Here is a 144,179-nt window from a genome sequence, read left to right on the forward strand (position 1 = left end):
TCCTGACAGATGCAGCCTTCAGCTCGTTCAAGAAGTTAAAAGGCTCTGTAGTCTCAGCGCCAGCACTAGGCCTACCTGACTACGAGAAGCCATTCCGTCTCTACCTGATGGAAAAAGAAGGCCTTGCTACTGGAGTCCTGACTGTTATGATAGGCAATTCAGAAACACAATGTACATAGCGATCAGAGCACATACAGTGATCTGACAATAACCCAAAATAATAGAACGAGCTCTGAGACGTGGAAACTCTGTAGACCGCAATTCCTGATCCTCTCCAAACACAACTAGAGGCAGCTGTGGATTGCGCCTAACGCTCCCTATGCAACTCGGCACAGCCTGAGAAACTAACTAGCCTGAAGATAGAAAAATAAGCCTACCTTGCCTCAGAGAAATACCCCAAAGGAAAAGGCAGCCCCCCACATATAATGACTGTGAGTAAGATGAAAAGACAAACGTAGGGATGAAATAGATTCAGCAAAGTGAGGCCCGATATTCTAGACAGAACGAGGATAGGAAAGATACCTTTGCGGTCTACACAAAACCCTAAAGAAAACCACGCAAAGGGGGCAAAAAGACCCTCCGTACCGAACTAACGGCACGGAGGTACACCCTTTGCGTCCCAGAGCTTCCAGCAAAACAAATAGACAAGCTGGACAGAAAAAATAGCAACAAATAGCAAAGAAGCACTTAGCTATGCAGAGCAGCAGGCCACAGGAATGATCCAGAGAAACACAAGTCCAACACTGGAACATTGACAGGAAGCATGGATCAAAGCATCAGGTGGAGTTAAGTAGAGAAGCAGCTAACGACCTCACCAGATCACCTGAGGGAGGAAACTCAGAAGCTGCAGTACCACTTTCCTCCACAAACGGAAGCTCCCAGAGAGAATCAGCCGAAGTACCACTTGTGACCACAGGAGTGAACTCTGCCACAGAATTCACAACAGTACCCCCCCCTTGAGGAGGGGTCACCGAACCCTCACCAGAGCCCCCAGGCCGACCAGGATGAGCCACATGAAAGGCACGAACAAGATCGGGAGCATGGACATCAGAGGCAAAAACCCAGGAATTATCTTCCTGAGCATAACCCTTCCATTTAACCAGATACTGGAGTTTCCGTCTTGAAACACGAGAATCCAAAATCTTCTCCACAATATACTCCAATTCCCCCTCCACCAAAACCGGGGCAGGAGGCTCAACAGATGGGACCATAGGTGCCACGTATCTCCGCAACAATGACCTATGGAATACGTTATGTATGGAAAAAGAATCTGGAAGGGTCAGACGAAAAGACACAGGATTAAGAACCTCAGAAATCCTATACGGACCAATAAAACGAGGTGTAAACTTAGGAGAGGAAACCTTCATAGGAATATGACGAGAAGATAACCAAACCAGATCCCCAACACGAAGTCGGGGACCCACACGGCGTCTGCGATTAGCGAAAAGTTGAGCCTTCTCCTGGGACAAGGTCAAATTGTCCACTACCTGAGTCCAAATCTGCTGCAACCTGTCCACCACAGTATCCACACCAGGACAGTCCGAAGACTCAACCTGTCCTGAGGAGAAACGAGGATGGAACCCAGAATTGCAGAAAAACGGCGAAACCAAGGTAGCCGAGCTGGCCCGATTATTAAGGGCGAACTCAGCCAAAGGCAAAAAGGACACCCAGTCATCCTGATCAGCAGAAACAAAGCATCTCAGATATGTTTCCAAGGTCTGATTGGTTCGTTCGGTCTGGCCATTAGTCTGAGGATGGAAAGCCGAGGAAAAAGACAAGTCAATGCCCATCCTACCACAAAAGGCTCGCCAAAACCTCGAAACAAACTGGGAACCTCTGTCAGAAACAATATTCTCTGGAATGCCATGCAAACGAACCACATGCTGGAAGAACAATGGCACCAAATCAGAGGAGGAAGGCAATTTAGACAAGGGTACCAGATGGACCATCTTAGAAAAGCGATCACAGACCACCCAAATGACTGATATCTTTTGAGAAACGGGAAGGTCAGAAATAAAATCCATAGAGATATGTGTCCAAGGCCTCTTCGGGACCGGCAAGGGTAAAAGCAACCCACTGGCACGAGAACAGCAGGGCTTAGCCCGAGCACAAATCCCACAGGACTGCACAAAAGTACGCACATCCCGCGACAGAGAGGGCCACCAAAAGGATCTAGCCACTAACTCTCTGGTACCAAAGATTCCAGGATGACCAGCCAACACCGAACAATGAAGTTCAGAGATAACTCTATTCGTCCACCTATCAGGGACAAACAGTTTCTCCGCTGGGCAACGATCAGGTTTATTAGCCTGAAATTTTTGCAGCACCCGCCGCAAATCAGGGGAGATGGCAGACACAATTACTCCTTCCTTGAGGATACCCGCCGGCTCAGATAAACCCGGAGAGTCGGGCACAAAACTCCTAGACAGAGCATCCGCCTTCACATTTTTAGAGCCCGGAAGGTACGAAATCACAAAGTCAAAACGGGCAAAAAACAACGACCAACGAGCTTGTCTAGGATTCAAGCGCTTGGCAGACTCGAGATAAGTCAAGTTCTTATGATCAGTCAATACCACCACGCGATGCTTAGCTCCTTCAAGCCAATGACGCCACTCCTCGAATGCCCACTTCATGGCCAGCAACTCTCGGTTGCCCACATCATAATTTCGCTCAGCAGGCGAAAACTTCCTGGAAAAGAAAGCGCATGGTTTCATCACTGAGCAACCAGAACCTCTCTGTGACAAAACAGCCCCTGCTCCAATCTCAGAAGCATCAACATCGACCTGGAACGGAAGAGAAACATCTGGTTGACACAACACAGGGGCAGAAGAAAAACGACGCTTCAACTCTTGAAAAGCTTCCACAGCAGCAGAAGACCAATTGACCAAATCAGCACCCTTCTTGGTCAAATCGGTCAATGGTTTGGCAACACTAGAAAAATTGCAGATGAAGCGACGATAAAAATTAGCAAAGCCCAGGAACTTTTGCAGACTTTTCAGAGATGTCGGCTGAGTCCAATCATGGATGGCTTGGACCTTAACCGGATCCATCTCGATAGTAGAAGGGGAAAAGATGAACCCCAAAAATGAAACCTTCTGCACACCAAAGAGACACTTTGATCCCTTCACAAACAAAGAATTAGCACGCAGGACCTGAAAAACCGTTCTGACCTGCTTCACATGAGACTCCCAATCATCCGAGAAGATCAAAATGTCATCCAAGTACACAATCAGGAATTTATCCAGGTACTCACGGAAGATGTCATGCATAAAGGATTGAAACACTGATGGAGCATTGGCAAGTCCGAACGGCATCACAGATACTCAAAATGACCCTCGGGCGTATTAAATGCAGTTTTCCATTCATCGCCTTGCCTGATTCTCACCAGATTATACGCACCACGAAGATCTATCTTAGTGAACCAACTAGCCCCCTTAATCTGAGCAAACAAATCAGATAACAATGGCAAGGGGTACTGAAATTTAACAGTGATCTTATTAAGAAGGCGGTAATCTATACACGGTCTCAGCGAACCATCCTTCTTGGCTACAAAAAAGAACCCTGCTCCTAATGGCGACGATGACGGGCGAATATGCCCCTTCTCCAGGGATTCCTTCACATAACTGCGCATAGCGGTGTGCTCAGGCACGGATAAATTAAACAGTCGACCTTTTGGGAATTTACTACCAGGAATCAAATTGATAGCACAATCACAATCCCTATGCGGAGGCAGGGCATCGGACTTGGGCTCATCAAATACATCCCGGTAATCAGACAAGAACTCTGGAACCTCAGAAGGGGTGGATGACGAAATTGACAGAAATGGAACATCACCATGTAACCCCTGACAACCCCAGCTGGACACCAACATGGAATTCCAATCCAATACTGGATTATGGGCTTGTAGCCATGGCAACCCCAACACGACCACATCATGCAGATTATGCAACACCAGAAAGCGAATAACCTCCTGATGTGCAGGAGCCATGCACATGGTCAGCTGGGTCCAGTATTGAGGCTTATTCTTGGCCAAAGGTGTAGCATCAATTCCTCTCAATGGAATAGGACACTGCAAGGCTCCAATAAAAACCCACAACGTTTAGCATAATCCAAGTCCATCAAATTCAGGGCAGTGCCTGAATCCACAAACGCCATGACAGAATACGACGACAAGGAGCATATCAAGGTAACGGAAAGAAGAAATTTTGACTGTACAGTACCAATGGCGGCAGACCTAGCGAACCGCTTAGTGTGCTTAGGACAATCAGAGATAGCATGAGTGGAATCACCACAGTAGAAACACAGCCCATTCAGACGTCTGTGTTCTTGCCATTCAACTCTGGTCATAGTCCTATCGCACTGCATAGGCTCAGGTTTAATCTCAGGTAATACCGCCAAATGGTACACAGATTTACGCTCACGCAAGCGTCGACCGATCTGAATGGCCAAAGACATAGACTCATTCAAACCAGCGGGCATAGGAAATCCCACCATGACATCCTTAATGGCTTCAGAGAGACCCTTTCTGAAAATGGCTGCAAGCGCAGATTCATTCCATTGAGTGAGCACGGACCATTTTCTAAATTTCTGGCAATATAGCTCTATCTCATCCTGAGCCTGACAAAGAGCCAGCAAATTTTTTTCTGCCTGATCTACTGAATTAGGCTCATCGTACAGCAATCCAAGCGCCAGGAAAAACGCATCGATATCACTCAATGCAGGATCTCCTGACGCAAGAGAAAATGCCCAGTCCTGAGGGTCGCCACGCAAAAAAGAAATGACGATCCTAACCTGTTGCGCTGGGTCACCAGAGAAGCGAGGTTTCAAAGCCAGAAACAGTTTACAATTATTCTTGAAACTCAGAAATTTAGTTCTATCTCCAAAAAACAAATCTGGAATAGGAATTCTCGGTTCTAACAAAGAATTCTGAACCACAAAATTTTGAATATCTTGAACTCTTGCCGTGAGCTGATCTACACATGAAGACAGACCTTTAATGTCCATTGTAACACCTGTGTCCTGAACCACCCAAATGTCTAGGGGAAAAAAAAGACAAATCACAGTGCAAAGAAAAAAAAATGGTCTCAGAACTTCTTTTTTCCCTCTATTGAGAATCATTAGTACTTTTGGCTTCCTGTACTGTTATGATAGGCAATTCAGAAACACAATGTACATAGCGATCAGAGCACATACAGTGATCTGACAATAACCCAAAATAATAGAACGAGCTCTGAGACGTGGAAACTCTGTAGAACGCAATTCCTGATCCTCTCCAAACACAACTAGAGGCAGCTGTGGATTGCGCCTAACGCTCCCTATGCAACTCGGCACAGCCTGAGAAACTAACTAGCCTGAAGATAGAAAAATAAGCCTACCTTGCCTCAGAGAAATACCCCAAAGGAAAAGGCAGCCCCCCACATATAATGACTGTGAGTAAGATGAAAAGACAAACGTAGGGATGAAATAGATTCAGCAAAGTGAGGCCCGATATTCTAGACAGAACGAGGATAGGAAAGATAACTTTGCGGTCTACACAAAACCCTAAAGAAAACCACGCAAAGGGGGCAAAAAGACCCTCCGTACCGAACTAACGGCACGGAGGTACACCCTTTGCGTCCCAGAGCTTCCAGCAAAACAAATAGACAAGCTGGACAGAAAAAATAGCAACAAATAGCAAAGAAGCACTTAGCTATGCAGAGCAGCAGGCCACAGGAATGATCCAGAGAAACACAAGTCCAACACTGGAACATTGACAGGAAGCATGGATCAAAGCATCAGGTGGAGTTAAGTAGAGAAGCAGCTAACGACCTCACCAGATCACCTGAGGGAGGAAACTCAGAAGCTGCAGTACCACTTTCCTCCACAAACGGAAGCTCCCAGAGAGAATCAGCCGAAGTACCACTTGTGACCACAGGAGTGAACTCTGCCACAGAATTCACAACTCCTGACGCAGCTTCAGGGGGGAAAGCAGAGACTTTTAGGCTACTTTTCAGCTCGCCTGGATCCAGTTGCAAGGGACACCCCATCCTGCATGAGAGCAGCATTTGCAGCACCGGCCCTCCTGGACAAGACTGCTGTCATCATTCTTGGGTATCCATTGGAAATCCTGGCTCCGCATGACATTTCAGCAATCCTCAACCGAACCCAGGCAAAACATCTCTCCACCGCCAGGCATCTTCGCCTACAGTGCTCTCTACTCCTGCCCGACAATGTCACCATCTCCAGATGCACAGTCCTTAACCCGTCCACTCTACTCCCACTCCCAAGGGGGATACAGATATGGACCCTCAGATCAAAATTCTGATCAAAATCTGCATGATACCTTCCACAGGAATCTGGATTTGCTCCGGACGGATGACCATGATTGCTTCAGCATCATGCAACAGGAAACAGCAGGACTACCTAAGGTGGCAGAAGAGCCACTAACCAAGCCAGAGTTGATCCTCTACATGGATGGCTCCAGATTTGCAGATGATGAAGGAAGATTCACATGGGATGTGCAGTGACCAGCAATCAAGAGATCCTGTGGTCCAGAAGTCTGCCGCCTAGTCTGTCAGCCCAGAAAGCAGAACTGATAGCGCTGATGAAGGCCTGCCAGATTGCAGAAGGCAAAACTGCGAACATATACACCGATTCAAGGTACTAGCATGGCATAGCACATGATTTTGGACCCATCTGGGCTGCAAGGGACTTCATCACAGCAAGCGGAACAACCGTGAAGCATCATGGAGCCATCAAGGAACTGCTGGACACACTCCAACTTCCAAAAATGGTGGCAGTACTAAAAGTCAAAGCACATGGAAAGTTGAACACAGTACAGGCACGGGGCAACAACATGGCGGAAATGGCAGCCAAAGAAGCAGCCAAGGGAAGACAATATGAAGAAGTGGGAGAAGTCGTAGAGCCGGACGGCTACTATATGACGACTGAAGACAAGAAACCTGACCAGATGAAATCCTGGGATCTGCTCAAAAAGCTGCAGGTGCAAGCCCCAAAAGGACAAGAAGGAATGCTGGATGCGGAAGGGAGTAACACATGAAAAAGGAAGGGTATACTCAATGGACTACAAACCCTGTTTACCCCGAAGCATGTACCCTATGGTGATTCAATGGGCACATGGGCCCACACACAGATCAAAGACACAGATAAATGATCTGATTGGTGCTTACTGGTTCGCTCCAGGGATCTCCACCCTAACAGCCAAATTCACTAGCAGCTGTCTGACCTGCGGCAAATGCAACCCTGGAACAATGGAGAAAGTTCCCACACATCATCTTGCCAGACCACTGTACACCTTCCAGAGGATCCAGATAGACCACATCCAAATGCCGCCAAGTGAGGATTCGAATATGCCCTTGAGGTCGTGGACATGTTTTCAGGATGGCCAGAAGCTTTCCCAGTGAGGAATCAGTCAGCACAGACTACTGCAAAGAAGCTACTCTCAGAGATCGTGTGCAGATACGAGGTCCCAGAAGTGATAGAGAGTGATCAGGGACCCGCATTCACAGCAAACCTCACAAGGGAGATCTAGTCAGCATTAGGGTCAGACTTAGGCCTACACACTCCCTACCACCCTCAGAGTAGCGGGAAAGTGGAAAGACTGAATGGGACACTTAAGAACAGGATGTTGAAAGTTGCCCAAGAGACACGCAAACCATGGCAGGAGACACTCCCAATCACGCTACTTAGTGTAGGGCACACTTCCAGAGGCCCATAAAAACTGTCACCATATGAAATTTTGTTTGAGTCTAGCCCCAGGTTAGGGGTATTCTTTCCCTCAGCAGCTGATTATGCAATTTGATACTTTGTCTGCTTATGTAATTGAAGTCACCAAGAAACTTGCTAACATCCATTCTCAAGTTTTTTCTTCATTGCCAGATCCAGATTCAGTGTCCGGTACGCACTCCTTGAAGCCAGGAGACTGGGTTTTGGTGAAAAAGTTTGTAAGGAGAACACCACTCGATCCCAGATTTGATGGTCCTGTTCAAGTGCTGCTGATGACACCTAACTCTGTGAAACTGGAGGGAAGACCCACTTGGATCCACTCATCGCATTGCAAGAAAGCTCCCCTACCAGAAGATGACACCCAAGCCAGAATGATGTTGTGGATGCCCTGCCTGACCGAATAGATGACCTACCTGATAAAGAATACGCTACACATGCTGTTGACTAAGAGACTGATTGCAACGAACCCCCTTTAGGGAAAGATCTCCTGACCGCCCATTTGCGAAAAGTCTGTACGGAGTGGGGCGTAGGCACTAGGCTTGCGTCAGTTCACCAACAGCACAAAAGAGTTGCAGCACTTTGGGACAGGAGGCTAGGTTTAGGGCAAGTGATATCTGGGGGGCAGCATTATGCTGTGCGGATTTTTTTCAGTCAGTGATATATGTGTATATAGATATATTTGCGTTTATATGAGTACATATGATTATAGAGGAGTATACATGCAAGTGAGATCTACATGATATAAATATTTCTATCACAAAAAGGTGTGTCCAAACTTTCCGTCTGTACTGTATGTACAATCTACAATGTATGATGACCCACTTAGTTGCCCACACTCTGTACAACAGCCCCCTTAGTAGCCCTCACACTATATGATGGCCACCTTTGTAGTCCCACCTCTGTATGATGTTCCTGTTAGTACCCCCATTATGTTGATGGGCCCCCTTAGCAGCCCCTTTACTGTATGATGCCCCCTTAGTAGCCCCCGTGCTGTATGATAGCCCCCTTAGTAGCCCCCATGCTGTATGTTGGCCCCGCTTAGCAGCCCCCTTGCTGTGTGATGGCCCCCTTAGTAGCCCCCATGCTGTATGATGGCCCCCTTAGCAGCCCCCTTGCTGTGTGATAGCCCCCTAAATAGCCCTCACTCTGTATGATAGCCCCCTTAATAGTCCATAGCTCCCAACCGTCCCTCATTGTGCGGGATTGTCCCGATTTTGAGCCTTTTTCCCACAGTCCAGCACGGGACGCTCTGCTTCCCGTAGAGAGCAGGAGAACCAGCTGACATGCCCCCTTGTGTAAAGCCACGCCCCTTACCATTCCGTATGCAGTGCAGTATATATCAGCCGGTCATCCCTGCACCACAGAGCCTTACACTACATATTGGCTGCCTTCTTTGTGCGCACAGGACCTGTGATGAGGTCACAGGAGGAGAGTAGTCAGGGGTCACATGATCGGGACCTCCGTGGATTGCAGGACTCGGCTGTGCTGTGCTGGTTGCCAACTTGCCACATGGTGCTGCTGGATGAGGTAAGTAATGCCTTGTGTGGGGTCAGGAGGTGTACAGTGTGGATGTAGCAGAGCCGTGTGTGTACGAGGTGTATGGAGCGGAGCCTTGTGTGTGCGAGATGTATGGAGCGGAGCCATGTGTGTGCGAGGTGTATGGAGCGGAGCCATGTGTGTAAGAGGTGTTGGTGTATGGAGTGGAGCCATGTGTATGCAAGGTGTATGGAGCGGAGCCGTGTGTGTACGAGGTATATGGAGCGGAGCCGTGTGTGTGCGAGGTGTATGGAGCGGAGCCGTGTGTGTGCGAGGTGTGTGGAGCGGAGCTGAATGTGTACGAGGTGTATGGAGCGGAACCATGTGTGTGCGATGTGTATGGAGCCGAGCTATGTGTGTATGAGGTGTATGGAGCGGAGCTGTGTGTGTATGAGGAGTATGGAGCGGAGCTGAATGTGTACGAGGTGTATGGAGCGGAGCCAGGTGTGTATGAGGTGTATGGAGCGGAGCCGTGTGTGTACGAGGTGTGTGGAGCGGAGCCGTGTGTGTACGAGGTGTATTATTATTATTATTTATTATTATAGCGCCATTTATTACATGTGAGGAGGGGTATACATAATAAAACAAGTACAATAATCTTGAACAATACAAGTCACAACTGGTACAGGAGGAGAGAGGACCCTGCCCGCGAGGGCTCACAATCTACAAGGGATGGGTGAGGATACAGTAGGTGAGGGTAGAGCTGGCCGTGCAGCGGTTTGGTCAATCGGTATTGAGCGGAGCCGTGTGTGTATGAGGTGTATGGAGCGGAGCTAAATGTGTACGAGGTGTATGTAGCGGAGCCGTGTGTGTACGAGGTGTTTGGAGCGGAGCTAAATATGTACGAGGTGTATGGAGCGGAGCCGTGTGTGTACGAGGTTTGGTTTGGATAAATTTATCCCTGTGTGTGCTGCGGCCGTTCCCAATAAGACTGAGTATTTTGAGTGCTCATCAAGAATGGACTGTACACCATTGTGACAGAAAAGCATTCCATCAATTCTGATCATTTATTGTACATACATAGTTTTATAATTGCATATAGAAAGGAGTGGTTAGGGGTGGATAGTTAATTACCATATTGTCTAGCTCCTCTGTTATTGTTTATCTAAATATATATGGAATATTGTGATTAATGCACATCTGAATGCTGATTAAGCAACTAAAATGAAGTTCTCTGCATCTAGGACAAAGTTGAGACATCTCATCAGCACTTAATTATAGTGTATATAGATATATTTGCGTTTATATGAGTATATATGATTATAGAGGAGTATACATGCAAGTGAGATCTACATGATATAAATATTTCTATCACAAAAAGGTGTGTCCAAACTTTTCGTCTGTACTGTATGTACAATCTACAATGTATGATGACCGACTTAGTTGCCCACACTCTGTACAACAACCAATCAGCGTCATTGCCGCGGGATTTAAATCCCGCTTCGCTGATTGGTAGCCCCCAGCCGGCGCGCGCGACCAATCAGCGACATTGGCGCGGGATTTAAATCCCGCTTCGCTGATTGGTCTCGCCCAGCTGACCTTGGCGTGGGATTTAAATCCCGCTTCGTTGATTGGCAGTGCCCAGCCGGCGCGCGTGACCAATCAGTGACATTGGCGCGGGATTTAAATCCCGCTTCGCTGATTGGTCTCGCCCAGCCGACCTTGGCGTGGGATTTAAATCCTGCTTCGCTGATTGGCAGCGCCCAGCCGGCACGCGTGACCAATCAGCGACATTGGTGCGGGATTTTAATCCCGCCTCGCTGATTGGTAGCGCCCAGCCGGCGCGACCAATCAGCGACATTGGTGCAGGATTTAAATCCCGCTTCACTGATTGGTCTCGCCCAGCCGACCTTGGCGTGGGATTTAAATCCCGTTTCTCTGATTGGCAGCACCCAGCCGGCGCGCGTGACCAATCAGCGACATTGGTGCGGGATTTAAATCCCGCTTCGCTAATTGCTCGCACCCAACCAGTGCGTCCAATCAGCGACATTGCCGCAGGATTTAAATCCCACTTCGCTGATTGGTAGCGCCCAGCCGGCGCACGCGACCAAGCAGCGACATTGGCATGGGATTTAAATCCCGCTTCGCTGATTGGTAGCGCCCAGCCGGCGCAACCAATCAGCGACATTGGTGCGGGATTTAAATCCCGCTTCGCTGATTGGTCGCGTCCAGCCAACATTGGCGCGGGATTTAAATCCCGCTTCGCTGATTGGTCGCGCCCAATCAGCGACATTGCCACGGGATTTAAATCCCGCTTCGCTGATTGGTAGCGCCCAGCCGGCGCACGCGACCAATAAGCGACATTGGCACGGGATTTAAATCACGCTTCGCTGATTGGTCGCGCCCAGCCGACATTGGCGTGGGATTTAAATCCCGCTTCGCTGATTGGTATCGCCCAGCCGGCGCGACCAATCAGCGACATTGGTGCGGGATTTAAATCCCGCTTCGCTAATTGGTTGCGCCCAATCAGCGACATTGCCGCGGGATTTAAATCCCGCTTCCCTGATTGGTAGCGCCCAGCCGGTGCGACCAATCAGCGACATTGCCGCGGGACTTTTTACTATTGAGGCTGCCTATGCAGCATCAATAGTAAACAGATATAATGTTAAAAATAATAAAAAAACAAAAAACCTGCTATTCTCACCTTCCGTAGTCCCACAATGCGCTCGCCCCGGCCGCCATCTGCCGTTCCCAGAGATGCATTGCAAAATTACCCAGAAGACTTAGGGGTCTTGCGAGACCACTAAGTCATCTGGGTAATTTCGTAATGCATCCTGGGAACGGAAGATGGCGGCAGCCGCGCTTCTCGGCACAGCTTCGCTGGATCTCAGGGGGTGAGTATATAACTATTTGTTATTTAAATTTTTTTTTTAACAGGGATATGGTGCCCACACTGCTGAATACTGCGTGGGCTGCGTTATATACTTCATGGCTGCTATATACTACAAGGGCAGTGTTATACACTCTGTGGGCTGTGTGATATACTGCGTGGGTTGTGCAATATACTACGTGCCCTGCGTTATATACTGCGTGGCCAGTGTTATATACCGCCTGGCTGCTATATACTACATGGGCAGTGTTATATACTCCGTGGGCTGTGTGATATACTGCGTGGGCTGTGCTATATACTACGTGCCCTCTGTTATATACTGCGTGGGCTGTGTTATACACCGAGTGGCTGCTATATACCTCATGGGCAGTGTTATATACTCTGTGGGCTGTGTGATATACTGCGTGGGCTGTGATATATACTACGTGCCCTGTGTTATATGCTGCGTGGCCTGTGTTATATGCTACGTCGCCTGTGTTATATACTGCGTGGCTGCTATATACTGTGTGGGCTGTGTTATATAGTATGTGGGCTGTGTTATATACTGCGTGGGCTGTGTTATATACTGTGTGGGCAGTGTTATACTGCGTGGGTTGTGTTATATAGTACGTGGGCTGTGTTATATAGTACGTGGGCTGTGTTATATACAGCGTGGGCTGTGCTATATACTACGTGGGCTGTGTTATATACTGCATGGGCTGTGTTATATACTACATTGCCTGTGTTATATACTGCGTGGCTGCTTTATACTGCATGGGCTGTGTCATATAGTACGTGGGCTGTGTTATATACTACATGGGCTGTGTTATATACTCTGTGGGCTGCGTTATATACTCCATGGGCTGTGTGATATACTGCGTGGGCTGTGTTAAATACTACATGGCCTGTGTTATATACTGCATGGCTGCTATATACTGCGTGGGCTGTGTTATATAGTACGTGGGCTGTGTTATATACTTTGTGGGCTGTGTGATATACTGCGTGGCCTGTGTTATATACTGCGTGGCCTGTGTTATATACTGTGTGGCTGCTATATACTGCATGGGCTGTGTTATGTAGTATGTGGGCTGTGTTAAATACTCCGTGGGCTGTGTAATATACTGCGTGGTTGCTATATACCGCATGGCCTGTGTTATATACTGTTTGGGCTGTGTTATATACTCCGTGGCCACTGTTATATACTCCGTGGCCTGTATTAACGCATTGGGTATTCTACAATATGTATGAATGTATATAGCAGCCACATAGTATATAGCACAGGCCACGTGATATTTGCTATATACTACGTGGCCTGTGCTATATACTATGTGGCTGCTATATACAAACATACATACATATTCTAGAATACCCGATGCGTTAGAATCGGGCCACATTGTAGAATACCCATCTAGTATATATATATACAGTATATATATATATATATATACACAGTATATATATATATATATATATATATATATATATATATATATATATATACAGTGCCTACAAGTAGTATTCAACCCCCTGCAGATTTAGCAGGTTTAATAAGATGCAAATAAGTTAGAGCCTTCAAACTTCAAACAAAAACAGGATTTATTAACAGATGCATAAATCTTACAAACCAAAAAGTTTTGTTGCTCAGTTAAATTTTTATAAATTTTAAACATAAAAGTGTGGGTCAATTATTATTCAACCCCTAGGTTTAATATTTTGTGGAATAACCTTTGTTTGCAATTACAGCTAATAATCGTCTTTTATAAGACCTGATCAGGCCGGCACAGGTCTCTGGAGTTATCTTGGCCCACTCCTCCATGCAGATCTTCTCCAAGTTATCTAGGTTCTTTGGATGTCTCATGTGGACTTTAATCTTGAGCTCCTTCCACAAGTTTTCAATTGGGTTAAGGTCAGGAGACTGACTAGGCCACTGCAACACCTTGATTTTTTGCCTCTTGAACCAGGCCTTGGTTTTCTTGGCTGTGTGCTTTGGGTCGTTGTCTTGTTGGAAGATGAAATGACGACCCATCTTAAGATCCTTGATGGAGGAGCGGAGGTTCTTGGCCAAAATCTCCAGGTAGGCCGTGCTATCCATCTTCCCATGGATGCGGACCAGATGGCCAGGCCCCTTGGCTGAGAAACAGCCCCACAGCATGATGCTGCCACCACCATGCTTGACTGTAGGGATGGTATTCTTGGGGTCATATGCAGTGCCATCCAGTCTCCAAATGTCACGTGTGTGGTTGGCACCAAAGATCTTGATCTTGGTCTCATCAGACCAGAGAACCTTGAACCAGTCAGTCTCAGAGTCCTCCAAGTGATCATGAGCAAACTGTAGACGAGCCTTGACGCTTTGAAAGTAAAGGAACCTTACGGGCTCGTCTGGAACGGAGACCATTGCGGTGGAGTACGTTACTTATGGTATTGACTGAAACCAATGTTCCCACTGCCATGAGATCTTCCCGGAGCTCCTTCCTTGTTGTCCTTGGGTTAGCCTTGACTCTTCGGACAAGCCTGGCCTCGGCACGGGAGGAAACTTTAAAAGGCTGTCCAGGCCATGGAAGGCTAACAGTAGTTCCATAAGCCTTCCACTTCCGGATGATGCTCCCAACAGTGGAGACAGGTAGGCCCAACTCCTTGGAAAGGGTTTTGTACCCCTTGCCAGCCTTGTGACCCTCCACGATCTTGTTGCTGATGGCCTTGGAATGCTCCTTTGTCTTTCCCATGTTGACCATGTATGAGTGCTGTTCACAAGTTTGGGGAGGGTCTTAAATAGTCAGAAAAGGCTGGAAAAAGAGATAATTAATCCAAACATGTGAAGCTCATTGTTCTTTGTGCCTGAACTACTTCTTAATACTTTAGGGGAACCAAACAGAATTCTGGTGGGTTGAGGGGTTGAATAATAAATGACCCTCTGAAAAGACTTTTCACAATTTAAAAAAAAAATAAACAAAGAAATAACATTCTTTTTTGCTGCAGTGCATTTCACACTTCCAGGCTGATCTACAGTCCAAATGTCACAATGCCAAGTTAATTCCAAATGTGTAAATCTGCTAAATCTGCAGGGGGTTAAATACTACTTGTAGGCACTGTATATATATATATATATATATATATATATATATATATATATATATATATACACAGTATATATATATTAGATGGTGGCCCGATTCTAACGCATCGGGTATTCTAGACTATGTATGTATGTATGTACAGTACAGACCAAAAGTTTGGACACACCCTCTCATCTAAAGATTTTTTTGTGTTTTCATGACTATGAAAAATGTACATTCACACTGAAGGCATCAAAACTATGAATTAACACATGTGGAATTATACTTAACAAAAATGTGTGAAACAACTGAAATTATGTCTTATATTCTAGGTTCTTCAAAGTAGCCACCTTTTGCTTTGATGACTGCTTTGCCCTCTCTTGGCATTCTCTTGATGAGCTTCAAGAGGTAGTCACTGGGAATGGTCTTCCAACAATCTTGAAGGAGTTCCTAGAGATGCTTAGCACTTGTTGGCCCTTTTGCCTTCACTTTGCGGTCCAGCTCACCCCAAACCATCTCGATTGGGTTCAGGTCTGGTGACTGTGGAGGCCAGGTCATCTGGCGTAGCACCCCATCACTCTCCTTCTTAGTCAAATAGCCCTTACACATCCTGGAGGTGTGTTTGGGGTCATTGTCCTGTTGAAAAATAAATGATGGTCCAACTAAACGCAAACCGGATGGAATAGCATGCCGCTGCAAGATGCTGTGGTAGCCATGCTGGTTCAGTATGCCTTCAATTTTGAATAAATCCCCAGTGTCACCAGCAAAGCACCCCCACACCATGACACCTGCTCCTCCATGCTTCACGGTGGGAACCAGGCATGTAGAGTCCATCCGTTCATCTTTTCTGCGTCGCACAAAGACACGGTGGTTGGAACCAAAGATCTCAAATTTGGACTCATCAGACCAAAGCACAGATTTCTACTGGTCTAATGTCCATTCCTTGTGTTCTTTAGCCAAAACAAGTCTCTTCTGCTTGTTGCCTGTCCTTAGCAGTGGTTTCCCAGCAGCTATTTTACCATGAAGGCCTGCTGCACAAAGTCTCCTCTTAACAGTTGTTGTAGAGATGTCTGTTGCTAGAACTCCGTGTGGCATTGACCTGGTCTCTAATCTGAGCTGCTGCTAACCTGCCAATTATGAGGCTGGTGATTCGGATAAACTTATCCTCAGAAGCAGAGGTGACTCTTGGTCTTCCTTTCCTGGGGCGGTCCTCATGTGAGCCAGTTTCTTTATAGCGCTTGATTGTTTTTGCCACTGCACTTGGGGACACTTTCAAAGTTTTCCCAATTTTTTGGACTGACTGACCTTCATTTCTTAAAGTAATGATTGCCACTTGTTTTTCTTTACTTAGCTGCTTTTTTCTTGCCATAATACAAATTCTAACAGTCTATTCAGTAGGACTATCAGCTGTGTATCCACCAGACTTCTGCACAACACAACTGATGGACCCAACCCCATTTATAAGGCAAGAAATCCCACTTATTAAACCTGACAGGGCACACCTGTGAAGTGAAAACCATTCCCGGTGACTACCTCTTGATGCTCATCAAGAGAATGCCAAGAGTGTGCAAAGCAGTCATCAAAGCAAAAGGTGGCTACTTTGAGGAACAAAGAATATAAGACATAATTTCAGTTGTTTCGCACTTTTTTGTTAAGTATATAATTCCACTTGTGTTAATTTATAGTTTTGATGCCTTCCGTGTGAATGTACAATTTTTATAGTCCTGAAAATACAGAAAAATCTTTAAATGAGAAGGTGTGTCCAAACTTTTGGTCTGTACTGTATGTATATAGCAGCCACATAGTATATAGCACAGGCCACGTAGTATATAGGAGCCATGTAGTATATAGCAGACAAATACGACGTGGCCTGTGCTATATACTATGTGGCTGCTATATACAAACATACATACATATTGTAGAATACCCGATGCGTTAATACAGGCCACACAATATTTAACAGTGGCCACACAGTATATAACACAGCCCAAATAGTATATAACACAGCCCACGTACTATATAACACAGGCCACGCAGTATATAGCAGCCACGCAGTATATAACACAGGCGACGTAGTATATAACACAGGTCACGCAGTATATAACACTGGCCACGTAATATATAACACAGGCCACGCAGTATATAACACTGACCACGTAATATATAGCACAGCACACGCAGTATATAACACTGGCCACGCAGTATATAGCAGCCACGCGGTATATTACACAGCCCACGCAGTATATAACACTGGCCACGTAATATATAACAGCCCACGCAGTATATAACACTGGCCACATAATATATAGCACAGCACACGCAGTATATAACACTGGCCAGGTAGTATATAGCAGCCACGCAGTGTATTACACAGCCCACACAGTATATAACACTGGCCATGTAATATATAACACTGCCCACACAGTATATAATACTGGCCACGTAATATATAGCACAGCCCACGCAGTACATAACACAGCCCACATAGCATCTAACACTGGCCAGGTAGTATATAGCAGCCACGCGGTATAGTGCACAGCCCACGTAGTATATCACACAGCCCACGGAATATAAAACACTGCCTATGTAGTATATAGCAGCCACGCGGTATCTAACACAGCCCACGTAGTATACAGCAGTGCGGGCACCATATCCCTGTTAAATAAAATATTTAAAATAAAATATAGTTATATACTCACCTGCCGGAATCCAGTCCAGCGAGGCTCTGGCGCAGGCGATAAGCGCGCGGCTGCCGCCATCTTCCGTTCCCAGATGCATTGCGAATTTACCCACATGACTTAGCGGTCTCATGAGACCGCTAAGGGTATGTGCACACGTCCGGATTTTTAGCGTTTTTTTTGCGGAATTTCGCTATAAAAACGCTATAATTCCGCATCAAAAACGCTAAAAATATGCATCCTATCATTTAGAATGCATTCCGGATTTTTTGTTCAGATGGATGCGTTTTTTTCCGCAAAAAAAACGCATTCCGCAAAAAAAATGGACATGCTCATTCTTTTTGCGGATTTTTTGTGGATTTCTAAGCCAAAATGACTTTCAGGAAAAAAAAAAAAAAAACGCAAAAATTCCGCAAAAAATCCGCAAAAAAATCCGCGCAAAAAACACGCAAAAACCGCGAAAAATCCGCGCGGAAAAAAACGCGAATTTCTGGCAGAATTCTCCGGATTTTGTCAGGAAAAAAACCTGACGTGTGCACATACCCTTAGTCTTCTGGGTAATTTTGCAATGCATCTATGGGAATGGAAGATGGCGGCAGCCGCGTGCGGCTCGGCGGACTACAGAGGGTGAGAATAGCAGGTTTTTTTTAAAATTATTTTTAACATTACATTTTTTTACTATTGATGCTGCATAGGCAGCATCAATAGTAAAAACTTGGTCACACAGGGTTAATAGCAGCGGTTATGGAATGCGTTATCCGCGGCATAACGCGGTCCGTTATGGGAGTATGCGGGCACCGGGCACTGACTGCGGGGAGTAGGGAGGGACTAATCGGACTGTGACCGTCGCTGATTGGTCGCGGCAGCCATGACAGGCAGCTGGCGAGACCAATCAGCGACGTGGGATTTCCGTTACGGAAGTTGAGGACAGAAAGACGGAAGTACCCCTTAGACAATTATATATATATATATATATATATATATATATATACTAGCTGAAGAGCCCAGCGTTGCCTGGGCATAGTAAATATCTGTGGTTAGTTGTAGCATCTCACTTCTCTTATTTTCCCATCACGCCTCTTATTTTCCCCCTCACATCTCTCATTTTCTCCCTTACACCTCTCATTTTCCCCCTCACTCTTATTTTCCCCCTCACTCCTCTCATTCCCCCTCACTCCTCTCATTCCCCCCTCACTCCTCTCATTCCCCCCTAACACTTGTCATTTCGACCTCACATCTGTCATTTTCCGATCACTCCACTATTTTCACTCACTCCTCTCATTTTGCACTCACACCTTTTCATTTTCACCTCACACCCCTTATTTTCACCTCACACCTCTCATTTTTCCCTCAGTGTATACATGTTTGTCATCTCCCTTATATATAGCATACACCTGTATGTCATCTCCTGTATATAGTATATACCTGTATGTCATCTCCCCTGTAAATAGTATATACCTGCTGTATGTCATCTCCTCCTGTATATTGTATATACCTATGTGTCATCTCCTCCTGTATATAGTATATACCTGTATGTCATTTCTTCTGTATATACTAGATACCTGTATGTCATCTCCTATATATAGTATATACCTTTATGTCATCTCCTGTATATAGTATATACCTGTATGTCATCTACCCTGTATACAGTATATACCTGCTGTATGTCATCTCCTCCTCTATATACCTATGTGTCATCTCTTTTATATAGTATATACCTGTATGTCATCTCCTCCTGTATATAGTATATAGCTGTGTGTCATCTGCTCCTGTATATAGTATATACCTGTGTGTCATCTCCTCCTGTATATAGTATGTACCTGTATGTCATCTCCCCTGTATACAGTATATACCAGTGTGTCATCTCCTCCTGTATATAGTATATACCTGTGTGTCATCTCCTCCTATATATAGTATATACCTGTGTGTCACCTCCCCTGTATATAGTATATATGTGTGTGTGTGTCATCTCCCCTGTATATAGTATATACATGTGTGTCATCTCCTCCTGTATATAGTATATATCTGTGTGTCATCTCCTCCTGTATTAGACCTTGTTCACACGTTATTTGCTCAGTATTTTTACCTCAGTATTTGTAAGCTAAATTGGCAGCCTGATAAATCCCCAGCCAACAGGAAGCCCTTCCCCCTGGCAGTATATATTAGCTCATACATACACATAATAGACAGGTCATGTGACTGACAGCTCCCGAATTTCCTATATGGTACAGTTGTTGCTCTTGTAGTTTGTCTGCTTATTAATCAGACTTTTATTTTTGAAGGATAATACCAGACTTGTGTGTGTTTTAGGGCGAGCTTCATGTGTCAAGTTGTGTGTGTTGAGTTGCGTGTGGCGACATACATGTAGCGACTTTTGTGAGATGAGTTTTGTGTGGCGACATGCATGTGACAGGTTAGTGTAGCAAGTTGTGTGCAGCAAGTTTTGCGCATGGCGAGTTTTGCACGTGGCGAGTTTTATGTGTGGTGCGTTTTGAGTATGTGCAAGTTTTGTGTGAGGCAACTTTTGCATGTGTTGCAACTTTTGTGCATGTGGCAATTTTTCCACGTGTGCAAGTTTTGCGTGTGGCGAGTTTTCCATGAGGTGAGTTTTGCACGTGTGGCGAGTTTTGCGTGAGTTTAGTTTTGCATGTGGTGAGTTTTGCGTGTGGCGAGTTTTGAGTGGCAACTTTTGTGTTTTGACTTTTATGTGGCGAGGTTGGTGTATGTGTAGTGAAATGTGTGCTGAGGGTGGTATATGTGTTCAAGCACGTGGTAGTGTGTGGCATATTTTGTGTGTGTGTTCATATCCCCATGTGTGGTGAGTATCCCATATCGGGGCCCCACCTTAGCAACTGTACGGTATATACTCTTTGGCGCCATCGCTCTCATTGTTTAAATCCCCCTTGTTCACATCTGGCAGCTGTCAATTTGCCTCCAACACTTTTCCTTTCACTTTTTCCCATTATGTAGATAGGGGCAAAATTATTTGGTGAATTGGAACGCGCGGGGTTAAAATTTCGCCTCACAACATAGCCTAGGACGCTCTCAGGGTCGAGACGTGTGACTGTGTAAAATTTTGTGGCTGTAGCTGCGACGGTACAGATGCCAATCCCGGACATACACACATACACACACACATTCAGCTTTATATATTAGACTAGCTGAAGAGCCCGGCGTTGCCTGGGCATAGTAAATATCTGTGGTTAGTTATAGCACGTCACTTCTCTTATTTTCCCATCACGCCTCTCATTTTCCCAATCACATCTTTAATTTTCCCCCTCACATCTCTCATTTTCTCCCTCACACCTCTCATTCCCCCCTAACACTTGTCATTTCGACCTCACATCTGTCATTTTCCGATCACTACACTATTTTCCCTCACTCCTCTCATTTTGCACTCACACCTTTTCATTTTCACCTCACACCTCTCATTTTCACCTCAGTATATACAGTACATGTTTGTCATCTCCCTTATATATAGTATACACCTGTATGTCATCTCCTGTATTTAGTATATACCTGTATGTCATCTCCCCTGTATATAGTATATACCTGCTGTGTGTCATCTCCCCTGTATATAGTATATACCTGTATGTCATCTCCTCCTATATATAGTATATACCTGTAAGTCATCTCCTCCTATATATAGTATATACCTGTATGTCATCTCCTCCTATATATAGTATATACCTGTATGTCATCTCCTTCTATATATATAGTATATACGTGTGTCATCTCCCCTGTATATAGTATATATCTGTGGTCATCTCCTCCTGTATATAGTATATACCTGTATGTCATCTTCTATATATAGCATATACCTGTATGTCATCTCCTGTATATAGTATATACCTGTAGGTAATCTGCTCCTGTATATAGTATATACCTGTGTGTCTTCTCCTCCTGTATATAGTATATACCTGTATGTCATCTCCTCCTGTATATAGGATGTACCTGTATGTCATCTCCTCCTCTATATAGTATATACCTGTGTGTCATCTCTCCTGTATATAGTATATAGCTGTGTGTCATCTCCCCTGTATAAAGTATATACCTGTGTGTCATCTCCTCCTGTATATAGTATATACCTGTATGTCATCTCCTCCTGTATATAGTATATACCTGTGTGATCTCCTGTATTAGACCTCGTTAACACGTTATTTGCTCAGTATTTTTACCTCAGTATTTGTAAGATAAATTGGCAGCCTGATAAATCCCCAGCCAACAGGAAGCCCTCCCCCTGGCAGTATATATTAGCTCACACATACACATAATAGACAGGTCATGTGACTGACAGCTGCCGTATTTCCTATATGGTACATTTGTTGCTCTTGTAGTTTGTCTGCTTATTAATCAGATTTTTATTTTTGAAGGCTAATACCAGACTTGTGTGTGTTTTAGGGCGAGTTTCGTTTGTCAAGTTGTGTGTGTTGAGTTGTGTGTGGCGACATGCATGTAGTGACTTTTGTGAGATGAGTTTTGTGTGGCAACATGCGTGTAGCAACTTTTTGTGTGTCGAGTTGCATGTGACAGGTTAGTGTAGCAAGTTGTGTGCAGCAAGTTTTGGGCATGGCGAGTTTTGCGCGTGGTGAGTTTTATGTCTGGTGCCTTTTGAGTATGTGCAAGTTTTGTGTGAGGCAACTTTTGCATGTGTTGCAAATTTTGTGCATGTGGCAATTTTTCCGCGTGTGCAAGTTTTGCGTGTGGCGAGTTTTCCATGAGGTGAGTTTTGCACTTGTGGCGAGTTTTGCGTGAGCCTAGTTTTTGCATGTGGTGAGTTTTGCGCGTGGCGAGTTTTGAGCGGCGACTTGTGTTTCGACTTTTATGTGGCGAGGTTGGTGTATGTGTGGTGAAATGTGTGCTGAGGGTAATATGTGTTCAAGCACGTGGTAGTGTGTGGCGCATTTTGTGTGTGTGTTCATATCCCCATGTATGGTGAGTATCTCATGTCGGGGCCCCACCTTAGCAACTGTACGGTATATACTCTTTGGCGCCATCGCTCTCATTCTTTAAGTCCCCCTTGTTCACATCTGGCAGCTGTCAATTTGCCTCCAACACTTTTCCTTTCACTTTTCCCCATTATGTAGATAGGGGAAAAATAGTTTGGTGAATTGGAAAGCGCGGAGTTAAAATTTCACCTCACAACATAGCCTATGACGCTCTCGGGGTCCAGACGTGTGACTGTGCAAAATTTTGTGGCTGTAGCTGCGACGCCTCCAACACTTTTCATTTCACTTTTTCCCCATTATGTAGATAGGGGCAAAATTGTTTGGTGAATTGGAAAGCGCGGGGTTAAAATTTCACCTCACAACGTAGCCTATGACGCTCTCAGGGTCCAGACGTGTGACTGTGCAAAATTTTGTTGCTGTAGCTGCAACGCTTCCAACACTTTTCCTTTCACTTTTTCCCCATTATGTAGATAGGGGCAAAATTGTTAGGTGAATTGGAACGCGCGGGGTTAAAATTTTGCCTCACAATATAGCCTATGACGCTCTCAGGGTCCAGACGTGTGACTGTGCAAAATTTTGTGGCTGTAGCTGCGACGGTGCAGATGCCAATCCCGGACATACACACACACACACATACACACACACATACATACACACATTCAGCTTTATATAGTAGATATACCTGTAAGTCATTTCCCCTGTATATAGTATACTAGCTATTGAACCCGTTCTACGCCCGGGTGGCGATCATTTATATTGGTATATGGTCTCCATCCTGGTATGTGCTGCTCCATCCTGCGTCCCCATCCTGTCATGTGCTGCTCCATCCTGCGTCCCCATCCTGTCATGTGCTGCACCCATCCTGCGTCCCCATCCTGTCTTGTGCTGCACTGTTATGAACAGGTGATTCAGAACCACAATGGACCTAGTGGTTAAGAGCACACAAAGTGACCTGATAGTTACTAACATAGGACGAGCTCTGAGACGTGGGAACTCTGCTGACCGCAATCCCTAATCCTATCATACCACACTAGAGGTAGCCGTGGATTGCGCCTAACGCTCCCTATGCAACTCGGCACAGCCTGAGAAACTAGCTAGCCCTGAAGATAGAAAAATAAGACTACCTTCCCCAAAGGAAAAGGCAGCCCCCCACATATAATGACTGTGAGTAAAGATGAAAATACAAAACACAGAGATGAAATAGACTTTAGCAAAGCAAGGCCCGACTTACTGAATAGACCGAGGATAGGAAAGATAGCTTTGCGGTCAGCACAAAAACCTACAAACAATCACGCAGAGGGGGAAAAAAGACCCTCCGCACCGACTAACGGTACAGAGGTGCTCCCTCTGCGTCTCAGAGCTTCCAGCAAGCAAGAAAAACCAAAATAGCAAGCTGGACAGAAAATATTGCAAACAAAAGTAACACAAGCAAAACTTAGCTTATGCAGGGCAGACAGGCCACAGGAACGATCCAGGAGAAAGCAAGACCAATACTGGAACATTGACTGGAGGCCAGGAACAAAGAACTAGGTGGAGTTAAATAGAGCAGCACCTAACGACTTAACCTCGTCACCTGAAGAAGGAAACTCAGAAGCCGCAGCCCCACTCACATCCACCAGAGGAAGCTCATAGACAGAACCAGCCGAAGTACCACTCATGACCACAGGAGGGAGCTTGACCACAGAATTCACAACACTGCACCCATCCTGCGTCCCCATCCTGTCATGTGCTGCACCCATCCTGCGTCCCCATCCTGTCATGTGCTGCACCCATCCTGCGTCCCCATCCTGTCATGTGCTGCACCCATCCTGCGTCCCCATCCTGTCATTTGCTGCTCCCATCCTGCGCCCCCATCCTGTCATGTGTTGCTCCCATCCTGCGCCCCCATTCTGTCATGTGCTGCTTCCATCCTGCGCCCCCATTCTGTCATGTGCTGCTCCCATCCTGCGCCCACATTCTGTCATGTGCTGCTCCCATCCTGCGCCCCCGTTCTGTCATGTGCTGCTCCCATCCTGCACCCCCGTTCTGTCATGTGCTGCCCTATTCTGTCATGTGCTGCTCCCATCCTGCGCCCCCGTTCTGTCATGTGCTGCTCCCATCCTGCGCCACCATTCTTTAATTTGCTGCTCCCATCCATATGCCCCATACGCTGCTCCATAAAGGTTTATGGCCCCCATAAAATGCTCCATAGTATATGCCCCGTACACTGCTCCATAAAGGTTGATGGCCCCCATAAGATGCTCCATAGTATATGCCCCCGTACACTGCTCCATAAAGGTTGGTGGCCCCCATAAGATGCTCCATGGTATATGCCCCCGTACACTGCTCCATTATGGTTTATGGCCCCTGTTATGGACCTGGTGGTTAGGAGCACCCGGAACGAACTGATGGTTAAACTAACACAGGACAAGCTCTGGGAAGTGGGAGCTCTGCTGACCGCAACCCCTAATCCTATCACACACACTAGAAATAGCCGTGGAGAGTACCTAACTCTGCCTAGACGCCTCTTCACAGCCTAAGAGCTAACTAGCCCTAGAGATAGAAAAAAAGCCTACCTTGCCTCAGAGAAATTCCCCAAAGGAAAAGGCAGCCCCCCACATATATTGACTGTGAGTTAAGATGAAATTCACAAACACAGAAATGAAACAGGTTTCAGCAAAGGAGGCCAGACTTACTAAACAGACTGAGGATAGGAAAGGTATCTTTGCGGTCAGCACAAAAAACTACAAAAAGACCACGCAGAGTGTGCAAAAAGACCTCCGCACCGACTCACGGTGCGGAGGTGCCACTCTGCATCCCAGAGCTTCCAGCTAGCAAGGCAAAATCATGATAGCAAGCTGGACAAGAAAACAATGAACAAATAATTAACTAGCAGGGACTTAGCTTCTGCTGGAGTAGACAGGTCACCAGAAAGATCCAAGAGCGAACTGAACCAGTACAAGAACATTGACAGCTGGCATGGAGTAACGATCTGAGTGGAGTTAAATAGAGCAGCCAGCCAAAGAATAAACTAAGTCACCTGTGGAAGGAACCTCAGAAGCAGCAGCTCCACTCACAGCCACCAGAGGGAGTCCATGGACAGAACTCGCCGAAGTACCATTCATGACCACAGGAGGGAGTTCGATAACAGAATTCACAACAGGCCCCCATAAGATGCTCCATAGAATATGCCCCGTACACTGCTCCATTATGGTTTATGGCCCCCATAAGATGCTCCATAGTGTATGCCCCGTACGCTGTTCCATAAAGGTTTATGGCCCCCATAAGATGCTCCATGGTATATGTCCCCGTACACTGCTCCATTATGGTTTATGGCCCCATAAGATGCTCCATTGTATATGCCCCCATACACTGCTCCATTATGGTTTATGGCACCCATAAGAGGCTCCATAGTGTATGCCCCGTACGCTGTTCCATAAAGGTTTATGGCCCCCATAAGATGCTCCATACTATATGCCCCCGTACACTGCTCCATTATGGTTTATGGCCCCCTTAACATGCTCCATTCTATATGCCCCTGTACACTGCTCCATTATGGTTGATGGCCCCCTTAACATGCTCCATTCTATATGCCCCCATATGCTGCTGCAATATATATATATATATATAAAAAAAAAATACTCACCTATTGTCGCTGGGCGCCGAGTGCTGGGGGGCCTGAGCAGGCGGGGACACCGGCGCGCTGTGGGGGTCAGGTGCCAGTATCGCCGCCAGCTCAGGCCCCCCAGCACTTACTATATTCACCTGTCCTCCGTTCCACCGTGCATTAAGCGCGTCATCGTGCCCTCTGAACTGAAGGTCACAGGCCGAGGATCGGGAAGATGGCGGCGCGCAGCGGTGGAACGGAGGACAGGTGAATACAGCCGATACTCACCCTCCTGGCGGTCCCTGCTTCTCTGTTGGAGATCGCGGTGTGCGTTCAGTGTTAACGCATACCGCGATCTCCTGGGAGCGTCACTCTGTGAGGCCCAGACTGCGCCGGCGCTTGCGCTTGCGCAGTCTATAAAGGCTTCGGACAGAGTGACGCTCCCAGCGTTATATTAGAGATACCTGTATTTCATCTCCCCTGTATATAGTATATACCTGTATTTCATCTCCCCTGTATATAGTATATACCTGTATGTCATGTCCCCTGTATATACAGTAGTATATAACTGTATGTCATCTTCTCCTGTATATAATATATAGCTGTATATCATCTCCCATATATATACTATATATAGTATATACCTGTATGCCATCTCCTCCTGGCTGTCAATTTGCCTCCAACACTTTTCCTTTCACTTTTTCCCCATTATGTAGATAGGGGCAAAATTGTTTGGTGAATTGGAACACGCGGGGTTAAAATTTTGCCTCACAACATCTATAATATAACGCTGGGAGCGTCACTCTGTCCGAAGCCTCTATAGACTGCGCAAGCGCAAGCGCCGGCGCAGTCTGGGCCTCACAGAGCGACGCTCCCGGGAGATTGCGGTGTGCGTTCACACTGAACGCACACCGCGATCTCCACCGCAGAAGCAGGGACCGCCAGGAGGGTGAGTATCGGCCTATATTCACCTGTCCCCGTTCCATCGCTGAGCGGCGCCATCTTCCCGGTCTTCGGCCTGTGACCTTCAGTTCAGAGGGCGCGATGACGCGCTTAATGCGCGCCGGCGCCGCCCTCTGACTGAACAGTCACGGCCAGGAGACCGGGACGATGGCGCCGCTCAGCGATGGAACGGAGGACAGGTGAATATAGTAAGTGCTGGGGGGCCTGAGCTGGCGGCGATACCGGCACCTGACCCCCACAGCGCGCCGGTGTCCCCGCCTGCTCAGGCCCCCCAGCACTCCGCGCCGAGCAGGTCAGAGGCAGTATGGGGACGCAGGATGGAGCAGCACATAAGTATGGGGACGCAGGATGCAGCAGCACATAAGGATGGGGACGCAGGATGGAGCAGCACATAAGGATGGGGACGCAGGATGGAGCAGCACATAAGGATGGGGACGCAGGATGGAGCAGCACATAAGGATGGGGACGCAGGATGGAGCAGCACATAACAGGATGGGGACGCAGGATGCAGCAGCACATAAGGATGGGGACGCAGGATGGAGCAGCACATAAGGATGGGGACGCAGGATGGAGCAGCACATAAGGATGGGGACGCAGGATGGAGCAGCACATAAGTATGGGGACGCAGGATGCAGCAGCACATAAGGATGGGGACGCAGGATGGAGCAGCACATAAGGATGGGGACGCAGGATGCAGCAGCACATAAGGATGGGGACGCAGGATGGAGCAGCACATAAGGATGGGGACACAGGATGCAGCAGCACATAAGGATGGGGACGCAGGATGGAGCAGCACATAACAGTATGGGGACGCAGGATGGAGCAGCACATAAGGATGGGGACGCAGGATGGAGCAGCACATAACAGGATGGGGACGCAGGATGGAGCAGCACATAAGTATGGGGACGCAGGATGCAGCAGCACATAAGGATGGGGACGCAGGATGGAGCAGCACATAAGGATGGGGACGCAGGATGCAGCAGCACATAAGGATGGGGACGCAGGATGGAGCAGCACATAACAGTATGGGGACGCAGGATGGAGCAGCACATAAGGATGGGGACGCAGGATGGAGCAGCACATAACAGGATGGGGACGCAGGATGGAGCAGCACATAACAGGATGGGGACGCAGGATGGAGCAGCACATAAGGATGGGGACGCAGGATGGAGCAGCACATAAGGATTGGGACGCAGGATGGAGCAGCACATATGGATGGGGACGCAGGATGGAGCAGCACATAACAGGATGGGGACGCAGGATGGAGCAGCACATAAGGATGGGGACGCAGGATGGAGCAGCACATAAGGATGGGGACGCAGGATGGAGCAGCACATAAGGATGGGGACGCAGGATGGAGCAGCACATAAGGATGGGGACGCAGGATGGAGCAGCACATAAGGATGGGGACGCAGGATGGAGCAGCACATAAGGATGGGGACGCAGGATGGAGCAGCACATAACAGGATGGGGACGCAGGATGCAGCAGCACATAAGGATGGGGACGCAGGATGGGAGCAGCACATAAGGATGGGGACGCAGGATGGAGCAGCACATAAGGATGGGGACGCAGGATGCAGCAGCACATAAGGATGGGGACGCAGGATGCAGCAGCACACAAGGATGGGGACGCAGGATGCAGCAGCACATAAGGATGGGGACGCAGGATGGGAGCAGCGCATGACAGGATGGGGACGCAGGATGGAGCAGCGCATGACAGGATGGGGACGCAGGATGGGAGCAGCGCATCACAGGATGGGGACGCAGGATGGGAGCAGCGCATGACAGGATGGGGACGCAGGATGGAGCAGCACATGACAGGATGGAGACGCAGGATGGAGCAGCCCATGACAGGATGGGGACGCAGGATGGAGCAGCACATACCAGGATGGAGACAATATACCAATATAAATGCTCGCCACCCGGGCGTAGAACGGGTTCAATAGCTAGTAGCCTATGATGCTCTCGGGGTCCAGACGTGTGACTGTGCAAAATTTTGTGGCTGTAGCTGCGACGGTGCAGATGCCGATCCCGGACATACACACATACACACACACACATTCAGCTTTATATATTAGATGTATGTGTATATATATATATATATTATTATTATTATTATACATTTTTATAGCGCCATTTATTCCATGGCGCTTTACATGTGAATACGGGGCAAATATAGACAAATACATTAAACATGAGCAGATAACAAGGCACACGAGTACATAAGGAGGGAGGACCCTGCCCGCGAGGGCTCACAGTCTGCAGGGGGTGGGTGAGGATACACTAGGAGAGGGAAGAGCTGGCTGTACGGCTGTTCAGTAGGTTGAGGATCACTGCAGGCTGTAGGCTTGTCGGAAGAGATGAGTCTTCAGGTTCTTTTTGAAGGTTTCTATATTAGGCGCAAGTCTGATGTGTTGGGGTAGAGAGTTCCAGAGTATGGGGGAAGCACGGGAGAAGTCTTGGATGCGGTTATGGGAAGAAGAGATGAGAGGGGAGTAGAGAAGGAGGTCTTGGGAGGATCGGAGGTCGCGTGTAGGTAGGTACCGGGAGACCATGTCACAGATGTATGGAGGAGACAGGTTGTGGATGGCTTTGTATGTCAGTGTGAGGGTTTTGAACTGGAGTCTCTGGGCGATAGGAAGCCAGTGAAGGGCTTGACACAGGGGAGAGGCTGGGGAATAGCGGGGGGACAGGTGGATTAGTCGGGCAGCAGAGTGTAGGATGGATTGGAGTGGTGCCAGAGTGCTAGAGGGGAGTCCAGAGAGTAGGAGGTTGCAGTAGTCGAGGCGGGAGATGATAAGGGCATGCACTAGCGTTTTTGCAGTGTTGCGGTCAAGGAAAGCACGGATCCGGGAAATATTTTTGAGTTTGAGACGACAGGAGGAGGCAAGGGCTTGGATATGTGGCTTGAAAGAGAGGGCAGAGTCGAGGATCACCCCGAGGCACCGGGCGTGTGGGACTGGGGATAGTGAGCAGCCATTGACATTGATGGATAGGTCTGGTGGAGGGGTAGAGTGAGATGGGGGAAAGATGATGAATTCTGTTTTGTCCATGTTCAGTTGTAGAAAGCGAGCAGAAAAGAAGGCTGAAATGGCAGACAGACAGTGCGGGATTTTGGTAAGCAAGGAGGAGAGGTCAGGTCCGGAGAGGTAGATCTGCGTGTCGTCAGCGTAGAGATGGTACTGCATACCGTGGGATTCTATGAGCTGTCCCAGGCCGAAAGTGTAGATGGAGAAGAGTAGGGGTCCTAGAACAGAGCCTTGAGGAACACCGACTGACAAGGGGCGAAGTGAGGAGGTGGTGTGGGGGAGGGAGACACTGAATGTTCGGTCTGTCAGATATGACGAGATCCAGGAAAGGGCCAAGTCTGTGATGCCAAGGGATGAGAGGATTTGTAGCAAAAGGGAGTGGTCTACAGTGTCAAAGGCAGAAGACAAGTCCAGGAGAAGGAGGACAGAGTAGTGTCGCTTGCTCCTGGCAGTTAGTAGGTCATTGGTGACTTTAGTTAGGGCAGTTTCAGCTGAGTGATGGGAACGGAAGCCTGATTGTAACCGATCAAAGAGGGAGCAGGAGGAGAAGTGGGAGGACAGTTGAAGATGGACGTGTTGCTCCAGCAATTTGGAGGCATAAGGGAGAAGAGATATTGGGCGATAGCTAGACACAGAGGATGGGTCGAGGGAGGGCTTTTTGAGGATGGGTGTGATCTTGGCATGCTTGAAGGATGAGGGAAAGACACCTGTTGTGAGTGAGAGGTTGAAGAGGTGCGTTAGGGTTGGGATGAAGACCGTGGAAAGGTTAGGGATGAGGTGGGATGGGAGCGGGTCAAGCGTGCAGGTGGTGAGGTGTGATCTTGACAGGATATATATATATATACAGTACAGAGCAAACTTTTCGACACACCTTCTCATTTAAAGATTTTCTGTATATTCATGACCATGAAAATTGTACATTCACAAGCAGTCATCAAAGCAAAGGGTGGCTACTTTGAAGAACCTAGAATATAAGACATAATTTCAGTTGTTTCACACTTTTTTGTTAAGTATATAATTAACATGTGTTAATTCATAGTTTTGATGCCTTCAGTGTCAATGTACAATTTTCATAGTCATGAAAATACAGAGAAATCTTTAAATGAGAAGGTGTGTCCAAACTTTTGGTCTGTACTGTAATATATATATATATATATATATACATATATATATATATATATACATATGTATATATATATATATATATATATATACATATATATTATTTTAAAAATAATACTTTAATTTTGTGTATTTTTTTTAACAACACACTCCCTCTAGTGCTTCTTAGTATGTACTGTAAGGTGATGATTTCATAGCTTTTTTCCAGCATTTTCCCAGCAGATGGCACTGTGTCACTTTATACTCTGCATAACTATCATTCTTTTTTAAGTGCTTCTGAGAAGTTTTCCGTTCATCTCTGAACTCCTCCTTCTTAAATTGTCACTCCCTGTAACTCTGAAGGCTGTGTCACCTCAGCTAGAGTCTCAGATCTCTGTGGGCACTTGATGAAAGGAGCCTTAGGATAATACACAGTGAAAAGGAATCAAAATTGCTTTTAACCATGTTGTCTGTGAGGAGAGGGTTTGGGGATGAGAAAACCCAACTAAATGAACTGAATAAACGTTTGGACCAGTACCTCTCTAAAGTGAGGCAGCTAGAATCGGAGAACCAGGTACTGGTAGAAGAGATCCACAGACTTCGTCAGGAAAGAGGCGCAGAATGGACACAGGTTTACTTTAATGAATTATGCCTCCTGAGGAGACAAGTGGAAGAGCTCAGTGTACAAAAATGTGATGTAGAACTACAGAAGGACAACCTTTGGCAAGAATTCCAGGATTTGCAAGAATTATGGGAGCAAGTGAGGTCCATGAGACTCAAAATCGACCAACAACTAGAACTTTACAAGAAAGATCTGCAGCAAGCAAAGACTAACCAGGCATCATTGGAAGAACTGTATTTTCGTCTCCAACAAGAACGTCAGATCCTTCTAACTTCTCAAGAAGAGGAGATGTTTGCCCTGAGAGATAAAGCTCTTCAGATGCCATTGCAAATGACCATGCAAGACGTTTCGCGACATGGGTTTAGCCTAAGGGATGTACAGAGCTTGTCAATGGAGCTTTCAGAGTCTTGGAAGGAAGCCTTCTTGGTTTACCAAAAAAAGATTGAGGAATTAGAGAACACACTGAGGTTGGAGGAAGAAGGCCGTCATGGAGTGGAAGAGGAGGTCAGAGGACAGAAACTACAGCTAGAAGAATTACGCAAAGTATATGACGAGCTGCTGGGAATTGAGAAGATATTGGAAAAAGAACTGTTGAGGATGAAAGAGAAGTACAGCATGGAGACGGAAGAGTACCAGGTAGGACACCCATAGTATTAAAAAACCTGAAAAATATTATCAGGTTTATACATAAAGACAACTGAAAGCTCAGCTGTAAATATTTTTCTTCTATTTGCAGTAATTTAAAGGGAATTTGTCTGCACGATTTTACATATCGAAGTAGTGTTTTGGCTGTATAAGCTCTTGTCGCTCAATTAAAAATGATATGTTTTATTTAATGATCTAATACTCTAGTCATCAGAAATCTAGTGTAGAAATGATAAGCCAATCAGGTTGGAAGTGCACTGGGCGGTGTCAATGCACTTACACAAAGCAGTCCCGTTGCAATGACACACCCACAATGCACTTCCCACCGGATTTACATATGGCTTTTACAGAAGGTTTCTCATAACTGGCACATCAAATCTTTACAAAAACATTAGCATTTAATAATCTGTTTTTACATTTATGAAAAGAAATAGAATGACAGTAAAAATTGCTACAATTCTTGTTGGCATCTAAAGAAATTTAAATATAGAACTTGCATTTTTAATATTATAAATTGCGCCCCCCCTGACTCTATTATTGCCCCTCTGACCTTCCTGCTGGCCCTGAATAAATGGTAAATCTGCCTACTAATGCAGCAATACTTTAGTAATGTCTGCACATCTGAATGAACTTGCCAGTCTGTAGTTTGGTGAGATTTGGGTGCAAGCGTTGGTGCTGCCGCTCTTTCCCTGACACATTATTTAGGAATCCCTTCTGATAGAATTTTCAGCACCCCCGGCCCTCCCATTTTATATGTATGCTTGCAGAGTGGAATATCCCAGGATTTCATCTATGCCATCACACTAATACTTGCTGTATTGTATTTCCAGACTCGGTGTCCAGTTGTGTGACCTATTAAAAGATTTCTATAAACTTTAATCCCTTCACAATCTGTAGTGACATTATTAAAAATCTGCGTGTTACTCCTGCACCTGCCATAGTCACAGCCAGCCAGGCTGGGCCTGTGTAACAGTAGACGCAATGGGCGCCCAGAAATAGCTTCACACGTCCCATATTTATCTTCTTTTGTTGTTTTTAAAGGGGCTTAGGTAGGAAATGACATTGAGGGTCTGTATTTAGTGTGAGCCATTACGGTGTGATCTATGGGATCGTGGCCGAATAACAAAACGGAGGGGTCGCGCCGCTGCAGGTCCACATGTGTGCGGCTGATTCTTGCTCTGTAGCTGGTGCTGGTTGGCAGAGGTGACTGCTATCTGAGCGGATTAAGATGGCTGTTCTTTCCTTTCGAAACAGTGGCTCTGTTCCTACAGCTGTTTATTCTGGGGTTGGTTGTTTTTTTTTTTACAATTTTCTATACTTCAGTTTTACCTCTGCTGAAACCAATGAGGGAAAGCAAAGCAAAAACTGAGAATGGCTGTAAATATCTGTGCTGGAAATCCATTCAATATTCATTACATGAAGAAAAGAACTGAGACACCGACACATTATACATACAAGAGCTTTTATAACATCACGTGATCATTAAAGGGAACCTAAAAAATAAATCAGAACACAAAAATGACAAGTCAAATAAGTATATAAAGAAAATAGATTCATGTGTTCACAGGAAAACAAACAAGCCAACGTTTTGGCCATTCGGGCCTTTATCAAGGTTAATCTGTGAATCGAGAATTCAAGGATCCATGTGAGAGATTGCTGTAGCAGAAGGAGATCTCTCACATAGATCCTTGAGTTCCTGATTCAAAAAATTAACCTTGATAAAGGCCCGAATGGCTGAAACGTTGGCTTGTTTGTTTTTCTGTGAACACATGAATCTTTTTTGAATAAGTCTCATATACTTATTTGACTTGTTATTTTTGTGTGCTGAATTATTTTTTGGATATAGTTGAGATGGACGTCTTGCTTCAGCACACCAACTATTGTTAACAGTTGAGCACAAACCTATTCCCTACCATTAAAGGGAACCTGACAGTAGATAAATGGAGCCCGATCCACAGACAGCTGGTAGCCGGCACTGGCTGTATGATTTCAGCCATGTATGTTTAACTCTGAAACGCTCCAGCAAAACATGGCTTTAACAGCCGCCGAGAATCACGTGTGACTAGTCACATGGCCAGGTACTCAATGTCTTCTCCCCCTCTGCTCCCCTGGAGTGACAGGTCTCTTCCTGTATGAGGTATAGGCAGAGACCTGTCAATCACTGGCAGTGGGCAAGGAGAAGCCACCAGAGACCCACCTGTCCGAGGAGTCTCCCTGGCGACGTTTAAAGTGTGTTTTTCACTCTAATGCCGCAATTACCTGGCTGTGTGATTTCAGCCAATGCTGCTTATGGTTTAGCTGTCATATATGGGGAGGAGGCATAGTCTAGTTCGTGGCATATTGCTCAAAAAAAATGTGGCAAAATTTTGCTGCAAGTTTCTGGCAAAAAGTTAGCCAACTAATACGTGGCGTGAACTTAGTCTGAAAAAAAAATCATATTTATTAAGCATTATGAAACACTATTGTCATATTTTAAGACTATTTAGTCTAAGTTTCCATTGTCAAAGAAGTTTTGGCCACAGATTTGCCCACTTATACAAAGAAAGCTGTCAGTCACTGATGGCACCGTCCACTGGACCAAATATCCCAAAAAGAATCTGTTCTCACAAAATTATATATCAATCTACTCAGCTCCCCCTGCTCTATACCATGGTACCGACTGATTGAACTGCATTTTTATGGTGACATGTGTCATTTAAAGGGTTTTTTAGGATTACCACAATAGGTGTAAAACTGTCTAAAGTAGTAAAATAATGAAAATAGCTGTAATGTAGCAAAAATAGCTTGCAGCACAAAGATCGCACAGCAGTGGGTGGCCGGTACTGACAGGAGAGGGATATGCGAGCACATTCTGACACTGCCGATGTTGAGTACCCGTAGTGTCAGTGTGCGCACTCTCATCTTTCCCTCCTTTCAGCATTGGTGTATGATCCTGTGTGCAGCAAGCGGTTGGTACAAGCAGCGTAAAGCGATCGGAGGGCACCCGCACAGACTAACATTGTGTGAGTCCACTGCTCCTGCAATGTCAGTACGTGCAGGGCCGAGGATCCCAAACACGCAGTGCTCGCTCTGTCAATCATTATAAAGGGAGGGGCAAAGCATGGTAATTGAGGGGGCACAATGAGCAGTTGACCATGCCAAGGATGCACTGAAACCCCTTCATTTACATATGGGATAAAATTGTTTTACGTAAAATAAAACATATAAAATCTGTACAAGTGTGATTTTTTTATAAGGGCTAAGTCTCTTATACAACGCATTACAAATTATTATGCAAATGTTATTTTTCTCTGATTTTAGATGCAAATGAGTCAGTATAATGTTCAAATAATCAATCTTTAGAGTATAAATCAGATTTTATTGGACAAACCTCCCAATGAGAGCAGTATTAATTTTTCAAAACTGAAAAAACTCAGACTGCACTGTTCCAAATTATTCTGCATAACAGAGTCTCCAAACATTTTATAGGTCGTAAACAACTGAAAATGGCCATTTGTTGAATTTGCCGGATAAAGGAGTGCCATTTACTGAAATCAAAAGCTTTTGCAATCAAAAACATCCAATCCAAAAACAGGCCAAGTTACATATTAACATAGGACTAGTGATGAGCGAGTGTACTCCTTGCTCGGATTTTCCCCGAGCACGCGCGGGTGGTCTCCCGAGTATTTTGTAGTGCTCGGGAGATTTAGTTTTCGTTGCCGCAGCTGCATGATTTACGGCTGCTAGACAGGCTGAATACATGTGAGGAATGCCTGTTTATTAGGTAATTCCAACATGTATTCAGGCTGTCTAGCAGCTGTAAATCATGCAGCTGAGGCGAAGAAAACTAAAATCCGAGCACTAACAAATACTCGGAGACCACCCAAGCGTGCTTGGGAATACTCGAGCAAGGAGTATACTCGCTCATCACTACATAGGACCCTTTCTTTGATATCACCTTCACAATTCTTGCATCCATTGAACTTGTGAGTAGTGATGAGTAAACGTGCTCGGATAAGATTATCCTCCATGCTCGTGTGCTCACTGAGTGTCTTCGGAGTGCTCAAATACTATGTTCGAGTCTCCACTCCTGCATGTCTCACGGCTGTTTGACAGCCGCAACACAGGCAGGGATTGTCTAAAAAACAGGGAATCCCTGCATGTGTTGCAACTGTTGAACAGCCGCAAGACATGCAGGTGTGTAGACTGGAACATATTAATCGTTCAGATAACACCTTATCCCAGCACGTTGGCTTATCACTGCTTGTGGGTTTTGGATAGTTTCTGCTTCAATTTAATTGGAGGATGCCACGTAATAGTCTACCTGAGTTGCTGTTTTGATGTTAACTGACTCCTACTCTCATAGATCTTTTGCTTGAGGATACTCCAAAGGTTCTCAATAAGATTGAAGTCAGGGGAGGATGGTGACCATATAGTGAGTTTCTCGCCTTTTATACCTATAGCAGCCAATGACTCAGAGGTATTCTTTGCAGCATGACATAGTGCATTGTCATGCATAAAGATGATTTTGCTACGGCTGGCACAGTTCTTATTTTTGTGCCATGGACGAAAGTGGTCAGAAACTCTATGTATATTACAGAGGTAATTTTCAAACCTTCATGGAACCTAAAGGGGCCCACCACCTCTCTCCCCATGATTATAGACTAAAACAAGACTCCACCACCTCCTTGCTGACATTGCAGCCTTGTTGGGTCATGGTAGCCATCCACTGACCATTCACTATTCCATCCATTTGGACCATAAAGAGTTGCATGGTAATCACCAGTAAAAAACACTGTATTAAAATTAGTCTTCATGTTTGTCTAGGCTCACTGCAAGCGTTACTGCTTATCAGCACTGCTTAGGGGTGGCAGAATAGTAAGCTAATTCACAAATTCAAGCCTCTGGAGCATCGTACACCTTGAAGTTCGCAGGACTCCAGTGGTACTAGCAGCTTCGAATACCTGTTTGCTGCTTTGTAATAGTATTTTAGCTGCTGCTCTCTCTTAATCTGAAGAATCATGCTTACTTAACGAAAATACATCTAATGATTTCGTACCCCATTCAAGGAACTGCACTATTTGATGCTTTTTGGCAGCAGATAGATCTTTTTTTTTCTCAGTTTGCTTGAAACTTCTGGCCTGCTAAATACTGTGGAACATCATTTTTAATTAGTTTTCCTTTAATTGGGCTCACCTGGCAAACTAATTATCACAAGTGCTTGATTACAGTGATCCAAAGAGCCCTCAGACACAATACCATTCATGCAGGGGCGGAAACTGACAGCTTGGGGCCCCTGTGCAAGAAATGTGTCAGGGCACCCCTTCTTTTATGGCGACAAAGCTACATATATGTATATACAGCCACACACAAATACATGTTACACACATACATGTATATATATTACACAGTCTCCTGTATTATGTATATTGTCGTCCCTTATTACACAGTGCCCTCTCTTGTTATGTACAGCACCGTCCCTCACATATCGGATTATATAGAGCCCTGTCTTTATTACATACCGTCCTCTCTTGTTAGATATATAATGCAATGACTGCTGATAGACCATGGGAAAGCTTCTTTTCTAATGGAGGAGCTGATGGACTAGACATCTGGTCATCGGCTGCTCCATAAGCAGTAATTTTATATCTAACAAGAGAGGGGACTATGTCATAAAAGAAGGCGCTGTGAATAACAAAAATTACAAGAATAAACTATGTAAGAGACAGCACTTTACAGAACAGCAGAGGAAGCTATATAATAAGGGATGGCACCATATATAATTAGAGAGTATGGTATGTAATAAGGGACGGTAGTATACATAATAAAAGAGGAAACTGTAACTAAGGACGGCGCTATACATAAGTGAGTACACTTATACATTAAGGGACTGTGTAGACATAATAAGAGAGTACACTATATAATAAGGAATTGAACTATATATAAGTGAGAACACTATTTACTAAGGGACTGTGCTATACATAAAAAGTGAGTACACTATATACTAAGGGCCTCTGCTGTACATAATAAATGAGTACACTATATACTAAGGGACCGTGCTATACATAATAAGGCTACATCACTGTATATATGTGCAGTATTGTTGTGCTGCCCGCTTGGATACAAAGGTTAGCATGCTACACCAAGCCTGCCACTAATTAAATTAACCCTTTAGTACACGCAGTGCAAAAAAACTACATGTAACACAACCATTGATAGAATTTCTTTATAGAATTTTATTCATAAATTGATTGATGGCATTGGATTTGCCTTTTATATTATATGCGTTAAAAATCATGGTGTATTACATTGCATGTGCTAACAATTATGGTGTATTTTTCCATCTTTACAAAATTATGACATCAAATGCAATTCCATATATATGGGATATTTTTTGCTGCTATGTATTCTATATTGTGAAACAATTATATATTGTCTTTTCATCCAGCCAAAGCATTTGTTTTATGTGTATGTATATTTACTCTCTTGTGTTTTCACTTTGTTTAGTAATTATGTTAATTAATCAGTGTACTGGTGTGCTCACCAGATCCTAGTATAAAAATGCAAGATAAGCCACACACTAGATGTTAGGAGTCGAGTTTCCTCTGCTGCACAGGGGGAATCTCGATCCGTGTCTGCTGCGGTCTCCCATTCGGTATCGGCCGCAGTGGACTCTGCTCAGTGGAGACGTCGCTCGCAGCGTCTCGCTGAGGCTGATTCGGTGCATAGGGTCACTACTGCCTTTTCTGGCTTTCCTATGGTACCCTGCACTGATCTGCGGCGAGCGAGCCTCTCTGGGACTAAGTCCTTGTTTACTCACACTGAGCATGCCCAGGGCAGGGTCTCCCATTGGAGGTCGGGGGCCACATGTTCGCTCACATGCTCAGGTGCTGCAGTACATTCCATTGGTCCTCCTGGAAGGTCCTGAAAGGACAAAACATGCTCAGGTACTGCAGCACTTTCCATTGGTCCTTCTGGAAGGTCCTGAAAGGGCAAAAACTTCAGTAGCAGCTTCCTGTGCTGCAACTATATAAACTGCGCATGACCGCACGGCCATGCGCTAGTATTGTCTTGAAAATATGTGTGTGTGTAGATGGATGTATGTCGAAGGATGAAAGCTCCTAAATATCCCTCCCTAGTGTTGTTGACTGTGTTGCGGATGATGGTAGCTATCTAGCGCCCGACTAGCCATCAGCACAAAACACACATAACAGCGTCTAGTTGCTGTGACCGCCTGTACGGCGCCGTGCGCTTTCCTTACCCAAGCCTGGGTGGTTAGCGGCGTCCGTTTGTGCGGCACCGCACGCACTCTCATGCCTTTATTTACTATTTCGATAGTTTCCTTACACACCCAGTTGCGGTGTTGTGCCAGCAGTGGTCTAATCGGACTTCAATCCTAGTTGGGGTTGTGTTCGCTGACTTATTGCTCGCGCTCTATGTGCGGTACCACGGTCCTGTGACGCAACAGGATCGCTTCCTTCACGCAGGGTGAAGTTAACCCTTGTATGTATTCTTATAGTACCGCCATATAGTCCGTCTTACTTAGCAGCAGGTACTTTCCTGCACGGTGGATACCGGGTTGCGAACGCACCAATTCCATCTAATAAACTATATATTTGGTGCGTTCCGCCAACCCTAACAGAATGCTAGCGCCAGGATCTGGCTAAGTAATGGCGGATGAACAGCGATTGCAGGGGTACATCCAGCTGCTGGAGGGCCGGTTGGCGTCTCTTGAGCGTGCAACCTCGGCGGTGGATGTTACCGCAATAGCTGTTCAGGCTGCTAGCGTGGCTGCAGCAGCTTTACCCACTGCCACCTCTGTTCCGACCCTATCTCACCTTCCTTTGCCTGAGAGATACTCTGGGGACAGTAAGTCCTGTAGGGGTTTCGTGAGCCAATGTGGTATACACCTCGAGCTCCTGGCTGCACGTTTCCCTACTGAGCGGGCAAAGGTGGGATTCATAATCCCCCTCTTGTCGGACAGAGCGTTGGAGTGGGCTACGCCGCTGTGGGAGCGCAACGATCATTTGGTGCGGAGTGTTCCTCGGTTTCTGGACTCTCTGAAACAGGTCTTTTTAGGACCTCAAGTCACCCATGATACAGCGCTCCAGCTGCTGGCTTTGACTCAGGGTTCAACCATGGTCAGCCATTTTGCTGTTCTCTTCCGGACATTAGCGTCTGAGTTGGAATGGTCAGATAAAACCCTCATTCCCGTATTTTGGAGGGGGCTGGCTGACCATGTGAAAGACGCTTTGGCCACTAGGGAGATTCCCGCCACACTGGAGGAGCTCATAGCCATATCTACTCGCATAGACCTTCGTTTTCACAAGCGAAGGTTGGAGCGAGCCCAGTGTAGGCAGAGGTTTCGGCTGGCTCCCACCTTCGCCAAACCTTTGGAATCTCCAGTCCAGGCGTCCGAGTCACATGAGGCCTTAGAAGTGACACGAGCGGGAACGCACCAATTCCATCTAATAAACTATATATTTGGTGCGTTCCGCCAACCCTAACACTAGATATCATGATTAAGGGTGCTTGGTCACCAGAAACGCGTTGATATCGCTTTTTATCTTTTGTAACTGCTGATGTTTTTATCCTCCACTGAATATATTTTCAAGTGAATAAAGAAAGAAGTTTTTTTTCACTACCTCGTTGAGCTGGATTCCTCATTTCTTCTTTGCTGCCCACTTTTACAGACTTATGGAGCATGTCCCATTCTGATCCTCAAAATCAGATCAGAACAGAACATTCTTTGACCCTCCCAGATCTCATTGTCAGATTCGTGATTTTCATTTATGTGTGAATGGGCCTATAAAACTCTATGAGTCTGTGTGCCATCTGACATTTCACACAAATGGGAGAATATAGAATACTAGATGGTAGCCCGATTCTAATGCATCGGGTATTCTAGAATATGTATGTAGTTTATTTATGAAGATTTTAGAATAATACACTGAATACACAGGATTTGGCCGGCCGTGACCAATTAGCGAAGCATGGTTCAACTCCCGCGCCAATTCGCCGGACTGCACCTGTCGCTGATTGTTTGTGGCTGGCCACGTAGTATATAGCACAGCCACGTAGTATATAACAGCCCACATAGTAAATAGCACAGCCACGTAGTATATTGCACAGCCACGTAGTATATAGCACAGCCATGTAGTATATGGCACAGCTCACGGAGTATATAGCACAGCCCACGGACTATATAGCAGAGCCACATAGTATATAGCCAGCCACGTAGTATATAACACAGCCCACAGAGTATATAGCACAGCCACGTAGTATAGAGCACAGCCCACGAAGTGTATAACAGCCCACATAGCATATAACACAGCTCACGTAGTATATAACAGCCCACGCACGCAGTATATAACACAGGCCACGTAGTGTATAACACAGGTCACGTAGTGTATAGCACAGCCCACGTAGTGTATAGCACAGCCCACGTAGTATATTGCACAGCCCAAGAAGTACATTGCACAGCCTACGTAGTACATTGCACAGCCCACGTAGTACATTGCACAGCCCACGCAGTATATAGCACAGCCCACGCAGTATATTGCACAGCCCACGCAGTATATTGCATAGCCCACAGCCCACGCAGTATATTGCAAAGCGCACGCAGTATATTACACAGCCCATGTAGTATATAGCACAGCCCATGCAGTATATTGCACAGCCCACGCAGTATATTGCACAGCCCAGTGCAGTGCATTTCCAGCACCGTCCACATCTATTCCCAACCTGCACAATCTCCTCATTCTACTGTCACCCCAAAGCTGAGCCGCTGCTGCCGTATGTGTCCCTATTACTGCACCTGGTGTGTGGTATAAAAACAGCGCTCATCTTACGGCCCACATTGTAATGCCACCACTGTGCCCTTTAGTAAAATGTCTCCTTTGTGCCCTCTAGATGATAACATTTCCCCCTTGAAAATACATTAATGCCGTGTGCAAGTGCCCTAGAAAACATTGTCCACATTTTGCCCATAAAAATGCACCTTTAGCAGTCACAATACCCTGAGTGCCACTATAAATAACAATAATGGTCCTTAAGTGTCCACTTAACATTTAAAAATGTCTCTTGAGTCCCCCCATACACAGTATGATGAACCCACAGCTCCCCTATACACAATATGATGTACCCACAGCTCCCATATACACAGTCTGATGCCCCTACACCTCCTCTATGCACAATAAGATGAGCCCACAGCTCCTCTATACACAATATGATTGTCCCACAGTTCCCCCAAAACACAACATAATGGTCCTCACACTGTATAATGGCCCCCACACTGTATAATTGTCATGCTGGTGTATCGTGGACCCACTGCACCACAGGCCGAGTTTTCCCTGGAGGGGCGTATCTAAGCGGCTACCTGGTTTTCACTGTAGCCTCTGATGGGGAGGTCAGGCTTGAACTGCAGGTAGCAGCCAGGTATCACATGAGGACAGTGTCCAGAGCAGTAGCCGCTTGGAGTTTGGAGTCCCATGCAGGACTGGATATTGGTGCAGATGCCGACATTGTGGCTTCTGGATACAAGACAGGAGGGCCACTGGTACAGGTTCAGACTGTGCGGCTTCTGGATAGAAGACAGGATGGCCACTGGTACAGGTTCAGACTGTGCGGCTTCTGGATAGAAGACAGGATGGCCACTGGGACAAGTTCAGACTGTGCGGCTTCTAGATAGAAGACAGGATGGCCACAGGTACAAGTTCAGACTGTGCGGCTTCTAGATAGAAGACAGGAGGGCCACTGGTACAAGTTCAGACTGTGCGGCTTCTAGATAGAAGACAGGATGGCCCCTGGTACAAGTTCAGACTCTGCAGCTTCTAGATAGAAGACAGGATGGCCACTGGTACAAGTTCAGACTCTGCAGCTTCTAGATAGAAGACAGGATGGCCACTGGGACAAGTTCAGATTGTGCGGCTTCTAGATAGACGACAGGAGGGCCACTGGTACAAGTTCAGACTGTGCGGCTTCTAGATAGAAGACAGGATGGCCCCTGGTACAAGTTCAGACTGTGCGGTTTCTAGATAGAAGACAGGAGGGCCACTGCTACAAGTTCAGACTCTGCAGCTTCTAGATAGAAGACAGGACGGCCACTGGGACAAGTTCAGACTGTGCGGCTTCTAGATAGAAGACAGGAGGGCCACTGGTACAAGTTCAGACTGTGCGGCTTCTAGATAGAAGACAGGATGGCCCCTGGTACAAGTTCAGACTCTGCAGCTTCTAGATAGAAGACAGGATGGCCACTGGTACAAGTTCAGACTCTGCAGCTTCTAGATAGAAGACAGGATGGCCACTGGTACAAGTTCAGACTCTGCAGCTTCTAGATAGAAGACAGGACGGCCACTGGGACAAGTTCAGACTGTGCGGCTTCTAGATAGACGACAGGAGGCCACTGGTACAAGTTCAGACTGTGCGGCTTCTAGATAGAAGACAGGAGGGCCACTGGTACAAGTTCAGACTCTGCAGCTTCTTTATAGAAGACAGGACGGCCACTGGGACAAGTTCAGACTGTGCAGCTTCTAGATAGAAGACAGGAGGGCCACTGGTACAAGTTCAGACTGTGCGGCTTCTAGATAGAAGACAGGATGGCCACTGGTACAAGTTCAGACTGTGCGGCTTCTAGATAGAAGACAGGACGGCCACTGGGACAAGTTCAGACTGTGCGGCTTCTAGATAGAAGACAGGAGGGCCACTGGTACAAGTTCAGACTGTGCGGCTTCTAGATAGAAGACTGGATGGCCACTGGTACAAGTTCAGACTCTGCAGCTTCTAGATAGAAGACAGGACGGCCACTGGGACAAGTTCAGACTGTGCGGCTTCTAGATAGAAGACAGGAGGGCCACTGGTACAAGTTCAGACTGTGCGGCTTCTAGATAGAAGACAGGATGGCCACTGGTACAAGTTCAGACTCTGCAGCTTCTAGATAGAAGACAGGACGGCCACTGGGACAAGTTCAGACTGTGCGGCTTCTAGATAGACGACAGGAGGGCCACTGATACAAGTTCAGACTGTGCGGCTTCTAGATAGAAGACAGGACTGCCACTGGTACAAGTTCAGACTGTGCGGCTTCTAGATAGACGACAGGAGGGCCACTGGTACAAGTTCAGACTGTGCGGCTTCTAGATAGAAGACAGGACTGCCACTGGTACAAGTTCAGACTGTGCGGCTTCTAGATAGACGACAGGAGGGCCACTGGTACAAGTTCAGACTGTGCGGCTTCTAGATAGAAGACAGGAGGGCCACTGGTGCAAGTTCAGACTGTGCAGCTTCTAGATAGAAGACAGGACTGACACTGGTACAAGTTCAGACTGTGCGGCTTCTGGATAGAAGACCGGACCAGACAAGGCAGTTTCAGGTTCAGGCACTAGCAGGTTAGGTGTTATTTTTATTAATTAGTGGACTTAGTATCCTTCTTATCTATCTTTATAATATTTTTAATTTTTATGTATATGTACAGTTAGGTCCATATATATTTGGACAGAGACAACATTTTTCTAATTTTGGTTATAGACATTACCACAATGAATTCTAGACAAAACAATTCAGATGCAGTTGAAGTTCAGACTTTCAGCTTTCAATTGAGGGTATCCACATTAAAATTGGATGAAGGGTTTAGGAGTTTCAGCTCCTTAACATGTGCCACCCTGTTTTTAAAGGGACCAAAAGTAATTGGACAATTGACTCCAAGGCAATTTCATAGACAAGTGTGGGCAATCCCTTCATTATGTCATTCTCAATTAAGCAGATAAAAGGCCTGGAGTTAATTTGAGGTGTGGTGCTTGCATTTGGAAGGTTTTGCTGTGAAGTAAACATGCGGTCAAAGGAGCTCTCCATGCAGGTGAAACAAGCCATCCTTAAGCTGCGAAAACAGAAAAAACCCACCCGAGAAATTGCTACAATATTAGGAGTGGCAAAATCTACAGTTTGGTACATCCGGAGAAAGAAAGAAAGCACTGGTGAACTCGTCAATGCAAAAAGACCTGGGCGCCCACGGAAGACAACAGTGGTGGATGATCGCAGAATAATCTCCATGGTGAAGAGAAACCCCTTCACAACAGCCAACCAAGTGACCAACACTCTCCAGGAGGTCAGCGTATCACTATCCAAATCTACCATAAAGAGAAGACTGCTTGAAAGTAAATACAGAGGGTTCACTGCACAGTGCAAGCCACTCATAAGCTCCAAGAATAAAAAGGCTAGACTGGACTTTGCTAAAAGACATCTAAAAAAGCCAGCACAATTCTGGAAGAACATTCTTTGGACAGATTAAACCAAGATCAACCTTTACCAGAATGATGGAAAGAGAAAAGTATGGCGAAGGCATGGTACAGCTCATGATCCAAAGCATACCACATCACCTGTAAAACACGGCGGAGGAAGTGTGATGGCTTGGGCATGCATGGCTGCCAGTGGCACTGGGTCACTAGTGTTTATTGATGATGTGACACAGGACAGAAGCAGCCAAATGAATTCTGAGGTATTCAGAGACATACTGTGTGCTCAGATCCAGCCAAATGCAGCCAAACTGATTGGTCGTCGTTTCATACTACAGATGGACAATGACCCAAAACATAAAGCCAAAGCAACCCAGGAGTTTATTACATCAAAGAAGTGGAATATTCTTGAATGGCCAAGTCAGTTACCTGATCTCAACCCAATTGAACATGCATCTCACTTTAAAGACTAAACTTCAGACAGAAAGGCCCACAAGCAAACAGCAACTGAAAACCACCGAAGTGAAGGCCTGGCAGAGCATCAAAAAGGAGGAAACACAGCGTCTGGTGATGTCCATGAGTTCAAGACTTCAGGCAGTCATTGCCAACAAAGGGTTTTCAACCAAGTACTAAAAATGAACGTTTTATTTAAAATGATTGAATCTGTCCAATTACTTTTGGTCCCTTTAAAAACAGGGTGGCATATGTTAAGGAGCTGAAACTCCTAAACCCTTCATCCAATTTTAATGTGGATACCCTCAAATGAAAGCTGAAAGTCTGAACTTCAACTGCATCTGAATTGTTTTGTTTAAAATTCATTGTGGTAATGTTTATAACCAAAATTAGAAAAATGTTGTCTCTGTCCAAATATATATGGACCTAACTGTATTTAACTAAATAATCCTATTTTGGTATTACAATTGTTTTCCAATTTTATATAAATACACACCTGAAGATCGCTGTGGGGATGAGATCTTAATGGAGTTAGATATGATTGTTTTAACCAGTAATGTCCCTCTCTACTGGTACAAATGGTTAGATGGTTACTCCACATTCTACATGCCTAATGAAGGGGACGGACCATCCCTGAAATGCGTTGTTTTAATCAATAAATCCTTTCTCTACTATAACGGCTTCATCTACCTTGTTGGCAGCGCGCGGAGGCACTGTACCCATTTTTCTCCTGTTACCTCTTTATTTCAACCAGTTCCTGTCTGCACGCCTGGAGTGGGCGGTGGGTTCTGTAGCCTTAGGTGGATTCCATCATATTCAGTTAATGTTGTGCTTCTTACGAGAACAACCATCACAAGTGAGCTACCTAGCTCACTGTGTCTTTACATATATGTTAATACTGATCCACACACAGAGGCAGAGCGTCTCTCTTTTGTCTTTGGCGTTACAATAATGGCCCCCACTGTAGCACTCACACTGTATAATATCCTCCACAGTAGCCTCCACACTGTTTAATGGTCCTCACTTTATGAAAAGACCCATAGTAGCCCGAAAACTGTATAACGGTCCTCACATTAGCTGCCACACTGCACAATGGCCCCCAAAGTAGTTCTTACAGTTAGACGACCCCCCATACTGTCTAAAGGCCCCCACAGTAGTCCCAACAAGGTATAATGGCCCCCACAGTTTATAACAGTCCCCCACAGTAGCTCCCACAGTATATAAAGGCCCCCATAGTGTATTATGCCCCCCAGTAGCCTTCAAACTGTATAATGGCCCCATGTTAGCTCCCACACTGTATAATGGCCCCCACAGTAGTCCCCACATCGTATGATGGCCCCCAAAGTAGATACCAAACTGTATAATGGCTCACACATTAACTTCCATGATGTATAATGACACCCGCATTAGTTCCCACGATGTATAATGGCCCCCGCATTAGTATAATGACCTCTGCATTAGCTGCCACGGTGTATAATGGGCCCCACATTAGTTCCCACACTGTATAATGGCCCCTGCATTAGGTTCCACGATGGATAATGGCCTCCACATAAATTCCCACAGTGTATAATGGCCACCGCATTAGTATAATGGCCCCCACAATAGCTTCCACGCTGCATAATGGTCCCGGCATTAGCTTTCACACTGTATAATGGCCCTTGCATTAGTGTTTACAGTGTATAATGTCCCCCGCATTAGTTCCTACACTCTTAATCCAGGATTCTGACACACTGTATAATGGCCACCTGCATTAGCTTTCAAGGTGTATAATGGCTCCAAGCATTAGGTCCTATGCTGTATAATGGCACCCACATTAGCTCTTATTCTATGTAAATTCTGCCACATTAGTTCCCACGTAGTATAATGGCCCCAGCATTAGTATAATGGCCCTAAAATTAGCTTCCATGCTGTATAATGGCCCCCACTTTAGCTTCCATGCTGTGTAATGGCCCACGCATTAGCGTACACACTGTATAATGGCCCCTGCTTTAGCTTTTACAATGTATGATGGCCCCTGCATTAGCTCCCACACTGTTTAATGACCCCCACATTAGCTCCTACACTCCTAATCCAGGATATTGACAAGTTCATCGCACGCACAGGACATCAGAATCCTTGCGAGGCGTGATGACGTCACCACGCCGGGAATCTGAAGTTCTGTGCTTATGCCGGTGAATCACCTGCACTCCCATAGACTGCAGGTCACTCTAAGAACAGAGAGCGGTAATGCAGGTAGATTATGTCTCCCTGCTCTACCACAGAGGCTGCACATACCGATATGTTTATCAGTGACAGTAGCTCCGGGTGGACCCCTCCGAATGCGGGGCCCAGGGTGACTGCTTCCTCTGCCCCCCAGGGAGCTACACTACAGGTTAGATGAGCTGAAGCCACTTAGATCAGGCGATTGCTATACTGGATTCCTTATTGAAAAATGTGTTTTAAAATGTCAATTATAAGCAAGATTTTCTTTGAGATTGATGAGGTACTCAGCTCCACAGTACCAGCAATCTGACTTTTAGATAATCTTGAGTGTTAGGTCCCTCTGTGATACAATTGTAAATCTATGAAGATCACCTCTGTAGATCATATGTCTTTTTCAGAATATCCTTAACTTCTTTCGCTACTTAATAAATTACTTATTCCTAATCACAGATTCCTTAAGTATTTTTGTCAGTACCACAAACAGGTGATGAATGACAGTAGACGTGACCCTTGCAGAACTATAACAGTAATAAAATACGTCCTCAGCTAAATATACCCCATACATGAAAGCTGGTGGTCGATGAAAGCATGTGGGTTAAATATATATAATACAATTAGCAGAGCTGCTGACATGAAGGTTAAGCATTTGCTTAAATTACCTTCCATCAGAAAAAGTCATTGTATGAGGCCCGTTGTGTGATGGCGGCTCATTGATCTGGCAGGTGCTCTGGAGAACCCTAGAACAGCTATATGCCATATTATGGATGAATTCAGCACTTTGTATGCCTGCAGGGACATCAATATTTTATGTTTAGTAAAAAAATTCACACTTGTCTTTGGCAAGGTGACATCATAATTGGCTGCCATTACAGCTTCCACATGGAGGGCCGTATTAAACCATGGCCATCCTCTAGGGTTTCAGATATTTCAGGTCCATTCTGCCATATTATTCTTTCACACACCTATTATTGATAGTCTGTGTCACGATTCACACCGTGACTGTCACCCCTGCGTCACGGATCGGGGTGACTTTAGGCCAACAGACGGCTATCACATGCGCAGGGGGGGCTTATCTTAGTTATCCTTCCACTGCTACAATGTGATGAAAACACACACAAGGCTATTGACCTCTTAGTTTACCGCAGGGGCTTATTTTAGTTATCCCACTGCTCTGCAATATAACACGAACTGCAGGGATTTATGTGTATCCCGCTTTACAGTTCCGCTTGAAAACTTGCAGCTCTCTGGCGCCCCCTTACCCTCAGGTCAGATTAGGTACTGCATCTAGGGTAATTAGTCACCAGAAAGGCTGCCTGCTATGTACTGGTTATTGGGCACGCTGCAGCGAGGTGATATAACACCTCCCACTCAGGCAGGAACAATAATTATCAACGCCGCCATCGCTACAACGACTCCCAAAAGCGCAGGACAAGGTATTCTGCCACCAGCTTCGATTAATGGGTCCGAAGCTAACCCAAAACAGTATCGTAATTCCCTTCCAGAGACTTAGGGTACGTTTTAGAGCAGGAGAACGAAAACTAGTAATTTAAATATTTTACTCCGAAAGATTAAGGCAGTGTTTATAAAAAGGTATATAAAGATGTTACAATATGAGACAAAGTATGTACAAAGGTAATTATACAATAACAGGGATTAAATGAGAAATTAACACTTACATGTGTTCAGATCATTTCAGGCGAAACCAGGCTAGTGGGCGGAACTCCAAATATCCCAGTTCATCAGGGCTGGCAGTAAGAGCTCCTCAGGTAAGACTGAAGGCTGGGTGAAGAGTAGAGACTTATACCTGGTTGGCTGTGACATCACTAAAAAGGGTGGATCCACTTAGACCGTCCCCTTTTCTCAGACTACAACTTTTAACAGCAATTTTTATAATTCTTGTATTTTGACTCCCGAACATGTCAGAATCACAGCACACTCCTCATTCATCTTCTTTTACAATTGGCTTTCTATTGGTACCAAGTTCGGGCTAGTTGGGACACACAGTTCCGGAGAAATCCGTACTTTGTACCTGTTGGGATTAGAGGCTCATGCTTACAGTGGATGACAGATCCGCCGATGGAGATTCGAAACAAGGACTTATTATTTTCCTAGCCCAAATTGGTGGCCCAATATCTTACTATATTAGAACAAAGAACCTCCTGTCTTAAGAGAGAGATCAGACCAGTTTCAGCTGGAGGGAGATTTGTGCCTTTACTAGAGCAATATAAATTCTTGCGGGGGGGGGGGCAATGAGGGATGAGTAAGTTGCCCAGACCCTGGAATTTACAGCTAGAGCAATAAAACCTCTTCTAGACATGCATTTCAGCAAGCAGAAACAAAGAGACAAGGGAGGTCAAAGGCCCACCATGGTGTGCTATCAGGGAAAAATAATAATCATTTTGCATTTTGTACATTATCGTGACAGTCTGCCCCTAGGCTATGGCCCTATATCCAACATAGCACTATCTATATATATAATTGTCTAAGGGTCTGTTTGTAACCAAATTTCTGTGTCGCTGATTGGTCACGCTCGGCCAGCCTCGACCAATCAGCGTTCATAAATAAACTACATACATACAGTGCCTACAAGTAGTATTCAACCCCCTGCAGATTTAGCAGGTTTAATAAGATGCAAATAAGTTAGAGCCTTCAAACTTCAAACAAAAGCAGGATTTATTAACAGATGCATAAATCTTACAAACCAAAAAGTTTTGTTGCTCAGTTAAATTTTTATAAATTTTAAACATAAAAGTGTGGGTCAATTATTATTCAACCCCTAGGTTTAATATTTTGTGGAATAACCTTTGTTTGCAATTACAGCTAATAATCGTCTTTTATAAGACCTGATCAGTCCGGCACAGGTCTCTGGAGTTATCTTGGCCCACTCCTCCATGCAGATCTTCTCCAAGTTATCTAGGTTCTTTGGGTGTCTCATGTGGATTTTAATCTTGAGCTCCTTCCACAAGTTTTCAATTGGGTTAAGGTCAGGAGACTGACTAGGCCACTGCAACACCTTGATTTTTTGCCTCTTGAACCAGGCCTTGGGTTTCTTGGCTGTGTGCTTTGGGTCATTGTCTTGTTGGAAGATGAAATGACGACCCATCTTAAGATCCTTGATGGAGGAGCGGAGGTTCTTGGCCAAAATCTCCAGGTAGGCCGTGCTATCCATCTTCCCATGGATGCGGACCAGATGGCCAGGCCCCTTGGCTGAGAAACAGCCCCACAGCATGATGCTGCCACCACCATGCTTGACTATAGGGATGGTATTCTTGGGGTCGTATGCAGTGCCATCCAGTCTCCAAACGTCACGTGTGTGGTTGGCACCAAAGATCTCGATCTTGGTCTCATCAGACTAGAGAACCTTGAACCAGTCAGTCTCAGAGTCCTCCAAGTGATCATGAGCAAACTGTAGACGAGCCTTGACATGACGCTTTGAAAGTAAAGGTACCTTACGGGCTCGTCTGGAACGGAGACCATTGCGGTGGAGTACGTTACTTATGGTATTGACTGAAACCAATGTCCCCACTGCCATGAGATCTTCCCGGAGCTCCTTCCTTGTTGTCCTTGGGTTAGCCTTGACTCTTCGGACAAGCCTGGCCTCGGCACGGGAGGAAACTTTCAAAGGCTGTCCAGGCCGTGGAAGGCTAACAGTAGTTCCATAAGCCTTCCACTTCCGGATGATGCTCCCAACAGTGGAGACAGGTAGGCCCAATTCCTTGGAAAGGGTTTTGTACCCCTTTCCAGCCTTGTGACCCTCCACGATCTTGTCTCTGATGGCCTTGGAATGCTCCTTTGTCTTTCCCATGTTGACCATGTATGAGTGCTGTTCACAAGTTTGGGGAGGGTCTTAAATAGTCAGAAAAGGCTGGAAAAAGAGATAATTAATCCAAACATGTGAAGCTCATTGTTTTTTGTGCCTGAACTACTTCTTAATACTTTAGGGGAACCAAACAGAATTCTGGTGGGTTGAGGGGTTGAATAATAAATGACCCTCTGAAAAGACTTTTCACAATTTAAAAAAAAAATAAACAAAGAAATAACATTCTTTTTTTGCTGCAGTGCATTTCACACTTCCAGGCTGATCTACAGTCCAAATGTCACAATGCCAAGTTAATTCCAAATGTGTAAACCTGCTAAATCTGCAGGGGGTTGAATACTACTTGTAGGCACTGTATACTAGAACGAGAATAACATGACAGACAGCCTGTGAGGGAGAGAATAATATGGAGGACAGTCTGTGAAGGAGAGAATAACATGGAGGACAGTCTGTGAGGGACAGAATAACATGGAGAACAGTCTGTGAGGGAGAGAATAACATGGAGGACAGTCTGTGAGGGAGAGAATAACATGGAGGACAGTCTGTGAGGGACAGAATAGCATGGAGGACAGTGTGTGAGGGAGAGAATAACATGGAGGACAGTGTGTGAGGGAGAGAATAACATGGAGGACAGTCTGTGAGGGAGAGAATTACATGGAGGACAGTCTGTGAGGGAGAGAATAACATGGAGGACAGTCTGTGAAGGAGAGAATAACATGGAGGACAGTCTGTGAGGGAGAGAATAACATGGAGGACAGTGTGTGAGGGAGAGAATAACATGGAGGACAGTCTGTGAGGGAAATAACAATATGGAGGACAGTGTGTAAGGGAGAGAATAAAAGTTTTCCCCGTTTTTAAGTTTATCATATGGTAAAATAAATGGTGTCTTTGAAAACTATAAGTCATCCTGTAGAAAACAAGCTGTCATTCAGCGATAGATGACTAATAAAGTTTTGACTCTTAAAATAAAGACAGGAGAAAAACAATGGCAGTGTGTCCAATGGGTTAAAACATAAATGTAAGCACCAATGTTTATATCAATACTAGATGATGGCCCGATTCTAACGCATCAGGTATCTACTATATAATTGTCTAATTCTGTCTGTTTGTCTGTAATGGAAATCCTGCATCGCTGATTGGTCTCGCCAGCTGCCCGCAACCAATCAGCGACAGGCACAGTCTGGCCGCGAATTGGCACGGGATTTGAACCACGCTTCGCTGATTGGTCGCGCCCGCCGGCCGCTACCAATCAGCGATATTGGAGTGGGATTTAAACACAGCTTCGCTGATTGGTCATGCCCGGCCGGCCGTGACCAATCAGCGATATTGGCTCGGGATTTAAACCCCGCTGCGCTGATTGGTTGCGCCCGGCCGGACGCGACCAATCAGCGATATTGGCATGGGATTTAAACACCGCTTTACTGATTGGTTGCGGCCAGCCAGGCGTGACCACTCAGCGACAGGCGCAGTCCAGCCGCGAATTGGCGCAGGATTTGAACCACGCTTCGCTGATAGGTCTCGGCCGCGACCAATCAGTGATATTAGAACGGGATTTAAACACCGCTTCACTGATAATGTATATATTTTACCTGGAAAATCCTGTGTATTCTTTGCATTATTCTTAACTTTTCATAAATAGACTACATACATATTCTAGAATACCCAATGCGTTAGAATCGGGCCACCATCTAGTAAATAATAACTGTTTGGGCAGGCAGAATGACATCACAACCTGGAGATGTGAGCACTACAATGTTATATACCGTACATATAAATATATATATATACTATATATATATATATATATATATATATATATACAGTGGGGCAAAAAAGTATTTAGTCAGTCAGCAATAGTGCAAGTTCCACCACTTAAAAAGATGAGAGGCGTCTGTAATTTACATCATAGGTAGACCTCAACTATGGGAGACAAACTGAGAAAAAAAAATCCAGAAAATCACATTGTCTGTTTTTTTATCATTTTATTTGCATATTATGGTGGAAAATAAGTATTTGGTCAGAAACAAACAATCAAGATTTCTGGCTCTCACAGACCTGTAACTTCTTCTTTAAGAGTCTCCTCTTTCCTCCACTCATTACCTGTAGTAATGGCACCTGTTTAAACTTGTTATCAGTATAAAAAGACACCTGTGCACACCCTCAAACAGTCTGACTCCAAACTCCACTATGGTGAAGACCAAAGAGCTGTCAAAGGACACCAGAAACAAAATTGTAGCCCTGCACCAGGCTGGGAAGACTGAATCTGCAATAGCCAACCAGCTTGGAGTGAAGAAATCAACAGTGGGAGCAATAATTAGAAAATGGAAGACATACAAGACCACTGATAATCTCCCTCGATCTGGGGCTCCACGCAAAATCCCACCCCGTGAGGTCAGAATGATCAGAAGGACGGTGAGCAAAAATCCCAGAACCACGCGGGGGGACCTAGTGAATGAACTGCAGAGAGCTGGGACCAATGTAACAAGGCCTACCATAAGTAACACACTACGCCACCATGGACTCAGATCCTGCAGTGCCAGACGTGTCCCACTGCTTAAGCCAGTACATGTCTGGGCCCGTCTGAAGTTTGCTAGAGAGCATTTGGATGATCCAGAGGAGTTTTGGGAGAATGTCCTATGGTCTGATGAAACCAAACTGGAACTGTTTGGTAGAAACACAACTTGTCGTGTTTGGAGGAAAAAGAATACTGAGTTGCATCCATCAAACACCATACCTACTGTAAAGCATGGTAGTGGAAACATCATGCTTTGGGGCTGTTTCTCTGCAAAGGGGCCAGGACGACTGATCCGGGTACATGAAAGAATGAATGGGGCCATGTATCGTGAGATTTTGAGTGCAAACCTCCTTCCATCAGCAAGGGCATTGAAGATGAAACGTGGCTGGGTCTTTCAACATGACAATGATCCAAAGCACACCGCCAGGGCAACGAAGGAGTGGCTTCGTAAGAAGCATTTCAAGGTCCTGGAGTGGCCTAGCCAGTCTCCAGATCTCAACCCTATAGAAAACCTTTGGAGGGAGTTGAAAGTCTGTGTTGCCAAGCGAAAAGCCAAAAACATCACTGCCCTAGAGGAGATCTGCATGGAGGAATGGGCCAACATACCAACAACAGTGTGTGGCAACCTTGTGAAGACTTACAGAAAACGTGTGACCTCTGTCATTGCCAACAAAGGATATATTACAAAGTATTGAGATGAAATTTTGTTTCTGACCAAATACTTATTTTCCACCATAATATGCAAATAAAATGTTAAAAAAACAGACAATGTGATTTTCTGGATTTTTTTTTCTCAGTTTGTCTCCCATAGTTGAGGTCTACCAATGATGTAAATTACAGACGCCTCTCATCTTTTTAAGTGGCGGAACTTGCACTATTGCTGACTGACTAAATACTTTTTTGCCCCACTGTATATATATATATATATATACAGTTAGGGCCAGAAATATTTGGACAGTGACACAATTTTCGCGAGTTGGGCTCTGCATGCCACCACATTGGATTTGAAATGAAACCTCTACAACAGAATTCAAGTGCAGATTGTAACGTTTAATTTGAAGGGTTGAACAAAAATATCTGATAGAAAATGTAGGAATTGTACACATTTCTTTACAAACACTCCACATTTTAGGAGGTCAAAAGTAATTGGACAAATAAACATAACCCAAACAAAATATTTTTATTTTCAATATTTTGTTGCAAATCCTTTGGAGGCAATCACTGCCTTAAGTCTGGAACCCATGGACATCACCAAACGCTGGGTTTCCTCCTTCTTAATGCTTTGCCAGGCCTTTACAGCCGCAGCCTTCAGGTCTTGCTTGTTTGTGGGTCTTTCCATCTTAAGTCTGGATTTGAGCAAGTGAAATGCATGCTCAATTGGGTTTAGATCTGGAGATTGACTTGGCCATTGCAGAATGTTCCACTTTTTGGCACTCATGAGCTCCTGGGTAGCTTTGGCTGTATGCTTGGGGTCATTGTCCATCTGTACTATGAAGCGCCGTCCAATCAACTTTGCAGCATTTGGCTGAATCTGGGCTGAAAGTATATCCCGGTACACTTCAGAATTCATCCGGCTACTCTTGTCTGCTCTTATGTCATCAATAAACACAAGTGACCCAGTGCCATTGAAAGCCATGCATGCCCATGCCATCACGTTGCCTCCACCATGTTTTACAGAGGATGTGGTGTGCCTTGGATCATGTGCCGTTCCCTTTCTTCTCCAAACTTTTTTCTTCCCATCATTCTGGTACAGGTTGATCTTTGGCTCATCTGTCCATAGAATACTTTTCCAGAACTGAGCTGGCTTCTTGAGGTGTTTTTCTGCAAATTTAACTCTGGCCTGTCTATTTTTGGTATTGATGAATGGTTTGCATCTAGATGTGAACCCTTTGTATTTACTGTCATGGAGTCTTCTCTTTACTGTTGACTTAGAGACAGATACACCTACTTCACTGAGAGTGTTCTGGACTTCAGTTGATGTTGTGAACGGGTTCTTCTTCACCAAATTAAGTATGCGGCGATCATCCACCACTGTTGTCATCCGTGGACGCCCAGGCCTTTTTGAGTTCCCAAGCTCACCAGTCAATTCCTTTTTTCTCAGAATGTACCCAACTGTTGATTTTGCTACTCCAAGCATGTCTGCTATCTCTCTGATGGATTTTTTCTTTTTTTTCAGCCTCAGGATGTTCTGCTTCACCTCAATTGAGAGTTCCTTTGACCGCATGTTGTCTGCTCACAGCAACAGCTTCCAAATGCAAAACAACACACCTGGAATCCACCCCTGACCTTTTAACTACTTCATTGATTACAGGTTAACGAGGGAGACGCCTTCAGAGTTAATTGCAGCCCTTAGAGTCCATTGTCCAATTACTTTTGGTCCCTTGAAAAAGAGGACGCTATGCATTACAGAGCTATGATTCCTAAACCCTTTCTCCGATTTGGATGTGGAAACTATCATATTGCAGCTGGGAGTGTGCACTTTCAGCCCATATTATATATATAATTGTATTTCTGAACATGTTTTTGTAAACAGCTAAAATAACAAAACTTGTGTCACTGTCCAAATATTTCTGGCCCTAACTGTATATAGTATATATATACATATAAAAATATGTGCACATATTGCTATGACTCAGTGCAAAGTGCCTTTCACAATTTGAGCCCTAGAACACAGGTAACAGCGCTTTAGCAAAAAACAAAAACCCTGATAGTCCTCTAGTTCTTGCAGGGACCCCTGTCTCCAGCTTGGTCAGTCTCCAAGGGAACCTATCATGTCAAAAACGCTATTGACCTGCAGCTATCGGATAGTCTGCAGATTAATAGCATTCTGAATCTGCCCAGCCACCACACTGAAAGCACGGGTACTGAGAGGAAATTAACTTTATTTATCCCAGCAGCCTCCGGCTTTCAGTAATAGAGGCGGCCCGGCACAATGAGTGGCGGCTATAACCATGCCCTGACACTGATACACAGCCGCCTCAGGTAATTTCCTCTCTGTAGCTGGGCTTTCTGTTCTGGCAGCTTTAGAATGAAAATAACCTGCAGATTAACCCCATATCTGCAGTTTAATAGTGTGTTTTTACTTAACACGTTCTCTTTAAGAAAAATGTGGCACTGACCATGTAGGTTAGTCCTGAATGGCTAATATGCTAGATTGTATATACTGGATGTCTTCATTACTGCACAAACAGGTATAGAGTATCTGAGAAAAAACTCTAATTTACAGTTTACTTAAAATGATTATTTATTGGTATGCTCTAAAAATAGAAGTAGTTAAAAAAAGGGCCAAACTCTGGGTACCGTCACACTATACGATTTACCTACGATCACGACCAGCGATATGACCTGGCCGTGATCGTAGGTAAATCATAGTGTGGTCGCTGGGGAGCTGTCACACAGACAGCTCTCCAGCGACCAACGATGCCGAGGTACCCGGGTAACCAGGGTAAACATCGGGTTACTAAGCACAGGACTCACTGACTGCCGGCCGTAAAGTGAAAGTGAAAGCACGTCACCGCTGTGCTCTGCTTTCACTTTACGGCCGGCAGTCAGTGAGTGCGGGAAGCAGACGGCAAGGGACCTGACGGACACCAGAATGTAAGTATGTGCTGTTTGTTTTTTTTTTAGTTTTACGCTTGTAACCAGGGTAAACATTGGGTTACTAAGCGCGGTCCTGCGCTTAGTAACCCGATGTTTACCCTGGTTACAAGCGAACGCATCGCTAGATCGCATCGCTAGATCGCTAGATCGGTGTCACACACACCGATCTAGCGATGCCAGCGGGAGATCCAGCGACAAAAGAAAGTTCTAAACGATCTGCTACAACGTACGATTCTCAGCAGGATCCCTGATCGCTGCTGCGTGTCAGACACAGCGATATCGTAACGATATCGCTGGAACATCACGAATCGTACCGTCGTAGCGATCGAAGTGGCAGTGTGTGACGGTACATTAAGAGCTTTTAATACTTGAAATGTGTAGGCCAAGTGTTCCCCTTTGTTTTTAACTACTTCTATTTTTAGAGCATACCAATAAATAATCATTTTAAGTAAATAAGAGTTTTGGTGGCGGATGCTGGATACCTGTTTATATGTATTGAATTGCTTCATCTGGGAACCGGACCTATGATCCTTCCGTACATCGCACCCATTGTGAACAACCGGCGAGCTGATGTGAACTTATGTTATTTGTATACTAGTAATGAAGATATGTTAATTCAAAGAGTGAGTTGAGTGACACTCCTACATGGAAAATATCACCCATTTTGGCTATCGCTCCAATCATCCAAAAATACATTTATCAAATAAACGTATTAAAGGGAATCAGTCACCAGGTATTTGCAACCCCATCCGAGAGCTGCATGATGTAGGCTAAGAGACCCCGAATCCAACAATGTATCACTTAGAAAAAGCTAAAAACAAGCTGTTTACTGTTTATTATTTTTTCACCCGATTTTGAGATATAAGCATTTTTCTTTTATTTATAGCTCATTGCCTAGGTGACCAACCAGTGCTGCGGTGACCAAACATGTGTAACGGGGCATGGTGCGATAGCCATGGGCGAGGGACTTGTTTTCCACCGCCCAGCCTGCTACAGAAAAACAGGGTCCATTTTCAATGTGTGTGAACAGATTACCTCAATGGACACTTCCCAGCTCCTCTCGTCCGTCACACATTGCACGGTTCCGTTTCCCCGTGACCCCACGAACGGGAAACCACACCAGTTTACAAAAACAAAGTCCTCTTTACTGTCGGTTTCACATGCCCACAAAGAACAGCAGAAGATGCAGATGTCTTTCTTTTGGTTACAACACAGTGGCATGTCTTCAATAAACATTTTCAGCTATACAGTTGGTGAATAAGTCAAGGACCTTCAACCTTTCTAGGTATAGACACTTCAGCTGACATTTTCCAATGACCTCTTTATTTCTGCCCACTTTTTGGGATCCACTAAAAAAAACACCTGTGGCCGCTACTTTACTGTATGTGACCAGCTTCCAAGATCTGGCTGACACTTATTCATTCCCCAGAGATCCTTAGGGACTCCATTTCTGGCTCTATGTCCCCATCCTCATCTCCCCTGCTAAGAGTATTCCCCTCACACCAATGAAGTTCTTCTTAGATGCTTTCTTTCTCTCCACAAACCCCAGGTGAAGATCACCTTGACCAGAGGGTGTCCTACTTCTTCCTCTTCTCTATCTTTACTCAATTCCTTCCTGTCCCTGAAACTAACCCAGAGATCCCCAATCCTCCTCTCCACTATGGGCTGACCCGACAGTTAACCCTGTGATACCCAACTAACAGGAACTGTAGCCACAGAAGGATAACACTAGAATTCAGTACAATAAAACACATGTAAAACATTGGGAGATATTAGAGGAGTGGAATGCCATCCTCATCACCCTCGCACATGCACAGTTCTTAAAAATACTTTTCTATTGAGCTTTTATGCACTGCCTTGAAGCTAGCTGGGATCACTGGAGCACACTGTTATCTCTTAATCCCAGCCAGCTCCAGTGCAGTTTTTACTAGCTAGACAGCAGTGGCAGTCGGTCTCCTAGGCAACAAGGTGTAAATAAAAGAAAGTGACAATATCTCAAGAATATGCAAATTGCCTAATAAGAGAGAAAGAGGACTTGAACTCTATAGCGCCACCTGTTGGAAACAGCAATCCTTCAAGTCACAATCAACCCTTTAACGAGTCTTTCAATATGACTTAGGATAAAAGCCAAATCAGAATCTCAATTTGCAGACACGGTGTTTCGGGCTGTTGGCCCTCATCAGTGCAAAGTATGAGAACTAATTTGGGTAAGTGAGAGGCTCTGGACTGAGGACTAAGTGGTAACGTTTCTCCTTGTGGAGAGTGACATACCAGCTCTGGCTTGCCAAGATAAGGAGGCTTATTCGCTTTGTTATATTCGTTAAAGGGTCGATAGTGATAAGATTACTACTTCCAACAGATGGCACTAAAGAGTATAGTACAGATGGCACTATAGAAGTCCTCTTCTTCTCTGAAGAGGCAATTTGCACATTAAATTTTCCATCACACCGGACCACACCACCTGTGAGTATAATATAAAGTCTTTTTTGGGATCTGCAGAGGGGATTGGGGACTTTCACATAATTCTACATGTATATGGATACACCTAAATAAAATGGGAATGGTTGGTGATATCAGCTTCCTTCCTTGCACATTAGTATATGGGAGGGGGAAAACTTTTCAAGATGGGTGGTGACCATGGCGGCCATTTTGAAGTTGACCATTTTGGATCCAACTTTATAAATGGCACACCTAGGTGTATCCATATAAATAGCTCACCTGGTAGTATGCTTTCAAATAGGGCTTAAATATGCCAGCCATACTTTACATGGGAAAAATCCGGTGACTGGTTCCCTTTAATTTAGCAATTGCCATTCAGAAGTGCGGAAAAGCAGGGTAAAAATAAATGTTGGAGATGTCGCTGTGGCCATATTAGCTGTCCTTTCACTGATAGAGACAGAACTAAAAATAAGTCCACACAATATGTTTTAGTGCAATAAATGGAAAATTCTACTACTAATACTTCATAAATATCGTAGTTCAAAACCAGTTCATCAGCCAAAAGTGTCATGGCAGCTTTGTCTCAACGGAACATACGGCTGTGTAGCTATACAGATAGGTTCTCCTCAGACACGTCTTCATTAGTGATTGCCCTGATTCCTTTCTAACGTTGCGATCTAACAGGAAACATTGTCTGGGGCTTGTAGTCTTTCTGGTTTCTAACTAGTGTGTAAATGCTCGCAAGCATCGAAAGTCGTAACCTGACATCATTTCCACAGGGGATTACATCATCTGGATAAGTCATTCGTGCTGTAATTTCCTGTGACATAGAATTTTGGATTTTTTTCCCTTATTTTTTAAACAGAAGCTTGGCAAATGTACAAAAGAGACTTTGTCCGCAGGCTTCATCTGTCCACGATGGACATAAAAGTATATAATAAGAAGCCGTGTATAAGTAATACACTGGAGAACCCACCGTTACTCATGGAAACAATAACAATGTTTACATCACATTTCTGATATTTATATCTAGAATGCCGCTTTGAATCTGATAAGTTACTGTAGGATCGTCAGCACAGACTGGGATACTCTCACTTATACTTATGAATATTGCATAGTTATGAATAGGTGAATACTGCGCCCTGGTAAAGCACTGACGCTCCCTAATTATCGCCTCTACAGACAAATTTGTTTATAAAATATTTCCATTTGCCAATTTATGAATCTATAGGAGGAATAAACAGAGGAACATCATAATGCAGAGGTTTAGAAACATGATCTCAAATTATTATTTTGTGGTGAATACAAGCAGTTGGTAAAGCAGACCGGCTGACAGGTCCTCCTTACAGGGTTGGCTTATGAGATAGACAATAATGGCATTTTGGTCAAATAAGTCATATTTGGTCATATTTGCTAGGAATGAGGTTGGTCACCACATTTTCTGGATGCTGCATGGTCAGGTCATTATAGTCAATAGCGGACCACGTGGCCTGCTGATAAAGCTGAGAGGCAGAGACAGTGGCGTATCTAGGGGGGGGCAGCCGGGGCATTTGCCCCGGGCGCAGCCGGCAGGGGGGCGCAGTCGGGCCGCCTAATTCGGCGGTCCGCAGTGTCTCCCCCGGCGGCTGCATTTTGCCGCCCCCCGCACTGGGAGTCAGCTGTTCTCTGTGCCGACTGTCAAGCTGACAGCCGGCACAGAGAAGCTGCAGAGTGCCGGCTCCCAGTGTGTGCAGAGGGGGAGGGGAGCCCCTGCAGAGTGGCTGCGGCGGGCAGGGAGAAATCCCTGCAGCTCCACTGCCCAGCCGCACGATCTGTCTTCTTCCTGCTTCCTCTCACACAGAGGCGCCGCTGGATGACGTCATCATTCAGCGGCCAGCTGTGTCAGAGGAAGGCGATGGAGCTGCTGCGCAGAGCGCGAGGAGAGGTGAGGGGAGTGTGTGTATGTGAGTGTGTATGTGTGTGAATGTGTGTGAATGTATGTGTATGTGTGTGAATCTATGTGTGTGTGTGAATGTGTATGTGTGTGTGTGTATGTGAGTGTGTGCGTATGTGAGTGTGTGCGTATGTGTGTGTGTGTATCGCGCTGCAGGGGAATGTGCAGAGAAGTGAATGGTGTGTGTGGGGGGGGAGAGGGCAATGATGGGGCTGACGGGGGGCATATGCCCTTGGAGGGGGGGGGGCAAAAATGAATTCTTGCCCCGGGTGCCAGAAACGCTAGATACACCTCTGGGCAGAGAACACAGTGGCACAGCATTTAGTGTCATCGTCTAGTGGCTGTTGCCACTTTGCTGCAGAGATCAGTGAGAGTCACATTATCTGACTATCCCTGGCATTGATTTTAGAAAAATGCCATTAAAGGGAACCTGACACCATGTCTTCACCATATAAAGTACGGCCACCACCATTAAGGCCTCTTTTAGGCCCGATTCACATTTGCGTTCTGCTGAGCTGCGGAGGGCTATGTACTTCCTCCGTTAAGCTTCTCCCACTTTTGCACTTCTTTAGCGTAGCTCTGCCTACTTCTGCATGTGTCCTGCATACCTATCTTTAACATTGGGTACACAGGACATGCGGATGCGTCATTTTGTCACGCGCTCCGACCGCACCGGAACGCAACTTGTTGCGTACCCGTGTGGTCAGCGGGCGCGTCAAATGACACATCCGCATGCATCCGCATACATCTGTATGTCTTGCGTACCAAATGTTAAAGATAGGTATGCAGGACGCATGCAGAAGTAGGTGGAGCTTAACGGAGGAAGTATGCAGCCCTCCGCAGCTCAGCCGAATGCAAATGTGAACCTAGGCTTACAGCATACTAGAATGCTTTAAAAAAGTCCTCAATCCCCTCTGCAGATCTATAAAATAGCTTTTATTATGCTCACAAACAGAACAGTTCAGTCCAAGCGGTGTCTCTGGTCTCGATCCGGTGTCTCCTCTCTCGCCATCCTCCGCTGCTTCGTGTAGTGATACTTCCTATGTCATTCACACGGTGCTCCCCAAAAGCGCCTGCACAAACGCACTTATTTCTTATTGATTAAGAGCTAGGGTAGCTCAAAACGCGTCGACCGTTATCATGTTATCATGTTTTTTTCCTTTTCATGTTTAATCCACTAATAAATGTGATGTTTTATGACTTTTGCGGTTGCTGATTTTTCCCATTTTTTTCACGGCCCTTATTTCTGCCCTGCCTGGGGTACAGCAAAGTCCTGTAGTGCGTCGGCTTTACTCCCAGGTCATCGGCGCTCTTTGGCCTTTCCCGGTACGTGCGCACTGCAGAGATACATACACCTGCACAGGAGCCCGATAGGGACACTGTGCGGATGACATAGGATGCACCATACACACAAAGCAGGGAAGGAAGACGGCAATTGCAGGAAGAGAGGAGGCACCGGATCAAGAACAGGGACGCCCATCAGACCGGACCAACCCATCTGTGAATATAATAAAAGGTCTGTTTTGGGCTTTGAAAATGGTAGTAGAGATTTTTTTACAGCATTCTAGTTTGCTGTAAAAGAGGCCTTAATGATGTTGGCCGTATTTTATATAAGGGAAACCTGGTGACAGGTTCCCTTTAATATCTTTCATGAAATAACTCCTTTAACTTATATTTTTGTACTTAATTACTTACTTAAGGCTTAGAGCAGGGCCTAAGCGAGCGATGCACAGCCTACGGTCCCTATCAGAGTCCTTCTCAGGACCTGCGTCAGGCAGGACACAAAGTATCAGTTTTGTCCAGATGGTTTATTTAAATAAAATCAAATGATTATGAGAACACTCTGCAAGACATCATCCACCAAGTTTCTTATCATCCAGCTCCAGCTCCTCATATTTCTGCCCTAGATATAAATATTTTTGCTCTTCTGATAAATATTTGGGTTTCCAAGAAAATATTTAACCTTGTATGAACTGAGCTTGTTAATTTTTGCTATAAATTATTGTGAGATTTAAAGGGGTTATTGCATTTATTGCAAAATGCTTCTAAGAACCAGCAACTTCCAATTTACCTTTTATTATTTACTGCTTGTTGCCTTGGTTGCCAGCCACCTCTGCAGTCTATCATTGGTGGCAAGTTACCTATGCAAGAAGTACAACACTGATAAGCTCTTTGCCACAGAGCTTGTTAGTGCTGCTCTAAAGCTGGCCATGGATCTGGCCAACTTTTTGATCCTGAGCTCCTCCAATGATGCAGAGGCAAAGCTTCTGGTAATTTGGATTAAAGAGATTGTTCACTATATAACATTAATGAGCTATAATTAGGATAGGTCTTCAATGTCTGATCGGTGAGGGTGCAACACCTTGCAGCCCCACTGATCCAGCCATACCTCACAACTTTTGAAGAAGGTAATGAGGGACAAAGTTTGCGCTCGCGCAGCAAATTTTAGGTCATGCCTCTGACCACAGCCATTTCACAACTTGTCACACCCATATCCACGCCCCAACCACACCCATTTAGCACTGCTGATCACACTGTTTCATAAACAATAATTATAAACAAAAAAATATGGCCACACAGTGCTCCATACTGTGTAATGGCCACACAGTGCTCCATACTGTATAACGGCCACACATGATGCTCCATACTGTATAATGGCCACACATGATGTTCCATACTGTATAATGGCCACAGAGTGCTCCATACTGTATAATGACCGCACATGATGCTCCATACTATATAATGACCACACATGATGCTCCATACTGTAAAATGGCCACACAGTGCTCCATACTGTATAATGGCCACACATGATGCTCCATACTGTATAATGGCCACACAGTGCTCCATACTGTATAATGGCCACAAAGTGCTCCATACTGTATAATGGCCACACATTATGCTCCATACTGTATAATGGCCACACAGTGCTCCATACTGTATAATGGCTACACAGTACTCCATACTGTATAATGGCCACACAGTGCTCCATACTGTATAATGGCCACACATGATGCTCCATACTGTATAATGACCACACAGTGCTCCATGCTTTATAATGGCCACACATGATGCTCCATACTGTATAATGGCCACACATGATGCTCTATACTGTATAATGGCCACACAGTGCTCCATACTGTATAATGGCCCCACATAGTGCTCCTTAATGTACAATGGCCACACATGATGTTCAATACTGTATAATGGCCACACAGTGCTCCATACTGTATAATGGCCACACATGGTGCTCAATACTGTATAATGGCCGCACAGTGCTCCATTGTTGTGAATTCTGTGGCAGAGTTCACTCCTGTGGTCACAAGTGGTACTTCGGCTGATTCTCTCTGGGATCTTCCGTTTGTGGAGGAAAGTGGTACTGCAGCTTCTGAGTTTCCTCCCTCAGGTGATCTGGTGAGCTCGTTAGCTTCTTCTCTACTTAACTCCACCTGATGCTTTGATCTATGCTTCCTGTCAATGTTCCAGTGTAGGACTTGCTTTTTTCCTGGATCATTCCTGTGGCCTGCTGCTCTGCAAAGCTAAGTTTTGCTTATGTTATTTTGTTGCTATTTTTCAGTCCAGCTTGCTTTATTGGTTTTTCTCGCCTGCTGGAAGCTCTGAGACGCAGAGGGACCACCTCCGTACCGTTAGTCGGTGCGGAGGGTCTTTTTGTCCCCTCTGCGTGGTTATTTATAGGTTTTTGTGCTGACCGCAAAGTTATCTTCCCTATCCTCGTTCTGTTCAGCTAGTCGGGCCTCACTTTGCTAAATCTGTTTCATCTCTATGTTTGTGTTTTCATCTTACTCACAGTCATTATATGTGGGGGGCTGCCTTTTCCTTTGGGGAATTTCTCTGAGGCAAGGTAGGCTTATTTTTCTATCTTCAGGACTAGCTAGTTTCTCAGGCTGTGACGAGGCGCCTAGGTTCTGGTCAGGAGCGCTCCACGGCTACCTTTAGTGTGGTTTGATAGGAGTAGGGATTGCGGTCTGCAGAGTTCCCACGTCTCAGAGCTCGTTCTATTATTTTGGGTTATTGTCTGATCACTGTATGTGCTCTGACCTCCATGTCCATTGTGATTCTGAATTGCCTTTCATAACACTCCATACTGTATAATGGCCCCACATAGTGCTCCATACTGTATAATGGTCACTCATGATGCTCCATACTGTATAATAACCACACAGTGCTCCATACTGTATAATGGCCCCACATAGTGCTCCATATTGTATAATAGCCACACATGATGCTCAATACTGTATAATGGGCACACAGTGCTCCATACTGTATAATGGTCCCACATGATGCTCAACACTGTATAATGGCCACACAGTACTCCATACTATTTAATGGCCACACATGATGCTGCGTACAGTATAATGGCCCCACAAGATGCTGCGTACAGTATAATGGCCCCAAGTGATGTTCCATACAGTATGATGGGCCCACATGATGCTCCATATTGTATAATGACCACATATGATGCTTTGTACAGTATAATGGCCCCATATGATGCTGCATACAGTATAATGGCTCCACATGATGCTCAATACAGTATAATGGGCCTACATGATGCTGCATACTGTATAATGGCCTCATATGATGCTTTGTAGAGTATAATGGCCACACATGATGCTCCATACTGTATAATGGCCCCACATGATACTGGGTACAGTAGAATGTCCCCACATGATGCTTCGTACAGTATAATGGCCACACATAGTTACCCCGCCCCCATCATTGCCTTCTCCATCACCACACACCTATACACACACCTCACTGCGCTCCCTCGCAGCAGCCGGCAGCTTCCTCTCCCACGGCACTGAATGATATCATCCAGCCATGCTGCTGACTGCTCACATTGCTGCAGCTCCGGTATGCCACTGATAAAAGACCTCTCCGTATCTCCTGTGCCAGTCAGTGTCAGAGCGAGGAGCAATATCTGCTCCAATCCGACACAGCTAGCGATCACGTAAGCAGTTTAAAGCAGCGGTACATTTGGTCTGAGGCCATACGGGAAAAGGAGGATCCCGGCCGGGACAGCGGGACAGAGTCTCAAAATTGGGACTGTCCCACTGGATCTGGGATGGTTGGGAGTTTTGCACACGTGACTCTGCTCCGTATACACACTTCATACATCTCGTTCACACCCGGCTCCGCTCCATACACCTCGTACACATGTGGCTCCACTCCGTACACCTCATGCACACACGGCTCCGCTCCGTACACGTCGTACACACGTGGCTCTGCTCCACATTCCTCGTACACACACGGCTCCACTCCGAACACCTCGTACACACACAGCTCTGCACACCTCGTACACACACGGCTCCGCTCTGAACACCTCGTACACACATGGCTCCGCTCAGTACACATCGTACACACACGGCTCGGCTCTGTACACCTCGTACACGCACTGCTCCGCTCTGTACACCTTGTACACACAGGGCTCTGCTCTGTACACCTCATACACACATGGCTCTGCTACATCCACACTGTAAACCCCTCCTGATGCCACACATAAACTTACCCTCATCCAGCACCCTGCCAACCAGCACAGCAGAATCCTGCATGCACGGAGGCCCCTGATCATGTGACCTCATCACAGGTCCTGTGCACATAGAACAGCCATCGGGATGTTGTACAAAGAAAAGCTGCAGAGGAAGTTTCCCGACGTCTCTTAGCAACAAGTCGGTGAATGCATCACAGTCAGTGTGCGGGAAAAGTTAGATCCTGGCTGTGACCACGAGGCAGACTCTCAAAATCGGGACTGCCCGCTGGATCCGGGATGGTTGGAAGGTCTGGATCAGCTGTTCTAGGTGCTGCCGAAACCACTCACTTATGGAGCTGCTCCATCCACTGATTGTGGCCGCGGCTAGGTACTGCACTTCCATCCCTTATTTATTTTAACACAGGGTGGATGTGCAGTACCCGGCTCCGGCTAATATCAGTAGACTGAGCAGATCCGGCCGCCAGCGCCATCAAGAACAGCTGTTCTGTGGAGACGTAGGGTGTCACACCCTCACCAATCAGACATTGATGACTTTTCCTGAGGATAGGTCATCAATGTTAAAGTAGTGGACAACCTATTTAAGTGTACCATAACTAAACAAACATGGGAGACATGAAGTTTAACATTGTACATACAATGAGTACGGAACGTATTCATACCCCTTTAAATTTTTCACTCTTTGTTTCATTGCAACCATTTGGGAAATTCAAAAAAGTTCATTTTTCTCATTAATGTACATCTGCACCCCGTCTTGACTGAAAAAAACAGAAATGTAGTAATGTTTGCAAATTTATTAAAAAAGAAAAACTGATACATCACATGGTCATAAGTATTCAGACCCTTTGGTCAGTATTGAGTAGAAGCACCCTTTTGAGCTAGTACAGCCATGAGTCTTCTTGGGAATGGTGCAACAAGTTTTTCACACCTGGATTTGAGGATCCTCTGCCATTCTTCCTTGAAGATCCTCTCCAGTTCCGTCAGGTTGGATGGTGAACGTTGGTGAACAGCCATTTTCAGGTCTCTCCAGAGATGCTCAATTGGGTTGAGGTCAGGGCTCTGGCTGGGCCAGTCAAGAATGGTCACAGAGTTGTTCTGAAGCCACTCCTTTGTTATTTTAGCTGTGTACTTAGGGTCATTGTCTTGTTGGAAGGTGAACTTTCGGCCAAGTCTGAGGTCCAGAGCACTCTGGAAGAGATTTTCATACAGGATATCTCTGTACTTGGCCTCATTCATGTTTCCTTCAATAACAACTAGTCATCCTGTCCCTGCAGCAGACAAACACCCCCATAGCATGATGCTGCCACCACCATGTTTCACTGTTGGGATTGTACTTGGCAGGAGATGAGCAGTGCCTGTTTTTTTACACACATACCCCTTAGAATTATCACAAAAAAGGTCTATCTTTGTCTCATCACACCAGAGAATCTTATTTCTCATAGCCTGGGAGTCCTTCATGTGTTTTCTTTAGCAAACTCTATGTAGGCTTTCATATGTCTTGCACTGAGGAGAGACTTCCATTGGGCCACTCTGCCATAAAGGCCCGACTGGTGGAGGGCTGCCGTGATAGTTGACTTTGTGGAACTTTCTCCCCTCTCCCTACTGCATCTCTGGAGCTCAGCCACAGTGATCTTGGGGTTCTTCTTTACCTCTCTCACCAAGGCTCTTCTCCTACGATTGCTCAGTGTGGCTGGACGGCCAGGTCTAGGAAGACTTCTGGTGGTCCAAAGGAAGACTTCTGGTGGTCCCAAACTTCTTCCATGTAAGGATTATGGAGGCCACTGTGCTCTTAGGAACCTTGAGTCCTGCAGAAATTCTGTTATAACCTTGGCCAGATCTGTGCCTTGCCACAATTCTGTCTCTGAGCTCCTTGACCAGTTCCTTTGACCTCATGATTCTCATTTGGTCTGACATGCACTGAGAGCTGTGAGGTCTTAAATAGACAGGTGTGTGCCTTTCCGAATCAAGTCCTATCAGTTTAATTAAACACAGCTGGCCTCCAATGAAGGAGTAGGAGCATCTCAAGGATGATCACAAGGAAATGGAGCATGAATACTTTCCGTACCCACTGTATGCTATAAAATAATGTAAAAGATTTAGAAAGAAGTAAAAGAATAACGAGAAGTGTGCATAACAACTTCTAAAATTGTGACCTAAAAGTACAGATGTATCTGAGTGGAATTTATTGCTTATTTCTTTTGTGCGCCTTGAGAACTCAGGTGGGTAAAGCAATTAATTTACCTGCACGTCTTCTCAAATCCACATTTAAAGATGTCTTCGCAGATTGAACTCACCTCAGAAACTGCCAGAATTGCAGGGAGCAATCAGATTTTTGTAAACTAAATCAAAACCAATTAAAAAAAACAAAATAATGTGCACAAAATATGAGAAAACGATGGTACATTAGATAACTAAATCAGGGCACCTTAATATAAAATAAATTCTGATAATACAAATTCTTATTACTTTTTGATAACTAGAATTGAGAAAAATTAATTTTCTTGCTTGACAGAAAAATCGAAAGACGACTACTTCTAATGGGCAGTTGACTGTGTTGCATCCTAGCCTTATCTTTTTACATACATTGTATCAGAGCATGGTAAACAACTGGCCCAATGATTATTATGTAACACAGCTGCTGACATTATACACATAAGTCCAAACAAGTAGTTGCATCTTTGGCCAACAGTGATGTATGATGCAGAAATGAGCAGGATAGATTAGTGGGACAGGTATTGTAGACTTGTCCCATCCATTTGTGAATAATAATATTACAAAACTTGTGAACTAAGGCCTGTTTTCTGTGTGAACTCATATGTGATGTCATATGTCACTTATGTGCTGCATCATCATTACTTATCAGTCCGCTCCAGCTTGTCATATCGCTGCGTCACTGGTTAACATTTTATGCCAAAATATTTCAAACTAATATGTCTTCTTGTTTATGTATTTTAGGTTATGCAGTTAGATTGTACAATTAGTTGTTGTATAGGCTGTGCAATACATCAGAACCTATTCACCTAAAATTTGCACAGTACCAGGAGTAGTAGCAGGGTCAGCCTATACAACCACTAAAACTGTTTCACTAATGAAACTGTTCTCTGAGGGCCTCCTATTGCCAACTATGCAGACATGTAAATCTGTCCCTGTCCTTATAGACAAAAATTACATTGAGGCTAAGGGGTTGTCCAGGATTGGGGTTCAAGTCTGCAGTAGTTACTCTATACCAGTCTATTTGGCTGTAGACTTGTGAAGTAAGTAAGACAGGCAATTAACAGTAAAAAGAAAGCATTTGCACTACTAAAGCAGGATGGCACCATTGAAGCTCTAAAAAACTATAGGGAGAAAAATACTTTATCTAAAAAACTCATTAAAGCTCCCAAAAAGGAAACAGAGAAGCACATTGCTAAGGAGAGTAAAACTAATCCCAAACTGTTCTTCAACTATATCAATAGTAAAAGAATAAAAACTGAAAATGTAGGCCCCTTAAAAAATAGTGAGGAAAGAATGGTTGTAGATGACGAGGAAAAAGCTAACATATTAAACACCTTCTTCTCCACGGTATTCACGGTGGAAAATGAAATGCTAGGTGACATCCCAAGAAACAATGAAAACCCTATATTAAGGGTCACAAATCTAACCCAGGAAGAGGTGCGAAACCGGCTAAATAAGATTAAAATAGATAAATCTCCGGGTCCGGATGGCATACACCCACGAGTACTAAGAGAACTAAGTAATGTAATAGATAAACCATTATTTCTTATTTTTAGGGACTCTATAGCGACAGGGTCTGTTCCACAGGATTGGCGCATAGCAAATGTGGTGCCAATATTCAAAAAGGGCTCTAAAAGTGAACCTGGAAATTATAGGCCAGTAAGTCTAACCTCTATTGTTGGTAAAATATTTGAAGGGTTTCTGAGGGATGTTATTCTGGATTATCTCAATGAGAATAACTGTTTAACTCCATATCAGCATGGGTTTATGAGAAATCGCTCCTGTCAAACCAATCTAATCAGTTTTTATGAAGAGGTAAGCTATAGGCTGGACCACGGTGAGTCATTGGACGTGGTATATCTCGATTTTTCCAAAGCGTTTGATACCGTGCCGCACAAGAGGTTGGTACACAAAATGAGAATGCTTGGTCTGGGGGAAAATGTGTGTAAATGGTTTAGTAACTGGCTTAGTGATAGAAAGCAGAGGGTGGTTATAAATGGTATAGTCTCTAACTGGGTCGCTGTGACCAGTGGGGTACCGCAGGGGTCGGTATTGGGACCTGTTCTCTTCAACATATTCATTAATGATCTGGTAGAAGGTTTACACAGTAAAATATCGATATTTGCAGATGATACAAAACTATGTAAAGCAGTTAATACAAGAGAAGATAGTATTCTGCTACAGATGGATCTGGATAAGTTGGAAACTTGGGCTGAAAGGTGGCAGATGAGGTTTAACAATGATAAATGTAAGGTTATACACATGGGAAGAAGGAATCAATATCACCATTACACACTGAATGGGAAACCACTGGGTAAATCTAACAGGGAGAAGGACTTGGGGATCCAAGTTAATGATAAACTTACCTGGAGCAGCCAGTGCCAGGCAGCAGCTGCCAAGGCAAACAGGATCATGGGGTGCATTAAGAGAGGTCTAGATACACATGATGAGAGCATTATACTGCCTCTGTACAAATCCCTAGTTAGACCGCACATGGAGTACTGTGTCCAGTTTTGGGCACCGGTGCTCAGGAAGGATATAATGGAACTAGAGAGAGTACAAAGGAGGGCAACAAAATTAATAAAGGGGATGGGAGAACTACAATACCCAGATAGATTAGCGAAATTAGGATTATTTAGTCTAGAAAAAAGACGACTGAGGGGCGATCTAATAACCATGTATAAGTATATAAGGGGACAATACAAATATCTCGCTGAGGATCTGTTTATACCAAGGAAGGTGACGGGCACAAGGGGGCATTCTTTGCGTCTGGAGGAGAGAAGGTTTTTCCACCAACATAGAAGAGGATTCTTTACTGTTAGGGCGGTGAGAATCTGGAATTGCTTGCCTGAGGAGGTGGTGATGGCGAACTCAGTCGAGGGGTTCAAGAGAGGCCTGGATGTCTTCCTGGAGCAGAACAATATTGTATCATACTATTATTAGGTTCTGTAGAAGGACGTAGATCTGGGGATTTATTATGATGGAATATAGGCTGAACTGGATGGACAAATGTCTTTTTTCGGCCTTACTAACTATGTTACTATGTTACTATGAATTCTCCGAGCATGCACATGGACAAAATGTCAGGATTCTCCAGTGCCAGGAGTGGCCAATCATGTGACTGCATCCTTGCAGTTTCTCGCACGGCCGCTCCAAGTGCTGGCATCAGAGAATCCAGACAGCGTGCTCTGCGCATGATGTCAGGATTCACAAGTCTGCAGTCACAGAGAGTGGCCGCATACTTGAACCCCAAGCCTGGAGCCTCTTTCAGCCTTATTTTTTCCGAGAGGTTTTATTGTATTATTATATAACACTTTGTTAGGTGGGCAACAATCCTTTGCTTAGGCATAATTACTTGACTGTCTTTCTAGCCCCAGCCAAAAGCAACAGCAGTCAAGAGTCAGTAATGAAGGGAACCACCAGCTTTATTTATGCGGAGATTGCCTGACAAACGTGCCATCCTCGCATGTTTTGTGGCTATCTAACAGCCGTGAAACATGCAGCAGTGGGAACTTGAACATGTCACTCGAGCACCCGCACTACTCCGTGCATACCCGAGCACACCGTGTAAACTCGAGTAACGAGCACTTGCGCTCATCACTACTTATATCCATAAAGAATGATGATAAACAACAAGTTACTAAATCATTTGTGGAAAAAAAAAGAAGACTATCAAGTATCTGCCAAATACATGAGCTCATTGGTTACTGGAGTTCCTCTTTAGGCAGATCTGGCTGTTCAGAATTAGAAGAGTGGTTTCAGTAGGTAGTTTATTGATATTCAACAAGCAACAGTGTCTACGGTGATTTCATCGAAGCAAATAAGAGAAATAATTTTAGCAAAGGGCAGGAGTGGGCGAGATACATCGTCAAGCCAAAACTGATATATGTGGATGCATTCAGAAGTGCAGAGCTAAGCAGATGTGATGATGAGAATTACATATTAACATGGCAGTAATTTGGGATTTATAAGGAATATTCACCACCTTCATAGGACTCCTGTACATAGAATCCCTATAGGTCTGCAATACAGGCCAGGCTGTAGGTACTCCAATTTCTATTAATCATTTGGGTGTTTTTACCAGTTACTTTTCTTTTTTCTCTTATGGTATTCAGTTCTTTTTTCTTTCCAAAGTCTTCAAAATACTGCAAGTGGATTGAATTTTGCGCCATGTCAAAGATACTCTTTTTTTACTTATTTTTGCATCTTTTTAGAGCAAACAGTTGCATGATCCTTTAAAATGTCGAATGTTAGTCTTTAGCGGTGCAAAAATAAAATACAATTAGACAGATTTGTGCTCCTGTAAGGAACTGGAGGACAATTGTGCAGGTTTTTTTTTTTTTTTTGAAAAGTCACAAATAATTAAGTAGGTAAATACATCTGGATAAGGAAAACTATTGTCATTAAAAAACAGGCAAAACCAAGTAAAGTTGCCGTAACGTAAAAAAAGGCACAAACTGAATAATGAATTAGGTGAAAACAGAAAAGTCACTATTAGATCCGTTTTTACTCCAGAAAAAATGGTTCAGAAACAATGAAAAATTGGGGCCTTTCTGTGCTACAGTATGGAGCTACAAGTAGGTACTGTCTTTGTTGCCTACAAGAAATGGGCTCTTTGTCAGATTCTATAAAAATTGGAAATTCTGCTGCAGGGTGGCTCAGTGGTTAGCACTCTAGCCATGCATCGCTGGGGGCCGGAGGTCAAATCCCACCAAGTACAGCATCTGCAAGGAACTTGTATGTTATCCCTGTGTTTGCATGGATTTCCTTCAAAGACATGCTGTTAATGAATCTTGACTGTGAGCCCAATGTGGACAGGGATGATAATGTCCGTAAAGCGCTGTGGAATTAATGACGCTATATAAGAGAATAAAAATAAAAATACTGACCTGTATTGCACACCGAGGCTGTACAGCTCCTTACTCCAATCCATGAATAGTATATACCGTACATAGCACTGATAACTAGCTACCATTTGATAACATTTATTACAACTCTAAACTGATCTGACAACTTTTGGAAAACAAAACATTATATTAGACAACATGTATATTACTACTTGCTATTAATTTGTTTTTGCAGATCATAATAGAAGAGTTGGAGAATCAAAAACGGAATATCACGCTAACTATCACAGAGCGTCTGAAGGATTATCACGACCTCATGCAAGTGAAGACAGGACTCAGCCTGGAAGTGGCAGCTTATAGGTAAGGGGAACTTGGAAGATATCTCTTCTGCTAACCTAAATTCCTTTAAATAACCACTTCTGATATCGGAAGGTTTTGCAGGAAATCAAATTTTTTATGTAGGCTGAGATTTGAAATGGTAAGAGAGGATACACTTATTTTTGAACAACTGGGTATATAAGCCCACTTATTAGAATGTGATATAGCAAACGGTCGGATAATTAAAATATTACTTTTGTGATGCAGGAGTTACAATCGCACCCAGGTCGTAGAGTCTAGTAAAGGCACAAAAGGTTCCTTTGTCCCATATGAAAAGCCTAGTACTATTAAAGTACTATTAAAGGGAATCTGTCACCCCAAAAATCGTATCTGAGCTAAGCCCACCGGCATCAGGGGCTTGTCTACAGCACTCTGTAATGCTGTAGATAAACCCCCGATGTAACCTGAAAGATGAGAAATAAAGGTGAGCATAATCTAACCTTTATTTCTCATCTTTCAGGTTACATCGGGGGCTTATCTACAGCATTACGGCCCCTGATGCTGGTGGGCTTAGCTCAGATACGATTTTTGGGGTGACAGATTCCCTTTAAAGAGCCATAATAGTTGGGGGCCCAGTTAGAGATTTTGCATTGGTGCCGATGAGCTTCAGGTTATGCCACTTGCAGTAAACTTCCTTAATCTGATGTAAATCATGACTCCTCCATTGTCAGTCCTTAGCAGGGTCAGACTGGCCCACCGGAGAACCGGAGGATTCTCCGGTGGGTCCAGGCACTGACACCTGCTGGCATATTGGCCAGCAGCTGCCTAGGGCCCCCACTGCTCCAGGGACCCCCCAGCTAGTGGAGTGTCGCTAATAGTGCCACACCCTGCTGCTATGGGGCCCCTGGGTCAAGGGGGGCCCTTCTGGTGCCAGAGAGCAGCAGATGGACAGGAGCCTGTCCCCGCTGCAAAAGAGAAATGAATATTCACACTTCCCCACGCCCCCATGGGCTTGGAGAGGCGTGAATACCATTTCACTTTAATGGCGGGCAGCGTTAGCCGCAGGCTGAGGCTAACACTGCCCGCCAGTGCTGCTGAATGGGGGGCCCCAGAGGTGGGCATCTAAAGGGCGGCGATCCTTGATTGTGATCCCTGCAGCTTGGGACCAGAGCAGAGCTGCAGGGATTCACGTCGTCCTCCTTCCTGCCCGGCACTTCCTGTCTGAATCAGTGCGGCTGGATGACGTCATCATTCAGCGCGGCTGTTTCAGACAGAAAGTTGCTGGGATGTGCTGCGGCTGCTGAGAACGTGCGGAGAGGTGAGTGGGTGCTGTGTGTGTGTGTGTGAGTGTGTGTGTGGCTGTGTGTGTCTGTGTGTTTGCCTCCATGTGTGCAGCTGTGTGTGTGTGGGGGGAGGCAATGATGACGGTGCTGGAGGCAATGATGACGATGCTAGAGGCAATGATGACGCTGCTGGAGGCAATGATGACGGTGCTGGAGGCAATGATGACGGTGCTGGAGGCAATGATGATGTGCTGGAGGCAATGATGATGGTGCTGGAGGCAATGATGATGGTGCTGGAGGCAATGATGGTGGTGCTGGAGGCAATGATGATGGTGCTGGAGGCAATGATGATGGTGCTGGAAGAAATGATGATGATGATGGTGCTGGAGGCAATGATGATGGTGCTGGAGGCAATGATGATGTGTTGGGGGCAATGATGATGGTGCTGGAGGCAATGATGATGATGGTGGTGGGGGCAATGATGATGGTGCTGGAAGAAATGATGATGATGATGGTGCTGGAGGCAATGATGATGGTGCTGGAGGTAATGATGATGGTGCTGGAGGCAATGATGATGGTGCTGGAAGAAATGATGATGATGATGATGGTGCTGGAGGCAATGATGATGGTGCTGGAGGCAATGATGATGGTGCTGAAGGCAATGATGATGGTGCTGGAGGCAATGATTATGGTGCTGGAGGCAATGATGATGGTGCTGGAGGCAATGATGATGATGGTGGTGGTGGGGGCAATGATGATGGTGGGGAAGAAAGCAATGATTGTTGTGGTGTAAAGGACAAAGATGGTAGTGGTGGAAAAGACAATGATGGTGGGGAAGGAGGCAATGATGGAGGTGGTAATGAGTATAATGGTGGAGGGGGAGAAAAATGATGATGGTGGAGGGGGCTGCATTATACCCTATCAGGGGGGCTGCATTATACCCTATGAGGGGGCTACATTATTTGTCTGTGGGGGCTGCATTATTCTCTGAGGGGACTACATCATACTATATTAGGGGAGCTGCATTATGCCCTATGAGGGGCTACAGTATATTCTATGGGGGGCTGCCTTATGAGGGGTTGACATTATACTCTGAGGGGGCTACATTATATTCTGTGGAGGGGCTGCATTATTCTCTCAGGTGGCTACATCATACTATATGAGGGGAGCTGCATTATACCATATGAGAGAGCTACAGTATATTCTATGGGGGGTTGCATTATACTCTGAGGGGCTACATTATATTCTATGGGGGGCTGCATTATACCTTATGGGGGGATTGCATTATATTTTGTGGGGTGCTGTATTATACCCTATGAGGGGGGCTGCATTATATTCCATGAGGGAGGCTACATTATATTCTATAAGGGATGTGCATTATATTCTATGGAGGGCTGCATTATATTCTGTGGGAGGCTACATTATATTCTATGAGGGGGGCTACTTTATATTCTGTGAGGTGGCTACTCCAACCCCTGCTACATAATTAAGACATGTACTACCTTATATTATGCCCTGATATTAGAGCGTTTTACCGCACAATTGATGGTCTTGAATGTATTTCTATGTAGCTACATAGTGGGCCCCAAGAATGATTTTCCCTGGTGGGCCCAAGGTGTTCCAGTCCGACGCTGGTCCTTAGGATAATTAAGCCAAAAAATAAAATAAGCCTAAAACACTAAACAAAGAACACAGAACAAACAGAATATAAAAGCACGAGGTGCACCTCTACCGTCACAGTCAGATCCGAGTGAAAATATAGCTGAGGATATTGATACGAGTGGTACCTACCCATTTATAAATTTGAGTAAGATCATTCATTTTTTTAATAAGATGATTATGATATTATATTCCTTCTTGCAAGTTTGTCTGATCCTATGGGGATGAGTATGATTTCATCTTATCTTTTAAATAGATGCCACTAAAACTAATTATCTTGAGGTTAAAATTCCCAGTTACTAATGTGCCGGTTTGGTATTGGGTTGAGTGGAGGTGAGTAGGACTCTATTGAATTTCACCTTGGAATTTATTTACTGGGGTAGGTGTCACTGGTGTCAACATACCCGGCTGTTTTTTTTTAACCCGGATCTGACTGTGCCAATAGAGGTGCTCTGGATCCTGTGTACAGAGTGACCCCGGCTGTACCGGTATGTACCCAGTTTTCCATGTGTGAATACAGTTTTACCCTCTTTAATAAACCGTTTTAATAAACTATTGTTATTTTCTCCATGTGGATAATTTTCTGTGTGGGCAGCTTTCCCTGTGGCAATTTTCCTGTGGGCATTCATGGCTGTGGGCTTTTTTCTGTGACCATTTTTCCTTTATATTTCACGTAATCGTCAATTACCTGTCACGCACAATAAAGATACATTTATTGATGTAATAATTTTGCAGAATCTTACCTTTGTCAACCTCATCTCTGTTCATGCAAAGAAAATCAAATCTGATATTCCACGTGGTCACTAGTGTTCAACTAGGTTGTCTATGGCCAACTAGTAAAATTGATTTTGGAGGCCAACCCTAGATTTAAATGTAAATATTGCTTGATTTTACCAATTTGTGTCCATCACATTCCCAATACACTTTAAGGAAAAGGTGGCCGTGTTTTTTGTGACTACGTGTCCATGTATGTGGAGAACATGATGGATGGGAACGGTGGATGGCATTGGAAAAATGTACTGTATGGTTGGAAGTTGTGAGGAGCTGTGTGAGAAATGGGCACAGACATGAAGTAGAAGGGTTTTCCAGTGCAAATGGGACAATGTATTGGAATGGTATTGTAGGGGCAAAAAGGGCAATAAACAGGCAGGGAAGGAGGGCATAATGTTCCAAGACTATGTCAGGGGGTCTGTTGGGGAGGGGTGACAGACAGTAGGGAGAGGCTCTGAAGGTGCTGTGGAGACCCTGGTTTAGTGGCTCACCAACATATCAATGGTTCCAAGTTACCGTATTTTTCGGACTACAAGACGCACTTTTTCCCCCCCCCAAAAAGGGGGGAAAATGGGGGGTGCGTCTAATAGCCGCAATGCAGGCTTACCGTGGCGGCAGAGGTGCGGTGGCAGAGGTGCGGTGGCAGAGGTGCGGCGGCAGAGGTGTGGCGGCAGAGGAGGCGGAGTAAGCGGGGTCCCTTTCTCCGGTGAGGTGATGCAGCAGCCCGGTATGCGGCAGAGCCGGGTGAATCCTGTTGTTATCGGTGGTGGCGGCCATTTTCCTGAGGCCACGCGTGCGCAGATGGAGCGCTCTGCTTCCCGGGGCTTCAGGAAAAAGGCCGCCGCGATCTCCATCTGCGCACGCGCGGCCTCCCGCGGCCATTTTCCTGAAGCCCCGGGAAGCAGAGCGCTTCATCTGCACACGCGCGGCCTCAGGAAGATGGCCGCGCCCACCGATAACAACAGGATTCACCCGGCTCTGCTGCTTACCGGGCTGCTGCATCACCATACCGGGGAAAGGGACCCCGCTTACTGCGCCTCCTCTGCCGCTGCACCTCTGCCACCGCACCTCAGCCACCGCACCTCTGCCACCGCACCTCTGCCACCACGGTAAGCCTGCATTGCCTGCACGGTAAGCCTGGGACCCCTCTCACACCATACCTCTCACTGCACCTCCTGATCCCAGCACCTCCTGATCCCAGCACCTCCTGATCCCAGCACCTCCTGATCCCAGCACCTCCTGATCCCAGCACCTCCTCATCCCAGCATCACCCCACCTCTGCTGACACCTTGCCTCCTGTGACCCTGCTCTGCCACCGCCAGCCCTCAGGTAAGATACTGTAAATTCGGACAATAAGACGGCCCCCCATCTTATAAAAAATCTTTTTTTCTGCAATTTTCACCCCAAATTTGGGGTGCATCTTATGGTCCGGTGCGTCTTATTATAGTCCGAAAAATACGGTAAGTCAACCCAAGTCTGTATGTAAATTACATTTTAATGAAATGTTTATCTAAGTCTTTTGTTATGTGTATTTAAAAAAGCAATGTAGACAGGGGCTTATCTCCTTGTAATGGAAGTGATTGGTTAAGGTAGAGAACTTCCTTGCTATTGTAAAACCTGTTCGAAAAGAGGATAGAGCATGAATTTTCATATTCTTCACAGCTTCTTCTGAACACACCACAACACAGCTCAACACCTAGGCATAGCTGAATTTTCTAAGATGTATCAAACAAAGTATCTCCCTAATCCACAAGGATATCGGAAGGAGATATAAAAAGGGAGACAAGGGGCGCAGAGTCTAAGTGTAGGTGTATATTCACAGCAAGAGATATATATTGTTGCACTCACCCTTTGGATGTCTTGTATGTACATTCAATTGATCCGTATGATGGATCCACGCCTTATAATATTCCGGTATGCAGCACTATTGCAGGAACTATGCCAGCCTTGATCCAAGGATTGCATGTGAATACAATGGTTAGAGAAAAAAAAAATTCCTTTCTAGGCGCTTCCGGAAGACAAGGATAATTTGAAGGTTGAGATAATTTGCTCAGTACCAAATTTATTAGGACACTTTAATAAGAACAAAACACATATAATACCTGATGAAGGCCGTTCTGGGCTGAAACGCGTTGTTTTGTTCTTATTAAAGTGTCCTAATAAATTTGGTACTGAGCATATTATCTCAACCTTCAAATTATCCTTGTCTTCCGGAAGCGCCTAGTATCTCCCTAATAAAATACACTTCACACAAAAATAAATTTAGCTAAAAATGCCATTGAACTCTATGGAGTTCAATTGATACGACCATCATACAAATGTTGAAATGTAGCCACCAGCATCCAAATATGACTGTATCTCTGCATAGTATGGCATATATAAACAGGATTTTATCAGCTTCCTATATATGAACTTGTTTTCTCTGGTTGCATGGAAAAATCCCTAGAGCCAAAAAAACAGAAGTATCCAAAGCTCCAGATTAGAAACGTCTTCATTCAGTTATCAAATAGTTGTAAAGTCCAGCAGAAAGTAGTGAGCAGACGCAACTCAAAAGTGTTTCCAAAGCATAATACGTCCTTAGTCAGGGCCATGGGAAGACCAAATTCCCTTCTGCTACATAAAAAGTGTCAGAATTGTAAATGATACATGGTAGGTAGGGTGTCCCGGTACACATTTGGAACTGGAGCTCAGGGGCTATAAGTACCAACCACCTCAATGGCCTCTGTGGAGCGTAAACTATGAGATGCATATGTTCTGCAATGGAATCTCAACCCTCCATACTATTTTCATGACTCTAATCCTGGACCAAGGTGCATAGTACTAAATATAAGCAGTGACATGAGGTCCAGGTCCCTGCTAAACATTGCGTTTATGGCTTGATGTAAATCTGTTTCCCTTTGTGTTTTTTGGTAACGAGGTGCTCTTACCCACTTTTTGTTACTGTTTGAATGATCGTTATTATTTATGGTCGCTACCACTTCTACAGCCACCTGTCCTCAGGTTCATGTTACAGTGCAAATGGCCGTCGCTTTCCCTCTGGGTGTGGTTGGTATGTTGGCTATCATTTTTTTGTTCACACCTCACATGCTGAAAAAACATTATCTCTAGTCGGAGAGCAGTGAGTCAGTTTCCGAATCCCAGTAGGATGGTGTCACGTATGAGTCTGCTTTTATTTTGGGTCTACATTCTCAGGACTTAAAGCTTCAGATTAGTTTTTAGCCCCTGTTGCCACATGTATGAGGTCTCTCTACTTATTTAGAGTTCTCTATGGCTGCACAAACCACTCACGACTGTAGTGAGATCCTCCGGACCATCTGTCAATCATTTATCATCTGGACAAAAGTTCTGCTGCCTGAAGCTAATAAGAGTGTACACTGGGCTCCATGACACAAGGCGCTATACATTCATGGGTGACCACATAAATATTGATTCAATCACATATTTCTAAATCTTAAGTAACTATAAGCAGTTGTTCTGTTATTCTCAGATTGCCATATATTTTAGTATAACGTTAGCTGAACCAACCGATTTAGGAACATTATCTACCCTATGTACATAGGGGCCTGACAACCTTACTCCGGCCACACAATGCCAGGGAAAATATGAATGGATATCTTGAATATCAATACTTGATCCGTTTCTTCTCATAGGATATAAGTTGTCACCAAAGGTGTCTGGAGGTCGTTGACTCCCCTCTCCCCATTGAAGACATGTGCTGTACACTCTGCTGAACTTAGCTCATATGGCCACCTTAAGACTTTATATAAAGTTTTTTTTGTAATGTTTGGACAATTCCCTGTATTACTAAGATTTAAGGAAATCTGTGAATAGGACTTACCTCCCACCAAAAAAAACTGTTTGTATGGTCATGTTGCTCTCTGAAATTTAATGTCATTCAGGCCTTTACTTCTAATTCACCGAAAAATCCCACTTTTATTTTAAATGCAAATGAGGCTTAATTGCCCTGGGAGTGTCAAAGCACTTTACAAGCCCTCCTCTGCTTGACTTACACCTCTCTAACTAGAGACAAGGGGACTTTCTTGGACTTTCTCAAAGAACTTAAAGGGAATTTGTCAACAGGTTTTTGCTACCCCATCGGAGAGCAGCATCATGTATGGGCAGGGACCCTGATTCTAGTGATGTGTCCCTTACTGGGCTGTTTGCTGTCATTTTGATGTTTTATCTGCTGCAGATCTACCAAATGCTGAGCTCTGTATAGCCCCTCCCACACCACTGATTGGCAACTTTCTGTGTACACTGTGCATAGGCAGAAAGCTGCCAATCTGGTGGAAGCAGGGTTATACAGAGCTCATGGATATGCTTGCCTATTAACTACCTGACAACAGGTTTACCAGTCATTTAATGATAATCTTCTGCAGATAAAACAGATATTTTACCAAAACTACACTAAGCAGCCCAGTAAGTAATATTGTCAATAATCTGCAGAGGCAGTGGAAGAAGCTGACAGGGCAGTTTTGTCTCCAGGTCTGTTCTCCGGGCAGCTCTTCGAACTATATTTTCTCTGAAACGCCAGAAAGTTTCAGTGTAAAAATTGTGCAGCCATGGCTCTCATACATGCTGCTGGCAGTTTGGGCGGCATTAATCAGGTGCCAGGTTCCCTTTACAACAGATAGTTCATGTAAGATAATTTATGTAGCATACAAGTGTAGGATGAGGTGTGATAACCATCAGGGGATTAGATGCAGCCACAGTACACAACAATATAGTATGGGCATCATTTGACGCTACTGGCCTTAATGCAAGACCTGTAACCTGGCCACCAGCCTACTATAGTGCCTTTCTGTGTGACAAAGGGCTATCTTAGGTATCAAGGCCCACGTGCAACCGCTATCCTTGCACTTCCTACATCTACGCGGTTCTATAAGGTGGTTTGGGTGGCTTTAATTCCCCTCCCAACAACTTTTCAGATCACTCATTGGCTGATTCATGTAGACACAGCATTTCACCGTATTTAGTTTGCATATTACACAGCTTTGCGCTGCATGGTTTTACCATATTTTTTCTCATTAATCATGTGGTCTTTAATTCTCACAGAGCACTATTGGAGGCCGAAAGCAAAACGGGCGCAGTGATCTGGACAGAACATTCCGTTCGGGAAAGGCCCGCAGGTAAGATAAAGTTGTCACTAATTCCTGTTAAAGAGAACCTGTTATCTGAATCAGAGCCTGGCTGCATGATTGCAAGCAGGTACATTTTCTCTGCAGCGCTGGGGACCAGAGACGACACTATTCCAGCTCCAACCCCAGCCAGCCCTCTCCATCATTGCTTCAGGCGATTGACATGTCTCTCCCTTGTGTGAACATAGGGACAGACCTGTCAAACATCTCTAGAAGCACTTGGAGAAGCCGTTCAGGGCAGAGCCGGACTAACCTCATCTCTAGGTATGGCCCCAGTTGGATCGCTAAAGTATATTTTTTCTGAAAAATAGGAGAATTTCAAAGTTAAACATACTGTACCTGACTTGCATTAGATTGTCAAATTGCTCACATCATTCCTCCATTTTCTTCAGCAGAATACAGACTACAGGCTCCTTTATGACAGTCAATAGTCTACCATAAACCACATAGTTTGAAGGGAACATATGTAAAGTACAATATATTTTTGACTGTCAGTCCAGCTCTGTTTTTGAAACACTTTATGAGTAGTCTTCAGGCTATTTTACCAATCCACAATTCCCATACTTTAACCACATATTTTATATTCTCAGTAATTATATATAACTTAAATGCATTTCATAGTCTATTTTGGAATACAGTGTACCAGTAGTATGCCACTGTGTGTGTGTATATATATATATATATATACAGTACAGACCAAAAGTTTGGACACATCTTCTCATTTAAAGATTTTTCCGTATTTTCATGACTATGAAAATTGCACATTCACACTGAAGGCATCAAAACTATGAATTAACACATGTGGAATTATATACTTAACAAAAAAGTGTGAAACAACTCAAATTATGTCTTATATTCTATGTTCTTCAAAGTAGTCACCTTTTGCTTTGATGACTGCTTTGCACACTCTTGGCATTCTCTTGATGAGCTTCAAGGGGTAGTCACCAGGAATGGATTTCAATTCACAGGTGTGCCCTGTCTGGTTTAATAAGTGGGATTTTTTGCCTTATAAATGGGGTTGGGACCATCAGTTGTGTTGTGCAGAAGTCTGGTGGATACACAGCTGATAGTCCTACTGAACAGACTGTTAGAATTTGTTTTATGGAAAGAAAAAAGCAGCTAAGTAAAGAAAAACGAGTGGCCATCATTACTTTAAGAAATGGTCAGTCAGTCCAAAAAATTGGGAAAACTTTGAAAGTGTCCCCAAGTGCAGTGGCAAAAACCATCAAGCGCTACAAAGAAACTGGCTCACATGAGGACCGCCCCCAGGAAAGGAAGACCTAGAGTCACCTCTGCTTCTGAGGATAAGTTTATCTGAGTCACCAGCCTCAGAAATCGCAGGTTAACAGCAGCTCAGATTAGAGACCAGGTCTATGCCACAGAGTAGACACGTCTCTACAAACTATTAAGAGGAGACGTTGTGCAGCAGGCCTTCATGGTAAAATAGCTGCTAGGAAACCACTGCTAAGGACAGGCAACAAGCAGAAGAGACTTGTTTGGGCTAAAGAACACAAGGAATGGACATTAGACCAGTGGAAATCTGTGCTTTGGTCTGATGAGTCCAAATTTGAGATCTTTGGTTCCAACCACCGTGTCTTTGTGCGAGGCAGAAAAGGTTAACGGATGGACTCTACATGCCTGGTTCCCACCGTGAAGCATGGAGGAGGAGGTGTGATGGTGTGGGGGTGCTTTGCTGGTGACACTGTTGGGGATTTATTCAAAATTGAAGGCATACTGAACCAGCATGGCTACCACAGCAACTTGCAGCGGCATGCTATTCCTTCCGGTTTGCGTTTAGTTGGACCATCATTTATTTTTCAACAGGACAATGACCCCAAACACACCTCCAGGCTGTGTAAGGGCTATTTGACCAAGAAGGAGAGTGATGGGGTGCTACGCCAGATGACCTGGCCTCCACAGTCACCAGACCTGAGCCCAATCGAGATGGTTTGGGGTGAGTTGGACTGCAGAGTGAAGGCAAAAGGGCCAACAAGTGCTTAGCATCTCTGGGAACTCCTTCAAGATTGTTAGAAGACCATTCCCGATGACTACCTCTTGAAGCTCATCAAGAGAATGCCAAGAGTGTGCAAAGCAGTTATCAAAGCAAAAGGTGGCTACTTTGAAGAACCTAGAATATAAGACATAATTTCAGTTGTTTCATACTTTTTTGTTAAGTATATAATTCCACATGTGTTAAATCATAGTTTTGATGCCTTCAGTGTGAATGTACAATTTTCATAGTCATGAAAATACAGAAAAATCTTTAAAGAGAAGCTGAGTCCAAACTTTTGGTCTGTACTGTATAAATATATATATATATCTATATATATACATAGATATATATATATATATACCCCATCTTGACTGAAAAAACATAAATGTAGAAATTTTTGCAAATTTATTTAAAAAGAAAAACTGAAATATCACATGATCATAAGTATTCAGACCCTTTGCTCAGCATTGAGTAGAAGCACCCATTTGAGCTAGTACAGCCATGAGACTTCTTGGGAATAATGCAACAAGTTTTTCACACCTGGATTTGGGGATCCTCTGCCATTCTTCCTTGCAGATCCTCTCCAGTTCCGTCAGGTTGGATGGTGAACATTGGAGGACAGCCATTTTCAGGTCTCTCTAGAGACGTTCAATTTGGTTTTGGTCAGGGCTCTGGCTGGGCCAGTCAAGAATAGTTACAGAGTTGTTCTGAAGCCACTCCTTTGTTATTTTAGCTGTGTACTTAGGGTCATTGTCTTATGGAAGGTGAACCTTCGGCCAAGTCTGAGGTCCAGAGCACTCTGGAAGAGGTTTTCATCCAGGATATCTCTGTACTTGGCCGTTTTCATGTTTCCTTCAATGGCAACCAGTTGTCCTGTCCCTGCAGCTGAAAAACACCCTCATAGCATGATGCTGCCACCACCATGTTTCACTGTTGGGATTTTATTGGACAGGTGATTAGTGCCTGGTTTTCTCCACACATACGCTTAGAATTATGACCAAAAAGGTCTATCTTCGACTCATCAGACCAGATAATCTTATTTCTCATAGTCTGGGAGTCCTTCATGTTTTTTTAGCAAACTCTATGCAGGTTTTCATATGTCTTGCACTGAGGAGAGGCTTCCGTCAGGCCACTTTGCCATTAAGGCCCGACTGGTGGAGGGCTGCAGTGATAGTTGACTTTGTGGAACTATCTCCCTACTGCATCTCTGGAGCTCAGCCACAGTTATCTTGGGGTTCTTTTTTATCTCTCTCACCAAATTTCTTCTCCCACGTTTGCTCAGTTTGGCAGGACGACCAGGTCTAGGAAGACTTCTGGTGGTCCCAAACTTCTTCCATTTAAGGATTATGGAGGCCACTGTGCTCTTAGGAACCTTGACTACTGCAGAAATTCTTTTGTAAGCTTGGCCAGATGTGTGCCTTGCCACAATTCTGTCTCTGACCTCCTTGGCCAGTTCTTTTGAGCTTATGATTCTCATTTGGTCTGACATGCACTGTGAGCTGTGAGGTCTTATATAGACAGGTGTGTGCCTTTCCAAATCAAGTCCTATCAGTTTAATTAAACACAGCTGGCCTCCAATGAAGCAGTAGAACCATCTCAAGGAGGATCACAAGGAAATGGACAGCATGTGACTTAAATATGAGTGTCTGAGCAAAGTGTCTGAATACATATGACCATGTGATATTTCAGTTTTTGTTTTTTAATAAATTTGCAAACATTTCTACATTTCTGTTTCTTTCAGTCAAGATGGAGTGCAAAGTGTACATTAATGAGAAAAAGAAATTAACTTTTTTGAATTTACCAAATTGCTGCAATGAAACAAAGAGTGAAAAATTGAAAGGGGTCTGAATACTTTCGGTACCCACTGTATATATGTAAAAGTTTGGGCACCCCTGGTCAAAATTACTGTTATTGGGAACAGTTAAGCAAGATGAAGATGAAATGATCTCTAAAAGGCCTAACTTTAAAGATGACACATTTCCTTTGTATTTTAGTAAAAATATATATATTTTCATCTTTTATATTTTAAAAATTACAAAAAGGAAAATGAACAGATGCAAATGTTTAGGTACCCTGCATGGTTAATACATAGTAGCACATAGTAGCACCCCCTTTTCAAAGTACCGCAGCTTGCAAACGCTTTTTGTAGCCAGAAAAGAGTCTTTCAATTCTTGTTTGAGGGATTTTCATCCATTCTTCCATGGAAACTTCTTCCAGTTCTGTGAGATTTCTGGGTCGTCTTGCATACACTGCTATTTTGAGGTCTAGACACAGATTTTCAATTATGTTCAGATCAGGGGACTGAGGGCCATTGCAAAACCTTCAGCTTGCGCCTTTTGAGGTAGTCTATTGTTGATTTTGATGTGTGTTTAGGATCATTATCAATTTGTAGTATCCATCCTCTGTTCAACTTCAGCTTTTTTACAGATGGTGTTATGTTTACATCAAGAATTTGTTGAAATTTCATTGAATCCATTCTTCCCTCTACCCGCGAAATTTTCCAGGTGCCATTGGCTGCAACACAACCCCAAAGCATGATTGATTCACCCCCATGTTGAATGGTTGGTGGGATGTTCTTTTCCGGAAATTATGTGCCCTTTTTTCTGCACATATACCTTTGTTCATTGTGGAATGCATCGGAATGTATCAAGCTTGTTTAGATGTTCTTTTGCATACTTCTGATGCTGAATTTTATGGTGAGGACGCAGGAGAGGTTTTCTTCTGATAACTCTTCCATGAAGGCCATATTTGTGCAACTCCAGAGTCTGCTAAATCTTTTTGAATGTCTTTTGCAGTCAAGAGGAGGTTCTTCTTTGCTTCTCTAGAGATCCTACGAGCAGCTCTCGCTGAAATCTTGCTTGGTCTTCCAGACATTATCTTGACCTCCACTGTTCCTGATAACTGCCATTTCTTAATTACATTTTGAACTGAGGAAAGGGCAACTTGAAAATGCTTTGCTATCTTCCAATGGCCTTCTCCTGCTTTGTGGGCCTTCACCAATTTTATTTTCATAGTGCTATGCAGTTGCTTACAATAACCCATCACAGCTGTTTTTTGGCACAAGGTTAAGGGAGGCTAGGTTTTTATAAATCGGAGAACTTTTTATCACCTGGCCTTTCCTAATGATGATAGTGAACAAGCCATAACCTAACTGGCTAATTAAGGTCTAAAAGCTTAGTCAAAGTTATCTGAGCACACAAATCTACAAAGGTGCCTACGGCCATTTTCCTTTTTGTAATTTTTACAATGAAAAAAATGACAATTTATTTTTTCGGTCTAAAATACAAACGAAATGTGTCATTTTTACCTTTAGTCCTTTTAGAGATCACTTAATTTTCAACTCGTTTAACTGTTCACAATAACTGTAATTTTGACCAGGGGTGTTTAAACTTTTACATTATATATATATACAGTATATATATATATATATATATATATATATATATATATATTGATATACATATACAAGTGCTTCTCACTAAATTAGAATATCATCAAATAATTAATTTGTTTCAGTTCTTCAATGCAAAAAGGGAAACTCATATATAATATAGAGTCATTGCAGACAGAATGATCTATTTCAAGTGTTTATTTCTGTTAATGTTGATGATTATGGCTGACAGCCAGTGAAAACCCAAAACTCATTATCTCAGTAAATTAGAATAATTAACAAAAAACAACTGCAAAGGCTTCCTAAGCATTTAAAAAAGTCTCTTGGTCTGTTTCAGTAGGCTCCACAATCATAGGGAAGACTGCTGACAGATGGCAGTCATTGACACACTCCACAAGGAGGGTAAGCCACAAAAGGTCATTGCTAAAGAAGCTGGATGTTCACAGAGTGCTGTATCCAAGCAAATTAATGGAAAGTTGAGTGGAAGGGAAAAGTGTGGTAGAAAATGGTGCACAAGCAACCGGGATAACCGCAGCTTTGAAAGGATTGTTAATAATTGTTAATAAAAGCCATTCAAAAATTTGGGGTAGATTCACAAGGAGTGGACTGCTGCTGGAGTCATTGCTTCAAGAGCCACCACACACAGACATATCCAGGACATGGAAAACAAGTGTCGCATTCGTTGTGTTAAGCCACTCATGACCAATAGACAACTCTAGAAGAGTCTTACCTGGGCTAAGGAGAAAAAGAACATGACTGTTGCTCAGTGGTCCAAGGTGTTGCTTTGAGATGAAAGTAAATTTTGCATTTCATTTGGAAATTAAGGTCCCAGAGTCTGGAGGAAGAGTGGAGAGGCACACAATCCAAGCTGCTTGAGGTCTAGTGTGAAGTTTCCACAATTAGTGATGGTTTGGGGTGCCATGTCATCAGCTGGTGTAGGTCCACTGTGTTTTATCAAGACCAAAGTCAGTGCAGCCATCTCCCTCTGCTGACAAGCTTTTTGGAGATGGAAATTTAATTCTCCAGCAGGACTGCCAAAAGTACCAATACCTGGTTTAAAACAACAGTATCGCTGTGCTTGGTTGGCCAGTATTGTCAAGAGGAAGGTGAGACACCAGACCCAACAATGCAGACGAGCGGAAGGCTGCTATTAAGGCAACCTGGGCTTCCATAAAACCTCATCAGTGCCACAGGCTGATCGCCTCCATGCCATCCCGCAGTGATGCTGTAATTGATACAAAAGGAGCCCCGATCATTTATTGAGTGCATTTACTGAACATACATTTCAGTAGGCCAACATTGCGGATTTTAAATTCATTTTTCAAGCTGGTGTTATCAAGTATTCTAATTTACTGAGATAATGACTTTGGAGTTTTCTTTGGCTGTAAGCCATAATCATCAACATTAATAGAAATAAACATGTGAAATAGATCACTCTGTTTGTAATGACTCTATATAATACAGGGTGGGCCATGTATATGGATACACCTAAATAAAATGAGAATGGTTGGTGATATCAACTTCCTATTTGTGGCACATTAGTATATGGGAGGGGGAAAGCTTTTCAAGATGGGTGGTGACAATGGTGGCCATTTTGAAGTTGGCCATCTGACATCAGTCGAACATCCCTTCGGCGGATATTAGCTACTCACAAATGGCACCCTTACAAAATCTAGCTGCTGCAGCATCTCAACAAGGATGACCCAGATCAGTGCGCTGAATTTGCACAATGGGCAAAACAAAAATGTGAACAGGACCCTCAGTTTAAACAGAACATTATGTTCAGTGATGAGGCAATTTTTTTTAGGTGGGCCATTTATATGGACACACCTAAATAACAGGGAATGGTGACAGTTTTGTTGCATAGGGTGCCTTGCATTGAAATCTGCTGCAATGACTCGGGTACTGCGTTCACCAGACATCAACACAATTTCTATCCACTCCTCACGTGTTAACCTCTGTGACATGTCAATGGCTGTAAACAAAGAAAAACTTGTCAATAACTCATGAAAGGATAAAGTTACGTTAAAACCATGCACACCATTGTTTTTCTTGTGAAATTCTCAATAAGTTTGATGTGTCACATGACCCTCTTCCCATTAGAAAAGATAAAGTTGGATCCAAAATGACCAAATTCAAAATGGCTGCCATGGTCACCACTTGAAAAGTTTTCTCCCTCCCATATACTAATGTGCCACAAACAGGAAGTTGATATCACCAACCATTCCCATTTTATTTAGGTTTATCCATATACATGGACCACCCTGTATATGAGATTTACTTTTTGTATTGAAGAACTGAAATAAATTAACTTTTTGATGATATTCTAATTTAGGGAGAAGCACTTGCATATACACACAACATGGCCATAAGTATGTGGGCAAAAACAATTATGATTTCTGAATTCCAAAACCGCACACATTAGTATAGAGAAACTTACCCAATTGCTATTAAACTTATTGTGTGGACTTCAGCCACACAAGCAGTGGTAGAGATAAGAACAGGGGTGGAGCAAATGATGATGCTAATTATTAAAAAGGTGATATCACATGAATTTGGTGAAAACCATTCAGCTCTTTAGTATTACTATGGATATTTTATACCTGCATGCATGGTTTCAGCAAAAAGTATCATGAACATTGCTAAATTCATTGCTAAACTCTCTATTTATAAGCAGTGCCCACATACTTTTCGTATTATGTACATTTTGTATACATTTTGATAATTTTAAAATTAGGAACAAAGCAATAGCTATCTTGAGTATAATGTTTCGCATAAGCATAAATTGATAATTTCCTGTTCTCTCTATTTCTGAGTACAGAATGCCCCCAAAATAAATAAATATAAATATTTTTAAAAAATGCCCACAGAGCCATGTTTCTCTAAAATATGTTCTCATTGTCTACATAACATGTATGTTGTATGTTTTATTTAGGATATGTAACATCGTCCTTTGAAGAATCAACAAAATACACGCAAAGAGCAACTGAATACCCAATTAGAAGACACAAAGAGGAGAAAAGAAGAAATATAGACACCACAAATGTAGACAGATTCCTAACTCGCACTGTACCGCAAAAACAAATTATATCAAAATATTCAAACCTGGGTAATACAAGCAGTTCTTATGTATCTCATGCATATGAAAATGAAACTCAAGACAAAAGTGGAAGATGGGAGATAGGATTTCCTTCAAGATATGACATGTCAAACAAGTATGCATTCCCACAAACTTTGCATCAGCCAGTGCGCCTTACATACAAGCCAGTAATCACACCATTTTCATCAACCCAGTCAACACTTCTAAGTGAAACAAAGAAAGAAGAGAAAGTTAAAGATCTTAAACCAGTTGCTCGTCCAAGAACTCATTCCAAAGAGGCCAAAAAAGTAGATGCACATGTTGGGACAGAAGGTAAAAAACAGGATTCTGTCTCCCAAAGGACTTTAGAAACAAAAGTAATTGAAGAACATGAAATAACTTCAAAGCCTATAGAACAAATACAACAAACCTTGGAAAGTAATCTTGAGTATACCAAAAAAACTAATGCAATCAGCGAAGAAGCAGCAAGTGTAGCAGATTCAGTGAAAAAAGAGATAATTCAAGAGGGTAAACACCAAGAGCTCCCTATCAAAAAAGAAAGGAAAAAAAGAGAACAAGCTAAAAAAAGAATGGAGTTAGAAAACGTTGAAATAGGTGATGTGAATGTTGTAGGAGGATCAAACTTTGACATCCACGAGAACACTCGTGTGATAAAAACAGTTGTACTTGGGGAAAAAGAATCAGCAGAGTCAGATCATCCAATTATACTAGAAATACCAATACAACTGGGAGCAAGAAGAACAGAAATCAGTACACAGGAAAAATATATGGGGGAAAAAGCACAAGGAAATGCTAGCCATAAAGATGTGGATGAGGAAAACACGTTTATTGGAAAACTAGATAGACTTTCTTCCATTGAGAAGAAACAAGAGGACATTGGATCTAGAACAACCATATTTGGAAAAGGTATGCAAGGAGAGCAAGTTGTCCTGAATATCCCAATACATTATGAAGAAAGAAAAAGAGAAGATAGATCAGAAATAGAGAATGTGGAACATAGCCGGCTTTCAGGAAACTCTAATCAAACTAATGTGAGTGAAAACACTACTTTTCTAAAAAATGAAGAGGTAATTAAACCACATAAAATTAATGAAGGGGCAGAAAATTCATCAGAACATAGTGGAAAGAAAGCTATAGTCACAGATATTCTAAGACAATTAGGGCAACCCACTGCTTTGGATGACTCTAATGTAACCTACATGGAAAAGGAAGAGGAATGTGGGGATGGGTTTGTAAAAACTCAAATTTTTGTGCAGTCTAAAACAACAGAAGACATTGATTTGTTTGATGAGCCTGACTTAACAGATTTATGGAATACAACAACTGTTCAGTCATCAACAAAATCTATGCCAGGATCAACTGGTAGCTTGCCTGGGGAAATAGAAAGCAGAACAACAAAGAAAACAATCTTAAAGGATGTGTCTGGAGCACAAGCAGAAGAATGGATAGGAAATGTAATTCATTCTGGATTAAAAACAGGGACAGGAAAGTCAATTAACGTTGAGATAGTTGAGGAATCATTTGGTACAATCGAATATGACAAGGGAGAATTTCCTACCCCATTTCATGTAGAAGAGGCAGAGGAAAATTACAATATGGAAGAATCAGTCACTTCTGAACAGCATACCCCAATATCAACAAAAAGGCATCAAGATGAAACTCCACTCAAAGAAGGTCCATCTCAAGTTGAAGAAATAACAGAAGGCGAGCATGTTGACGAGGAAACAGATTACTTTGTTTATGTTCCTGATGATAATCCATGTCTAGAAGAAATGGAGGAGGAAGAGGAAACTTTAAGAGGTCAGATTCACACTGAAGAAGAGTCTCATCTTAAGTATTCTTGGCAAGATGAGTTCCTACAAGGATCCCAGGGTCGCAAAAGTTTGAGCGAGCTTCTCAAAAATGCCATGGTTACTGAACAAAGCTCAGCAAGTAAAGATACTTCTGATGGAGAAAAAAAAAGACTGGGCAATGAAGACAAAGAACAGTCGCATATTGAAAGCATTGTAATTGAAAAAAAGATTGAAGTGCCACAAGAAATGAAGACATCAATAATTAAACTTTTATCAAAGGATGTTAAAGATCCACAGGAAAAATTGAAAGGGGCATTGGATTGTCTACAAGGAAAACTTCCACAAGACCTTGTTGATGAACTGTCAGCACTAGCTGGAGAAGATGTAACTCAAAGCAGCAGTTTGGCAGTGGATATCAAAAAAGTTGGAAAAACTGAAGAAAGTGGTATGGTTACAATTGTAGCAGAAATTAATGTATCACAAACAGTAGATGCTGATGATTTAGACATGTTAGAGCTAGCTAAGAAGAGTGGCGTGACGACCATACATACATCAAATATAAAATCATCTGATGACTTACCATCAATCTTTCATAAACAAAATGAAAATCTTACATTTTCAAAAGAATCCGATAAGTACGAAGAATTATATCACTCCATGGGAGCAAATAGTGGTGAGAAGCATTTTACTGAAGAGATCAGTGTCAAAGGGCCAGCTACCACAAGAATCCATTTCAGTCCTACAAGAGAACTTTCTATAGGGCAAGTCTCCCCTGACATAAGTAAATTCATAAAACACATCGAACCTGGCAATCACGAGCAAATCTCATATGAGGACACAAGATCTGAACTTGGCTCAGCTGGGGAGCTGTCTCCAACAGAAATAAACCGGTCTGAGCATCACATCAAAATTGGACCACGGGAAAGACTCTCAAAGACGCAGATAATCTTTGAGGGTCCTGTTCCAGAAACACTTAAACTGGACAACGTAAACAATACAGAAGACAGCTCAGACCAAATTAGATCTATTAGACATATTAAAATTAGTCCAATAGAAAGTTTCCAGGCAGAACAGATTATATTTCATGGACCTATTTTCAAGACAGTGGGCATTGGACAAAATGTCACAGGAGGCTTAGCAAGTAGAGATGACTCTGCGGAGAGTGTAAGCCACGCTTATGAAACATTGCTTATTGAGGGAAACCAGAGTGGAGACAAAGAGAAAATAATTCAGGTTGATGATTATGTGGGTGGTGCAAGTAAATCTGTCTCACATTTTAAAATTAACTCTGGTGAAATGAGCAAGGAAATTTTATTAGAAAAATCTATTCCAAGACCTAATGAGCTTAGTATCACTTTAGATGCCAACGATGACAGTACTCCTATTGAATACAACTTTGCAACTCAGAAAGTCCATATAGCAAAACAAACCAAGCACCAAGGTTATGTCTCTGATCCACAGTCAGATGTTCAGTCAAATGATCGGTCCAGCATCAACACATCTGTTCAACATATTAAATTGAGTCCAAGCCGAGAGCAAATTGTTTTTGAAGGCCGCCTCTCTCCAAATTTTCAATTTAGAGGAGAAGACAGTTCCCATGCGAAAGATAAAAACATACCTATTAGACATATACAACTGGGTTCTCCTGATAGTCAGATATCAGAACATATCAGTTTTGAAGGACCAACTAAGGAATCCTATGACTCATCAGAGTATATTGTCTCATCTCCATCTGGAGACTCCACTGAGAGTGAGAGGTCAATCAAACACATTAAACTGGGTCCAACAGAAAAGTCATTCACATTTCAAATGGATATAACTAAAATTGCCACAAAGCAAACAGGACAAGATGGAGCCCAAGAAACCAGTATGGTGATTACTGAAGGACAGCGAGAACTTAGTCAGTCATACAGTGAATTAATGGATGACTCAGAGGTGGCAGAAAGTAGATATAGTGAGAAAGAAATTGCTGGCGTCTCTCAGCCCCCTTATAGTATCACATCCCACCAGGTTATTGGTGATACGTCAGAGGTTGACAGAACTGTGCAACTACAAAGAATAGTCCACCAAGGTCACATGGTGTCTGATGATAAGAAAGTGGCTGTTGTTTATCTTGATGAGGAGGAGGAGGAAGAAGAAGAAGAGGAGACAGACCAGGATTATTTACAACGTTCATTTTAAAATGAATCTATGGACAGAATGAATGCTAAGAACTCTAAACATAAAATATATGCCATATTATGTGCATAGCAAGCCCACTGACAAGAGTATTTTAGAGCCCATTTATACATTCAGACAGTCTTAAGGCAAACACTGCAGTCATTTTTGTAATTTGTTAGTAAGTCTATACAGTAGCTTGATCAATATCAGGATTGCTACTGTTTAAAGTCATTTTAGTATTCTAATTAATCCGAATGTGTAGGAGAAAACTCTAAATGTATAAAATAACATGAAATCAGAATGATCTGCTTGTGGAATCTATACATTATTCTCAAAATTAAAGGGCTTTTCCTAAGAAGTGAAATGAGGCCTCGTGCATGGTAATAGGTACATGTTTAAGAAATAGCTGGGAACTGGACTAGCACAAGATAGCAAAATATGATTATTCACTCAGAAATGACGTGACGATTGCTTTATTACAGGGCGGTAAATCCGTTTGCACCTCATAGTTGTACTTCTTTAAGATACAGTATGTCCTAATTGGATCCTCAATGACTTCAACTGACAGGCAATATTCTATATATAGGTCAGATTGCAGTAAATGTATGGCCGCCGTAAGGTGACACAGTAGTCTGGTAATGTGGATCATGCATATAACATGTCTGTAAAATTTAAGGTCAGATGTCATTGAGACTGTTTATCATGGTGGATAGGAATAGAACAAAGCAGCAGGGCTGAGATCAATGAGTATCAAAATCAGGGCAGACTTGGATTCCAATATTTGGCTTAGAGGGCAGCATTGAAAACAATGTAGGCTTTGTTACCGCGCACACTAAGGAAGTTTCCCCCAAAAAGGACGGTATTAGGTGTGGACAATAGTACCCATTATCATAAAAGGACTTGTCAATTTTCCTTTACATTTCAAAAATACCTACATTTCCTGTAAATACCTGCATTCCCCGCAAAATAACAATGCAGAAGCATTTTTCCTCTGACATTGTACAGTTAATGCTAAAAGTGTCGGATTGTAGATGAACAAATTTACTTGACTATAGAAATAGTTGTCAATTTATTCAGAAGTTTCCAGGAGGAGTAAGGTTTAGTTCACACATTGCGTATTTAATGTTGATTCATTTGCAGCAAAATTTGCTCTTATTATATGCAGATTTAGCTACAGATTCTATTGCAGATTTGCATCAGAAGTCTTCCATTCATTTACAAAGGAAAAAGTCCGTACAGATTCCACACAAAGAATTGACATGCTGCAGATTTGAAAATGTGCACTACAGGTCAATTTCCACATAACAGTCTGTAGATGACCTAACTGGCAACATGGGTTTTTGCACACAATGCACATTTGTCGCGTTTTTTCATTGCAGATTTATCACCAAACCTGAAGGGTTTCCTGATACCAGTAAGGCCTCTTTCACACTTCCGTCTGCTGTCGAGCGTCGTAATGCATTATTGTGACGTATCGACGGACATCGTGGAAATAGAGAAAAACGTGTGCAACGCATCCAGTGTTTTGATGGATGTGTTGTTTGTGTTGTTGCCTGAATTTCAATGGAGAAATTCGGGGAGGAGAGAGAGAGAGATAGAGGGAGAGATAGAGAGAGGGACAGGGAGAGAGAGAGAGAGGGAGAGAGAGAGAGAGGGAGAGAGAGAGGGAGATTTTTCCCTGATTTGAAAAACCTTCCGGGCATGCTCAGATTGAAAAACGGGATAGGTCGCTGAATTGCAGTGTTTATCGGTCAGGACGGATCCTGCGTCCATAGGCTTCCATTGTAGAGAGCGCAGGACCCGTCACTGAGCGATTTTCCGACGTGCAGAAAAAACGTTCCTCTGAACGTTTTCTCTGCCCGACGGACCAATATTTTCCGACGAATCCACTGCACGACGGATGAAACGGATGGCCATCCATCACAATCTGTCGCTAATACAAGTATATGGGAAAAAACAGGATCCCGCAAAAAAATTTGCAGGATCCTGTTTTTCAAAAGTCGACGGATTTTGACGGGAGGAAAAAGACGGAAGTGTGAAAGAGGCCTAAAATGAATAATCCTGAAGTCTCATGCACACGTCACTTATTTGTGACTTACAGATTTGGTATTCTTTCAGCATTTTTGCTGCAGATTTTACTATACTATTAAGTGGGGGGAAATATGTACCAAAAACGTTTTTGCCGCTGCGTTTTTCCTGCCAAGAGATTCAAAAGTGGTGCAGGAATTTCTGCCCCAAATACCTAACGTGGGCACATACCCTTAGCATTTTAGCCGAATTTACCAATATTAGTGAGTGAGGAAAAATCTCCAACAAAAAGGCATAAAAAAACTGCACCAAAAACACCTATTTTATGCTGCATTTTTCCTGCCAAGAGATGCAGAAATGGCGCAAAAAATTCTGCACCAAATACCTAACTTTTGTACATACCTATGCTGCAGATTTTCTGCACAGAAAACACCCCAAATATACAACATGTGAACTTAGTCTTACAAGAGACAGCACAATACAGAATTCTAAGAAAACATGCTCCAGAATTATTATTTTATGGATAAAGTATTTACTAAAATAGCTTCTTTTTTTCTAGGACATTTAGCAGTGTCACGTTATTCCTGGTGTGAATAAGCCCTCATCATTTGGGATTCTTTTTCTCATGGTGTCACTGGATATTTACCATGCATCTGTCATTTATGACTGATGTGAAATGAATGATGCAAGAAGGACAAGTGGCAGACGCTGTCACTTGTGTGTAAAAGAACAGAATGTTATGTATCCTAAAATGTGCTATCAGATAACTGCTCTAAGAACAACGCAGGGAGGAAGTCACATCTCCATTTATTATTATTGTATAGGAAATGCATATGTGCGCTTTAATTTTTTAACAAATACTAACATAAGTTCTTGATAACTTGAGGCATATATGAAAGATCTATCATATAACATTGGAGAACGACATGCTGAATAGGTAGTTTTACTTCTTAGGACACAATGATTCAGTGTGGAGAATTGATGGTACCCAAGGGTATAGGATATCATGGGGGTCTAAGATGATATCTTGCGTTTCTATCAATATTTGAACAGATAATATGATATATTTAATATTTGCTGATTCCAAAACTCTATGTTTAGATATGCAATTACAAGGGAGTGTTCAGGCTACAGCACCTTCTGGTGGATACCATTTTTTTTCCTGTCAACAATCCAACGCTTTGCAGAACCAAAACGTGCTGGCATCTGATGATGAAGACACTTAACCAATAAGTATATAATAAAAAATGCTTTACTTTGACTTTTCTCTTAAGCATTGTCTTGAAGTGGAGCTTTGCCTTTGCTCTAAGTCTTCCGGGCCTCGTATTTATTTTATGTCTCTTGTTTCGGATGGGTGAGCTTTGCATATTTCACAGTGTTTGAAAAAGCTTGTTCTTTTTTTTTAATGCTCAAAGTAATGCACAAAACACCTAACCCCATAGGGATTAATGTGCTTTCCTGCACATACATTCACCATTCATAGAAAACCTTAGACCTCAAAGAAAAAGTGGTCCTGACTCCTGGATGATGTAACTTGTCCACTCTGATTGATTTCTATAGGACACCAATCCACATTGTCTCAGAGTTTTGCTTGCTGGAAGATGTACGGTATCATTCCTAACCTAGAATACCAACATGTCTCTATGGGTATGTGTGCATGGAGTTTTCTGAAGAACCTAAAAAATTGCTAAAAAATGTTATGAAGACTTCTCCAATTCATTTTTACTGCAAAACCACTTTGCTGTCCATATGTTCAATATTTAGTCTTTTGCGCATTTTTCTTCAGCTTCAGGCTTTGATAAGAAGGAGAAAATAAAGTGCATTTGACTTTTTTTTAAGAATCTTCTAATGGAATTTGCTCCAAACTAGACGCTGTCCAATCAAATGGTGAAAAAAACTCTGGAAAAATATTTTAGGAAAATCTACAGGAAACAAGATTCCTCTGAAAGAAAGAGCGTGTCTTCAAGCAGTTTCCACCAGAAAAATTGTCATTTTTGAGTTCCTCTAAAAACCCCATGTGTACATAGCCTTAGGGTACATTCAGACTGAGAGTTTCTGCTCTAAAAAGTCCTAAAATCCCCAAACTCTCCAATCAAATCTCGCATTGTTTTGAGAATTTCTGCTCCAAAAAGTCTTGAATAAACTCAGTGTGAACATGAGTCTTTTTCACACTTCTTCTCACCACATGTAAGGGAAAGTGAAACCTTTCATCTAGATTGTTTTTATAATGGCTTGTGACTTGGCCGAGAAGATGTCATATTTTTTTTACCTTGTATAAATGCCGCCACCTCTTCCCTGTACATAAACCTAATTCTTTAGCCAACTGGCCGTGGCCCTCGAGAAGACTCAAGCAGAGAAGAGTTGAGGACTGCGCCCTCTTGGCTAAAAAGACCAGATTTACACACAGGGAGAGAAACAAAAAATATATGGCATTTACACCAGGTAAAAAAAAAATATGGCAAGTGTCCGCTCCTCTTTAACCCCCCTGCACAATTCAGAACCTCGGGCATGGAGCCGTTTACGAGCGCTGTATGCGCCTATTGTGCACTGCTGTACAGTCTCATTTGCCTCAATATGTTGAGAGATACTGCCCCCTAGAAATAAATTAGGGCAGAACACCTCCGTATATATGGAGAAAGCCACAATTTCACATCGGAGATATAAAGCCTCTTTTACTAAAACTGTTTCAGAATAAAGCTGGCTTTGTTGTTAACAGCAACCAATAGCAGAGCAGATTTCATTTTCCCAGAGCAGTTAATAAACTGAAAGCTGAGTTACGATTGGTCAGTTTTACTCTCGGACAGCTTTGATGTGGCCCGTTGTATTGAATATTTTTGTCTATAAAATCCAATGTTATATATTGGTAAAAAAACAAAAAAGCTTTATTTTTGTAATGTGAATGGATGTGCAGCACACGACGTTATTATCTACGTAGAATACATAACCTATAGAATATATTCACCTAATGTCTATGTGATGCGAACATATAGCAGATGCTGCCATTTTATGTGTTTATCTCATGTAAAGTCTGGCAAGTGCTGGGTATGTATATTCCTTTTTTGTGTGTTTTGTTTTACTGAAAGGGTTTGTCTGGCCTTGGGCTACAAGTCTGCAGACTGAAAAGTTGTGAGTCCTCACATCACATGCGCACTGTGCACTGTCAGGATTCTCCGGTGCCAGTGCCAGGAGTGGGTAATCATGTGACCACAAGTATGTGATTTACATACTTCCAGCCACATCTCGACTAGACACTAGACTTGCATTGAGGGAGACAACCCATGTCTAGTTGGCACATGACCGCATATATGCAAATCGCATGCTTGCTGCTACACCGCCGCCAAATCCTCCCAGCGTGCAGGGTGCGCGATGTGAGGATTCACAAGTCTGAAGTCACATATCGTGGCTGCAGATTGTAGCCTAATATTGAAATACCCCTTAAATGCATGTAATTTGGGCTAAAATGAAATATTGTAATTGGGTTTCATTCATAATTTTGCACTGTTTGCTTTTCACAGCTTCTTGGTTGTACTGTCTATTACAGGCAGAATGAGTTACCTGGGAATCCGTCAGTAAGTCTGCTATGATGGGGAGACAGGAGAGTTTGTAAATCTTTTATACGTAATTTTTTAACGCCTCTCAGCAGATTTATAACCGTAGACCACATCAAACTGGAATGTGCAGCCTGTAAAAGCCAACTGGTGCAAATTTTTTAATAAAACCCAATTGCAAAAATGATTTTTAGCCTCAAATACATGCATTTACGTAAAAAAAAGTCCTACAAATAATCACATTGGCAGCGAATCAGTGAGTTATATAGTGATGAATACTAATCAAGCTTAATGGGGTTCTCTGGATTCAAGAAGTGAGGTTTATTTTCCTCAGAACTAGAAGTGCTGACACTCAGATTGTTTGCAGCAAGTCTATAAGATCTGCTGTATGAATGTGTGTATGTAGTAATAATAATACAGTCCTATAGATTCTCATCATTATCATCAAAAAACTCATTTTTCACAGCTTGTACTGAATATTCCAAAGTGTCAGCACCTTAAGGGTTAAGTAATATAAATTTCATGTCATGAACATGGAGGACGCCTGTGAAGAATGGCTTCTTTTGCTGTGTCACTTGCTATTAGACAGGTTTGGATTGTATCTGGTATTTTCATATGTGAATCAATTAATTTTGTTTGCACTTTTATTGTTCTGTTTGACTATTAAAGATGTTAAAATCATTTTGGTGTCTTTCCTTAAATTGTAAGTCTGTGATTTACAGTATATTATACAGTAATACATTTATTGGTCCTACAAAGCTGTGCAGTATTGTGAACTCCTGGAATCTGGGTGATACATATAGCAGAGGGGGCAAGAAATAAATAAGCCCCCTGTAACTGCGGGTTCATGTTTTCACACCCTTAATTTTATCAAAGGAATTCTAAATTCCTAGTGATCTATGCTAGTGAAGGTTTTTTTCACTTTCTTAGTGGTCTAGGGTAATGAATGTCATCGATATATTTAGGTTGCTCCTTGAGGTCCAACCAACAATGAGCTCGTAAAAGAAAATGGGTCAAGGAAATTGTCCCCAGTTTGTCACTAAATCTGGCCACGGTTATATCTCACCATCCTAGGACATGAGGACATTGTACTTCTTCCAACCTACCCTCGGAGAAGACAGAAAAAAATTAAAAAATTAAAAAATTGTGAGGAAAGTATGGTTGTAGATGACGAGGAAAAAGCTAACATATTAAACACCTTCTTCTCAACGGTATTCACAGTGGAAAATGAAATGCTAGGTGAAATCCCAAGAAATAATGAAAACCCTATATTAAGGGTCACTAATCTAACCCAAGAAGAGGTGCGAAACCGGCTAAATAAGATTAAAATAGATAAATCTCCGGGTCCAGATGGCATACACCCACGAGTACTAAGAGAACTAAATAATGTAATAGATAAACCATTATTTCTTACTAGATTGTGGCCCGATTCTAACGCATCGGGTATTCTAGAATATGCATGTCCCCGTAGTATATGGACAATGATGATTCTAGAATTCGCGGCAGACTGTGCCCGTCGCTGATTGGTCGAGGCAACCTTTATGACATCATCATCGCCATGGCAACTATTATGACATCTACGTCAATACTGTGCCCGTCGCTGAATCAGAGACGCGGGATGTCTACGTCCTTTATGACATCATCGTCGCTGTGCCCGTCGCTGATTGGTCGAGGCCTGGCGGCTTCGACCAATCAGAGACACGGGATTTCCAAGACAGACAGACAGACAGACAGACGGAAAAACCCTTAGACAATTATATATATAGATTTTTAGGGACTCTATAGCGACGGGGTCTGTTCCGCAGGACTGGCGTATAGCAAATGTGGTGCCAATATTCAAAAAGGGCTCTAAAAGTGAACCTGGAAATTATAGGCCAGTAAGTCTAACCTCTATTGTTGGTAAAATATTTGAAGGGTTTCTGAGGGATGTTATTCTGGATTATCTCAATGAGAATAACTGTTTAACTCCATATCAACATGGGTTTATGAGAAATCGCTCCTGTAAAACCAATCTAATCAGTTTTTATGAAGAGGTAAGCTATAGGCTGGACCACGGTGAGTCATTGGACGTGGTATATCTCGATTTTTCCAAAGCGTTTGATACCATGCCACACAAGAGGTTGGTACACAAAATGAGAATGCTTGGTCTGGGGGAAAATGTGTGTAAATGGGTTAGTAACTGGCTTAGTGATAGAAAGCAGAGGGTGGTTATAAATGGTATAGTCTCTAACTGGGTCGCTGTGACCAGTGGGGTACTGCAGGGGTCAGTATTGGGACCTGTTCTCTTCAACATATTCATTAATGATCTGGTAGAAGCTTTACACAGTAAAATATCGATATTTGCAGATGATACAAAACTATGTAAAGCAGTTAATACAAGAGAACATAGTATTCTGCTACAGATGGATCTGGATAAGTTGGAAACTTGGGCTGAAAGGTGGCAGATGAGGTTTAACAATGATAAATGTAAGGTTATACACATGGGAAGAAGGAATCAATATCACCATTACACACTGAACGGGAAACCACTGGGTAAATCTGACAGGGAGAAGGACTTGGGGATCCTAGTTAATGATAAACTTACCTGGAGCAGCCAGTGCCAGGCAGCAGCTGCCAAGGCAAATAGGATCATGGGGTGCATTAAAAGAGGTCTGGATACACATGTTGAGAGCATTATACTGCCTTTGTACAAATCCCTAGTTAGACCGCACATGGAGTACTGTGTCCAGTTTTGGGCACCGGTGCTCAGGAAGGATATAATGGAACTAGAGAGAGTACAAAGGCGGGCAACAAAATTAATAAAGGGTATGGGAGAACTACAATACCCAGATAGATTAGCGAAATTAGGATTATTTAGTCTAGAAAGAACACGACTGAGGGGCGATCTAATAACCATGTATAAGTATATAAGGGGACAATACAAATATCTCGCTGAGGATCTGTTTATACCAAGGAAGGTGACGGGCACAAGGGGGCATTCTTTGCGTCTGGAGGAGAGAAGGTTTTTCCACCAACATAGAAGAGGATTCTTTACTGTTAGGGCGGTGAGAATCTGGAATTGCTTGCCTGAGGAGGTGGTGATGGCGAACTCAGTCGAGAGGGGTTCAAGAGAGGCCTGGATGTCTTCCTGGAGCAGAACAATATTGTATCATACAATTATTAGGTTCTGTAGAAGGACGTAGATCTGGGGATTTATTATGATGGAATATAGGCTGAACTGGATGGACAAATGTCTTTTTTCGGCCTTACTAAATATGTTACTATGTTAGAAACAGGTAATGCTATGGATTTCCCTCTTGATTGATCATGCTATATTGACTGGAGGAAAGCGTGATATGAAACGTCTAAGTTTTCCTCAAGACCAGCACCAGGCAAACCTGGATAGGTGGCAAAGAACCCACAGAGCTTGGGTGGGGGATTCATGTCAAGATGTGAAATATGTTCTTCATTGGTTAAGTTGAAGGTGGGCAGCTTGACATTAACCCAACAATTTACAGCAAGATTTAAGTAGTACAAAATTCCTTCTTGTTCAGTGCCCAGAAAAGAAATCCAATTGCCAGATTATGCCAGAATCTCAATAAAAGAACGCTCTGATTTAGTATCAAGTCAACACCCTGCAGAAAATCACCACTGTCCCTCGGTACGTCGCACTGACGCTTTGTGATGACCCCGTACCAACGGAAGTGTGAAAGAAGCCTTACCTAATGTTTGGGGAGTGCATTCCAGAGAAAAAGTGTAGCACAAGAGAAGTCCTGGAGATGGGAGGTTCAGATCATGGAGAATGTTAGTCTAGTATCATTAGCACAACATAAAGCACATGTAGGGTCATTTACAAAAGATGAGGAAGAAGATTTAGGGAAGTGCAACATTGTGCTCAGCTTTCTGAATGTCAGTGATAAATAAATGGGCAACCAGTGCACCGATTAGTAAAAAGGTTCAGTAAAGTCATTGGTGTAGTGGTTGGACAGAAAAGTGAAACTGGCTGCTGCATTTAGAATAAACTGGGGATGGGAGAGTTCGGAGAGAACGTTTTTGCTATTTTACCCCAAGACCGCATACACTCTGCCTAAAAGCATGACAATATTACATTGGCTAACTAGTACACCATGTTCCAAATTATTATGCAAATGATATTTTTCTCGGCTTTTCCTAACTGGTCGGTGCAAATGACAGTCAGTCTAATAAAAGTCATCACCCGTTAGAGTATACATCGAATTTTATTGAAGAAACCTCCCAATGATAACAGTAAAATCTCTAAAGTGAATAAAAACTCAAAATGCTCTGTTCCAAATTATTAGGCACAGTAGAATTTCTAAACATTTGATATGTTTTAAAGAACTGAAAATGCTCACTTGTGGAAATTGCAGCATTGGGAGGTCACATTCACTGAACAAAAAAGCTATTTAACTCCAAAACATCCTAACAGGCCAAGTTACATGTTAACATAGGAAGGAACCCTTCTTTGATATCACCTTCACAATTCTTGTATCCATTGAACTTGTGAGTTTTTGGAGAGTTTCTGCTTGTATTTCTTTGCATGAAGTCAGAATAGCCTCCCAGAGCTGTTGTTTTGATGTGAACTGCCTCCCACCCTCATAGATCGTTTGCTTGATGATACCCCAAAGGTTCTCTATAGGGTTGAGCTCGGGAAGATGGTGGCCATACCATGAGTTGATCTCTTTTTATGCCCATAACAGCAAATGACTCAGAGGTATTCTTTGCAGCATGAGATGGTGCATGGTCATGCATGAAGATGATTTTGCTCCTGAAGACACGTTTCTGCTTTTTATACCATGGAAGAAAGTTGTCAGTTAGAAACTCTATATACTTTGCAGAGGTCATTTTCACACCTTTAGGAACCTTAAAGGGCCCTACCAGCTGTTTAACCATGATTCCGGCCCAAAACATGACTCCTCCACCTCCTTGCTGACATCGCAGCCTTGTTGGGACATGGTGGCCATCCACCAACCATCCACTACTCCATCCATCTGGACCTTCCAGGGTTGCTCGACACTCATCAGTAAACAAGACTGTTTGAAAATTAGTCTTCATGTATGTCTGGGCCCACTGCAACCGTTTCTGCTTGTGAACACTGTTTAGGGGTGGCCGAATAGTAGGTTTATGCACCACAGCAAGCCTTTGAAGGATCCTACACTTTGAGGTTCGAGGTACTCCAGAGGCACCAGCAGCTTCAAATATCTGTTTGCTGGTTTGTAATGGCTTTTTAGCAGCTGCTCTCTTAATCCGATGAACTTGCCTGGCACAAACCTTCCTCATTCTGCCTTTATCAGCACGAACACGTCTGTGCTCAGAATCAGTCACTAATCTCTTAACAGTACGATGATCACGCTTCCGTTTTCAGGAAATATCCAATGTTTTCATCCCTTGACTAAGGCATTGCACTATTTGATGCTTTTCAGCAGCAGAGAGATCCTTTTTCTTTCCCATGTTACTTAAAAACTTTGGCTGCTTAATAATGTGGAACATCATTTTTAAGTAGTTTTCCTTTTATTAGAATCACCTGGAAAACTAATTATCACATGTGTTTAAGATTGATTTCAGTGATCCAATGAGCCCTGAAACACAATACCATCCATGAGTTTATTTGAAAAACTAAACAATTAAATCTTTATGACATTTATATCCAATTTGCATAATAATTTGGAACACGGTGTAGAGTGTTCTGTCTTCAGAAGCACACCACTCCCCTTCCTCCCAGCATCTTGATTACTGAGGTGAGTTGTGCTCCTGAAAAGTTAAGACCAGGAGCAGGGCTGCAACAATGGTTCAACCTGCAAAACACTTGACCCTGGTATTGTCGAGGTCCATCTCGTGAACTTCATCCGTTAGCACTCTCCCAACTGTTCCCAACCAAACCGTGAGCAATACTCCAAAGAAACATGGACACCGATTCTCTTTGGAAAATTATGGCCACAGCAGCCTTTATTTAACAAACACCAAATAAACATTGAAATATAAATAACAGTTTACTCGCCGAGTCGAGTCCTTGAAGCTAACAAAAATCTGGTGATTACCAAATTAAACAGTGAACATAAAATACCACCAATTACTCCCAGCCGTTACTCCACTGGCTCCGGAGCAGCATACCCACAAGGAGTCCCATGTTCACTATAATTTCCTGGGGGTTCGACCACCGTTGTCGAAACTCCCATCTACATTTCACCAGATCCCAACAATGTTGAAACTCCAAAAGGAGGCAACCACATGCCTATGGATCCCCCATCCCAATTTAACCCAACTTTAAGGACTCCCCCCAATCACCTCAGCCACCGTGACCCGAGAAAATACAACATACCAATACAATCCTGTGCCAGACCAAATAATAAAAGGGCAAGACCAAAACTGACCCCGTGAGAGTGGGAACTGACCAGCCCACCCCATTCCGTCCTTAAATATGACCCCATTAAGACAGCACCTTAATTAACTAGCTCCCACTTCTCCCCACCAAACCATCAACATGTTGGCCTCCGCCCACAACGCGGGGGGGGGAGGGGGGCCGGCTCAGCTCCGGCCTTTCTTTTGCATCTGCGGCATGGGGGAAGTGAAGGGATACTGAAGCTAGCTGATCTAAAGCACTGAGCCTGCAATGTGTGCTCCTTGCCTAGGTAAATAGCCATGCTAAGACAGCAGGGTGGTCAGTAACCTAGGCAGTGAGATGTTAATTATAGAATTAAAAATATCTTTGTTCTTGAGAACAGATAAATTGCAAAGCTGTTGACTTTTATATGCACTTTACAATTTTAACCATTTAAGAACTTGAGACAACGGCTTAAAAGGGAACCTGTCACTCTATTCATGCTTCCCAAACCACTGGCAGCATAATTCAGAGCTTGACTGCAGGATTGTAGCCAAATCTTTCTCGTGGGCTTCATCCAGCACCGCTCTGATTGATTGATTGGTCTCTATGTACACATATTGGAGAGGCCTGTCAATCAACTAGAGCAGTGCAGGGAGAGGTCGGCTGGTGGTGGCGCCGAACTAACTATGTTTTCTTCAAGCTATACGTCCTCCAGAGGGTTTCAGAGAAAAAACATTCCTGCTACAGTCATGCAGCCAGACTCTGATTCATGCTTTGGGCAGCATGAATTCAATGAAAGGTTCCCTTTAACAGGGGACTTTATTGTCAAATCAGGCCACCCATTTCACCAGAGGTACTCTGAAAGATGGTTTTAAATGCATGTCATTGAGCCGCACCCTTAATTAAATACCAACAGCTTAACATTTGAAACACAACTCCAACAGTTTGCCTAGAGCGGACTGGACATGTGCTGACTGTTTCTTGTGAGCAGGAAACTTTGTCCCCTTCAGGCTGTGAAATAGTTAAAAAATGGCAACAAATGACATCTTCCCAGCACTCATAGGACACCACATGAGAATAGCTCTTCAGCAAGGAATGCTCCCTCTGACAACTCGAAAGGTCAGGATTATTTTAAAAGGCAGCAGCTTCAGGTCTTGTTTAAATTGTAGCACCCGGGCATTTAAATCACAGCTAGTAAGGCAGTCCTGACGGTTTTTCCACCAGGCAGAACATATTCTACATTAAAACATCAACTCAAATAAAAAAACAGTCTCTTTTGCGCCTGATAGGGATTTAACCCCTTCACACCGCAGCCTTTTTTCATTTTTTGCGTTTCTGCTTTTCGCTCCCCTTCTTCCCAGAGCCATAACTTTTTTTATTTTTCTGTCAATATGGCCATGTGAGGGCTTGTTTTTTTGTGGGATGAGTTGTACTTTTGAACAACACTACCAGGTTTTACCAGGTGATGTACTCGAAAACGGGAAAAAAATTTGAAGTGCTGTGAAACTGCAAAAAAAGTGCAATTCCACAGCTGTTTTTGGATTTTTTTTTACCATGTTCACTTAATGCTAAAACTGACCTGCCATTATGATTCTCCAGGTCATTACAAGTTCATAGATACTAAAATGTCTAGGTTGTTTTTTTATTTACCGTATATACTCGAGTATAAGCCGAGATTTTCAGCCCATTTTTTGGGGCTGAAAGTCCCCCTCTCGGCTTATACTCGAGTCATACCCAGGGGTCGGCAGGTGAGGGGGCGGGGGCTGTCTAATTATACATACCTACTGCTGGCGCAGTCCCTGCAGGTCCCTGCTTCTTCCAGCGCTGCAGATTCTTCCTGTGCTGAGCGGTCACATGGTACCGCTCATTACAGTAATGAATATGCGGCTCCACCTCCCATCGCTGCGCGATATTTACCGCTCCTCGTTCCGGTGCGGCTCCGTCTTCATCGTCCTCTGGCTGTGACGCTCAGGTCAGAGGGCGCGGTGACGTGGTTAGTGCGCGCCCTCTGCTGAACGTCAGTGCTAAAGATGGAGCCGCATGAGGAGCAGGTAAATATTGAAAGTGCCGGGGCCTGAGCGAAGAAAGGTGAGTATGTGATTTATTTATTTTTTATCGCAGCAAAAGCATATGGGGCAAGTGACTGTACGGAGCATCTTATGGGGCCATAACACTTGTGCAGCACTATAATAGGGCAAGTGACTGTATGGTGCATCTTATGGGGCCATAACGTTGGTGCAGCATTATATGGGGCAAGTGACTGTATGGAGCATCTTATGGGGCAAGTGACTGGAGCATCTTATGGGGCCTTAACGCTTGTGCAGCACTATATGAGACAAGTGACTGTATGGATGATCTTATGGGGCCATAACGTTTGTGCAGCACTATATTGGGCAAATATCTCTATGGAGCATCTTATGGGGCCCTTATTACCCTTTATGCAGGATTATATGGGGCATATTTTAATATGGAGCATCTAATGGGGACCATCAAACTTTATGGAGCATTATATGGGGCTCCTGATTCGATATGGATATTCAAAAACACTTAACCTAGTGATGTCTCAATTAATTTTACTTTTATTGGTATCTATTTTTACTTTTGAAATTTACCGGTAGCTGCTGCATTTTCCACCCTAGGCTTATACTCGAGTCATTAAGTTTTCCCAGTTTTTTTGTGGCAAAATTAGGGGGTCGGCTTCTACTCAGGTCGGCTTATACTCGAGCATATACGGTAATTGGTGAAAAAAAATCAATAGTCTGTTTAAAAAAAAAAAAAGCGTCATCTTCCGATACCCATAGCGCCTCCATTTTTCGTAATCTAGGGTTGGGTGAGGGCTTATTTTTTGCATGCCTCGCTGACATTTTTAATGATACCATTTTGGTGTGGATGTCATAGCTGTTTTCGTTCTGACCAATGTCAGCTGACAGATCACCAGTGAGACCAAATTGTGGAGTTACGCCCGTCATTTTACAAGCGCGCTTGGAGACAAAAAGACACCTCACACATATCCTGTGAGTAAGTCACTTTTTTCTGAAGTAATAGAGCAAGAAGCAATATTTTATACCATTTACAACAAATGTAATTCTCAATGCAATTCATGTAGCCCCCACCATCACCCAGGGTCATACTGACCTTTATTTTCTCACGTACCAAATAACATGTTGTGACTGACTATTGAGAACATACATGATAAGAAGGGTAGTCTCCTTGAAGTGGAGACCATCAGACTACTGCATCAACAGATTCTAGTAATTCTAACAATTAAAGGCAAAAGGCACTTAAAGGCAAACTATTAACCCTTCTATATCAATTTCCCCCTTTTGTAAATGGTATAACCTCTGCTACGGGGTCAGCTGATGTCCACAAAGGAGCTACTGTCTCATGGGTCTAGTACCCACAAGGGGACTTCCTACCTGCTTCGCCCATCCACCCTCAGTGTGGACACTCACCTCCCCCGTCAGCAGTGGCTACACGGGGCCTATGATACACTACAGAAGGTTCAGCCTTAGATTTTTTTCTACACCTACATTATTCCATAGCTCAGGTAATATATATATTAGCGCTTTTACGTCTACGATCTTTTGATTGCCTGTTATTGCATTTTAATACAATGTTTGCGGTGACCAAAACAACGTAATTCTGGCGTTTTTACTTTTTTTTTCCTACATTGTTTACCGATTGGATGAATTCTTTTCATAGCTTGATAGATCGGGCAATTCTGAACTCAGCAATACTAAATATGTGTATATTTTTTTTTTATTGTTTTGCTTTGAATGGGGCAAATGGAAGGTGATTTGAACTTGTATATTTTTTAAAACTTTTTTTTACTTTTTGCATGCTTCAATAGTCTTTATGGGAGACTAGAAGCTGCAGTTGTCTGGTCGGCCCTGCTACATACAGGCGATGATCAGATCGCCTGTGTGTAGCAGAAATTCTCACTTACTATGAGCACCGACCATCGGGTAGCGCTCATAGCAATCCGGCAATTACAACCATAGACGTCTGCTGGAGACTTCTGGTTGTCATGCGGACCAATCTGTGACCCGCAATCACGTGATGGGGATACTGTGGGCGGGATTAGAGCCGCGCTTCTGGCGCGATCACATTGAACGCAACTGTCAGCAATTGACAGCGTCATTTAATGGGTTTAACAGCTGCAGATGGATCACGATTCCTCCCGCAACTATTGCAGGCACGTCAGCTGTTCAAAACAGCTGACATGTGCCAGGAAAGATGTGGGCTCAGCACCAAAGCCCACATTGAAGGGAGGGACACAACATGTGCCATACCAGTACGGCGTATGTCGTGAAGGGGGTTAAGAGGTGGTGGGAGCAAAGTGAATAGACAAAACATAATATCAGCACATCTTTTGCCCTTTAAGTGCAATTTTGTTTGCCATATTTCTTTTTGTTAACCTTGAACTATTGTCACTCTCTCCAGCGCTGTTCTTCTCTTCTCAGTGACCTCCACTTTACTGGAACTGTGAAATGCTGCAATTTGATCCAGCACCTCTCTTTTCTTGTGATCACCATCCTCATTCTTGCTTCGTGTGAATGACGTATCCTACGTCATCCAAATAGTGTACTCCATCGTGCTCCTGCACAGGCGTAATTCTCTCTGTACTGCTGAGGCCAGAGCAAAGTATTGAGGTACACATGTGCATGCCCTTTTTGGCCTTTCCCTGCACACGTGCATTAGAATACTTTGCTCTGCTTTCGACAGGGCAATGAAGTATACCTGCTAAGGAGTGTGATGGAGGACTGTTGTGAATTCCGCTCTTGGGCTCCCTCCGGTGGTTGTAAGTAGTATTTTTGTGAGTTCTGCTCTTGGGGTCCCTCCTGTGGTTTTGAGTGGTGTGGCTGCTCCTTGGATTTAGCTTCTGCAGCTGTTTTCACTGATCGTCTTTTGGGCTCGGCTATATTAGTCTGGCCTTAGCCCTCATTCAATACCAGTTGTCTATTGTTCCAGCCTGGCGTCATTCCTCTTTGGATTTTCCTGACACTCTGACCAGTTCTGCAAAGGTAAGTCCTTGCTTGTCCTTTGCAGTTCACTTATTGTGGACTTTGTTGTTCAGTATGGTCTTTGTTTTTGCTCATTTGTCCAGCTTATCAGTATGGATCTATTCAGCTAAGCTGGAACCTCTGGGCAGCAGAGTTTGCCCTCCACACCTTTAGTTAGGTGTGGAGTTTTTTGCATTTCTCTGCGGTGGACTTTTTCTAGGTTTTATTACTGACCGCACAGTGCTCTTTCCTGTACTATTCCTATCTAGCTAGAAGTGGCCTCCTGTGCTAAATCTTGTTTCATACTACGTATGTCATTTCCTTCTCCTCTCACAGTCATTACATGTGGGGGGCTATCTATCCTTTGGGGATTTTCTCTGAGGCAAGATAGTTTTCCTGCTTCTATCTTTAGGGGTAGTTAGCTCTTAGGCTGTGACGAGATGCCTAGGGAGTGTTAGGAGCATTCCACGGCTATTTCTAGTGTTGTTTTGAGCTTAGGGACTGCGGTCAGTATAGTTCCCACCAGCTCAGAGCTAGTCACATGTCGCTCCTTAATCACCAGACCATAACAGTACAACTGGCCAAAAATGAGCTGAATGCATCTCAAAAGAAGGAAAAGAAAAGGAGTTCTGAGCCATTTTTTTTTCTTTGGTTTGTTTTGTCTTTTTTTCTTCCTCTTAATCTCTTGGTGATTCTGGATTTGGATGCAGGCATGGATGTTCAGGGGTTATTTTCTCGTGTGGATCAGCTTGCTGCAAGAGTACAGAGTATTCAAGATTATGTTGTTCAGACTCCGGCCTTAGAGCCTAGAATTCCTACTCCAGATTTGTTTTACGGGGATAGATCTAAGTTTTTGAACTTTAAAAATAACTGCAAATTGTTTTTTGCTCTGAAACCCCGTTCCTCTGGTGATCCCATTCAGCAAGTAAAGATAGTTATTTCTCTGCTGCGTGGCGATCCTCAGGACTGGGCATTCTCTCTTGAGTCAGGGAATCCGGCATTGCTTAATGTAGATGCATTTTTTCAATCGCTCGGATTATTGTATGATGAACCTAACCCTGTAGAGCATGCTGAGAAAACACTGTTGGCCCTGTGTCAGGGTCAGGAAGCGGCAGAATTATACTGCCAGAAATTTAGAAAATGGTCTGTGCTCACTAGATGGAATGAGGACGCTCTGGCAGCCATTTTCAGAAAGGGTCTTTCTGAAGCCCTTAAAGATGTTATGGTGGGGTTTCCCACGCCTGTTGGTTTGAGCGAGTCTATGTCTCTGGCCATTCAGATTGATCGGCGCCTGCGAGAACGCAAAGTGGTGCACTATATGGCAGTATCCTCTGAGCAGAGTCCTGAGTCCGTGCAATGTGATAGGATTTTGACTAAAGCGGAACAGAGGGGATACAGACGTCAGAATGGGCTGTGTTTTTACTGTGGTGATTCTGCTCATGCTATTTCTGATTGCCCTAAGCGTATTAAGAGGGTCGCTAGATCTGTTACCATTAGTACTGTGCAGCCTAAGTTTCTCCTGTCTGTGACCCTGATTTGCTCATTGTCATCTTTTTCTGTCATAGCATTTGTGGATTCAGGCGCTGCTCTGAACTTAATGGACTTAGAATTCGCCAGGCGCTGTGGTTTTTCTTTGCCGTCTTTGCAGAGTCCCATACCCTTGAGGGGTATTGATGCTACACCATTGGCCAAGAATAAACCTCAGTATTGGACTCAGCTGACTATGTGCATGGCTCCTGCACATCAGGAAGATTGCCGTTTTCTGGTGTTGCATAATTTACATGATGTTGTTGTACTGGGTTTTCCATGGTTACAAGTACACAATCCAGTGCTGGATTGGAAATCAATGTCTGTGACTAGTTGGGGGTGTCAAGGGGTACATAGTGACGTTCCTTTAATGTCATTTTCCTCTTCCCCCTCTTCTGATGTTCCTGAATTTTTGTCAGATTTCCAGGATGTATTCGATGAGCCCAAGTCCAGTTCCCTTCCTCCACATAGGGACTGTGATTGTGCTATTGACTTGATTCCTGGCTGTAAGTTCCCTAAGGGCCGACTTTTCAATCTGTCTGTGCCAGAGCATGCCGCCATGCGGAGCTCTGTTAAGGAGTCTTTAGAGAAGGGGCATATTCGGCCGTCTTCGTCACCATTGGGAGCGGGATTTTTTTTTGTTGCCAAGAAGGATGACTCCTTAAGACCCTGTATTGATTATCGCCTTCTTAATAAGATCACGGTCAAATTCCAATACCCTTTACCTTTGCTCTCTGATTTGTTTGCTAGGATTAAGGGGGCTAGTTGGTTTACCAAGATTGACCTTCGAGGGGCATATAATCTTGTTCGTATTAAACAGGGTGAGGAATGGAAAACTGCATTTAATACGCCCGAAGGCCATTTTGAATACCTGGTGATGCCTTTCGGGCTTTCTAATGCTCCTTCTGTATTTCAGTCCTTTATGCATGATATTTTCCGCAATTATCTTGACAAATTCTTGATTGTGTATTTGGATGATATTTTGATTTTTTCCAATGATTGGGAGTCTCATGTGAAGCAGGTCAGGATGGTATTCCAGATCCTTCGTGATAATGCTCTATTTGTGAAGGGGTCTAAGTGCCTATTTGGAGTTCAGAAGGTCTCTTTTGGGGTTTATTTTTTCTCCTTCGTCTATAGAAATGGATCCTGTTAAGGTCCAAGCCATTCATGACTGGATTCAACCCACATCTGTGAAGAGCCTTCACAAATTTTTGGGCTTTGCTAATTTCTATCGCCGTTTCATTGCCATCTTCTCTAGTGTGGTTAAACCCCTGACCGATTTGACGAAGAAAGGCGCTGATGTGACAAATTGGTCCTCTGAGGCTGTTGAGGCCTTTCGGGAACTTAAACACCGATTTACTTCTGCCCCTGTCTTGCGTCAGCCGGATGTTTCTCTTCCTTTTCAGGTTGAGGTTGACGCTTCTGAGATTGGGGCAGGGGCCGTTTTGTCACAGAGGAATTCTGATGGTTCCTTGATGAAGCCATGTGCCTTCTTTTCCCGAAAGTTTTCACCTGCGGAACGCAATTATGATGTCGGCAATCGGGAGTTGTTGGCTATGAAGTGGGCATTTGAGGAGTGGCGACATTGGCTTGAGGGAGCCAAGCACCGCATTGTGGTCTTGACCGATCATAAGAATCTGATTTACCTTGAGTCGGCCAAACGGCTGAACCCTAGACAGGCTCGGTGGTCCCTGTTTTTCTCCCGTTTTGATTTTGTGGTCTCATATCTTCCGGGATCTAAGAATGTTAAGGCGGATGCCCTCTCTAGGAGTTTTTTGCCTGATTCCCCTGGAGTCCTTGAGCCGGTTGGCATTCTTAGGGAAGGGGTGATTCTATCTGCCATCTCCCCTAATTTGCGGCGGGCGCTTCAGGAATATCAGGCTGATAAGCCTGACCGCTGTCCTGTAGGGAAGCTGTTTGTTCCTGATAGATGGACAAGTAAGGTAATTTCTGAGGTCCATTGTTCTGTGTTGGCCGGTCATCCTGGGATTTTTGGTATCAGAGATTTGGTTGCTAGGTCCTTTTGGTGGCCTTCCTTGTCGCGGGATGTGCGTTCTTTTGTGCAGTCCTGTGGGACCTGTGCCCAGGCTAAGCCTTGCTGTTCCCATGCTAGTGGGTTGCTTTTGCCTTTGCCCATTCCGGAGAGGCCTTGGACGCATATTTCCATGGATTTTATTTCGGATCTTCCTGTGTCCCAGAGGATGTCTGTTATCTGGGTGGTTTGTGACCGGTTCTCTAAAATGGTCCATTCGGTACCTTTGCCTAAATTGCCTTCCTCCTTTGATTTGGTTCCATTGTTTTTTCAACATGTGGTTCGTTTGCATGGCATTTCGGAGAATATTGTGTCTGATAGAGGTTCCCAGTTTGTTTCCAGGTTTTGGCGGGCCTTTTGTGCTAGGATGGGTATTGATTTGTCTTTTTCTTCAGCGTTCCATCCTCAGACAAATGGCCAAACTGAGCGAACTAATCAAACCTTGGAAACCTATTTGAGATGCTTTGTGTCTGCTGATCAGGATGATTGGGTGACTTTTTTGCCGTTGGCCGAGTTTGCCCTTAATAATCGGGCCAGTTTGGCTACTTTGGTTTCGCCTTTCTTTTGTAATTTTGGTTTCCATCCTCGTTTTTCTTCAGGGCAGGTTGAGCCTTCTGATTGTCCTGTGTGGATTCTGTGGTGGACAGGTTGCAGTGGATTTGGGCTCATGTGGTGGACAATTTGACGTTGTCCCAGGAAAGGGCTCAGCGTTTTGCTAACCGCCGTCGGTGTGTTGGTCCTCGGCTTCGTGTGGGGGATTTGGTCTGGTTGTCCTCTCGTCATGTCCCTATGAAGGTTTCTTCCCTTAAGTTCAAGCCTCGGTTTATTGGTCCTTATAAGATTTCTGAGATTATCAATCCTGTGTCTTTTCGTTTGGCCCTTCCAGCTTCTTTTACCATCCACAATGTTTTCCATAGATCTTTGTTGCGGAGATATGTGGTGCCCGTTGTTCCATCTGTTGATCCTCCTGCCCCGATGTTGGTTGAGGGGGAGTTGGAATATGTGGTTGAGAAAATTTTGGATTCTCGTTTTTCAAGGCGGAAGCTTCAGTATCTTGTCAAGTGGAAGGGTTATGGCCAGGAGGATAATTCTTGGGTTGTTGCCTCCGATGTTCATGCCGCCGATTTGGTTCGTGCTTTTCATTTGGCTCGTCCTGATCGGCCTGGGGGCTCTGGTGAGGGTTCGGTGACCCCTCCTCAAGGGGGGGGTACTGTTGTGAATTCCGCTCTTGGCTCCCTCCGGTGGTTGTAAGTAGTATTTTTGTGAGTTCTGCTCTTGGGCTCCCTCCTGTGGTTTTGAGTGGTGTGGCTGCTCCTTGGATTTAGCTTCTGCAGCTGTTCTCACTGATCGTCTTTCGGGCTCGTCTATATTAGTCTGGCCTTAGCCCTCATTCAATGCCAGTTGTCAATTGTTCCAGCCTGGAGTCATTGCTCTTTGGATTTTCCTGACACTCTGACCAGTTCTGCAAAGCTAAGTCCTTGCTTGTACTTTGCAGTTCACTTATTGTGGACTTTGTTGTTCAGTACTGTCTTTGTTTTTGCTCATTTGTCCAGCTTATCAGTATGGATCTATTCAGCTAAGCTGGAACCTCTGGGCAGCAGAGTTTGCCCTCCACACCTTTAGTTAGGTGTGGAGTTTTTTGCATTTCTCTGCGGTGGACTTTTTCTAGGTTTTATTACTGACCGCACAGTGCTCTTTCCTGTACTATTCCTATCTAGCTAGAAGTGGCCTCCTTTGCTAAATCTTGTTTCATACTACGTATGTCATTTCCTTCTCCTCTCACAGTCATTACATGTGGGGGGCTATCTATCCTTTGGGGATTTTCTCTGAGGCAAGATAGTTTTCCTGCTTCTATCTTTAGGGGTAGTTAGCTCTTAGGCTGTGACGAGATGCCTAGGGAGTGTTAGGAGCATTCCACGACTATTTCTAGTGTTGTGTTGAGCTTAGGGACTGCGGTCAGTATAGTTCCCACCAGCTCAGAGCTAGTCACATGTCGCTCCTTAATCACCAGACCATAACAAAGGACACTGTGTAGATCAGGGGTGTCAAACTGCATTCCTCGAGGGCTGCAAACAGGTCATGTTTTCAGGATTTCCTTGTACTGCACAGGTGATAATTTAATCACCAACTCATTATTTGTGTAGGTGATTAAATTATCACCTGTGCAGTACAAGGAAATCCTGAAAACATGACCTGTTTGCAGCCCTCGAGGAATGCAGTTTGACACCCCTGGTGTAGATGACGTAGGACATATAATCCATACGCTGCAAGAAGGAGGACAGTGGTCACAAGGTGAGTAGAGGCGCTGGATCAAGACCAGCAACACCCATCAGTTTGGACTGCACCATAGGTAAGTATAATAAAAGCTATTTTTTATGTTATGCAGAGCGTATTGGGGACATATACAGCATTCTAGAAAATAAAGGTGTACAGGTGCTGACCCTAGTTGATATGGGAGAAACCTGATGACAAGTTCTCTTTAGCCTAAAGGTTTACGCCTACTCTGGCAAGAGTTTAATCCACGTTGAATTCCTCCCTGGACCAACCCCTCCACCATTTATCCTAAAATGGGAGAATGATCTAGATATTAACTTTACTTCTGAACAAATATCTCGTATATTTACCTTCACACATACGTGCTATCTCAGCCTTCTTTTCTGCTCGCCTTCTAAAACTGAACGTGGACAAAACAGAATCCATCATCTTTCCCCCTTCTCACTCCACCAGATCTATCCATCAATGTCAATTTCTGCTCACTTTCCCCAGTCCCACATGCCCGGTGCCTCGGGGTGATCCTCGACTCTGCCCTCTCTCTTTCAAGCCACCTATCCAAGCCCTTGCCTCCTCCTGCTGTCTCAAACTCAAAAATATTTCCCGAATCTGTGCATTCCTTAACCATGAAACCACAAAAACACTAGTTCACGCACTTATCATCTCCCGCCTTGACTACTGTAACCTCCTACTCTCTGGCCTCCCCTCTAGTAACCTGGCACCACTTCAATCCATCCTTCACTCTGCTGCCCAACTAATCTACCTGTCTCCCTGCTATTCCCCAGCCTCTCCCCTGTGCCAAGCCCTTCACTGGCTTCCTATCGTCCAGAGACTGCAGTTCAAAACCCTTACTATTACATACAAAGCCATCCACAACCTTTCTCCTCCATACATCTGTGACACAGTCTCCCGGTACTTAACTTTACACAACCTTCGATCCTCACAAGATCTCCTTCTCTACTCCCCTCTTATCTCTTCTTCCCACAACCGCATCAAAGACTTCTCCTGTGCTTCCCCATATTCTGGAACTCTCTACCCAACACATCAGACTCTCGCCTACCACGGAAACCTTCAAAAAGAACCTGAAGACTCACCTCTTCCGAGAATCCTACAGCCTGCAGTGATCCTCAACTTACTGAACCGCCACACAACCAGCTTTACCTTCTTCTAGTTTATCCTCACCCATCCCCTGTAGACTGTGAGCCCTCTCGGGCATGGTCCTCTCTCCTTCTGTACCTGTTAGTGTCTTGTTTTTGCTCATATTTATTGTATTTAACTATACTTGCCCCCTTTTCACATGTAAAGCGCCATGAAATAAATGGCACTAAAAAAAAAAGGTATAATAATAATAATAAGTCCTCTATCAGTTCTAGATTTCAGAAGCCTGAATATAAGATACTTGCCAGGTGGTACAAAGTCCTATCCAGTTTCCATGTGCTTTTTCTGTTTTCTGATCCCATGTGCTAGAAGTGTGGTGTGGTCAAGGCCTTCTTTTTACATACAGTGGGGCAAAAAAGTATTTAGTCAGTCAGCAATAGTGCAAGTTCCACCACTTAAAAAGATAAGAGGCGTCTGTAATTTACATCATAGGTAGACCTCAACTATGGGAGACAAACTGAGAAAAAAAAATCCAGAAAATCACGTTGTCTGTTTTTTTATCATTTTATTTGCATATTATGGTGGCAAATAAGTATTTGGTCAGAAACAAAATTTCATCTCAATACTTTGTAATATATCCTTTGTTGGCAATGACAGAGGTCAAACGTTTTCTGTAAGTCTTCACAAGGTTGCCACACACTGTTGTTGGTATGTTGGCCCATTCCTCCATGCAGATCTCCTCTAGAGCAGTGATGTTTTGGCTTTTCGCTTGGCAACACGGACTTTCAACTCCCTCCAAAGGTTTTCTATAGGGTTGAGATCTGGAGACTGGCTAGGCCACTCCAGGACCTTGATATGCTTCTTACGAAGCCACTCCTTCGTTGCCCTGGCGGTGTGCTTTGGATCATTGTCATGTTGAAAGACCCATCCACGTTTCATCTTCAATGCCCTTGCTGATGGAAGGAGGTTTGCACTCAAAATCTCACGATACATGGCCCCATTCATTCTTTCATGTACCTGGATCAGTCGTCCTGGCCCCTTTGCAGAGAAACAGCCCCAAAGCATGATGTTTCCACCACCATGCTTTACAGTAGGTATGGTGTTTGATGGATGCAACTCAGTATTCTTTTTCCTCCAAACACGACAAGTTGTGTTTCTACCAAACAGTTCCAGTTTGGTTTCATCAGACCATAGGACATTCTCCCAAAACTCCTCTGGATCATCCAAATGCTCTCTAGCAAACTTCAGACGGGCCCGGACATGTACTGGCTTAAGCAGTGGGACACGTCTGGCACTGCAGGATCTGAGTCCATGGTGGCGTAGTGTGTTACTTATGGTAGGCCTTGTTACATTGGTCCCAGCTCTCTGCAGTTCATTCACTAGGTCCCCCCGCGTGGTTCTGGGATTTTTGCTCACCATTCTTGTGATCATTCTGACCCCACGGGGTGGGATTTTGCGTGGAGCCCCAGATCGAGGGAGATTATCAGTGGTCTTGTATGTCTTCCATTTTCTAATTATTGCTCCCACTGTTGATTTCTTCACTCCAAGCTGGTTGGCTATTGCAGATTCAGTCTTCCCAGCCTGGTGCAGGGCTACAATTTTGTTTCTGGTGTCCTTTGACAGCTCTTTGGTCTTCACCATAGTGGAGTTTGGAGTCAGACTGTTTGAGGGTGTGCACAGGTGTCTTTTTATACTGATAACAAGTTTAAACAGGTGCCATTACTACAGGTAATGAGTGGAGGAAAGAGGAGACTCTTAAAGAAGAAGTTACAGGTCTGTGAGAGCCAGAAATCTTGATTGTTTGTTTCTGACCAAATACTTATTTTCCACCATAATATGCAAAAAAAATGATAAAAAAACAGACAATGTGATTTTCTGGATTTTTTTTCTCAGTTTGTCTCCCATAGTTGAGGTCTACCTATGATGTAAATTACAGACGCCTCTCATCTCTTTAAGTGGTGGAACTTGCACTATTGCTGACTGACTAAATACTTTTTTGCCCCACTGTATCTTTTGGGAATGTAACATACGGAGTGACTGATGTCATTCACAAAGTCACTTGTTTCACCAGGGAAATGAGTTCAGCCCTTTTCCTCCTACATCAATGCAAGACTACATTGGCCACCTATAAACACTCCTTGCTAAGATTCTTAGTTATGGCAGACAGAGCTTGGATTCCTCTTGTTTGGAAGAAATCTTCTTGTCCTCCTATCTCCCTTAGGATGTCAAAAGTTAATGAGATTTTGAATATGGAAGACTTGACTTTATCCATCCATGATTCCAACACAAAATTCCGCAATACCTGGTTTCAATGGTTGGAATTCCAACACACATCTGAGTACTTTTCTCTACGGTAATTTATTGTGACATGATTGTATTGTGTGACATGATTGTATGGCATTTATTCACCTATCTTGTATCAAACTTGTAAGGTCAAAAAAAATTTATTGGCGGGTCTTCTCTCTTCTTCTTCTCCTCTCTTTTCCCCTTCTTAGGCCGGGATCACACAAACGCGAGATACGGCTGAGTCTCGCAGGTGAAAACCCAGCTCTGGCGCCGGCACTCCAGAGCGGAGCATGCAGCCGCACAGCAATACATGGAGCTGCACGCTCCGCTCTGGAGTGCCAGCGCCAGAGCTGGGTTGTCACCTGCGAGACTCAGCCGTATCTCGCGTATGTGTGATCTCGGCCTTAGTCAATTATTGACTACTGGTTTCTTTCTGTTTTTTTATTTCTCTTCTTTCTTTTATCCACTTTATATTTGAAAAATGTTTGAGAAGCTCAAAGCGACAGATGTCTTATTTCTGACATTAGGCCACATTTACGGTTGAGTCCTCAGCGTATCGTCCGCAACCGCAAACGCATGCAAAAATGCATGCAAACGCATGATAATGCAGCGTTTTTTATCCACATCAGCTTACGCATGATGGGGAAAAAACGCAGCATTTGCATGCGTTTTTACATGCGCTTGCGCATTTTATGCGCATGAGTTTGATATTTCCAGGAGGGCGTGTCGCAATGGGCGTGTCTAAAACAATTCCTGGACATGCACAGTCCGAAGTACGCAAGCGCATCGAACGCATGCATACACAAAGACATGCGTACGCATGCGTTCCCATAGACAGTAATGTTTTTTTTAACGCACGCATTGGCATGCCTGCTCATATTTGACAGAAATTTGCGGCTTCAAAAATTCCAACATGGTGTGTTGGCCCCGCCCCGCCGAACACCGCAAAAAGACGCATGCGTAAGCAAACGCGGATGAAAGCATGCAAACGCATGCACCTGCGTCTACAATGTTAAGGATAGGAAATCAAAACGCATGCGGACGTATGCGTCAGAAACGCTGTGGACACAACCGCAAATCTGAAACCAGCCTTAGAAAGTTATTTAAACAGATGCAGCTAAATTGTAATATTGAAATTATTTTGGGAATTGTATCCTTCATTGATGTTTTGGTTGTGCTGTGTTGTAAATCTGATTGTCTCAATCTTTTAATTAAATAGAGAATTATAAAGGTTTGCCACATATAATCATATCTTACTTTTTATGTACAATCGAACACTATGTGGACATAATGGAAATTACACACAACAGTGCCAATATAAACGGGTAGGTTTACAAAACAAAGAATAATTAATTGCAAATTTCTGCAAAAATTGTAGCACGTAAGAGGTTGAAAGTTGGAAGATGAGAATAGGATTGGAAAGAAAGAGCCTACATTGATACATAAATCTACATTTTAAATAGTGTTTATTACAGCACAGCAATATATGATGGTACTACATAAACTGGGAATAGCAACAAAATGTTAATAACAAAACATTAATAAATGATAAGTATACATGGATCATTAGCATGTAATCAAGTGTATTTTTTTCTCTTCACTCTGCCATATGTGATATTCAGAAACAATTTTACAAAATATACTGTATATAGATGTGTCATGTGCACATTTAAGTCAAAAGGGAAAAAAAAACTTTTAGTAGTTTAGTAGTTTTTTTTTACTGTTTTATTTTTGTTATTTACCCCCATCATTGACTTAGCTGATGCCATTAAACTGAAGAGACTAATTAATAAAATTTAATTTGGGATTTAGGCCCCCTTCACACGTGCGTTTTCTATGTCTGTATGTGGTCCATTTTTTAAGGACCGTAAATACGGACACACGCACACCCATTGTGTTTAATGGTAGTGGGCACTTCAGGTTTTTCACATTGTCTATGTGTCCCTGTGAAAAAACATCAGACATGCCCCTTTTTTGTGCATCAAATGAAAAGCATGCTGCACCATGCTGCAGTATAGTTATCTTTATTCCCAGGCACCGGGTGCTGACTTAAGGTACCTTCACACTCAGCGACGCTGCAGCGATACCGACAACGATGTCGATTGCTGCAGCGTCGCTGTTTGGTCGCTGGAGAGCTGTCACACAGACAGCTCTCCAGCGACCAACGATCCCGAGGTCCCCGGGTAACCAGGGTAAACATCGGGTTACTAAGCGCAGGGCCGCACTTAGTAACCCGATGTTTACCCTGGTTACCAGCGTAAAAGTAAAAAAAACAAACACTACATACTTACCTACCGCTGTCTGTCCCCGGCGCTCTGCTTCTCTGCACTCCTCCTGCACTGGCTATGAGCACAGCGGCCAATCAGTGAAACCAGGAGATGCTGATGAGATTTGGAGTCAGCACTCATTGTGTGTGTGTATATAATGAACTAAATAAATAATTTTTCAAAATTGGTGCAGGGTCCTCCTTCTTTTTCCTAACCAGCTGATGTTAAGCCAACATCTGGCTAATGTTAATATTCTCGGAAGGGGCCATTAGCAATAATTCCCAGGCTATTAATATCAATTCTCATCTGTTTGTTTAGCCTTTCCTAGTTATTCTATGATGTGGGGTCCACCTTATATTTACTAACCTTCAAACGCTAATCAGACAGCTGTGGGCTGATATTAATAGCCTAGAAGGGGCCATGGATGTTCGCCCCTCCCAAACTAAGAACTAAGACTAACCATCAGCCCTCAGCTGCCCCAGAAATGGCGCATCCATTACATGCACCAAATCTGGCACTTAGCCTCCACTCTTCACACTTGCTCTGGTGCAGTGGCAAGTGGAGTAATAGTCATGGAGTTGATGGTAGCTGTTTTATATTCCCTGACATCAAGCCCAGGGGTTAGTAATGGAGAGGTGTCTATCAGACACCCCCATTACCAATTGCATAGTCAAATTTAATAAAAACACATTTCTGGGGCCCCGATGCCCTTTCCTAGGCTATTAATATCAGCCCACAACTGTCTGTTTTGCCTTTGCTGTTTAGTAAATGTAGGAGGACCCATGTCATTTTGGGGGGGTCTCCCCTATAATAACCAGTAAAGGCTAAGCAAACAGCTGTGAGCTGATATTAATAGCCTGGAAACTTTTATGGCTATTGGCCCTTTCCCAAAATATTAACACCAGCCCCTAGTTTTCGGCTTTTCCTCAGTTGGTTATGAAAATTAAGGGGGATCTAATGTCATTTTTTTATTTACTTATTTAAACAATAAATACAAGTACAGAAAAAATAAGGACACAAAGTACTGATTAGAAATCACACTGACATATTTCTATCTATCATTTATCATGTTCCTCATCGCTATCTATCTCTATCTTTAACATCTTTAAAACATAAAACTCTTTCCTTTCATTTCAGATAAAGCTTTGGCCCGCAGCCCTCAATGCCCCTCCTCTTGACTTCTCAGCCCTGTTCCAAAGCCAGCTTCTCCACCATGACAGATGATCAGTTCTCCATCCTTCTGTCAAGATCACATCTCCCCACTTGCACGCTCCCATCCCACCTCATCCCTAACCTCGCAAAAGTCTTAATGGTGTCTTCCCCTCATCCTTCAAACATGCATCAATCACACCTATCCTCAAAAAACCCTCCCTCGACTCATCCTCTGTGTCCAGCTATCGCCCGATATCCCTTCTCCCTTATGCCTCAAAACTACTGGAACAGCATGTCCATCTTGAACTGTGCTCCCACCTCTCCTCCTGCTCCCTCTTTGACCGGTTACAATCTGGCTTCCGACCACATCACTCAACTGAAACTGCCCTAAAGTGACCAATGACCTACTAACCGTCAAGAGCAAGCGACACTATTCTGTCCTCCTCCTCCTGGACCTGTCGTCTGCCTTTGACATTGTGGACCACTCCCTCCTGGTACAGATTCTCTCATCTCTTGCCATCACAGACTTGGCCCTATCCTGGATCTCATCATATCCAACAGACCGGACATTCAGTGTCTCCCTCTCCCACACCACCTCCTCATCTCACCCCCTGTCTGTCGGTGTTCCCCAAGGCTCAGTTCTTGGATCCCTACTCTTCTCCATCTACACTTTCGGCCTGGGATAGCTCATAGAATCCCACAGTTGACAATATCATCTCTATGCTGATGACACGTAGGTCTGGACCCGACCTCACTTCCTTACTGACCAAAATCCCACAATGTCTGTCTGCTATTTCATCCTTCTTTTCTGCTTGTTTTCTAAAACTGAACTTGGACAAAACAGAATTCATCATCTTTCCCCCACCTCACTGTACTCCTCCACCCGACCTATCCATCAATGTCAATGGCTGCTCACTTTCCTCGGTCCCGCACACTTGGTGCCTCGGGGTGATACTTGACTCTACCCTCTCTTTCAAGCCACATATCCAAGCCCTTGCCTCCTCTTGCCGATTCCAACTCAAAAACATTTCCCGGAACCGTGCATTCTTTGACAATGAAGCCACAAAAGCACCAGTACATGCCCTTATCATCTCCTGCCTCGACTACTGCAACCTCCTACTCTATTGCCTCCCCTCTAGCACTCTGGCACCACTCTAATCCATCCTAAACTCTGCTGCCCGACTAATCCACCTGTCTCCTCGTTACTCCCCAGCCTCTCCTCTCTGCCGGGCCCTTCACTGGCTTCCTATTGTCCAGAGGCTACAGTTCAAAACACTAACAATGACATACAAAGCCATTCACAACCTGACTCCTCCATACATCTGTGACATAGTCTCCCGGTACCTACCTACACGCAACCTTTGATCGTCTCATGATCCCCTTCTCTACTCCTCTCTCATCTCTTCCTCCCACAACCGCATCCAAGACTTCTCCCGTGCTTCCCCTATACTCTGGAACTCTCTACCCCAACACATCAGGCTCTCGTCTACCATGGAAACCTTCAAAGGAACCTGACGACCCACCTTTTCAGACAAGCCTACAACCTGCAGTGATCCCCAGTGTCTACTGAACCACCGCATGACCAGCTCTACCCTCTCCTAGTGTATCCTCACCCATCCCCTGTAGACTGTGAGCCCTTGCGGGCAGGGTCCTCTCTCCTCCTGTACTTGTGTGTGCCTTGTTTTAGCCATGTTTGTTGTACTTGTCTATATTTGCCCCGTTCACATGTAAAGCGCCATGGAATAAATGGCGCTATAAAAATGTATAATAATAATAATAATAAAATGCTGCATTTCATTCCATACGTGTCACACTGACAACACACGGACATGGAAAGCACATGGATGTCCCATACATACACATGGATGGCGCACGGACATGGACCATGGGATCTCACCAGTACTGGTTTTTCCAGCACCAGAATCAACAGGACATGTGAAGGGGACCTTATACACTATGACATTTCAGACACTGATGCTTTAGATAAAGTATCTGGACAAAATATCTACTCAGTCTAGAACACCTTTCCTTCTCAATGCCATGATGGAACATTGGTATTTTTTTTACTTACAGTCATTTTATTATAGTATGCATTAGTAAAACACCCTTTCAATTTGTTGTTTTGTTTTTTTAAGTACTTCACTTTTTTTAAAGAGCCATATAAGGGATTTGTAGCTTTTCTTTGGAACGCTTTACCTTTTCTCTCTTCTTTAAGATTTGCTTGTGGGTTTTTTTTTCTGAAATACTCTAATTGACTGATTTTATTACATTTGCACCTATATTTTATCTAGTTTTTGGTGTTTATTTGCCATTTTTTAAGTAAAATTTCTATTTTTATCTTGCGGTATTTATTAACATTTGTTGTTCCCTTTCTTCAAAAGAGTGACCATGGTTTATGAATATTGCACAAAAGAAAAATGTTTTTCATATCACATACAATGTGCAAAACAATGCAGCCATTCATGAAATCACCCCAATGAGGCACTGGAATACATTTACACAAAAAAATGTAATGACTTTTTAAAAAGTCTCAATTGATGAATCAGCCACAAACATCTAGAAAAAAACTACACCCCCATCAATGCCAAATATTAAAAAAGTCAAATAGAGCTAAAATAGACATAAAAAAGACACAAATTAAAGGAAGAAATTGGCGCAAAACAAAAACAGGCTAAAAACACAAAAAACTCTGAACAAAAACAGGTACAAATGCAATAAAGAATGACAACTTTTGGTGTTGCACAAAATTCATGAACCACATGCAAAATTTTGATAAAATTTGGGCAAAACCTTCCTAGAATACCACAAAACAAAAACAGCAAATGATCAATTGGGTCCTAAATGTCAACATGCCGTATCAGTTGCCCAATTTGTAACTGTCCTGATGTGTAAATCTGCCCTGATCGTACACGGCATGATGGTATAAGTATCTGAAAAAGCCATTTTGAATCGTGGAAGTAATGAGGCCATATATTTTGTGTAGACATATTTTTTATAGCATATCTCTTACTAAACATACAGTGACTGTGATGTTCATCCAGAACAGACTCGACGGAGGGGGTATGTTTGTGTGCGCTTGTGCTTAGTGTGACCGAAATTTTGGAATGGACCCAAAGTCTGCATCAGGGAGAAAGAAAGAACTACCAAACATGGTTCTCGTGGCTGCATTGATGTCTTCTGCTTTGCTTAGAGCCATAGATGTATCATTGAGAAATGCTTTCATAGAGAGGACGTAACTCTTCTTTCCTCCCTGTTTAACCCTGTAAATGGGTAAATTTATTTAATTAAACCGAAGAGATTAATCATTAAAATATGAATTGAGATTTATAGAGCCTACCTGTCACTCCAGTTATGTGGACCTAGTGTAGCTTAAACAATGCCTTATAATAACTTCTGTTAGTTGGGACCTCCATGGTGTTTCCATCACATCCAATACAGTCATGGACAAAAATTTTGAGAATGAGACAAATATTAATTTTTCCAAAGTCTACTGCTTCATTTTTTCTAATGGCAATTTGCATATACTCCTGAATGTCAGAGTGATCAGCTTAAAAGCAATTACTGTACTTGCAAAGTCAATATTTGCCCAGAAAATGAACTTTAACCCCCAAAACACATTTCAACATCATTGCAGTCCTGCCTTAAAAGGAGCAGCTAACATCGTTTTAGTGATTGATCCATTAACACACTTGTGGGTGTTGATGAGGACAGGGCTGGCGATCAATCAGTCATGATTAAGTAAGAATGACATCAGTGGAACCCTTTAAAAGGAGGCTGGTGCTTGGTATCATTATTTCTCTTCAGTTAACCATGGTTATCTCTAAAGAAACATGTGCAGCCATCATTGCACTGCACAAAAATGGCCTAACAGGGAAGAGTATCGCAGCTGCAAAGATTGCACCTCAGTCAACAATCTATCACATCATCAAGAACTTCAAGGAGAGAGCTTCCATTGTTGTGAAAATGGCTCCAGGGCGCCCAAGAAAGACCAGCAAGCGCCAGGACCATATCTTAAAACTGTTTCAGCTGCGGGATCGGACTACCAGCAGTGCCGAGCTTGCTCAGGAATGGCAGCAGGCTGGTGTGAGTGCTTCTGCACGCACTGTGAGGCGGAGACTCTTTGAGCAAGACCTGGTTTCAAGGAGGGCAGCAAAGAAGCCACTTCTCTCCAGAAAAAACATCAGGGACCGACTGATATTCTGCAAAAGGTACAGGGAGTGGACTGCTGGGGACTGGGGCAAAGTCATTTTCTCTGATGAATCCCCTTTTCGATTGTTTGGGACATCTGGAAAACAGCTTATTCGGAGAAGAAGAGGTGAGCGCTACCACCAGTCTTGTCTCATGCCAACTGTAAAGCATCCTGAAACCATTCATGTGTGGGGTTGCTTCTCAGCCAAGGGAATCGGCTCACTCACAGTCTTGCCTAAAAACACAGCCATGAATAAGAATGGTACCAGAATGTCCTCTAAGAGCAACTTCTCCCAACCGTCCAAGAGCAGTTTGGCGCCCAACAATGCCTTTTCCAGCATGAAGGAGCACCTTGCCATAAAGCAAAGGTGATAACTAAATGGCTCATGGAACAAAACATAGAGATTTTGGGTCCATGGCCTGGAAACTCCCCAGATCTTAATCCCATTGAGAACTTGTGGTCAATCATCAAGAGACGGGTGGACAAACAAAAACCAACAAATTCTGGCAAAATGTAAGCATTGATTATGCAAGAATGGACTGCTATGAGTCAGGATTTGGTCCAGAAGTTGATTGAGAGCATGCCAGGGAGAATTGCAGAGGTCTTGAAGAAGAAGGGTCAACACTGCAAATATTGACTTGCTGCATTAACTCATTCTAACTGTCAATATAATCTATTGGTACTCCTAATATGATTGCAATTATATTTCTGTATGTGATATAAACATCAGACAAACACTAATAAAAAACAGAGGGCAGCAGATCATGTGAAAATATAATTTTGGTGTCATTCTCAAAAATTTTGGCCATGACTGTACATGATCATTTGGATTAAGAGCTGGGAAATTTGGAAGCCGATGCCTTCAACTCTTTCTCATGTTCCTCAAATTTTTTTTACAGTGACAGTGTGGCAAAAAGAAATATCCTGCTGAAATGAGCCACTGACTTTAGCAATATCACTGCCATCTGGGCAAATACTTGATCTGTGCCAATGTTTATGTGCGTGGTCAGCGGCATTCAAAGTTTTAAGAACAGGTTCCTTGTCTGTGTTAGGAAACACCGCCCATTTAAAAAGCCTATATAAGAAAATAGAAAAATGTCACCTTACCAGACCCAGTTGTTAGACCTCCTGTTTGCACACCGACGCCTCGTACGGATAAGGGTGAATGACCACAGCAAAATCCAAGCAAGGAAAAAATCCAACAAGTGGCGAAGGTGACTAAAAATGAACTTTTATTTATTGTAAATAAAATGGACCCACGTATGGCATCCAGCATGTAGACACACTAGCAAGGAAAGTCAGCGATCAACACATTTCGTCTTATTCATGATCTGACTGAAAGATAGATTATATAATTAAGAACAATCTATATTTCAGTCAGATCATATCTTTCAGCACTGATCACTAAAATATTTAGAATTGAGAGTCCTCAATATTTTTCTATCTACTGGCTAACACGGTACCAATATATATTTCTTTCCTGTAGTGCTGATCACTGACTTTCCTTGCTAGTATGTCTACATGTTGGATGCCATACATGGGTCCAATGTACAGTATTTACAAGAAATAAAAGTTGATTTTTAGTCACCTTCGCCTTCACAGAACTGTGGTATAATGTCCTCTCTCTGAATGCTCAGGTCTACTGCTCTCACATGGTCTCACCTTATCTACTTCTACTTCCAAACACTGCCCTCCATGCCATGGACCTACAGGTGAACATTCAAAGCAGGGTGCATTGTAGCCCAATCCAGAGTCAGATCCGGTACATCAAATGTACACACTTTATTTTTCTTCCATGAAAATCACAACAAGATTTTCTATATCGAAAAGGAGAATCCTAAATCCCATAGGAGATGTTTCAGGCTGACGCGTTTGGCGCACTGCTTCTTACTCACAATGCAGTCCAGTATAACACAATCTATACATTAGGAACATGACATAATACCAGCAGCACGTCAACAATGAACCTTTTCTTAAAGTGATCCACATAGTTCTTACATGCTATTCCCATTAGCTGCATGGCTGTGCTTACCCGGCCTTATTAATATGCTCTAGGCTGGAACTTTAATTATCTTAGTTTTAATTTTAATGGCTCACAATCATATTAGAAATAACAGAATGCCTTGTGAACTGTCGACTTACAAAGTTCATATTTTCCTCTATGAGTCTGGGCTTTTTCCAGTTCATTTGATCTAGGTGGGAAAAAATGGCCACAGCTTCCATATCCACCAAGACTTTGTTAACAGTGCCAGCGCTACGCCGGGCTGAATCAATGCAATTCTTTGTTTGCAGCACAACGCCCCATCCAGGCACATACACTTGGAAAATAATAGACAATGTGGAATACTGGAAACTTTGAAGCAATGAATCCTTGCAAATTCATTGAGAGAAAAAAAATGCACACTGCCTCCTTTTCCTGAAAGCTTGCTCATCTTTTCCATTCCTAAGGATGTTTTTTCCCTACTTTTGTATGACTTTCCTGGAAACCTGCTTGTATTTTGTTAAATTAATCTCAACTCAAAGTATATAGCTGTTTTTGAAAATCCATTTAAGTTTTATTAAATTTGTGCTACCGGCGTGTAATTTTACTGTAAAATTGAATGGAGTAACTTAAATGGGTAGTTCCCACTAAACTGACCAGTTTTAGGCTAGGTGCAGACAAGCTGATTTTTTGTCATCAGAGAGAATCTGTATAAACTCCGATCAGAGTGTAATCATAGATCAAAGTGTGATTCGATTTTCTGAGAGGAGAAGATGGAGAAAAAAATGTCTCCATTGCCCTCATTTTGTCAGTTTGTGAAAATTGAACTGCACTCATATGTCATCCGAGTGCAGTCCGATGGTTTCCAAGCACTCATTGACTTGCATGGCCGAGTACGATCCAAATATCGGATAAAATTCAGGTATGCTGCAATTTTTTTTTCTCGACCTGGCTCGGCCTGAGGAAAAGATCAGGCATGTGCATGGCAATATAGAATAACATAGGTCCAAGTGCTATCGGATGTTTTGTCAGATCGCACTCAGACCGATAACGGACTTCTGCACAAGCCATTAATTTGCAGGGGGAAACCTGATAGCAAGGATTACATTTCCCTGTAGTGTCACCACACTGGAAATGAAGTATTGAATAGTTGTCAGTGAAGTAAATATGATGTCCAGTTTGCAGAATCATGCTGGGTCCTCCAGAGTAAAAGACATCCCTTGCATCTGCAGCACCCTGTTGTGAATTCTGTGGCTGAATTCACTCCTGTGGTCACAAGTGGTACTGCAGCTTCTGAGCTTCCTCCCTCAGGTGTTATGGTGAGCTCGTTAACTGCTTCATTACTTAACTCCGCCTGATGCTGCTATCCTTGCTCCTTGTCAATGTTTCAGTGTTAGATCTGAGCTTCTCCTGATTGTTCCTGTGACCTGCTGCTCTGTATAGCTAAGTGCTTTTTGCTTTTTTGTTGCTTTTTTTCTGTCCAGCTTGTCTTTTGTTTTGCTGGAAGCTCTGAGACGCAAAGGGTGTACCGCCGTGCCGTTAGTTCGGCACGGTGGGTTTTTTTTGCCCCCTTTGCGTGGTTTTGCTTTAGGGTTTTTTGTAGACTGCAAAGTTCGCTTTACTATCCTCGCTCTGTCCTAGAATATCGGGCCCCACTTTGCTGAATCTATTTCATCCCTACGTTTTGTCTTTTCATCTTACTCACAGTCATTATATGTGGGGGGCTGCCTTTTCCTTTGGGGAATTTCTCTGGGGCAAGTCAGGCCTATTTTTCTATCTTCAGGCTAGCTAGTTTCTTAGGCTGTGCCGAGTTGCCTAGGTAGTTGTTAGGCGCAATCCACAGCCGCTTTTAGTGTGTTTAGGATAGGATCAGGTGTGCAGTCTACAGAGTTTCCACGTCTCAGAGCTCGTTCTTGTATTTTTGGGTATTTGTCAGATCACTGTGTGCGCTCTGATCGCTAAGCACACTGTGTTTCTGGATTGCCTTCATAACACCTGTCATTAGCAAACATAACAGTACAAGGAGCCAAACTAATGATTCTCAATAGAGGGAAAGAAAAAGTTCTGACATCATTTTTTTTTTTTTTTTTTTTCTGCTCTGTGTTCATTTTTTTTTTCCTCTAGACATTTGGGTGATTCTGGACACAGGTGTGGACATGGATATTCAGGGTCTGTGCTCTTCAATGGCTAATCTCGTTATAAATGTACAAAAAATTCAAGATACTATTGATCAGAAATCTATGTTAGAACCAAGAATTCCTATTCCTGATTTGTTTTTTGGAGATAGAACTAAGTTTCTAAGTTTCAAAAATAATTGTAAGCTATTTCTGGCCTTGAAACCTCATTCTTCTGGTAATGCTATTCAACAGGTTTTGATTATTATTTCTTTTTTGCGCGGCGACCCTCAAGACTGGGCATTTTCTCTTGCGCCAGGAGACCCTGCATTGAGTAGTGTCGATGCGTTTTTCCTGGCGCTCGGATTGCTGTACGATGAGCCTAATTCAGTGGATCAGGCTGAGAAAAATTTGCTGGCTTTGTGCCAGGGTCAGGATGATATAGAAGTATATTGTCAGAAATTTAGGAAATGGTCAGTACTCACTCAGTGGAATGAATCTGCGCTGGCAGCTTTGTTCAGAAAGGGTCTCTCTGAGGCTCTTAAGGATGTCATGGTGGGATTTCCTATGCCTGCTGGTTTGAATGAGTCTTTGTCTTTGGCCATTCAGATCGGTCGACGCTTGCGCGAGCGTAAATCTGTGCACCATTTGGCGGTACTGCCTGAGGTTAAACCTGAGCCTATGCAGTGCGATAGGACTATGACTAGAGTTGAACTGCAGGAATACAGACGTCTGAATGGTCTGTGTTTCTACTGTGGTGATTCCACTCATGCTATTTCTGATTGTCCTAAGCGCACTAAGCGGTCCGCTAGGTCTGCCGTCATTGGTACTGTACAGTCCAAATTCCTTCTGTCCATTACCTTGATATGCTCTTTGTCGTCGTTTTCTGTCATGGCGTTTGTGGATTCGGGCGCTGCCCTGAATCTGATGGATTTGGATTATGCTAAACGTTGTGGGTTTTTCTTGGAGCCTTTGCGGTGTCCTATTCCATTGAGAGGAATTGATGCTACACCTTTGGCCAAGAATAAACCTCAATACTGGGCCCAGCTGACCATGTGCATGGCTCCTGCACATCAGGAAGTTATTCGCTTTCTGGTGTTGCATAATCTGCATGATGTGGTCGTGTTGGGGTTGCCATGGCTACAAACCCATAATCCAGTATTGGATTGGAATTCCATGTCGGTATCCAGCTGGGGTTGTCAGGGGGTACATGGTGATGTTCCATTTTTGTCGATTTCGTCATCCACCCCTTCTGAGGTCCCAGAGTTCTTGTCTGATTATCAGGATGTATTTGAAGAGCCCAAGTCCGATGCTCTACCTCCGCATAGGGATTGTGATTGTGCTATCAATTTGATTCCTGGTAGTAAATTCCCTAAAGGTCGATTATTTAATTTATCCGTGCCCGAACACGCCGCTATGCGCAGTTATGTGAAGGAATCCCTGGAGAAGGGACATATTCGCCCATCGTCATCACCACTGGGAGCAGGGTTCTTCTTTGTAGCCAAGAAGGATGGTTCGCTGAGACCGTGTATTGATTACCGCCTTCTTAATAAGATCACTGTTAAATTTCAGTATCCCTTGCCATTGTTATCTGACTTGTTTGCTCGGATTAAGGGGGCTAGTTGGTTCACTAAGATAGATCTTCGTGGTGCGTATAATCTGGTGAGAATCAGGCAAGGAGATGAATGGAAAACTGCATTCAATACGCCCGAGGGTCATTTTGAGTATCTAGTGATGCCGTTCGGACTTGCCAATGCTCCATCTGTGTTTCAGTCTTTTATGCATGACATCTTCCGTGAGTATCTGGATAAATTCCTGATTGTTTACTTGGATGACATTTTGATCTTCTCAGATGATTGGGAGTCTCATGTGAAGCAGGTCAGAATGGTTTTTCAGGTCCTGCGTGCTAACTCTTTGTTTGTGAAGGGATCAAAGTGTCTCTTCGGTGTGCAGAAAGTTTCATTTTTGGGGTTCATCTTTACCCCTTCTACTATCGAGATGGATCCAGTTAAGGTCCAAGCCATCCAGGATTGGATTCAGCCGACATCTCTGAAAAGTCTGCAAAAGTTCCTGGGCTTTGCTAATTTTTATCGTCGCTTCATCTGTAATTTTTCTAGCATTGCCAAACCATTGACCGATTTGACCAAGAAGGGTGCTGATTTGGTTAATTGGTCTTCTGCTGCTGTGGAAGCTTTTCAGGAGTTGGAGCGTCGTTTTTGTTCTGCCCCTGTGTTGTGTCAGCCAGATGTTTCTCTTCCGTTCCAGGTCGAGGTTGATGCTTCTGAGATTGGAGCAGGGGCGGTTTTGTCACAGAGAGGTTCTGATTGCTCAGTGATGAAACCATGTGCTTTCTTTTCCAGGAAGTTTTCGCCCGCTGAGCGTAATTATGATGTGGGCAATCGAGAGTTGCTGGCCATGAAGTGGGCATTCGAGGAGTGGCGTCATTGGCTTGAAGGAGCTAAGCATCGTGTGGTGGTATTGACTGATCATAAGAACTTGACTTATCTCGAGTCTGCCAAGCGCTTGAATCCTAGACAGGCCCGTTGGTCGTTATTTTTTGCCCGCTTCGACTTTGTGATTTCGTACCTTCCGGGCTCTAAAAATGTGAAGGCGGATGCTCTGTCTAGGAGTTTTGTGCCCGACTCTCCGGGTTTATCTGAGCCAGCGGGTATCCTCAAGGAAGGAGTCATTGTGTCTGCCATCTCCCCTGATTTGCGGCGGGTGCTGCAAAAATTTCAGGCGAATAAACCTGATCGTTGTCCAGCAGAGAAACTGTTCGTCCCTGATAGGTGGACTAATAAACTTATCTCTGAACTTCATTGTTCGGTGTTGGCTGGTCATCCTGGAATCTTTGGTACCAGAGAGTGGCTAGATCCTTCTGGTGGCCATCTCTGTCACGGGATGTACGTACTTTTGTGCAGTCCTGTGGGATTTGTGCTAGGGCTAGCCTCCTGCCCCGGTTTTGGTGGAGGGGGAATTGGAGTATATTGTGGAGAAGATTTTGGATTCTCGTGTTTCTAGACGGAAACTCCAGTATCTGGTTACATGGAAGGGTTATGCTCAGGAAGATAATTCCTGGGTTTTTGCCTCTGATGTTCATGCTTCCGATCTTGTTCGTGCCTTTCATGCGGCTCATCCTGGTCGGCCTGGGGGCTCTGGTGAGGGTTCGGTGACCCCTCCTCAAGGGGGGGGTACTGTTGTGAATTCTGTGGCTGAATTCACTCCTGTGGTCACAAGTGGTACTGCAGCTTCTGAGCTTCCTCCCTCAGGTGTTCTGGTGAGCTCGTTAACTGCTTCATTACTTAACTCCGCCTGATGCTGCTATCCTTGCTCCTTGTCAATGTTTCAGTGTTGGATCTGAGCTTCTCCTGATTGTTCCTGTGACCTGCTGCTCTGTATAGCTAAGTGCTTTTTGCTTTTTTGTTGCTTTTTTTCTGTCCAGCTTGTCTTTTGTTTTGCTGGAAGCTCTGAGACGCAAAGGGTGTACCGCCGTGCCGTTAGTTCGGCACGGTGGTTTTTTTTTGCCCCCTTTGCGTGGTTTTGCTTTAGGGTTTTTTGTAGACTGCAAAGTTCGCTTTACTATCCTCGCTCTGTCCTAGAATATCGGGCCCCACTTTGCTGAATCTATTTCATCCCTACGTTTTGTCTTTTCATCTTACTCACAGTCATTATATGTGGGGGGCTGCCTTTTCCTTTGGGGAATTTCTCTGGGGCAAGTCAGGCCTATTTTTCTATTTTCAGGCTAGCTAGTTTCTTAGGCTGTGCCGAGTTGCCTAGGTAGTTGTTAGGCGCAATCCACAGCCGCTTTTAGTGTGTTTAGGATAGGATCAGGTGTGCAGTCTACAGAGTTTCCACGTCTCAGAGCTCGTTCTTGTATTTTTGGGTATTTGTCAGATCACTGTGTGCGCTCTGATCGCTAAGCACACTGTGTTTCTGGATTGCCTTCATAACACCTGTCATTAGCAAACATAACAGCACCCCAGGTGACCGGTTGCTGCAGTGATGTTATTTTTCCTTCGGGGAAGGTGATGTCATGCTCAGAGGCAAAGAAGTTCACTTCACCAGGTAAGGCATTTACATGCAACACATTCTGAATCCAGGCCAGGAGGGGGAGCTCAAGACCCAGATTCAGGGGAGCTTCCCTAGGCTTTATGTTTCCTGGTTTGGAGGAGGAGCTAGGTTAGTTGTAGGGAGACACTGAAGTGGAAGGACTTCTGGAGCAGACGTGAGAGGCCTGGCAGCCGCGTGGAGCTGCAGCCTCTGGAAAGGAGCAACAACCTGAAGGGTTGTATGTGGAGTTGCCGGAATGGAAGGAGCACTAGAAAGAGACAGAGCTCAGAGGGGAACTGTGGCAGGGCACCCTCGGAGCTGAAGCGCAGAATCCGGGAACCGGAAGCCCGAGGCTTTCGTGGACTGTAGGACACAGAGCAGAACCGGAGGGCACTACACTATATGTTACCTGCCCGCACCACGCCTGAGACGCAGCAGCACCTGTGGAGCCCGGGGCATCTGAGAGTCACTGTAAAAAGGCTCAAGCTGCCCGTCGTGCAAGTACCTGTCCCAGTACAGGGAGAAACTGGAGGACCCTTTAGGAAGCTTCAAGCAGCAGGGACCTCACTTAGAAAGGCGCTAGTTGGAAAGGCTCACGGATCTCTACGGGTACAGGAGAACTCTCACTTGCCTCTGAGCCGGCTGGACCACCATCACCCCTGCCTGGTACCCTGGACTGTGGCCTGTCACCCACAAGTAAACCAGGTAAAGACATATCACTTGTCTCCTCCATTTATTCACTGGCTACACCATCTACACCACACACCATAGGACCCCTAGGGACCCTGCTTCACCTGTGGGAAGTGTAACATCTGGGCTGCCGCAACATCCCCCAGGGGACCCCTTTAATGCAGCGTTGGTCCCCCTATTGACCAAACTCCACAGGTGGTGTCACAACGAATATTGAACATTAACCACTTTAAGGTTGATGCCTAGGGCCACGGACTGGGTCGCAGTCACTGTGACATTCCCCTTCTGCGACCGGACCCGGTACAGAGTACCACACTGCCCTGTGGGTGCATCACATCATGCCTAGTGTAATATAAATCAGTCATCAATTAAATGTAGCTTAAATGGTTTGTAAGAGTATGACCGGGCCGTCATTTGCTTCTTCATTGATTAGAAAAAACATTGTAACCTGTGTATATGAAAAAGTGTTTTATATTGCTTAGAATCTTATAGGCACCAAGTTGTACAGTTAATGCATTGATACAATATGTGTATGACTCAATGTGTTCTAATTAATGTATTATATACGGGAAAAGGATGAGATTGGTACATAGGACATAGATATAGATAGGACATAGGTTTAGATTTATAAAGGCACAGATGATTGGCCTCGGGGAGACCAAAACATCCACCACCGCGGAGACACCATCACGTGTTTCTCAACGCAGTGATTCCAGAACACTGCCCCCATCCCTTATGGGAAATATGCAGATGCATGTAAAGAAGCTGCGGAGACACCATCACGTGTTTCTCGACGCAAGCAGTGAATAGCCAGGATGTTTTGGTCTCCCCGAGGCCAATCATCTGTGCCTTTATAGCCTTTTTACTAGGCACTGCTCCTAATAGCCAGATTCCTACTCCACACTGATGAGGGGCAAAAACCCCGAAACAGCTGTCTGTTGATGGATACCATGCTTGGCATAGGTGGCTTTCCTTCATAGGATGCTGCCCTTCCCGTGGTTGTTCCTTCCCGGGGAAAGGCCTGGCTATTCACTGCTTGCGTCGAGAAACACGTGATGGTGTCTCCGCAGCTTCTTTACATGCATAGGTTTAGATTTAGCTATAAGATGGGATTGGGTATAGTGCAGTGGTGGGCATAATAAGCAAAGCCCCAGAACACAAATGTGAACTCGGCCTTAGAGATTAGATGGAGAGAGAGCAGTAGTTGTAGGTCTGAGGGCATGAGGAGCACGGGCTGTTCAGCCAAACGTCAGCCAAAAACTTGGAATGGACATTCCTGGAAAGTCCGGGGCCTATGGCCCAACTGAGGCACCAAGAAGCATGTCTCAATATCTTCCTAGGAGAGGAAATTGGACAGGGAATCGCATAAGGGAGTTGGGACACGACTTATGGAAGCTGCAGATCTGGATGGAGTATCCCAGGGGTCAGAAATGCCAGAGAGATAAGGGATAGCTCAGGGCAAGCGAACAGCGGTCATGAGAACGTGCTGTGTCATGTTCTTTGAAAACGGAAATGTTTGTGCCCAATACTATTTCAATATAATGAAAATGGACGGCTAAGTAAACTTTATTATAAAACAAATTTGATGTATGTGTGGCGGTTCTTGAAGTTGAAGAACCATAGACAGCAGAGGCTTGTGACCAAAACAATAGCACAAGAGAATCACCACACCATTTACTTGTTGGGTGCCAAGGTGTAAGAACACAAAAGCCTCTCGCCCATGACTACGGCCTTGTGCACTTAGAGGTTGACAGACTGATAATTAATTTTTCATGATGGGCCAATTGGAGATGAAGAAATTTTCCCATTCAGTTTTCTCATCATCTTTTTTTATCAAGTGTTTAATCATTTAACCCTTCGCGACATGCGCCATACTAGTAGTGCTCTGCGGGAGGTGCATTTGTGCCTGGTACTAGTAAGGCGATGCGATCGCTGAGGCCTCATGCTGAGCGCCGCGGCGATCGCGTGCGGGTGTCAGCTGTATGTGACAGCTGACACCTCGCAGCAACGCCCACGATCGGTGCTAGCACTGATCGTGGGCATTTGACCCCTCTGATGCCCCTGTAAGTAGTGACAGCAGCATAGACACTCATCGCGCAGGGATGGGGCTCCCTGCACGCTTCCCTCAGAACAACGCGATGCGATCACGTCCTTCTGATGGTCTCTATGGAGGCCCACGGCACCAAGCCAAGATGGCCGCAGGGTCCTACAGGGAAGGTAGCTTGAGAGCAGGCGTTGACATGCCTCCGTCCCTGCTTGTCAGATTCTGATCTGACACTCTGCTGTGCAAAGTGTCAGTACAGTAATCTCCTGTAATATAGTAATGTCCCAACCTGGGACAATGTAATAAAGTTAAAATAAAGTTAAAAAAATCTATATATTTAATGTGTAAAAATATATATTTTTTTTTAAAAATCCCCAAATAAAGAAAAATAAATAAAATAAATATTTTATCCATAAATACATTTATGTAAATTTATGTAAATAAAATAATTGAATAAACAAAAATGCACATACAGGCGCACCTCACAAAATTAGAATATCATAAAAAATGTATTTTACTTCAGTTCTTCAATTCAAAAATTAAAATATATTATGTAGAGTCATTACAAGCACATTGATCTATTTCAAGTGTTTATTGCTGTTAATGTTGATGATTATGGTATACATCCAATGAAAACCCAAAAGTCATTATCTCAGTAAATTAGAATAATTAACAAAAAGACCTGCAAAGGCTTCTTAAGCATTTAAAAACGTCCCTTAGTCCATTTCAGTAGGTTCAACAATCATGGGGAAGACTGCTGACTTGACAGATGTCCAGAAGGCAGTCATTGACACTCCACAAGGAGGGTAAGCCACAAAAGGTCATTGCTAAAGAAGCTGGCTGATCATAGAGTGCTGTATCCAAGCATATTAATGGAAAGTTGAGTGGAAGGGAAAAGTGTGGTAGAAAAAGGTGCACAAGCAACTGGGATAACCACAGCCTTGAAAGGATTGTTAAGTAAAGGCCATTCAAAATTTTTGGGGAGATTCACAAGGAGTGGACTGCTGCTGGAGTCATTGGTTCAAGAGATAACCACCCCCAGAGGTATCCAGGACATGGACTACAAGTGTCGCATTCCTTGTGTCAAGTCACTTATGACCAATAGACAATGCTAGAAGTGTCTTACCTGGGCCAAAAAGAAAAAGAACTGGACTGTTGCTCAGTGGTTCAAGGTGTTGCTTTCAGATGAAAGTAAATGTTGTATTTCATTTGGAAATCAAGGTCCCAGAGTCTGGAGGAAGAGTGGAGAGGCACACAATCCAAGCTGCTTGATGTCTAGTGTGAAGTTTCCATGATCAGTGATGGTTTGGGGAGTCATGTCATCTGCTGGTGTAGGTCCACTGTGTTTTATCAAGACCAAGGTCAGTGCAGCCATCTCCCTCTGCCAACAAGCTTTTTGGAGATGGAAATTTAATTCTCCAGCAGGACTTCTGGATCCATCTAACCTCCTGATGAGCAGTGTGGTGAAACGCATAGAGGTCACATGATATCTGATTGATAAGTACTCCCCTCTGACTAAGTCATTGCTATTATGTTCCATCTTGTATGCTACTGGTGAATTTAGTTTTGGTGCATTTTTTTGTCATTAATATCCTATTGAAGGATTTAGCCTTAGGATACAGTGCCTTGCGAAAGTATTCGTCCCCCTGGAACTTTTCAACCTTTTCCCACATATCATGCTTCAAACATAAAGATACCAAATGTAACTTTTTGGTGAAGAATCAACAACAAGTGGAATACAATTGTGAAGTTGAACAAAATTTATTGGTTATTTTACATTTTTGTGGAAATTCAAAAACTGAAAAGTGGGGCGTGCAATATTATTCGGCCCCTTTACTTTCAGTGCAGCAAACTCACTCCAGAAGCTCATTGTAGATCTCTGAATGATCCAATATTGTCCAAAATGCTTAATGATGATAAATATAATCCACCTGTGTGTGATCAAGTCTCCGTATAAATGCACCTGCTCTGTGATAGTCTCAGGGTTCTATTTGATGCACAGAGAGCATCATGAAGACCAAGGAACACAACAGGCAGCTCTGTGATACTGTTGTGGAGAAGTTTAAAGCTGGATTTGGATACAAAATGATTTCCAAAACTTTAAACATCCCAAGGAGCACTGTACAAGTGATCATATTGAAATGGAAGGAGCATCAAACCACTGCAAATCTACCAAGACCCAGCCGTCCCTCTAAACTTTCATCTCATACAAGGAGAAGACTGATCAGAGATGCAGCCAAGAGGCCCATGATCACTTTGGATGAACTGCAGAGATCTATCTACAACTGAGGTGGGACAGTCTGTCCATAGGAGAACAATCAGTCGTACACTGCACAAATCTGGCCATTATGGAAGAGTGGCAAGAAGAAAGCCATTTCTCAAAGATATCTATAAAAAATGTCCTTTAAAGTTTGCAACAAGCCACCTGGGATACGCACCAAACATGTGGAGGAAGGTGCCCTGGTGAGATGAAACCAAAATCGTACTTTTTGGTAACAATGCCAAACAATATGTTTGGCATAAAGGCAACACAGCTCATCACCCTGA

The 144,179-nt window shown here is 43.8% G+C and overlaps 1 protein-coding gene across 1 annotated transcript; it reads left to right on the top strand.

The window, feature by feature from the left end:
* The first annotated feature begins 31,823 nt into the window (after positions 1-31,823).
* SYNM (synemin) lies at positions 31,824-97,198 on the top strand. Its single transcript, XM_069766286.1, has 4 exons — positions 31,824-32,687; positions 75,663-75,787; positions 84,514-84,587; positions 92,916-97,198. Exons 1-4 carry the CDS (start codon positions 31,893-31,895, stop codon positions 97,052-97,054), a joined length of 5,133 nt encoding a protein of 1,710 aa, XP_069622387.1. The 5' UTR covers positions 31,824-31,892; the 3' UTR covers positions 97,055-97,198.
* Positions 97,199-144,179: the final 46,981 nt, after the last annotated feature.

This window comes from Ranitomeya imitator, chromosome 4 (assembly GCF_032444005.1).
Source record: "Ranitomeya imitator isolate aRanImi1 chromosome 4, aRanImi1.pri, whole genome shotgun sequence".
Lineage (NCBI taxonomy): Eukaryota > Metazoa > Chordata > Amphibia > Anura > Dendrobatidae > Ranitomeya > Ranitomeya imitator.

Coding starts and splice junctions, on each gene's coding strand:
- SYNM (XM_069766286.1), top strand. CDS start 31,893: ATGTTGTCTGTGAGGAGAGGGTTTGGGGATGAGAAAACCCAACTAAAT. Junction 32,688..75,662: donor TGGAGACGGAAGAGTACCAG/GTAGGACACCCA, acceptor TTGTTTTTGCAG/ATCATAATAGAAGAGTTGGA. Junction 84,588..92,915: donor CGTTCGGGAAAGGCCCGCAG/GTAAGATAAAGT, acceptor TGTTTTATTTAG/GATATGTAACATCGTCCTTT.